General features: G+C 39.1%; 4 protein-coding genes and 1 long non-coding RNA gene across 5 annotated transcripts in view; 2 read left to right on the forward strand and 3 right to left on the reverse strand.

Moving 5' to 3' along the window:
* LOC139708408 (arylsulfatase A-like) overlaps positions 1-3,437 on the reverse strand; it is a 10,954-nt gene extending 7,517 nt beyond the window's left edge. The window contains exon 1 of the mRNA XM_071620360.1: positions 3,132-3,437. Coding sequence (XP_071476461.1) covers positions 3,132-3,376 — 245 coding nt within the window. The 5' untranslated portion in view covers positions 3,377-3,437. The remainder of the gene's footprint in view (positions 1-3,131) is intronic.
* A 17,764-nt stretch (positions 3,438-21,201) lies between these two features.
* On the forward strand, positions 21,202-22,148 carry LOC139708427 (dnaJ homolog subfamily C member 30, mitochondrial-like). Its single transcript, XM_071620377.1, has 2 exons — positions 21,202-21,275; positions 21,563-22,148. The coding sequence occupies exons 1-2, from the start codon at positions 21,202-21,204 to the stop codon at positions 22,146-22,148; spliced, it is 660 nt and encodes a 219-aa protein (XP_071476478.1).
* An 11,550-nt stretch (positions 22,149-33,698) lies between these two features.
* On the reverse strand, positions 33,699-63,062 carry LOC139708409 (vacuolar protein sorting-associated protein 37C-like). The gene is made up of 5 exons (XM_071620361.1): positions 63,019-63,062; positions 52,241-52,659; positions 38,017-38,188; positions 37,145-37,227; positions 33,699-35,389 (listed from the first exon to the last, which is right to left on the reverse strand). Exons 2-5 carry the CDS (start codon positions 52,547-52,549, stop codon positions 35,021-35,023), a joined length of 933 nt encoding a protein of 310 aa, XP_071476462.1. The 5' UTR covers positions 52,550-52,659; positions 63,019-63,062; the 3' UTR covers positions 33,699-35,020.
* A 601-nt stretch (positions 63,063-63,663) lies between these two features.
* LOC139708410 (uncharacterized) lies at positions 63,664-81,256 on the forward strand. Its single transcript, XR_011709355.1, has 3 exons — positions 63,664-63,752; positions 78,710-78,870; positions 80,776-81,256. It is a non-coding gene; the product is annotated as an uncharacterized lncRNA (long non-coding RNA).
* Positions 81,257-89,120: 7,864 nt separating this feature from the next.
* Positions 89,121-110,347, reverse strand: LOC139708428 (bile acid-CoA:amino acid N-acyltransferase-like). Its single transcript, XM_071620378.1, has 6 exons — positions 109,966-110,347; positions 109,378-109,650; positions 108,502-108,689; positions 106,737-106,913; positions 97,919-97,999; positions 89,121-89,216 (listed from the first exon to the last, which is right to left on the reverse strand). The coding sequence occupies exons 1-6, from the start codon at positions 110,345-110,347 to the stop codon at positions 89,121-89,123; spliced, it is 1,197 nt and encodes a 398-aa protein (XP_071476479.1).
* Positions 110,348-124,380: the final 14,033 nt, after the last annotated feature.

Consider the following 124,380-nt stretch of genomic DNA (forward strand, 5'->3'; position numbering starts at 1 on the left):
CGCACAATGCAAGACTGCCGCACCTAGCGGCCTGATCCGACTCAACAGACAGGATTTTTTCTTCTTTTCATCATGGATAGTGGACATGTGTGTGTAACAAAAAATCACCGTGCAAAGTTGCGAAAATTTATACGTCAGATGTGAGATGAATAAGAAGTGAATAGGGGGCCTCATGAGGCGTTCCCCCCGGGCCTCATGAGGCGTGGGGGCGGTCCTCATGAGGCGGGGCAGTCCTCGTACGCGGGAGCGGTCCTCATGAGCGGGTTTCCCGGACTGATAATGGTGGTGGCCAGATTTTCCTCATGCTGACAGCAACTTCTTCCACACCTTCTCACCATCTTGACTGGTTTGGGGGTGTTCTCATTATTCTCCAGCAAATCTTCCCAAGCTCCTCCCTACTTGTCTCTGCCATTACTTACTTTAAGATACAAAATATGGCTATTAGGCCAAGTAAAAAAAGAAACCAGTTTCTCGTCCTCGCGCGCATCGATTTTGGCCGCCGCATCGATTTTTTTACTATTTACTATTTTCAAAATGGCGCTGAAAATACCAAGAAATTCATAATTCTCGTCCCAGCCCGCTCCCCGCCCGCATCGATTTTCAGTTGCCGCATCGACTTTTTTGATATTTACTATGTTTTCGGCCGCCGAAAAAAAAAGATCGACAATTCACCTACCAATCGTGACGTCTCATTTCTAATTTTTACACCTTGCGTCCTCTACTTAGCTGTAGACTGTAGTACAGCTGTAGCTTCTGTGTGTAGTGCGTATGTAATAACGCATGCATTTCACACTGCGAGCTCGGCCGATCGGCAAGAAGGAATGACCCACAAAGCAGTCGAACTGCACTGTAGTTGGATGGGCGGCGCGGCGGGCCGGCCTACTGGGCTGTGATGTACAGCGCACTCGGTACGTCGTGAACGCGATAGCGGCAACATTTTTGCGAACAATCGCTGTTATTCCACGCATATTTCGCGCGTTGTTCGTATTTTTCCCCGTTTCTGATATTTTAAGCGGATGAATTGTACTGTACAAATGCTTGTGAGGATTGTACGGTATCGAGTTTGTATACATGTTCATGTCATTGTGACTATGTGCATGTGTGTGCAGTGTCGGAAGGTACGGTGCCAGCAGGGAGGTCCACACCTCCCTGGTGCCAGTGCAGTGGCCGTGCCGCACCGTATATCGGCAAAGTGTGCGTGTTTTGTAGCTGTCCAGGGTCCCCATCCCCTGGTCTGTCACGGCGATACATTCTATTTTGCAGAGAAAATGAATGCGCTTTTCCAGCAAATGTAGAATTATTAAATGGGTGTATCTACAAAATAAATAACTTTTCCACGGATTCTGGTTTGTCTCGTATTTCTGCGGGATACTTTTCTTCACGATGTAAATTCACGGACACAGCCGTGAGTGCTATCATCTGTAGTGTGTACTGTTATACAATCATTCATCATCCAAATAATGAGTGATTATCAAATGTCTTTTTAGAACATGAAGAAACATCTTTAAACGTTTAATGCTAGAATGCCATATCAGTATCATTTTGACATCCATCTGCAATTGTACAAGCCAGTTTCCAGTTGAATGTGCTACAATTGTACTGTGAAGAACTGCAGATATACATACCAGCTGTGTGGACACAAAAAGTCACAAACACCAATAAATAAAGCTAGTGTTTTGAATATCATGGAATTTATTTCAGTCGTACATTTGTTGAAAGACATGTTTTATACCTGTTTCAATTAATAGCACAATACATCAGAATTGCAAGTACACTTGTATCAGAAAAGCCATTACAACACTAAATACCAGTATTAAGATGGTCATTTTCCCTTGACATCTGTAGTGGAAAGAAAAAGCAAATGTATTTCTGCATGCATGAAGTTTCATTTCAAGTATGGCACATATATCTATTTGTTTGAAAATGCACAGAGTGCAGGCAAGACGTACACTTGGGACCTGGTCTCATAACACAGCTACCAGAGTGATGTTTCATTTCATAAATTGAATATAGGAAATTGTAAAGCCCTCTCTCGTTACCTTTCTCAGAATTACCGGACGAGAAACACATATTACTTTCATTTTGACGATCCTTGAAAAAATAGTAAGATATCAAATAGTAAGGACCTCCCTCATCGCCTTGCTCAAAAAACCCGGACGAGAAACTACTTTCTTTTTTTACTTGGCCTTATCATATTCTTGGTTTTTAATCATTTCCACAAATTTAATGACAGCATGCGCGCTATGCTAATCCAGTCAAGAAAACTAGATAGCAATTTACTAGTACAAGTATTCTTCATGTCATTCATTGGGTTCCCCCTTGTTTGGAGTATGAATGTCTAATTCAGGTCTAACGTTAGACTCTAGATTATCATGATATTCATTAATCGTTTTTTTTTTTTTTTTAAAGACGAAAAGGTGGGTACTTTCTATACATGAGGTTATTATTATCATTATCATTATCACCGTTCTTAAATAGCGCATAATACCTTTGGCAAGGTCTCTATGCGCTTTGGAGGGAGACAAAGAAACATACAAAAAAAGATAAAATTTTACAGAAACAGTAGAATGCTGCATGAATCATCATCGACAATCACTATGTTACTTTCTGAACAGATACGTCTTTAAAAACGTTTTGAACTTATTGATGGAACTCGCATGTTTTATATCACTTGGGATGCTGTTCCACAGTTCTGAGGCGGCATGCCTGAAACTACTTTTGCCATAATAGTTTGTTGAAATGGAGGGTATTACATATAGATCCTCCCGTGATGATCTCAGAACTCTCATAGGTTCATATTTTACAAGGAGATAGGAAAGGTAAGAAGGAGCAGTTTTGTGGAAACATTGATAAACAAGCAGTAAGATCTTAAATTCAATACGTGATCTGACACTGTGACAGGAAGCCAATGCAAGGGCAAGGCACGTAGTCGTAAGATGGGTGATATTGACTCATATTTCTTGGTCTTTGTCACTAGCCTTGCAGCAGCATTCTGGATAACTTGTAGTTTCTGGAGTTGGTTGTTGGAGGTTATTCTTGGTTTCTCTTTGAAGTTACACAACACGTGCGAGTTAATTTATCTGTCTTTGACAGCAGTGACATTTTTAAAGCGTGATGTGTATGTGACGTACCTGGATGGACTGCAAACAGGAGCGGAGGCATAGAATTGAGTGAACCGCAGGCCCTCCGAAGCCAAACGGTTGAGGTTCGGCGTGGAGCTCGTCGGGTGTCCGTACGACTGCAAGTCGCCGTAGCCGAGGTCGTCAGCATATAGAAATATTATATTTGGTTTCTCCTGAGCATGAGCATAGCCATTCTCGATCATTACATATGAGATACATGACAACAGAATGAACAAAGTTGATTTCGAATCCATCAGTCATACGTGTTGGGGTCGCTGGATGGTGCGGTTAGCAGGGAATCACAAAACCACACACCACGGCCACGGCACTGGCACTGTTGTATCTGCTGGGTGGCGCAAATCATGTGACTACAGGTTGTAGTTATAAAGCGTCAGGTGACTTTAAGAAACTCCACGTTGTTGCAATTGGGGATGGCCGATGGCCATCTCTTTTCCCAAAGACTCAAAGAACTAATGAGCAATTAAAGGAGATACAGACATGGTGTATTGTCAATAAATTAACTATCAATTTAAAGAAAAAACAAACAAACAAACTACAGGCCTATGGTGATAAAATGACCAATCCTCAATTCTTCCTCTTCTTCCAAGTTAGCGACCACTTACTCACAATCAACAAGTTGATTATTCTGTCACTTTTGTAGAGGGATCAGCAGTGCACTTTGCAGAATTTTTTAAATGATTAACTTTGGTGATAATTGATCATTGCAAATAAAGGACTCAATTTCAATAAACTTGGGGAAAAAAGTAACAATTACCGGTCAGGCAATAAATAATTGTAGGTCTAAGTGTTAATTTTGATTAGCCTCTAACGCGGTTCTTAGGAATTCAACTTTGATGTGGAAAGACCACTGATTCAATAGATTTAAAATGCATTAGGCGCAAAATTGGTTTGCTTTCTGAGTTACGCAGAGCTACCAAGTCTCACGCATTCTGAGTGAGACTCAAGCATTTAGGGGTCATCTCACGCATGGCACCCATTTTTCTCAGGCATAGGGGGAAGTATGCAACTTGGGCCTATAATAATGAGCTTAGCCCAACAAGCCTGCACCCTATAAACAACTAAATGTAAAACAACTCATTGTATTATACGCATTCTGTCTTTTACACTAGTAAAGTGTTCGGCAGGCAAAACTCAGGCTTTCATATCGTAAAAATTTAAGATTTCATTTATTAATTATCAGGGATTGATGATAAAAAGGTCCATTGTGAACTGAATTTACAGTTGCTGTTTTTCTTTTGTACCTCATATATAATATTTTGATTTTTTTTCCAATGCAGAAAATCATTCATTCATTCATTCATTCATTCATTCATTTCATTTCATTTTGTATCGGACTAACCATCGGACTAACCATTCTCAACTAGCACTTGTGGTCACTTTTGGTGTTAGCCTTTTGTTTAATGAGCTTCCAAGATAAACACCGTATCCTCCCCCCCCCCCCCCCAAAAAAAAAAAGATACAACGGGACCCTCCGCAACAATAACTTTAAAAATATAGTGAATCAATCCAAATGCAATTTCAGGGTATGAAACTGTAAATTGTTATCCACATCTTCTGAAATCCTATCCGATTTGTTCCAGTGGCCCTAGAAAGATGAGGATCTTTGTAGAGCATGCATGCCAGGAATCCCTTCCCATCAAGTTCTGTCCATCAATAATATTGTGCAGTTCCAAGAGTATCCAAGTGTTTCGCTAACCTATGTAGAAGAAACAGCGATAGGCCTATAAACCCATGACATCTGATGCTTTAAGTTTACGACGATCCACAAAGTTTCTCCTTGACCACTTATACCAAACTGAATGGGGTTTTCTGCAAAAAGTATAGGGAAGATGACTAATATTATATTTTTAGACTCAATTGATTCCCAGATATATAGAGAGAGCCGGAGGCTAGGGAGGGAGACCGATAGAGAGGCCGGAGGGTACGGGACGGAGATCAGAGGAGAGAGACACACTTAGAGCTCCCAACCAAGTTCATATTTCCGGTTTTGATGAAAGCTTCTGGGATTGATTACTTTAAGGCTGTTTGTCCGATTTAGGCCACCACACTCAAGCCAAATTATGAGAGTCCAACCGAGCTTGTATCGTGATGGAATTAATTATCGATCATTTCATTAAAAAAGTTGATTGATAGCAACTCTTGCTGGAATAGCAATTGTCATGGCAACGACAAGAATCCAACTTCCTGATTGGCTGTTGCTATGGGAAGTTGCCATTCCAGCAAGAGTTGCTATCCTAACATCTTTTATGAAGTGGGACCCAGCTGGACTCCATGCTAGCGAAAATATACTGTAGGCAGAATGATATCACCATATCATATTCGGATGGGTTGAATGACAAAGGAGACTCGCCAACTTAAAAACAAAACAAAACAAAAAACAACAATCAAGGATCTGATACCAAAATTTAATCAACCCTCTACGAATAAGTTTGGTGGAGATCAATGTTGCATTATCTGATTTATCAAAGTCCGTTGATTAGTGTCCGAGCTTGCATCCATAGGCGATAGGTCCTATATACCCGTATGTATATACCCATATACACGTATATCCGTATACAAATAGTTTGAGAGACGATATATGGTGAACTTTAATAAAATGTTTCGTTTATCAGCTCGAATCTATTCTCTATACCATCTTATTATGAGAGCATATAGTTTTGTGATAGGAAGATGAACATTATAATAAGCCAAACTTTTTGCGTCATTATTGTTAAAATGATGATGATAATAATAATGATGATAATAATAGTAATAATAATAACAATAATAATAATAATAATAATGATAATAATAATAATAACAATAATAATAAAGTTCGAGCAGTTGATCGCAGTTTGAGCTGATAAAAGGAGTGTATAGTTTTGGTTGAGACCTAATTTCAGGTTTTTAACATTTTTGGTGAGATAATGAGAAATATGAAAAAGCATGTAATTCCATTAGGAATTCAACGTTAGTTATTTGATAAAAATTGGTTTTGAAATGGCCGAGATATCCAAAACAGAGCGATTCTAATATTACGACCATTTTGTTTTACTTTGTTTTTTGGATGTTTCAGTTATTCCAAACCCAATTTTCGTCAAATAAACCTTGAATTCCTCTTAAAATGGTATGCTCTGTACTATTTCATAAGTGTTTCTTGGTATCTCGCAAAAAGTTAAAAGCCCAGTTCTCATCTTCACCAGTACTGTACTATCCCTTTAATCTCAATGATAATATGTCAAATGTTTGCAATTAATATCGGAAGTTTTACGATATTTGAAAATAAAATGGATTTTGTAATTTTTGCACAATCCCAAGTTCGAAAGTTCGAGTTTAGTCAATGCTCTTCGGTCATAATCACAGAACAGTTCTGTGGTCATAATATGCCAGCCTGCAGGTCAAAGGTCAGGAGAGTCGTCATGCATTATCGCGCAGCTAGCTACGAACATTATTGTACGTACTGGCGTGCAGCTACTACGTACACGGGACGCGATTTTTTTTTCCGTAACCCTAACGCGTCGAAATTGCCCATTGTGTCACTTGAGCAAAGACTATCAGTGCGCAAGTTGGTTTTTGTACGCATGTGCGTGGACTGCATGACTTGGGCAGTTAGGCGTTGAGTTTGTACTGTTACACACAGTACCATTGGCATGGTCGTCTGCTAACTACAGAATCAGATTACAATGTGAGAATGAGACGCCGTCCTTCAAACAGAAGCATAACGGGTTTGTGTGTATGGGTATGTGTGTGTGTGTGAGTGTGTGTGTGTGTGTGTGTGTGTGCGTGTGTGTATGTGTGTGTTTCCACTTCACATGTCATCAGCATCGCGTTCGCCTTTGAAGGTATTTCTGTGGTTTTGATCGCCGTCTACTGACATTTTTCCTGTGTCTACTGGGCTCACACGGGTAAATAATTCCCCTTAGAAAAAATTCTGTAAAACAGCTGGAAGAAATGAGATGTTTCATCTTCACTAACCTGGATAAGTGAGATATACCCTGTCATCCATCAAATTTCCCAGGTGGGTTCTTCGGCTTAAATTCTGTCCAAGGGTCTGCAAAGCCAAACTACGAGTTCTCTTCACTCAAAAAATCACATCTTTTCTGTACATGCAGCCAATGAAATAAAGTCTCCTCAAATTCAATCAGAAAAGCTTTCATCTTCCAACCAAAATGCAGTTTGTAGAAGAATTCATACTCAATATTTACAGCTATTCAGTTTTTGCCAAACTATATCATTGATTTTAAATTAATTCTTCTTCATTTATTTTGGTATCTTTGGTACGAATTTGTGAAGGGGTCTGGGACATTCCATTTTATTTGTACAGGTGTGAGCCCAATTAGGATGCATGCAAACTCGACGTCGTCATCAATATCTTGCAAAAAAAGTAAATTGGAAATCCAATTGAAGCTTGGAATAAATTATAATCAAAGTATTATATATCTAGGTCTACAGCTGCAGCGATTGCTATTGTTATCAATATTAATCATGTCTATTAACCCCCACAAAATCAGATTTGAAGTAGTTTGCAGGCACAAACCCTTGTTGGTCGTAAAGGAGTCTGCGCCAAGACTACTATATGCACCACTTCGGCACTGTCCTATAGGCCCTGTGTTGTAGCTTCTCCCTTGTTGGGAGTAGCCTTTAAACAAGGCGACTCGCTCTGCGTGCCCCGTATAGCGCGTTTACCCCACAAACCTGTTGGCCGGCGAGTGAAGCGAGCCGCCTTTATCCACTCGTTCAGGGATGTGTACTTTTGTCGTTGTTGTTGCTTTATATTCTTCGACAAATTTGCGTACAAATTTGACGCAGAAAATACACACGGCACCAAGGCAAGCCTCGTTAATATTAAGTAACTATGTAGAATAAGAATAGTTACTTAATATTAACGAGGCTTGCCTTGGTGCCGTGTGTATTTTCTGCGTCAAATTTGTACGCAAATTTGTCAAAGAATATAAAGCAACAACAACGACAAAAGTACACATCCCTGAACGAGTGGATAAAGGCGGCTCGCTCCACTCACCGGCCAACAGGTTTGTGGGGTAAACGCGCTATACGGGGGCACGCAGAGCGAGTCGCCTTGTTTAAAGGCTATGTTGGGAGAGGCTGCAGTGCAGGGCTCACACGGGTAAATAATTCCCCATAGAGACGTGTGTTAAAATTCAAATTTCAAAAAATTCTGTAAAATAGCTGGGAGAAATGAGGTGTTTTATCTTCACTAAGCTGAATAAGTGAGATATTACCTTTCATCCATCAGATTGCCAGGGTGGGTTGTTCTGCTCTAATTCTGTCCAGGGGTCCGCAAAGCCAGACTACGAGTTCTTGTCACTCAAAAAATCACCTATTTTCCGTACACGTACCCAATAAAATATAGTCCCCTCAAATTCCATCAGAAAAGCTTTCATCTTCCAACCAAAATGCAGTTTGTAGAGGAATTCATACTCAATATCTACAGCTATTCAGTTTTTTGCCAAACTACATCATTGATTTTTAATAAATTTTTTTCTTCATTTATTTTGGTATCTTTGGTACGAATTTGTGAAGGGGTCTGGGACAGTCCATTTTATTTACAGGTGTGAGCCCTATAGTGGAGGTCATATTTCTTATTTGACTTTTAAACATCATAAATGTGTTTTTTATGATATTTGCCCCTACATCATATGAGAAATTACACTTTCAAGGATTATAAAGCTTCTCAAAGGGACACTTTTAGAAAATCATGCCCTTTAGGGTTTTTTTAAAATAAATCTTGCAGTTTTGATCAGTTCTTCATAAGATGAATACATAGATCCAAGCAGTTATCCTTGATTGTGGGTGTGTCATCATCACCTTATAGCCTACAAAGTACTTAATAAGACTTTGTTTTGTCAAACAGACTAACTTTATGTATTTTGAGCTGTTTCAGTGGTAGCCAAAACAAAGAAATACATTAAAATAACACAGTCATTCAAAGTTGTGTGATACTGATGACTGACTGCTATGTACTAAGATCTAGTGACAAGAACATAATATTAAGAAAAGAAATTGTAGCAAGGGAGAGTTGAGGAGGGGGGGGGGAGTAGAGGAGTGAGGTAGAGAGAGGGGGGTAGGGAGGGGAAGGGGAGGGAGGAAGAGATCTGACACAATACAAGATACACAATACAAGATTAACACAGTCCTTCAAAGTTGTGTGATACTGATGACTGCTATTTACTAAGATCTAGTACCACAAGAACATAACATTAAGAAAAGAAATTGTAGCAAGGGAGAGTTGAGGAGGGGGGGGGGAGTAGAGGAGTGAGGTAGAGAGAGGGGGTTAGGGAGGGGAAGGGGAGGGAGGAAGAGATGTGACACAATACAAGATACACAATACAAGATTAACACAGTCATTCAAAGTTGTGTGATACTGATGACTGCTATTTACTAAGATCTAGTACCAGAAGAACATAATATTAAGAAAAGAAATTTTAGCAAGGAAGAGTGTGTGTGTGTGGGGGGGGGGGTAGAGGAGAGAGGTAGAGGGAGGGGGGGTAAGGGAGCAGAAGGGGGAGGGAGGAAGAGATCTGACACAATACAAGATACACAATACAAGAAGTCATTCAAAGTTGTGTGATACTGATGACTGCTATTTACTAAGATCTAGTACCACAAAAACATAATATTAAGAAAAGAAATTGTAGCAAGGAAGAGTGTGTGTGTGTGGGGGGGGGGTAGAGGAGAGAGGTAGAGGGAGGGGGGGGGGGTAAGGGAGCAGAAGGGGGAGGGAGGAAGAGATCTGACACAATACAAGATACACAATACAAGATTAACACAGTCATTCAAAGTTGTGTGATACTGATGACTGCTATTTACTAAGATCTAGTACCAGAAGAACATAATATTAAGAAAAGAAATTTTAGCAAGGAAGAGTGTGTGTGTGGGGGGGGGGGGGGGGGGGTAGAGGAGAGAGGTAGAGGGAGGGGGGGGGGTAAGGGAGCAGAAGGGGGAGGGAGGAAGAGATCTGACACAATACAAGATACACAATACAAGAAGTCATTCAAACTTGTGTGATACTGATGACTGCTATTTACTAAGATCTAGTACCACAAAAACATAATATTAAGAAAAGAAATTGTAGCAAGGAAGAGTGTGTGTGTGTGTGTGTGTGGGGGGGGGGTAGAAGAGAGAGGTAGAGGGAGGGGGGGGGGTAAGGGAGCAGAAGGGGGAGAGAGGAAGAGATCTGACACAATACAAGATACACAATACAAGATTAACACAGTCATTCAAAGTTGTGTGATACTGATGACTGCTATTTACTAAGATCTAGTACCAGAAGAACATAATATTAAGAAAAGAAATTGTAGCAAGGAAGAGTGTGTGTGTGTGGGGGGGGGGGGGTAGAGGAGAGAGGTAGAGGGAGGGGGGGGGGTAAGGGAGCAGAAGGGGGAGGGAGGAAGAGATCTGACACAATACAAGATACACAATACAAGAAGTCATTTAAAGTTATGTGATACTGATGACTGCTATTTACTAAGATCTAGTACCAGAAGAACATAATATTAAGAAAAGAAATTGTAGCACGGAAGAGTGTGTGTGTGGGGGGGGGGGGGTAGAGGAGAGAGGTAGAGGGAGGAGGGGGGGGGGGTAAGGGAGCAGAAGGGGGAGGGAGGAAGAGATCTGACACAATACAAGATACACAATACAAGATTAACACAGTCATTCAAAGTTGTGTGATACTGATGACTGCTATTTACTAAGATCTAGTACCAGAAGAACATAATATTAAGAAAAGAAATTGTAGCAAGGAAGAGTGTGTGTGTGTGGGGGGGGGGGGGGTAGAGGAGAGAGGTAGAGGGAGGGGGGGGTAAGGGAGCAGAAGGGGGAGGGAGGAAGAGATCTGACACAATACAAGATACACAATACAAGAAGTCATTCAAAGTTGTGTGATACTGATGACTGCTATTTACTAAGATCTAGTACCACAAGAACATAATATTAAGAAAAGAAATTGTAGCAAGATAGAGTTGGGGGGGGGGGGGAGTAGAGGAGAGAGGTAGAGGGAGGGGGGGGGAGTAGGGAGGAGAAGGGGGAGGGAGGAAGAGAGATCTGACACAATACAAGATCAACATAAACCAGCAGAGCTTGTATGGGATGAATACTTCCCATAGACTTGCATGTATTGCGTACATTCTCTATAGGGCTCACACGGGTGAATAATTCCCCATAGAGACGTGTGTTAAAATTCAAATTTCAAAAAATTCTGTAAAATAGCTGGGAGAAATGAGGTGTTTTATCTTCACTAAGCTGAATAAGTGAGATATTACCTTTCATCCATCAGATTGCCAGGGTGGGTTGTTCTGCTCTAATTCTGTCCAGGGGTCCGCAAAGCCAGACTACGAGTTCTTGTCACTCAAAAAATCACCTATTTTCCGTACACGTACCCAATAAAATATAGTCCCCTCAAATTCCATCAGAAAAGCTTTCATCTTCCAACCAAAATGCAGTTTGTAGAGGAATTCATACTCAATATCTACAGCTATTCAGTTTTTTGCCAAACTACATCATTGATTTTTAATAAATTTTTTTCTTCATTTATTTTGGTATCTTTGGTACGAATTTGTGAAGGGGTCTGGGACAGTCCATTTTATTTACAGGTGTGAGCCCTGCAGTGGTGCGTGTATTAGTCTTGGCACATGCAGACTCCTAATACGACCAACAAGGGTTTGTGCCTGCAAACTAGATTTGAAGTGGGCATTGGGTCTTGGGTAACATGGATGAACTACTGGGTTAATTTGGGTTTATCCTCCAACTTCACGATGATTCAGAAAGGCGTAGTATAGCCTCCTTAGGCCTATTGTTCAGGTTCATGTAATCAAGATATGTGATTACATTCTCGTGAAATAACATCCAATATGAAGATGGGGGAGGGAAGAGAAAGTGGGGTAGAGCTAGTAATCATCGATTTTGATCGATAAGATCTCTCTATAAATTTAATCAGCTTTACAAAGGCATTTTGAATCGGCATTTAAAAATAAAAAAAAAGTCCTATGTCCAACAAAATCAATTTATTTTCCCAGTCCATACATGTACAAAATTGCTCTAGTATCACGATTTGAATTGCTCTATCAATAATTTTTTTGATGTTCACTTGCATTGCCAACCCTATCGAGTCCTTCTCGTACCATCGTCACCTCTACCACCACGACCATCATTGAAGGAAACCAAAACCCAAAAAGAAATATGGATTGAGTGAAAGCAGCCACATTAGTAGAACACATTACTGAAAGTATAAGGAATATCGGGCAATCGATGCAAAAGTTATGAATATTTAACGTTTTGATGTTTGAACCACTGGCTGCATATAACATCATGTGTGGGCAACAACATAAAGAAAAAAGAAAACAAGCATGTTTTCACTTTTCTTGAGTAATGGAAGAGCATTTGATTAACCACTTTCAGAAAGTAGGGGGAATGATTACTACCCTTAACAAAAATTTTGTCAGTATCAATTAAGTTGAGGGAATGTGTAATTTTATTGATTTTTTTGTGTGTGGAATTCTCTTTATATTTCCTTTACATTGTTGTCCACTAAAGACGTCACGGTCTCTATAGTAATCTCTTTTTTCAGTGATTACAATACCAAAAATATAAAAACGAATAACTTGCATCGATTGTCCGATTTTTCCTCAAACTTTCACTGATGTGTAACGCTAATATTGTTGCGTTCACTCAATCCATATTGTTCTTTGGGTTTTGGTTTCTTAACAACTGCACTCATCACTTATACCATAATTGCTTTTATTAGATTACCATGCACGACCATAAACATCATTTCTATCATTTCACAACTGGATATCATCTTATCATCATCACCACGATTATCACTCGTATTACCATCGTATACATATCACCACAAGCAATATATCTTCCACCACTATCAATACTTTTTTTTCATGTCATCAATCCATCAACAACAACTTCACGAAATCTCTTTCAGAGTTTTCTGCATCATCACCATTATCCTCAGTCTAAATAAGCATTGCGACTGGCAATATATTCCTACTCGATCCCTTCCTCCAATGCCCACATGGCCTAGCACCCTTAATTGAATTGATGAAGAGAAACGATTGAATATTAAAACACTGATTTTTGTTTGTTTGTGTGTTTGCTTGTTTGTTTGTAAGAACACTAGCCGCATTCACACGTACACAATAGCTGGTTACCGAGCGCGCTCCAAAACTCGAGTTCTTGTTATACTCGCAACTTTTTATAAAATTCATGATCGATATATCATAGAAACAAACACCTGGCTTTAACTGGTATCAGATTCCCAGGTGGGTTCATGACTTTAAAAATGTGTATAAACCATTTGTTGTCGACCGACACCCAAAAAGGGAAGCCATGCGTGATTTGTTGTCTCAAAGTCGTGCAGTATCGTACACATAAAGAGTGATGAGATATTAGAGCTGTGATAGAAGTTTACCAGTATGAAGTTTATCAATATCAGCATAACCATATTATGTGAGAGAGAGAAAAAAAAAATGCAACCCACCAGCTCCGATTCTCAAGTAAAACACATTTGTAGACGAGATTTGAAACGATCGTTTTATAATGTGTTATTTGGCACAAAATAATTTCCCTTATTTTCAAAAATGGTAATCGATAACCAAATGAAAATCACTTTGCCAGATATTAGCCAAATTTAAGATCTTTTCATTAAGTTGGCGCAACGAGCATCAGTTCAGAGTCACAGGGGCTACTTTCGAGTTTTTATGAAATACATTCATAGGAAACTGATAACTACAAGTTTGAACAATGATAGCACCCATTATTATGGTTACAGTTCGTTATCTACAAGGTTCGTTATTCAGAAGATTCTTTTTTCCGAAGGTTCGTTATTCATAAGATTCGTTATTCAGAAGGTTCTTTATTCCGAAGGTTCGCTATTCCGAAGTTTCGTTTTTCAAAGGTTCGTTAATCCGAAAATGAGTTGAGTTGAGTTGAGTTTATTTTTTGTTTTTCAGCAAGGCCGTGTTTCACATAGAATAACAAAGTATACAAACACACGGCGAAAATGCAAACATATGCAATGATATACAACAAATAACAAACACAGAACAAGTTGCAAAGAGAGTACAAAATGAAACAAAGCTCGTTATTCCGAAGGTTCGTTACGGACCCTATTTCCTTGTCGGATCAACAAACCTTCGGAATAACGAACCCTGTTTTATTTTCGGGTTAGCGAACCTTCGGAATAACGAACCGTATTTTATTTTCGAATGAACGAGCCTTCGGAAAGCGAACCCTAGTTTTTTTTTTCGGATAAACGAACCTTCGGAATAACTAACCTGCGGAATAACGTCACAAATATTCGGATTAACATACCCTTTTTGATTTTCGGATTAACGAACCTTTGGAATAACGAATATCCGAAACACACAAATCCCCTATACCTAGAGATTTGTTAACCCGAAAATCAAGAAAGGTTCGTTAATCCGGACATTTTGTGACGTTATTCTGGAGGTTCGTTAGTCCGAAAATAAAATAGGGTTCGCTACTCCGAAGGCTCGTTTATTCAAAAAAGAAATAGGGTTCGTTATTCCGAAGGTTCGTTAATCCGAAAATCAAACAGGGTTCTGGAACGGGTCATGAGACTTTTTGAACGTTGTTAAAACTTTTTTAAACGTTGTAGAGGGTTTTCAAAAGTTATCTGGATGTCTATAACGTCCAAACGTTTTTCTGTCGGTCCTAAAAATTTAGAAAGGTTTTTTTAGTGTTATTTTAATGTTTAAAAGAAGTGTTCATAGCGTCCAATTGAAACGTTTTAAATACGTCGAAAACCTTCCGAAAGAAGACGTTCTAAAAGAGTTTTGACAAAACGTCCAAATAACGAACTTGGAATGTTTCAAGAACGTTTAGAAAACGTCTTTTTGTTAGCTGGGTAAAGACGTAAATTTCAAGTCAGTTTTGTGACGTATTATCCACTTTATATTTACGACGTATTAGTGAAATAAAATTTACGCTGCCTTGCAACCTATTTACCACGTCATATTAATGACGTGACGTTAAATTTACGTCAGTTTTGCGATGTCTTTGTGACTTCATATAATTAAGGCTTACGAATTATAGTTTTACAGAGTTTTATCAGTATGATTATACTGTCGTCACAACGACGACAATTCCACGTCAGTCAACTGTCAAAAATAAGATTTTTTTTTTGCTCAAATGGAAGACATCGAGAGAATTCATTATCTAGACTTCAGAAAGGCGTAATAATTGTCGTTTGTTTGACGTATTACTAAATAAGCAAAGAAAACAGACGCTACTTAGACGTCTCAACCTAAGGCCAAAAAGTCGTATTATTGTTTGAAGACATCTAAAAGACGTTATATTTGTGACGTCTTTCTGACGCCTGGTTGGTTGTACAAAGATATCGTAAAGACGTGTAAATTACTAATTGAATGTCTCATAAACGAAAATAACAGGCAGATAAAATTTGCATCATATAAACATTTCAAACTGACGTGAATATGTCGTATTTTTGCTCAAATGGAAGTTGTCCCAAAGATGTCATTGGTGGTCATTAGAGTCGTCTTAATGATGTGTAAAACACAATTCTAAAGACAAGATGTACTTCAGAATAATGTCATGAGCACGTCATCTCACGTCAATTCATGCCTTTTTGATGTATATTGGTAAAGAAAACAAGAAAGATGTCTGGAAGACGCCTTTTTCAGGAAAAATAAACAAGGAAAATGGACGTGATTTTGATGTCATTTTTAGATCGTGGCCGGTTAAGGTCTAATAAAGTGCATGTGAGCACCTTAAGACAACCATGATACAAATCTGGTTCCTAGCTAACATTTGGACGTTTTCTAAACGTTCTTGAAACGTTCCAAGTTCGTTATTTGGACGTTTTGTCAAAACGTTGTCAGAACGTCATTTTTCTGGAAGGTTTTTCGACGTATTTATAACGTTTCAATTGGACGTTATAAAAACGTTTCATAAACGTAAAAAATAACAATTAAAAACCTTACTATACATGATTTTTAAGGACGACAGAAAAACGTTTGGACGTTATAGACATTCAGATAACTTTTGAAAGCCCTCTAGATCGTTTAAAAACGTTTTAAGAACGTTCAAAAAGTCTTGTGACCCGTTCCAGAACCTTGTTTGATTTTTGGCTAACGAACCTTCGGAATAACGAACCCTATTTCATTTTCGAATAAACGAGCCTTTGGAATAGCAAACCCTATTTTATTTTCGGACTAACCAACCTTCGGAATAACGTCACAAATGTTCGGATTAACGAACCTTTCTTGATTTTCGGGTTAACAAACCTCTAGGTATAGGGGATTTGTGTGTTTCGGATATTCGTTATTCCTAACATAAAAAAACGGTAGGCCTATGTTAATCCGAACATATTTGGCGCTATTCCGCAGGTTCGTTATTCTGAAGGTTCGTTCATCCGAAAAAAAAATATAGGGTTCGCTTTCCGAAGGCTTGTTTTTTCGAAACTGAAATAGGGTTCGTTATTCTGAAGGTTCGCTAATCCGGAAATAAAATATAGGGTTCGTTATTCCGAAGGTTCGTTGATCCGACAATGAAATAGGGTCCGTAACGAACCTTCGGAATAACGAGCTTTGTTTTATTTTCGGATTAACGAACCTTCGGAATAACGAATCTTCGTAATAACGAACCTTCGGAATAACGAACCTTCGGAATAAAGAACCTTTGGAATAACGAATCTTCGGAATAACGAACCTTCGGAATACTCACCTCAATAACGAACTGTAACCATCATAATGGGTGATATCATCGTTCAAACTTGTAGTTATCAGTTTCCTATGAATGCATTTTATAAAAGCTCGTAAGTAGCCTCTGTGACTCTGAACTGATGCTCGTTACTCCAACTAAATGAAAAGATCTTATATTGGCTAATATCTGGCAAATTGATTTTCATTTGGTTATCGATTACCATTATTAAAAATAAGTGCAATTATTTTGTGCCACATAACACATTACAAAACGATCGTTTCAAATCTCTTCTACAAATGTGTTTAATTGAGAATCGGAGCTGGTGGGTTGGATTTTTTTTTCTCTCTCTCACATAGTAGACATAATGGTTATGCTTATATTGATAAACTTCATACTGGTAAACTTCTTTCACAGCTCTAATATCTCATCACTCTTTATGTGTACGATACTGCACGACTTCGAGACGACAAATCACTCATGGCTTCCTTTTTCGGGTGTCGGTCGACAACAAATGGTTTATACACATTTAAAGTCATGAACCCACCTGGGAATCTGATACCAGTTAAAGCCAGGTGTTTGTTTCTATAATATATCGATCATCATGAAGTTCATAAAAAGTTGCGAGTATAACAAGAACTCGAGTAACCAGCTATTTTGTACGTGTGAATGCGGCTAGTTTATTTATTTATTTTATCTATCTATTTATCTACTTATTTATTTATTTCTAATCTTTTGTCAGGGTAGCCCATTCACCAATAAATATTGGTCTTCCATGGAGCCCTGAATGATGAACATATGTACATTAAATAGCAAAAGGTATATACAGAAGATGACTTAATTATACAGTGTAGATACATACCAGCATATTGTACGTTGCAAAGTAACATAAAAAAGTACATGCCACATCAAGAGTTCACCAGAATGCCGAAATAACAATTAAAACGCTATTATACAGGAATGTTAAGCTAGCCCAGAATAAATTTCATGTGTTACTTACAAATAACAACTTTGCTTAAACAATCTCTTAAATGAATATATGGAAGAAGCTGATCTAATTGAATGATCTAGCCTGTTCCATTCATGGAGGATACGATTGGGCTGCACTTGTGACAATCAGAGCGAAATCTTGGCACATGTAGATTTCCACTGTCTATTAGCCTTGTATATGATGTTCATGTACATCACTAGGCTTAACTAAGTGCACCTGAAGGTACGAAGGTGCTAAGTTATGGACGCACTGGCGACTGAACTCAAAACGTCGTGTCATCCATTTAAGACTTTTGAATAAATCAGCTAGTAATCATACAAAAACAAACAAACAAACAAACAAAAAAATCAGTGTTTTGATATTCAATCGTTTCTCTTAATCAATTCAATAAAGGGTGCTAGGCCATATACTGTGGGCATTGGAGGGAGGGATCGAGTATAGGAATGTATTGCCAGTCGCAATGCTTATTTAGACTGAGGATAATGATGAAGATGCTGAAAACTTTGAAAGAGATTTCGTGAAGCTGTTGTTGATGGATTGATGACATGAAAAAAAATATTGATAGTGGTGGAAGATTCATTGCTTGTGGTGATATGTATACGATGGTAATACGAGTGATAATCGTGGTGATGATGATAAGATGAAATGATAGTAATGATATTTATGGTCGTGCATGGTAATCCAATAAAAGCAATGATGGTATAGTGATGATTGGTTAATATATCAAGTGGTACCGTTGTACACATTAAGACTTGAACTGGTATCAACTGGGAACTTCAACTCGTATTAACTTATAATAGACCAGTAGCCTTCATTTGGTATCAACTGGTACAAAATGACACTTGAACTGGGGGGGGGGGGGGGGGTGTTTCATGAAACGTTTTTCCGACAACTGTTAAAAGCTACTGAAATCCTTGCGTCTGATTGGCTGATAGCAAATTTGTCGGTGAAAACCTCCGACGAACTCGTTGATGAAACGCCCCCCCCCCCCCTGGTATCAACTAGTTATACCATGCAGTAAAACTTTAACCGACAGAAACTGTTACCAACTGGTACAGTGAGGCTTGAACTGGTATTACAACTGGCCATCAGTAGACTTTTACTGGTTTCAACTGGTATAAACTCGTACCAGTATGTTTAAACTGGTATCAACTGGTACCAGTACGTCTTCAACTGGTTTCAATTAGAATTGCTCATTTTGTTACTGGAAAGTTAGAGTTACCTTGCTGGTTTCAACTGGAACCAGTTGAAACCAGTTAAGACCAGTTAAAACCAGTAACGACCAGTTAAAAATGCTGACTAGTTTCTACTGGTTTCTACTGGTTTTTTGACCTGGGAAAGGAAACCAAACCCAAAGAACAATATGGATTGAGTGAACGCAGCAACATTAGCAATACACATCAGTGAAAGTTTGAGGAAAAATCGGACAATCAAAAGTTATTCGTTTTTATATTTTGGTGTTGTAATCACTTAATAAAGAGACTACTAGAGACCATGACGTCTTTAGTGGACAACAATGTAAAGAAAATATGAAGAGAATTCCACACCAAAAAAAAAAATCAATAAAATTACACATTCCCTCACTTAATTGATACTGACATAATTTATGTTGAGGGTAGTAATCATTCCCCCTACTTTCTGAAAGTGGTTAATCAAATGCTCTTCCATTACTCAAGAAAAGTGAAAACATGTTTGTTTTCTTTATATTTTCTTTATGTTGTTGCCCACCCCTGATGTCATGCAGCCAGTGGTTCCAACATCAAAACGTTAAAAATTTATAACTTTTGCATTGATTGCCCGGTTTTCCTTAAACTTTCAGTGATGTGTTCTACTAATGTTGCTGCTTTCACTCAATCCACATTTCTTTTTGGGTTTTGGTTTCCTTCAATGGTGGTAGAGGTGACGATGGTACGTGATGAGAAGGACTATAGGGTTGGCAATGATAAAGTGAAAATCAAAAAAAAAATATTGATAAAGCAATTCAAACCGTGATACTAGAACAATTTTGTACATGTATGGACTGGGAAAATGAATAGAATTTGTTGGAAATAGCACATCTTTTGATTTTTGGCCGATCCAAAATGCCCTTTTAAAGCTGATTAAATTAAACTATTTATAGAGAGATTATCGATCAAAATCGATGATTACTATAGCTCCCCCCCCCCCCACAGTTTCTCTTCCCTCCCCCATCTTCATCTTGGATGTTATATTATTGAGAATGTAATCATATATCTTGATATACATGAACCTGAACTAAAAAGGAGCCTATACTACGGCTTTCTGAATCATCGTGAAGTCGGAGGATAAACCCAAATTAACCCAGTAGTTCATCCATGTTACCCAAGACCCAATGCCCACTTTGAATCTGATTTTGTGGGGCTTAATAAACATGATCAATGTTGATAACAATAGCAATGCTGCAGCTGTTGGCCTAAATATGATACTCTGATTATAATTTATTCCAAGCTTCAATACGATTTCCAATTTACTTTTTGCAAGATATTGATTTTAATTTAGTCCAAGCTTCAATTAGATTTCCAATTTACTTTTTGCAAGATATTGATTTTAATCTATTCCAAGCTTCAATTAGATTTCAAATTTACTTTTTGCAAGATATTGATGACAACGTCGAGTTTGCATGCATCCTAGAAACGCAAGTCTTGCGAGATACAGGAAAAGTGTCAGCAGACGGCGAACAAAACCACAGAAATACCACGTAAGCTAAGGCAAAGGCGAACGCGATGCCGATGACATGTGAAGTGGAAACCACGCACACACACACACACACACAAACACACAAACACACGCATCACATACCCATATACCCATAAACCCGTTGTTATGTTTCTGTTTGAAGGACGGCGTCCCATTCTCACATTGTAATTTGATTCTGTAGTTAGCAGACGACCCTGCCAGTGGTACTGTAGATATACAGTACAAACTCAACGCCTAGTACCTCCTTGGCCTTACCATGGAGCTACGAAACTGCCCAAGTCATGCGAAGTCCACGCACATGCGTACAAAAACCAACTTGTTCACCGATAGTCTTTGCTCAAGTGACACAACTGGCAATTTCGACGCGTTAGGGTTACGGAAAAAAAAATCGCACACGGGACAAGGTACAAGTGTGCGTGTGCATACACGAGCCGCATGCAGTGTGTGAATCGAAGTCGCCGGTTGTAATGGCAGGTCAATGGAGAAAAGCTGCCCAACAATGCTGGCAAGGGAGAATTACATCTAGATATGGCTCGGCCAAATATCACACAGAGGAGTTAAGACATCTACCCAGCTATCAACGAAGATTATTTGGGTTGTTTTGTCCCTCTCTGAGTAAGATTCAGCTGACATCTCAAGACTTGCCGGCTTATCGCAGCACGTATGGACTCACTGACACCACCAGACTCGGTGCAACTAGCCCAGCAGCGGAACTCGCGGCGAGCCCCGTGCTGTGTGTAAGTAATGATGCCGCCAAAGCCACCACCGTGTTAGGTGTGGGTGTGTTGACAGGAACAGAGTACTCTGCTGCTGGTTGTAAACTAAGTCGTGCAGAAGAAAGGTCGAAACATGCTTGCCAAACATTGTGTTTCAAGAACGAGGGTATCTCTAACTGGTATTATTCAACACATAGACAAAGACAACAAAGTCAATCTTTGTTGGGCATTCAGGATGTTGTTTACTCAGGGACTTTGAAAAGGCAATATGCTGCACCTTTGCTCTTGATGCATGTTCGCTGTTATAGGCCTAATCCAAGGAAACGGGACAGGAACTACTATGAAGTGCTCAACATTACACCAAACGCCACACAGGCGCAAGTCAAGGAAGCATTCTTCAAGCTGTCCAAGGTCTATCACCCGGACAAAAATGCAGGCAGCAAAGAAGCTCAACGCCAGTTTTCATCCATCAATGAAGCATACAGTGTGCTTGGTAACCTCACCTTGCGCAAACGGTACGACCGCGGCACGTTGAACCAGAAAGACATCTATGGAGAGGTGAAAGAGGAAGAGGTAGATAAAGCCACATTTTCTGGTGCAGCCACGTACACGACCGGCGGCATACCATTTCACGAGGAAGCCGAGCGGCAGGCCAAGAAAATGGATGCCTTCTTCGAGAGTCACTATAAGGCTGCGCGGGAAAAAGAGCAACAGGATCGAGTCGATCGTCAGCGGAGGATTGATGAATACATGGAGCTCCAGAGCAAGGCAAAACACTCCCCCATCATCCTGGCAGCATTCATCGTCACCGCCATTGGCCTGGCAGTAAAGAGCGTCATCTATGATTCTAAAGTGGACAAGAAGCTAAGAGCAGCTGCGAAGGGAAAAAAGTGACCAGTACAGATAATATGTAATTGTCATTGAATTAGCCCGTCTGAGTCAGTAGAACATTACATCAATGCACTGGTGTAATGTTTTATGAGCATAACATTGTGTTCACAAGATTAGCTGTCTACAGCCTAGATGGTAATTTATTTACCCTTTTGTATTGCACACAGCAAATCAGTGTGTTTGATTGTCAAGCGCACAAAGTGCATACATGTAAATGTCAAGTTATAATGTACAATTGTGAAATACCATGTCAAGCCACATTTTGTCCTAGATTATGAATGTTTTGGCAGAAATGGCAGGATATTTCATGTTGATGAAGTGTTATGCTCAAGCAATAACTTACACTTGTATCAACAGTCTTAGAAGCTATTGATAGCGTCATTTACAAATGTATGTAATGAAACAAAGGCAGCTATGCATGCCCTTTTAATTATTTATATTACACGGTAGTATTAATAAATGAGGTAAACAATTTCTGCCCTTTTCCTTTTTGGTTGTAAATGATATCTTCTTTGCTGTAAAAATGGACAGTGTAACCACAATTTGGTATTACCATCAGGTGAGTTCATGTGAGCCACCTTTCGTAGGAAGTTTTTAATTTAATTTTATTTTTTAAAGGAGGTACAGTGTATTTGCTAGCAGGAGCCATTATTGCTCTGTAATTTGTCTAGAGAGTGCTCTGACCAAAGTCAGACCAAACCAGCTCAGCATGTCTCAAAATGTCAAAGAGAATGATATCTTGGTAGCTGGTTCTAGTCCCATTTAGAACCATTTTTTAAAAACCATTATACAGGTGCAAGTACACCTACAGTATGTACCAATCAAAGTCTGTAGATCTATTGAATATCAACAGTCCAAATCATTGTTTGTTTGTTCTTTAGCGGTACTTTTTATGCACCATTGTACCTTGATGTCGATCTTTTGTTTGATTCTTCACTTGTTTTCTTTGTTTTTAGTTTGAGGCCATCTGTACAAATTTGCTAGTTGTTATGTTGTTTGCCAAACATTGTTTTAAAGCCATCTCCAGGGTTGTTTTTGTCAGTGAAATTCTTCCATGAAGAAAACAAATGCATTACTTTAATGACAGAGTATCACTGTGGACTTACGAATCTTAACTCTTACTGTGTGGGATTCTTTGAAATAAGAGCAACATTTCAATGCAAAATTATGACAGTCAAACTTAAATTTTGGTGCACATAATATCACATGTTTATTGTTCATACCCCTGACACAATTATAGTTTTGTGTAGAAGAAGGTCTACACAAATTTGATTTCCTCTGTGTCCATGCCTTTGAAGAATGATACCACAGTTACAATTTGTATAAAAATGGCATTTCAGGGAATAATTTCCCTCCTAGAAAATGAATAGCAATTTTAGTCAATGGAGATATATTTTAAAAGAAACTAGTGTACACTTCTATGTAATGAAATTGCCACACAAATTATATTTTGTGTAGCAGTCACACCAAAATGCATAGTGAATTGCTATGGAATACCAAGAAAATTACGACATTATTCATTTCTGATACATTGTATTGTATACTGTACAGAGCTCTGTATGTTGAATGTCTGTGTCAGCTGTTGTAGATCCATGCTATACTTTTCGGGATCCTTTGATTTTACATGTTACCCACAGACACAGCAACAAGTTACCAGTACTGTGAAGATATTTTGACTAGTCATCCAAGCTCTTCAGTGAAAGAGTGCCAAGTTGTTCAGATATTGTCATATGTATCTTGAAGTGTGGGGCACCCGTGAACACATAATGACGATATGCTTGCCACTGCACCATCCCCTTTGCAGAACAGAAGTAACTTACAGTGGTGACGGGGTATTGAAGCACTGCATTATGACAACTGTCAGATAGTCTATGGCACTACATTGGACAACAAATATTGATGAGATTCTGACTTAACTGATTCTATTGAAGAACACTCGCAAGATTTGGCATGGTTCTTGTACGCTGCATCATGTGATCATGAATAACTTTTATTGTGTAGTAAGGAAACTTTGCTTCAATGAGCAAGTGATAATCAGATACTGTACAGTGAATCAAAACAATATTATATATCAGCTCACACTACTTGCTGATCATGAAGGCAAGATTGCAAAATAGCATTAATGATTTTAGGTCCTAAAATTCCTGTCCCGCCTTTATCCACATATTGTCCAGATATTCACCAGATACAATGCCAGGTTTCAGACTTTAAAGAGTGTTACAGTACATGTAGTTGTACTGACTTGAGGCACTGACAGTGTTGAATGCCATGGTGAAAATGAAGCACCAGATAATCGCCATCAATTATGACTGAACAGGGTTGGTCGATGTACGTACCGTACAGTGCACTCCCGAGGACTTCGTTATAATGGGAGTCCACTGTACCAGGAAACCCACTCAGTAGACTGTCATGCCATTTCGAAAGCAAGACATTGTATTGGCTGATAGCATGCCGATCAGTAATCTGTGATGTTTTACCTCTCTGTAGGACATAATTGCAAAGTTGTCATTCAGCCTGTTGAATTGAGATATTGACTTCTTTTAAAGTGGAAAAATCTCTTTGAACAATGTCTGCTGTATGACACAGTTATAAAGCAAGTTTTATTCAATTTTAGAGTAGAACTGGCTGCTATGCAGGGAGTAGAAGTGATAAGAAGTGCTACCTCCAGTAGAAAACTTAGGTTTGTACAAGGGGTTTACAGTAATAGATGTGTGGCTCGTACTGCATGATATTGTAGAAACGGCTTCTAACCATGGAACCTGTTCCTGTTCCTTGCTACATGTACAAGCAGGTCCGTGAGCTGATGTTATTTGTGATTCCACGATATGAATGCAGTCATGAATATTAAATACTGCATTCTGCTTGGGAGTGAGATTGGTAAAAATAGCCTTAGTGCAAGGCTTCTTTTATATTCTATGCTGCTGTGAGAACACAGCAGAACAAAGTAAAAATGGAATGAGGTAAAATGTTTATTTCATGCAGTTTTCTCATTCTAATCTGTCTGATGTCTTCTTACTGCTGTGATGTTTTAAATTTTCAGAGTAATATAAAGAATGTCGTTTGACATATAATCAATATGTGTATTCAATACTGTATTGCGCAAATCATGCCTGTTTGAGAGTTACCTGTACATTTCGTATGTGTCTTTGTGTGTGCATGTGTGAGTGTGACGCATTGTACCTTGGTACAAATGTATGTGCATCAATAAGAGATTGTGTGTCAACCTGTTGAGGATGGACTAATTTTGCTATAACACGCATTTCCCATAGACACCTGCCCGAGTATACTTGGGACTCATCCTCAACGGGTTAAAGGGAAACCAATACCCAAACATAAATGTGGATTGAGTGAAAGCAGCAATATTAGTTGATCTCATCAGTGAAAGTTTGAGGAAAATTGGACTTTCCGTTCAAATGTTATGAATTTTTAAAGTCTTGGTGCCATTACCGGTGGATGAGGAGACTACTACAGTACCGGGTACATGACATCATTATGGACAACAATAAAAAAAATCATAGAAAGCATAAAGAAAATTCAACATGATTTCACTTTATTAGTGTTATGAAAGAGCACTTGGCTTGCCTCTTTCAGAAAGCGGAAGGAATAATATTACCCTTGACATATGTCAGTAGTGTCGATAGAATGTGTAATTTCCGTGAAAAATAATTATTTTTTGAATTTTCATATATTCTTTATATTGTTGTCCACAATGACATTATTGAATGTAGTAGTCTCCTTATCCAGCAATTACTGCAATGAAAATTAAAGAATTCATAACTTCTGAATCGACTGTCCGATTTTCGTCAAACTTCAGCTGATATGATCTACTAAAATTGCTACTTTCACTTAGTCCAATTCATATTTGGTTTTGGGTTTCCTTTAATCCTGTACAGTAGACACTAGTTTGTTTCTGCTGTGTGTGTATTTATGGCAAATATTATATCAACAAATGAACCCCCAAAGGAAATCACCTTTATGTAATGTCATTAATTCTAAGTAATATTCTGAAAGAAACCTGCATGCAGTAAAAGAGACGATAAGAGTGAATGTACAGTACAGAGTTCTCGGCTCAAGAGTTTGAAGTGCTGTTTCAAGGTCATAATTTTCACTCCAAAAAGTACAAACTCTTTGAATAGAACACTTTGTATGTTCTCTACAAGCCATCATATTATGTACACCATTGTCTTGTATTTCTAGACACTCTCAAATTAGACACTATAACAAGGATCTTTCCATCGGGTTCCAAGACATTTGCTCCTGCGACAATTGCTCCCACATTCCATCTGCACGCTAAGCCAAACATGAATTCTACCCCCAAACATGACCATAATCCTAATTTTCTTTTCAAACTAAACCTAAAACCCTATCACAACTCTAACCGTAACCCTAAGTCCTAGGAGAAAATAAGACTAGAGCAATTGTCACAGGCAAATGTCATGTCGCCTTCCGTTGATGTTGTGATATTTAAAGTATAGCCTACATTGTGCTTATGAGAACATATACAGTACTGCCCCACAAGGTAGCCTGAAAAATCTGGTAAGGACCTTTTTGAAAGATAAGCAATTCTTACCCCCCCCCCCCCTTCCTTTGTTTGCTAGTGTTGACAGTGTTGTATCCAAGGAATATACGGTCACTCACTTCCAAAGAGTATAGAAGCGGCAGCAGTATGCTTCTCTGCTCACTACTCAACTTGTTTCATATACCATTATGATAGGCTGCCCTCTATTGGCGGGATTTGTGCTAAAGTAGGAAATCATACTTCTACGCATTTATCCTGTAGGGATAAAAATGTTGCAATACAATACAGGGACAGAATGAATTGTCATGGTGTGAGAAGTGATGGAAAATGTTTTACCTGCATAGTGTGGAATGTCAGTTTGTTAGCCAAGTAGACTGGTTGATGTGTAGTTGGATGGATCATGATTGTCAGTGTTTGTGCAAACAAGTAGTGAATGACACAATAATGAGGACATAACATATGGTATCGCTATCAAACATCAAATACCTTTGATAATACTGAAGTTTGTTGCCATTTTCTGGTACGTTGGACATGAAATCTAGAGTAGCTTAACTCTCTTTGCTGTCTTCTTGTTTTCTTCAGATCTAATGTACCTAGAAAAACATTACAATGCAGTCTCATAATTTCATCAACTGTAACATTATTCGATAGCACTTGGTTTCTGTCTTCTGTAGCTGAGTGGTAACTTCTGATAGAAATTCTGCCCTATTTGGAAAATGTCAAGTTTAAAGGCGCATGGTCCCGGTGGGTTAGAGGGCGCTGTTGGATGATACTGCCGAGCACCATTAGCATGAAATGAAGATTGCCGAAGTTGAGTTGTCATCAGGAGTAAAGCGCGTAGGTGTTTCTAGGTAGCATTGCCTTTGTTGTCTTCTCTGCGCGTCACACAGTCTGTAGTGATGCAAGGAAGAGTGCTTATGTGCTTCATTATCATAGTATGACATTACAAAAGAAGTTTGCGAAAGCTGCCATCCTCCTCAGCCGAATCATGAGCCGAATCATGAGCCAAACTGGGATCAGACCACTGACTACAGTGGATTGGTCTTCTTCGGACTCGGGGGAAATGGGCCAAAGCGTAAGCGCCAAAGAGGAGTCTATAGCGTAGGTCTCTAGAGGAAACTTGCGCCGTGCACCCGCTTACGCATTTGACTAAACCACCGGGACCATGTGCCTTTAACCCTAACTAGGCCGGGGGGGGGGGGGGCCCCCCTCGACGTTTCGCGCGATGTATCGCAATCGCAAAAAGCTATCACCGCGACGTTTCATGACTTTTTTCTTTCGAGTCTCCCGCATCTTTTGACACCAAATTTGCGACGCCCGGGCTCGCGGTTCCGAAGTTACGCGTAAATATGTACATGCATGTCAGACCAAAAATTGCTCAAAAACGTGAATTCGTGTACAATTTCAATGCAAACTGTGCTTACAGGCAAATTTCATAAAAGCACAATTATTTTGGTATTTTATTGATTAAAATCAATGAATAACATATTTTCTTGTTCGGAAAGATGTCGCGGACAAATCCCACCGAAAAAACAATGAAAAACAAAGTAAAAAACAGAGAAATACATAAGAAATTTTAAAAAACAATAAAATACTTAAGAATTTTTTCTGATATCACAATTTTTTTTTATTACATTTGCTCAGGACACTAAAAAGGATATTTACACAAAAAATGTGCCTGTTTTGAGCTTTATTTTGTGATTTATACCAAATAGTCTGATTTCATGCATCATTATGCATAAATTAGCATAATTTAGTATAAATGAAAATTTTTTGAAAATTTAACTTCATGGTATTTTAGATTACATCATAGGCAATGTGTGTGCCAATTTTCGTCGCGATCGCGCGGTCGACGGCCGAGAGATCTGGAGGGGGGGCCTGGGAGGCCCCCCCCCCCCCCCCCCCCCCCCCGGCTCTATCAACTACCTAAATAGCCTGGACTAGTTAGGGTTAAGCAATTAGCTCATCACCATCAATGCAAAAGAGTTTTCTTACAACAAAACAGATGGACACAGAGTACCGGTATTCATGATCATGTGATTTCATTTATTTCACACCAACCACTGTGATTATATCAAATACGATAATCATATACACAGAGAATATTTGATATCAGTGTATCAGGTCAACCCCACGATATCAACCTGAATAAATCCTGAATCCTGGTAGGAAAATAAGATGTATAAAAAAACAGGGATCCCTTGATTTTCACAACAATCTGATCAAGTCAATTCGACTTCTCTTTGTACAAGTCCTCCAGAACTTGACAAGCTCTATTAAAGTTTCCACGAATATCACCGCCCACAGTTTGGGGAATAAGTGCTTGATGCTTGGCACCTCTGAATTCTGAATCCAACCTCAACAAACACACTGTTGGGCAAAAAAATTACCATCACAGAAATCCTTAACAAACTGGAGCAGGTCAGAGTATGTGAGGCTCCTCACAAGGTTTAACTACATTCTAGTTATGAATTGAACACATTTGAACTATCCATACACACAGTAGTCTCGGATTATCAGAATTGATAATTGAATATGATATGCAGCTACAACATACAGCACATAATGGATCACTACGATTAAGGTGGCTTGCCATTGATGCTCACCATTTAAAGGGATAGTTATGCAATTCTGAAACAAATGCTTGCACCTGGTATCCAACTACACTCTGTACTTTTCATACAAATATGTAAGATAGACATTTAGGCCCGAATTCACGAAGGTGGTACAAATGAAACCATGGTTTAAACCATGGACAAAAACCATGGAGCGCCAAGTGTCGCATGGAATATTTCGTTACGAAATCAGTCATTTCGTCGATGAAATGATTACTTTGTAACAAAATGACAACATTTTGTAACTAAATAAACATTTCGTCCACGAAGCTATTACTTCATTAACGAAAATGACCACTTTCGTAACGAAATATTCAGTGCGACACTTGGCGCTCCATGGTTTAAACCATGGTTTCATTTGTACCACCTTCGTGAATTCAGGCCGTAAGGGTCATCAAGTACCCCTCTATTAGAAACCAGTTTACACTTAGCATGTATACCCAGGGCTCTCCACTAACTTTTTTCCACTAATGGCCCAAATAGGGCTTCTAAAATCTTTGAATTTGACATTTTGGTGGCCTGAAATAAAAGGAAACATACCAATCCATTTTGAAATTTTGCTGCCTGCTCGGGCAACCAAATGATGGACTTTTTGGAAATATCATGACATGACATCAATTTTTAATGGCCATGGGCAACCAGGCCACTGGTGATGTCGAGCTCTGCCTAATAGATGGGAAAAGTGCCATGATATGTAAATTGAATTATGTAACACTGACTGTCAGACACACATATTAATGACTTGGGGAAAACCACATAGAGTATATAACCATAATGCTGTCTTCACTATTTCATGACTGGCCCTGGCATTGTGGACAAGTAGTTTGCTAAAGGTAATGAAAAGCTTAGTCTTAGATCACTTATCTGCACATGTGTAAATGGCCACTTCAGTACCATCAAGTGATACTGGTTTTCAAAGACACAATTTAACTGAAAGTAACAAAACTCATTAACACTCAGCATTGGAGGGGGAAAAAGATAATTAAGAACTTGGGTATGAATAATGCTTTGTGAAGATTAATGATGATATCCTTATGAAAGTTACCCACACACTTTGACAAATTTCTGAAAATAGCATCCTGTTATTTTGGCTTGCCTATCTAATATCTCACTTTATTCACATGGAGCCAATATCTGGTGCAAAGAGAAGGCATGTTGATGCTTACCTAAACTTAATCTTTGGATTCAAAAGTAATACATTCAAGAATTTCTGTTTTCTTCTTTTTCTCTTTTTCCTCCCAATAATAACCAGAGCATATTCCTATTCAACCCAAATAAAGTGATACAGGGTGCTGAATGAATATTATGACTTTTGCTCACCAATGTTGGCTACAATAAAATCACCTCTGTGTGAGTCTTGCGTATGAGACAAGTGTTCATTATACAATCTTTTACCCAATGTCACTGATCCAGTATTGTGCAAACCACAGTTTCCCACTGGTGTACAAGTTGCAGCCACTGAATGATTTACTGTATTCTTCAAAAATGGCCAGTTTCTAGAACTGCCCTATAGCTGGTATTTCACAAGGTACATTGTAATAAAAGTTGCTGAGTTTTGTATCAATTTCACACATTTTACATAAGATTCAATGAGATATGAAATCTACTTCATAGTCTGATCCCCCTTTAAATGTTAAACAAGGCATAAGTCAAATGTGTATTCACAGGCATTACGGTGTACCTTACACAAGATTGATTGTAAAAAAAGAAACAAATAGGAGGGGAAAAGGAAAAACAACAACCCAAATGACAATACAAGCTACTAAGAAAATGGCCTGAAGGCAAGGCTAACCAGTGTGGTAATTTATGGGTTCATTGATATGCATGGAGACACCACTTGATACTCAACATATTGTATAGGGTACTGAAGTGTGATTAGCATAATCATGCATCGCCATAGAAACTGGTTCTAAACAACCTTACGTAAACCCAGTATCTGTGTCAGTGAACACAAGGGTTGCTGATACTGCTTGCCTTGTTTCCAACCCGACCCTTGTGCACGGATATCTTGTATGGAACCATCAATATCCTACAACACAAGAATGACACCATCACTTCGACAATCTATACAGGTATTATCTGATCTGATCTGACACACAAACATAGAAATTAATGATAACATGGTTTGAACTGTTTGCAGCAAAGTGCATTCAGATATGGTTGAAACTGCTCTGCATTCAATCATTTTCAAATGGTCAGGACTACATGTATTCTACAATCATAGAGAGTAAAATTTATTGCATAAGTCATCTCAAACGGTAAACACCAGTCCTGTAACTGATGACCAATGGTGGAGGTGGTTATCATGGGTCAAGATTGTAATGATTCTCGTGCCTCCAGCTACTACTTCACTATAAAGTGTGAACGATGAAATGAATCCTCTGATATAGCTCAAGACTACACCAGTATATAAATTATACAAAATATATGCACAGAAATTGTCAAAGTCGTAGATTAAATATATACAAACACACACACACAAAAAAAATACATCTGGACATGCCATAATATTGGTATATGAATGATTAAGAAGCGCAAAGTCACATCAAAAAGTTTGTCATAAAAGGGGAAAAGCCATCCGAACATTTACCCAAGTCATGCTCAACAATCCCTAAGCACTGGTAGTGCCAAAAAATTAATCACAGGAGCTGTCTTTTTTTAATTTTGAGAGCAAAGTAAGGACAAACCATCATTGATACATGGAGTGTATGCCACAGAATGCAATCATCATGCAATGTGTTTGAAACACATTTAACATCATAGTATACCCAGGGAGGTGGATTCTACTACTGTCCCATCAGAAACAACAACAAAAAATCTCCTTCTCTGGATCACACAGAATTATCATTATAGCCTCTTTACATGAAATTACTGGTTACTACATAAAGGTGACAATTCATTTAACATTAATAAACATTTCAACATGTTCCCAATATAATGCTAAATGGACAGAAGATAATTGGAATATTTTCAGTTGGACTAACTGATAAATGCTTAATATAAGACCTGTGATGATCACCATTATTTCAAAGCATATCATACATATAAGATATCTGTATGCTTGAAACAAGAGAATAGAATAATGCAATTAAAAATAGAGTATTATTTTTGTTTTCAACAACTAAGTACAGAGGCTGTCAGTTCTATATTCTGGGTAAGGAACAAAGGATCATTTCACGTCATATGATATTTCATTTGATTTTAATTTAGGATCTATAAAAAAGATTGATTATCATTAATGCACCCGTCGACTAATATCAATTGCTTTATACTGTATAGTATATACTGATATCCCCTGCAATATGCAAACATTCCCTGGCAAGAATAACTCAAATTCATTCACAATGACATTTGTACCATGAAGATCCATAAAATGAGAGTAATGCAAAACAATGGCTTCCTAATTGATTCTTTATAATTATGAAAGCTAAGCCTGCTACAGTAAGTTAGAAGAGTGGAACCCTATGAATTTGGCATATATATCTATGTACCTCTTCATCTTAATCTTTTCCACACAGAGCGCAAAAACAAACAACATATTGTCACTGGGGCAACAAGACCTCCTATCTGCAAAATGTCAGATGTTCAGGAGAGCAAAAAAACATGGCAGCCAAAGCACTGTATCAAATGGGTAAGCCTTTCCTTGGACATGCCATGGTGGCTTTATTTTTGGGGTAAGATAGCTAGGATTTGGACAGGACATCACAGTTATTAACTGATTATCTGACCATTAATCCAAAAAAGTAATTTTCACCAAAATTATAGATTTCAGATACACGGTCTTGTTGCCCCAGCCACTAGCTGCTTTCACCTTGTGTCTTATTCTTTCTCTATCCCTACAATAAAGGGACAAGAAGAAAATCTTTGAGACTCATGATTTTTTTTATAAAATATTTCATCATACATTGTACATCACAACATGAACACAAAGTCTATCAGGGTACTTGTTCTGATTCTCCTATGACTACTTGAAGAAGTTAAATTCATCTTTGAGTACATGCATGCATGTATCCAAAAGTATTCCTAAAGCTTAAGATTAGTACTTTGATCTACAAAATATGATATAAAAAATGCTTAAAAGAGACAGAGACAAATGGATAGATTGATAGTATGGCCATGTTGATTTCAGCATGGAGGTACAACCAAACATTCATGTACCTCCATGATCTCAGGAAGCTATCTGACATTGTGTCCTATAAGAATAAATAATAATTCACAATATTTATAAAGCACTCACCACATCAAAATGTCTCTGAGCACTGAGAAGAAAGGAAAAAAAAAAAGGGACGAAGATACGGTTTCAGAACGTTCAGACCTATACTACAATTACCCCCTGCGCATACGTTGTACAAAGGCATGAGACTATTGAATGAACAGATAAGTTTTTAGCATAAATTTGAATTTTTCTGTTCAGTCAGTTTGTTTTACACATTCAGGTAGATTATTCAACAGCTGAGGGGATGCTGACTTAAAAGAGTGTGAACTGTAAAATTGGGTATTGGTAGGAGGGACTATCAACAAGTAATGTATTGCTTGACCGCAAATTACGGTAGGGTACCGGTAAGTATTTCGTTATTAGCTATTGAAGATAGACCAGTGCAGTGTTTCTCAAACATTTGAAAGTTAACAAGAGAATGTTACAGTTTATTCATTCCTGAATTCTCAGCATACACAGCTAAACCTAAACATGGGAGCTTTGATAGTACAACAGTATGATATACGCTGTAGAAAAATGTAAACAAATGGCCTACTTTAAAGACAAGTATTAGTTCTCAAACATACATTGATATACACGAGGCTCAACAAGTTTGTGATTGGGACACAGCTGTTTCAATGACACTGTCAACTGATTCAATACACTGTAACCTGATTCATTAATTTTCTTTTACAGCATTAATGCCATTTTCTGGCCAAAACAATCTTTCAGGAATTGCTGTTCCATAACTCATTTGTATACATCTGATTCTGACACTTGAGGACACATAAAGCAAAGATGTCTTTAAATTAGGATAACCTTTGATGCAAATACTATGCAAATGAAGCAACATTTTTTTTTTCTCTGAGAGTAAATCATTGATTGTAAAAAATGTATCAAATTTGCTGCAGTCAAGGTCTATATTTCTGACTTTCAAAAAGGTGAGAGAAATGATAGAAGCACATGCCATTACTATCATTATTATTTTTTTTTTTGATGATGACCTCACCCTAATATGGGTTGTCTACACACAGTATGTTCTGTTTATTTTTTGATAACACCTTTCATGATACAACCTCTGTCACTATAAAAATATTGAATGTACATCAATGTCCTATGTTCATCTGAGTACATTCCAAGTTTGTACTACGCCTGTAATTTTCTGCATCTGAAGATTCACTTTCCTAGTCCTTGAAATCTAAAATTGTCAAACCAAGGGTGCATTTTTCCTATCCATGCACTGCTGGTGTCGAACTGCACTGGTGGGTGACATTGCCATCCAAAAGGTCATGCCTGGATACCAGTAAAGGTCAATGAATCTCTGCACTGAAGCATCCTGGCAATCCAAGAGATACAGTGTACTCCACGAGGGGGGCTGGCGTCTTTCTAATACTCGGGACTGACTGCATCGTCCATCCCTTCTGTGTCGCAGGTGGAAGTGTGTGTCACTATCCTCACAATCTGACTGATACCACTGGGTGATACCAACTGTCACTCCCCCTGGTTGAGCCCTTCCATGTCTAGTTCAGCAGCAGCAGCTATACTCTTATTGAGGGTACGCTGGCAGTGTAGGCATCTGCCCCGCACCGCCATACGAAGTCCACCCGCTGCTCTGGGCTGCTCCTACCCCCGCCCCTTGAGGAAAATATCCCGGCTGGTGTGTGTTTCCATAGCTACCAGTCCTTGGTGGGAGAGCAGGGGCGGGGCGGGTAGGAGATGGGGCATGGGGCATCGCCATGGACGACGCCATGTTGTGAGACGGGGTTGGGGTAGTGGCGGCGGCACTGGCCCTCAACAGTTCTTGCATTTTATCAGACTTGATGCGACGTATGTGCGCAAGCATGCGTAGATTACTGAACCGTTCTAAAAAGTCTGTCAGTGGGATGTTTCCATTCAAAAATTCCTCAGCAATCTCCTGCAAAGTGTAAGATATGAAACAAACAATGGCATTTACAGCAGCCACCCACTGTCTCAAGTTCATAAAATAAAGAATATACTGATCTTGAATCCATTTATACATCACACGGGAGCACTGCACCGTCATCCATTCTACAAAACTATCAATGCTGACTATTCCTAGTTCATTCTTTATGAAGAGTGGTCTACAGTATGTCACAGCTCAGGGGCGGATCCAGGGGGGGGGGGGGGGTCTAATATTTAACTATTGCAAACTAATATATAACTGTAACTAATATTTCTGCTGCCACTTCCGGGTTTCATTTCCTTTTTTCTTTCTTTTGTTTTTATAATGAAAAATAAAGGAGGGAGTGTGCGCCAGGTGCCCCCCCCCCCCCCCCCCCCCCCCCCCCCCGATCCGCTACTGCAGTTGTATGTGTTTGTGCATGTTCCCCATTCTAGTTGAATGTGTCTGTGTGAAGAATCACAATCATTCACAACTGCTACCCACACAACACAACATATATGGTTTCTTGGATAACATTGATTCTTTATCAGTGATTTCTATTTCTTTTAATTTTGCCCGCTTGTTCCACATTCTGATACATTTATTTCATGCCATCAACATTCTCAGAGATGCTTGCTCACTCTTTAATTCATTTCTCAAATCCAGACCAAATACACACCCAATTTTAGTACTGTCAGGCTTTCGACTCGAATCTGTTTTATCACGTATGAAAGTAAATTAACATTAACTGCATTGATATTGTCTGCTATCAAATTTAGCCCGTGTGTTCTTTGAGAAGCATCCAAGCAGCCCATAAATATGTAATTTGTCTTGGGCCCTGTCATTTAAGCATCCCTACCATAATTCGGCAAGGCAGGTACTGAGCATGACTTCCTTTCCTCAGTGTACCCATTCGTGGGGGGGGGGGGGGGGGGGGGGGGGCATTTCATGAAGCATCTTGTCCGACAAAATTTTTGGACAAATTTGCTCTCAGCCAATCAGAGGCAAAGATTTCAGTAGCTTGTAACAGTTTGTCAGAAAAATATCTGCCCAAAACGCTTCATGAAATGCCCCCCTGGTCAATAAAAAAATATCATGCTACGAGAAATGGATGACGATTATAGCAATAATAAGAGTTTTGCGCAACGACAAGAAAGCTAAGTAACACTGCAAAAACTTATGGGTGCTGTCCTTTTTAAATATTTGTTGCGATCAAACTGAATCAATCCTAAGTTCCAAGCCCTTGCAACTTGAGATTGATTTCAAGTTAATCTTATAATTTAGTTGTGATTGATATCTACTGCAACTTGCAGACTGAATTCATAACAAATCTGTCAACATTTGCATCTGATAACAAATCAATTGCAGGAAATGAATTTAAAAAATGCCAATTTTAGGTTGCCACAGATTGGCAATTAACCAATCTTTCTTGAAATCAAAATTATGAATAGGCTTTCGTGTTTAAGAGAGATATGACCCTTTACCACAGAAGTAATTTCAAGGTCAATGGGAATTAAGGTTTTCAGATTGGAAGACATCAAAGTTAGGTATACTTTTTGTGTCAGTTTACAAATTCAAACAGATATTGATCACAATTTGAGTTTGCTCTTTAAATCAAGACAGCAATTTGCAAGCTGATCACAAGTTGAAATCAATCACAAGTCTTACACAGGGCTTCGCAGGAGAGCATTTTGTAGGTTACTTTTATAGGGTGCTGTTGAATATGAGTAAAGGAGCCTGTTACATAATTAATGATAAGACACTAACCTCTGAATCCTCCTCTGTCTTGGTAGCAGCCGTCTCCAGCATCACCCGCGTTGCATCCACAGAGAAATTCTCATTCAAGGATTCTGCAATGGTTTAGAGGGAATAAAACAATCATGAAATGGCAGAGGTCCATCGCATTTTCTTCATGTTGAACATGGCCATCTTCATCAGATTTCTTCCTGTGGATTCTAGTCTTCATTGGTTTATAGAACATTCATTTTAAGGATTCCCACATGAAACACAATTCCCTTTTATAGCACAATCTAGCAGAAATTTAATAGTTTTGAGGATGCTATTCCAACTGTGTACATTTTAAAATCATTGTATTAAAATTCATACCAATGATGACAGTGATGACAATTACTATTATTACTACAACAATGACAATAATAATTGCAATAACAACTACAGTGCACTCCTGTTGTAACAAACATGTTAGTAACAAAATTCTAGTTACAATGAAGCAAAAATTCAGGCCGCAACATTATCTACAACGCACTCTATTTTTTTAGTGTTTATTTCTTTGCTTATAATGAAAGAAAACTGCTGGTCGCGAGGACTTTGTTATAACGGCATTCTACTGTGTTGTAATTGTTTATCATCATTACTGCCACCACAGGGCTCGACACTTAACTTTTTTCTCGTAGTGGCCCAGAGTGAACAGAAACATAATATTCCATTTAGAATCTAAAGCGCCTTATCAGGCCAGTAAAAGTCTAGTCTCTTTGCAAATTTGGTGGCCCGACCTCACTATTTAGTGTAGGGGCCCCGGGCCCCAAGCCACTGCTACATTGTAACATCGAGCCCTGCAAAACAACTGCCAGCACTTCTCTACACCCAGGTTTCTAATGTCATGCCCAGTGTATCCAGACCTAATCTTCTCCTGTCCATGTCGTATATCTCCCGTTCCCTCTTGGCCTGTTCGTGAAGGCGGGCCAGCTGCACGCGCCCCTCCCTCAGTCTCGTCTCTCGCGACAGGTTGAAGTCGGCCAGACTGCGGTTCTCGGCCATGGCCATCTCCTTGTCCACTTGCCTCTGTTTGTTCTGCCGTGCACAGATCAAAAACATGTACATAAATTGATTAGGAAAGGCCTATACATGCATTTTGTATTAAGTGCACAGAAAGCTATTTTAGTGTAATGCTATAAACAGCACCAGGATGCAGCTGATCTGTGCTTCTGTACGTTGACATTGCTTATGATGATGTGCACCCACAATATACAGGAATTTACATTTTTTGTGTGTGTGTTGTTGTTGTTGTTTTCTCCTGGGACTAGTTTAACTCATGGACCTTATGTTCTTAATCACCCCGTCAGTTGTAAACTTAATGTAAAAATCTGACACACAATGTTTTATTTGTTGTATTTTTGTGTCAAATTTTTGCCTAATATGATTTTCCATGTTCTTAATGTTTTTTAGGTGTTTTATCGCATTAAAAAACAAAAAAACAAAACATGAATGGATGAATGAACCCTGACGGACTGCATTTTAGTGACTGTAGTACAGAAAGCTTGGGAAACAGTACCATAAATTCAGCCACTGTAGTGTAAACTTAATCATGTATGGGATAATAAAAATCTTAAATAAATCCAATGGGGGGGGGGGGGGAAAAGGGAAGAAAACAAAAATATGAGTGGATCTCCATCACAGCTGCCAGAAAAAAATTGTACCAGTATCCAATTAAGTGCAGTAGGTTTTGATGTATAACCTACAATGTACAAGTATGTATCCCACAAGCTGTAATCAAAACTCATAGCAGACAGATTCAAGTATATCAATCATATCAAAACAGCAACCACACACGCAAACAGGCTACACTCTTGATGGGTAATGATAGTATTAAAGAAAAGACACAAAGACCTTTGGTTATTACAAAGCACAGTAAATCAATACACAGTAATCTCTCAGAAACAAAAGGACACAGCCATGTAACATGTGCCTATACAATTAAGTTTCAATGCAGCTGTTGGTATATATGCTTGTACATGTACATCATGATATGTACACACTGTTTGTACACGTGTACATCATATCTCCTGCAAGATATTCTTCCCTTGAACATACATGTAGTACAAATATAAAATTGTTTTGTTTTTAACATGGCAGCATAAGTTTCAATGACATCAATATGTTTAACACTGGAGAATTACATTGTATTTCAACATATATATTGTACACCAGTGCAGCTGCTCACAATCTATCAAGAGTTCCATCGATTTCAACCTTTACAAACAGTCAATATGCTGATTGCAGAATGAATTTCAGATGGCTATTCCAAACACTATGGAGATAAAAAACCAGCAAAAACAAAAACAACAAAAAAAAAATTAAAAGAATGAATAAATACAAGTACCGGTATTAGAATGTTTACACATATGAAATTCTGTATTATATATGTAACAACAAGAGATGAATGTTTTTAAAGGCTTCTCCATCAGATGGGCACCTTGTAGAAAAAGTGCCCACATCTGAACTGGTTGAGACCTTTGCTTTTTTGCCATGGTTGACATGTGATTTTATGTACACTTTGTAACAAGTGATTGTTGGTACACTGCTCACTGTTTGCACATGATCAGCAACACTAAAAGAGATGGATAACACAGATTTCCCTGTACATACACTGTTGTACACTCTATGTTTGATATCACATTAAACATCCGTAATGACTGGAATATGTATTGACTTCTTGGCAGGAAGCCTGCTGTGTGAAGGAAAAGGTAATTAGAATAGTTTTGGTGCAGAGTCAAAAGCTCTCTCACTTGCACGTACATGTAGTAGTTAGAAGTGCTGCAAAGGTGCACATGCTGGATACACCTTCATAACCATATTTCCTTCTTATTTTAGGGCACACAATGGATCAACATGAATGCATCAAGCTATTCAAAAATGTATGAAATACATATTTTTGTGCAAATTATATCCCACTATGTCACAGGCATGTATATATTGTACCATTTTTATTTAACAAACTTCCTGAATTCTTATACAAGTGAGACTCCGCCTGGACTGGAAACCCAATACCTGTGAAACTACAGAGCTGCACGAAAACATAACATCTCTTGAAGAAGGATATGAAGAACACTTGCGAATAAAATGTTTACATGACTGAATGAATCAAAACTGAAGCAGGCACGGCATTCATTGACAATGTCTCTATAAAACTTACTTTCTTTGCACCTTGTTTCTTTCCTTTTATGTGATTCATGCTGCCCTCCTTTAAATAGCCCTGTCTGATACCTTCTGGGAGAAATGTCTGAAAGTACTTGGATACTGCTTGCGGTACTGAAAACTGTCCTCAGTGCAAGGCGGTATGCACTATGACGGTGTCCCTGTTCATTTGTGAAACCGACGCCTGCCGAGAAGAGTTCGAGAGCCAGTGGGAGGCGCAGTGAGACATCATATCCTATCAGGACTGTGTAAGGGGCAGGATATGATAGCCTTCTCACAAGACTCAACCCTGTTTAAGTACAGAATTGAGCTCTACACCTACAGTTGTACACTGTATTTCGGTTATAGGCACTGTTTTTCATGTTAAAGGGAACACAAACCCAAAGAGCAATGTGGATTGAGTGAAAGTAGCAACACTTAATACGTAGTAGTAGAACACATCAGTGAAAGTTTGAGGAAAATCGGACAATCGATGCAAAAGTTATGAATTTTTAACCGTTTTCAGAAGGCAGTGGGAATAATTGCTACCCTTAACATCAATGTCAGCATCAAGTTGATGAAATTTGTAATTTTCATGAAAAATGGATTTTTGTGGAATTGTCCTTATATTTTCTTTATATTGTTGTCCACTCATACGTCATAACCTCTAGTAGTCTCCTCATCCAACGGTTCCAATACCAAAACTTTAAAAATTCATAACTTTTGCATCGATTGTCCGATTTTCCTCAAACTGTCACTGATGTGTTCTACTAACGTTGCTGCTTTCATTCAATCCACATTGCTCTTTGGGTTTGCGTTCCCTTCAATGTATATTTCAGCCATAACTGGGGGATTCAGTACAGTGTACAGTGTATGTCTCTTTGTTGATTTATGTAGTGTGGTACTGACATAGCAATGCACCTGACTCATTGTATAACCCACTGAATCATCTTTTCTTCTTATTCTGGAAGCCCCCAGTTACATGTACATTGTATGGTCAACATTTTGTAAGGTCCAGTGTTTTCAAACTTGTAGGTCTACAAATTGTATAGTCAAAAGGAACCATGAAAAATTGGCTTTTAAAAAATGGTAATGTTAAGGCATTTAATATGCTGCCTGACTCCACTAGTCTTCTCATTTGTGACTGTAATATTCTCCATGTACCCATGGACCCTTTGGTTCCATCATTCCTGATAATGAAAGTAGTGCAAAATTAAACATAAACATTACAATGTTTTGGATATGTAGTGAAGAGCAATCCACAGGAAGAAATGTAGCCAGCATCAACATTCATATTTACACAGTGGAGAGCACTGTTTTCTATGGACTATTGACGTACCCTTCATTTTCAAAACTGGCTGCAATTCACTTTAGTTTTACATCAATATACTCTAAAGATAGCCTTCTGCCTAGATGACCTTTTACATATATTACAACAAGTTCCTCGGAAATTGCGCTTGGCACAGGATAAATTTATGGTGAAATGTGCCAAATCCAAGATCACAATGTCTTCTACCTCAGTAGTGAAAGATACATTGCAGTCCTCATACAAATGTAGTCCATCTATCCTTCTTTAAATGTAACTATCATTGTGGTTTACGATGGCACTTTGCCCAATAAAATGCGAAATCCTTCTCAACCTTCTGTAATCTGAACGTAAACATCACATTAAACAATTAGTGCAGTGTATAAACTGGAAGGTCAACGTATACAAAAAATTGCGGGGGACATCCCCATTTCCTGTTCACAGGAAAAAAAGAATGGTGGTCTCAAACCCAGAAGGGGCAGTGAAACCTCCAAATTTGATGATGACCAGAAGAAGGGGCTACCCCCATTCTTGAAACATTGTGCTACCGCTCACCCCATTCAGAGTGCACCTTGAAGTAAACATCACGCGAGAAGGCAGCAATTGTGTATTTTCACAGTGTGAAACACTAGCATCCAACAGCTGCATCACAGCAGTTGATTGTCGCAATACCTCCATAATACATTGTAGTATTAAAGACTACAGGCTTCACTTCAGATAAAGATCATTTGAAATTTTTACAATATGACAAGGCTATAAATGTACCAACGAGAATGACTATGAAACTTTTGCATGGTATCTCTCCTTACAACTGTACTACGTGTATACGTGTACTCTTGAACTGTACTGTTCTGTAAGCAGGAAACAACGCTGCAATAATTATTTCATCTGGATGAAAGTGAAAAGAAAGAGGAAAAATCACTCTTTGCAGATGTCTGCAGGACAAATCCTGCTGGAATTCTGTCACAATATGTCTGGGCAAAATTACTACCATTTTCTGAAGCTGATACTAGGAGGCACCATGAATGCTGAACAAAGCCCGCTGTGACAATTGTATGACGCAATTATCTGAAAAGGTTGAATGTTCTTGCTTCACTCTTTCACATGTACTGTACATGTACATGTACATACTTTCACACTGTTGGCTACCTCAACAAACTTTGCAAGATCATCATGATGTGTATAACAAAGCACAGTTTCGGATGCTTACCATACATTTTAAAGCGCAACTCTACACACCTACTTCTGCACACATGTACGGTGTACAAACCGTCCATGTACAGTGTATGAAGTACTGTACAAGTGTACCAGTACCAAGTACATTGTACATGTACACTCTACTGTAAACTGTAAATTTAAAGGGGAATTAACCCCAAATATACATGTGGACTGAGTGAATGCAGCAATAGTAGAACACATCAGTGAAAGTTTTAGGAAAATCGGACAATCCGTTGAAAAGCTATGAATTTTTAAAGTTTTGATGACGAGACCGCTGGATAAGAAGACTACATTGTACGTTTACAGTTGTACTACAGATCATGACATCTTATGGACTACGATATAAAGAAAATATAAAGAAAATTCCACAAAATATCATTTCATATGAAAAGTACACATTCCCTGGACTTGTTACTGACATTGTACATGTCAAGGGTAGTATTATTCCCCCTGCTTTCTGAGATGAGGTACAGGTAAGTCTAGTGCTCTTTCCTTATGCTAGAAAAAAAAAAAATTATATATTTTTTTTACATGTTAGTGCACATGTGATGTTATGATCCGTAGTAGTCTTCTGATCCAGTGGTCTCATCACCAAAACTTCAAAAATTCATACATTTATAACTTTTGAACGGATTGTCAGATTTCCCTCAAATTCACTGATTTCCAACATGTATTCTGGGGGTTAATTCAGCTTTAAAGGGGAGGGCTAGTAACTGATCAGTGGGAATCAGTGGGAATGCTGGGGGATGATTGTTCCAGTCCTTGTGGGATTCATTTAAGAGTACATTATCTATTGTTGTGTGAAAATTATTTGCTTCAGAATGGTCTCATATTCAAGTAATGTGCAGTTTAATGTTTCCAGGGTTAGCATTCCTACACAGTGACGGGGCGATCGTTAACGGGCCGTTAACTATGTATAGCTGTAGCTACATGTATCTTCTGTTTGTTTGTTTTTTTAATGTCTGCAAGGAAACAACTACAGTTACAGATGTAGGAACCCACATCCGTTATAAAGTCAATACTGCCTATTGTACAATAAATTGACATTTACATCCAGAACATGTTGATACAATATTGTCTTCTTGAATCCAGTTCATGTTATGACAATTAGAGAAAGAATACGTGCTCAGGAATGTGATACAAGTGAAAACATGACACCTTTACCACATCTGATTTACAAGTACTGTGTACATGTACTTTGAGAAGATAAATCACTGTGTACATGCGCGGAGGTGTTACAGAGATGGAGTGGCAACTCTTCGTAATTCATGCAAACACATGTTTGGGTTCAAGGCGTTACAATGGGATGTCTAGCACTCCACTACGCTTTGAAGTCGTGCTTGGCACCGCTCTAGTTGCAAGACGAGCGCATTTCACCTTTCGTTGAATTACAAGCTTTATTTCACCGTAAAATTTTAAATGAAATACTCGAATTGATTTAGCATAGTTTAGGAAAGAATTCACTATTATAAACATGTATTTCTAGTTTCTTCGTAATGCGCAAATCGAAATGAAATGAAAATTAGGCCCTCTTAAAAACCTAATATTTTTCTATAATGCGCACATTTCCGCATGTAAGTTTTCTACTGTATCTTTTAATCTGGGATATTTTGATCTTTCAAATAAAGTACTCTGCTAAAGCGTGTTCCAGCATGCTATAAACAATTTGCTGTTAAAATTGTCAGTTCTACTTGTACACTGCATTTTGATTCACTGCTCCAATTCAAGGTACATGTACACAAATTCATTGCTGCCATCACATTGAAAGAGAGAGCTACATGTAATTGCAGTAGGAGCAAGTATTTCTAGATGTGAGAGCGCTAGTCCCGATACTACAATACCAGGTAGTTCTTTCCTGTTCAACACACAGATGCAGTCAGATACAGTACAATATTGTTGTTGACATTTAGCACAATACTTTTCATACAATGTACATGGCAGCTTTATGCTAAAATGCCTGTTGTGATAAAATGGCATATGAGCTGTGTTTGTTCCTGTTGTTGACAGACTGAAATGGTGCTGCAGTCCGATCCAACCCACATGGCATGCAAACAAGAAATGACTCAGAGTTCCTCGTATGACCACAAGTCTTGTGCCATATGGAGGAAACTACACGTACACTGTACAAACACTGTACACAGGTATCGTATCACTAATCTGTGAACAACCACTAGATTACAAACCAGCTTTGGGTTATGTCAGTTAAATTGAACGACACGCTTTTAAATAAGACTTAAAAGTAATTTCTGTTGTTGCACTATTGTACAGATCGATTTAAACAGGGTTTCCTGCACCTTTTACAAAACAATAGAATCCATGACTTTTCCATGATTTTTTCACACAAAATTCTTAGAAATCCAGGACTCTTTTTTGGACAGTAACTTCAAGACAACATATTAGTGGTTAGTTTTAAATAAATGGATATTACTAAAATACTATCAAAATAGTGTACATGTAAAAGTGTCAGTGTGTTGTATACCACATCAACACTGTCTGTGGTGAACAAGTTGGTTAGATTCTATTCAATGAAATGAAGAAAGAAGATCAGTAACAGGCAAAAAGCAAAAATACAAGAACATTTTCACTACAAATTCACTCCAAATTCAATCTAAATTCACTCTTTTTCGTATTCACTCCTTTATCTTTACATAAACATGATTTTCCATGATACACCGGATTATAATTTCTCATTTTCCATGACTTTTCCAGGCCTGGAAAAACATTTTCAAAATTCCATGACTTTTCCAGGTTTTCCATGACTGCGGGAACCTTACAAAAATACTGTACATGATGTATACACGTCTCTTTTCATCCCTGACAAATGACGGTACTTGTACATGATCCCACTTTACAGTTTTTAAGTCCAACTACCACAGTAACAGTAACCACATTTTGGTGGTTTCGTGCTGAGCGTGTTTTTTATGTACAACCTGTATTGAAGTTCACTGTTCTGTGTTAGAGCTCCATTAATAGAAGAAAAACATTTGATACATGATAGATTGAGCCCTATGTGATGGTCACATACCATTGTTTATGTCAGTTGCAGAATCATTAATAAATAGTTTCTTTAAATACATTGCTAACTTTATGACTGATCCTTACAAAGTCCCAACACATTCTAGAAAATGACAGAGTGCTCCAGTTACTCATTAGAATTGACACTTTGCATGAATTTTATCTCTAGAGAAGATTTTGTGCATATACTTATACTTTTGATCTTTTTCAACAACTGTAATATAGTCTTTCTGTATTTGTGCAGTAAAATCTAGAGCTGCCAATTTAACGAGGACAATCTGCAGCAAATATTCCTCAGGATTTACGGTATAATATAGGAAGATATTTTTGCATCATGAAATTTTTGCAAATTGCCACTGGCTTCCATGCATATACTGTAGTGTAGATGAAAACTTTTGTGTGCATTTTAAATTTGCGAATCTCGGCTCTTTTAATGAACCTGAACATTTCTGGTTTTACTGTATGGGTCACAACCAGTTCTTTCAAATGCTGAAAAGATGCATGTAGTGTTACATATAAGTTGTGTGGTTTTTTTTTTCTTTACTTTTCTCATACCTCCATTGTGCCCTAAATCTAGTCAATTTACTTTGCCATCATACTACAACACCTGGATCACACACACTTAGTGGGACAAAGAGAAGAATCTTGAAGAAAAGAAAGATCTTTTACAGTTACTGCCTCAACAGTGAAATATTGTACATTGTAGGCACCTACACTGTACACTGTATGCAGCATTTGACCTTGGCCTATTGACCCAGAGAGTCCAACTTTTGCCAGAAATGATGGGAAAGAGGTTTATAATTACCCTGTTCACTCTGATTTAGACTCAAATTTTGTTCAAGAAATAATTCAAAAAGTATGAACTGTCAGTGTGAAAATTCATACTTTTTGAATTATCTCTTGAACACAATTTGAGTAGGCTTCCACTATATAGTCCAGTCAAAATATGAAATGACCCACAACTAATTGCAACAGAAACGATTCCACTTGCATTTGACCCGGAAGAGCTATCAAAATAACATATTAAAAGTTCCCTAAAATTCGAGTGGTGGATCAGTGTCTAATTTGCATAAATTCAAAATGGCCGCCATACAACCTATTTATGCCTATATCTGGGGATATATAACCCACAGAAAGTAAATTCCGGTGTCTAATCCTATGTTTTTTAGGTCAAGGAATACAATTATGTTATGTATAGCAACTTTCAAACATCCTTTTATATAGTTTTTGCATATATTTGCATATAATTACATGCAAAATGGCCGCCATATTGCCTGCGCAAGCCCGTATCTTCGTATATCATTAATGTAGTACACTCAGGAATAAGTCGCTATCTGGACATAAAACCCGCAGAAAATAGATTCTGGTGTCTAAACCTATAGCTGTTTTTTTAGGTCAGGGAATACAATTATGATATAAGCAGTAACTTTCAAACTTCCCTTTATACAGTTTTTGCATATATTTGCATTCAATTAAATGCAAAATGACCGCCGTAGTGCCACTACAGGCTTATATTTCTATCTGTAAAAGGTACCTAGTGATGGTGTCTGTGGTCTTAATTTTACTGTTGAGAATCACTGATGTAGAATACGTTCCACTCAGGAATAGTTACCTATATTTCACTAAAAATTTGCATATGTTTATACATAAATCTATTCAAATTACTACTGTGAATATGATTTCAGATATACGAATACAAGCTGCAGAACGTTAATTGTACTGTAATGTCTCATCCAAGATATCAAGGGAAAATTGTTATAATACCAAAAAACCTTGATGATTATCCTACTCCTAGTGTGTATATTCTTGCATTTATCAAAAGTATTGTATTACATTGTACTCACATTTTCTTGAGATACAGCCTCAAAACAGAAAACAACTGTAAGTAGCATCGAATAGAACATACCTTTATTTAACTGTAAATTCAACTTATCTTCCAAAGTGTGCTCAATAGGTACACAAATATTAAAGTCTGAAATTATGTAGTAGGAATCGTTAAAATATTTCATGATTGCATGATATTTAATGTATTATGTTTTGTAATTTGCCCTCATGTCTACTGCTTATTACTTGTGTCTATGTTGCAATTCTTTATTTCTTCTCTCTTTTTTTTTTGCCAAAGGGGGGGGGGGGCATATCATCAAGTTCATGATTATCCATAAGCTACTCTACAAAAGTTTCATGAGTTTGGACATATCTCATATAGCTTTCAAAGTGTGCTTACGGTACACAAAAATTGGTCTTAAATCATTCAGCAGGGTTTTTTTCAAACATCTTTTTTCTTACCTGCGATGATTTACATCCATGTTTAGTTGATACTTGTGTCCTTTGTTGCAAAACTTTTGGTAAAGGCATGTTTATCAATGAGCAACATATGACCGTGATAATTTGTATGGAAGTGGATTTTGTCATATTCTTGCACGGTTTCACCCAGTGACTCACTGAAAATGTAAAACATTGTGATTTACAGCCAGATACAAAGAAAAAGAAAAAAAAAGGAAATGCCTTAAAGGAGACCTCCGGATGACTTTCAGATTTTTACATTTGAATAACTATTAGTTATACAGAGGACAGAGTTTCAGAATTTATGATAACTGGGTTGAAGAATAAGAATATTTTCAAAATTTAGAACAAATTGAAATGAACAAGGATGATGACATGGCAGAGTCACCATAAGAATGCTTTAATTGGGACTCAAGGAAGCAGAACAAAAGAAGAAGGCATGCATAGATTATACACAGGTGAACTCGCAAGCAGGTGGTATTGTAATGGAATTACACTGCTACATTTCTGAAATATGTGAACCTCCAATGTCATCATCCTTGTTCAGTGTAATTTATTTAAGGTCTTGTTTCTCTGATCAAGAACCACAATAAATTCCACAAATCTATACATGGAGTTGTCGATTTATGTACTACATGATGTGAAATTATGAAAATCGTCTGGAATGTCCTTTAACAGTTCTATTACTAGTACTCTGGATTCATCAGTCGATCAATACAAACAGCATCCTTCTCATTGGCTTCAAGCTCATACAACACATATAAATTCTTATAAGTCTTACTTTTACCATTTTTCGTGTTGTATCTGCAGCTTTATTAAAAGAAATGTTTCCTATTGCATTGAGGCTTCGCACTAATAACATTTTCACCAACACACAATTGTTGTTTTTCAGAAATGCGAGCAGCATGAAGGCTGAATTCAGTTTTGCTGGCGAAAAAGCAGTCTTAAGTCAGATAAAAAAGAAAATACATAACATCATTTTCTGTTCCTAACCCTTCCAAAAGGTCCCTTCCCTCCACCTCGGTAGCAGCTTTTCTTCAAGTTAAACAGTGGAAGGGAAATGACATGCAATCATTGGAATTGGGACGATTTGAGGAAGATGTTTAATCAAAAAATCAAATATGTTCTGATCACTACAGACAAAGCTGCAGCTATTAAGGAACTCCTGAAGAAAGTCTGATGCAACTGCAAGACAGGATGTTAGCAACTGGCAGTGTATAGTTGCAGGGCAAGCAGATTTGACTGCACACAACCCATACCAGTGTCAGATGCGGGCCATATATCAGACACTTGTAATGTTGTATTTCTAAAATATGTGAGGAGTGAGATTATGCTGTTCTAATTGGTGACTAGGAATAAGAAGCATTCTCGAAAGACATCGACACAGTGTGCAACAAACGTGAGACTTACCTCGCTTCAGTATGAAATGGAGCCGAGATCCTGTTTGCTTTAAATTAATCAACTGCAATTTCACACCATCCTAGTCCAGAATTTGTGGTAAACACATAAAACACTGTGAGTGTAAGCTATACTCGTTTTTCACTTTTATCATTGATCTCTATTTTGAGAGATCACATTACATACCTTAGTATCTGTATTATCACAAGCTAGAAAATGAAAATAATGTACAGGAAACAAAAGAAAGTTTTCTTGAAATCAAGTGACTTTGATCCATTAGATTTTAAACTCATCTTAGCCAAAGGTTCAAGACAGCAAAAAAGGTTCAAGCTAATATTGGAAATAGCCATCATTTATATTCTACTGTCCGGTCGTCGGTCATGCATACATTTTCAAAAACCATTTCCAGGTTCTCTTTAAAAAACCCATGTAATGACAGATTTTCAACAGACTAGGCAAGTAGCATCCCAAGGATGATAGACTTTCAAGGTGTTCAAATAGACACCATGTCCAAAAGGTCCCAGAACCCCGAAATTAAGGAATCTATTATAAAAAAAACTCCCCTCACACATACACCCTCACACACACACACGCACACACACACACACACAAAAGTAGAACCAAGTGTAACAGAGCTAGGTATAATGTACAAAGTTGAATATCTTGGAGATTGCATATAGATTTAAGTTTACTTTCGCAGTTTAACTTGTTTTCGAAATATTACACATTGTATATATGTATATATATATATATATATATATATATATATATATATATATATGTATATATATATATATATATATATGTATATATATATATATATATATATATATATATATATATATATATGATACTTGTAATCCATGTGTTAGTACCAGTACAGAAAAGATGACGAATTAAGGTGGTAATGCATTTCAGTCCAACAGTGCTATTTATTCAGACCAAATTTTCGACGAAAACATTCGTCTTTCTTCACAATTGTCATTGTCGATCCTGAGGAAGACGAATGTATCCGTCGAAAATTTGGTCTGAATAAATAGCACTGTTGAACTGAAATGCATTACCACCATACTTCGTCATCTATTGTATATATATATATATATATATATATATATATATATACTCCAACCCCCCCCCCCCCCCCCCCTCCACCCCAGGCCACAGGATGCCCAAAGGCACCTTAAATATTACTTATAGGTGCGCACGCCTTGGGGCTGGGACCAAATTATTGGGGGCCACTTTTGATTTTTGATCCTCTTTTTGAAAACATATATGGTCAAATTTTCAACAAACTTAGTACTGTAGGTGCATTTATTGCTAGTGTCATGAATATATGAACATCATGCCTCCCTGGACCATGGAGGTCCCTAAAGGCTTGTAGATATGGCCCTAGAGGTTCCCAAAGTCTTCCAATTTCCTCTCTCCCAAGTAAAAGTCTGTAAGAATGGATGGAAGGTGAACTTGAGATACTCAGTGAGGGCTGGACCCCTGGGTCTTTTATTCAGAAAGTGAGTGAGTGACATGGTACCCTGATATGACAAGAACATTCTCTAAACAAATGTCCAAACTCATGAAACTTTTGTAGAGTAGCTTATGGATATAAGCTACTCTTAATTTGAATAGATTTATGTATAAATATATGCAAATTTTTAGTGAAATATAGGTAATTATTCCTGATTGGAACGTTTTCTACAACAGTGACTTTCAGCAGCAAAATTAAGACCATAGACACCACCACTGGGTACCTTTTACAGATAGAGATAAAAGCCTGTAGAGGAATTATGGCGGCAATTTTGCATTTATTAAATGCAAATATATGCAAAAAATGTATAGAGGGAAGCTTGAAAGTTACTGCTAATATCATAATTGTATTCCCTGACCTAAAAAAAACATAGGTTTAGACACTAGAATATATTTTTTTGTGGGTTTTAGGTCCAGATATATAGCGACTTATTCCTGAGTGTACTTCATTAATGGTATACGAAGATACGGGCTTGCACAGGCAATATGGCGGCCATTTTGCATATAATTATATGCAAATATATGCAAAAACTATATAAAGGGATGCTTGAAAGTTGCTACAGATAACATAATTGTATTCCTTGACCTAAAAAACATAGGTTTAGAAACCGGAATTTACTTTCTATTAGTTACGTATCCCGAGATATAGGCATAAACAGGTTGTATGGCGGCCATTTTGAATTTATGCAAATTAGACACTGATCCACCACTTGAATTTTAGGGAACTTTTAATACGCTATTTTAATAGCTCTTCCGGGTCAAATGCAAGTGGAATCGTTTCTGTTGCAATTAGTTGTGGGTTAACCCACTTTTTGTCGTATTTTGACTGGACTATATACTGACAAGTCGAGTGTACTACTATTCCCCCTGCCTTCTGAAAGAGGTACTGCAAGCCAAATGTTCTTTCATTAGCTATGAAATGAAAATGACTTTTCTTTACAGATATGGATGATGATCTTAAAAAATACATACTAACCTACTGTACATCAATATATAATTTGTTTTTTCTTATCCTGTCCATGCATGACATGTTGTATCACAAATTGCTCTAGTCTTCCTTAAACATCCAGTAATGGCTGCACCAGGAGTTGGAAACTTCATAACTTTTGAATGGATTGTCAAAGTTTCCTCAAACTTCACTCACATATTTCTGTATTTACTCAATCTACTGGGTTTCGAAAGGCACACTTTATGTCACTGGTACTCACCTGGCTGGCATCATGTATGATAGCATTGAGCTTTTCATCAGACTCCAGTAATTTCTGCAAGTCGGCCACTGACAAGTGCTCCAGAAGGGGGAATTCCCGTGGACCTCTGCTGGCTGCTGCCGCCCCACCCATGGCCGGTGTGGAGGGGGATGCTGACAGAGGGGTGGGGTAGTTGGATGGAGAGGGGTGTGGGTAGGAGAGTCTGGGTGGGTTCTGGGGTATGGATGGTGTTGGCATGGACATGGCTTGGGGTGGGGTATGATGCTGCGACTGGTTGAAATTGTATGGGTAACCGTGACTGCTATACATGGCTACAAAGTCACGGATCAGGATGAGCCAAGGTAGTGCGGATGGGCAGACTTCAGATGCTGCTCCCACAACTCAGCTGGAGCTGGTCTTTGATGTACTGACTGTTACACCTGGAAATGAGAGAATAGAGTATCATACGTACAAGTGTACATGCTATCTCTGTTTTTAAGTTAGGAAAAAGTATGGAGCAATGCACAATCATGAATAAATGCTGAGAGAATAGATTTTTTGAGCTTGCAAGCACTTAATGACTAATTCTGAGTCTTTGACAACAGAATTGGGAGTGACATGGATCGCACTGCTGTAATTCATGTACAGCTGTAGGTTCAAATTCTGTAATGTGTACTGGAAATGCTGTACATGTATATGAAATGGCTGATTGTATGAAACTTACTTTTTCTTGCCAATGTTTCACAATATTTGCTACAAAATCAGATATTTTATGGCATTTACCTGTACCAAAATACATCAACACTTTGAAATTGCTCAATCACTTTGTCATACACTGATACAGAATCATCAAACATTCAATGTAAAACGTTTTTGTTGTTTTAATTCAAACTATTGTCACAGATCACAAAACAAAGAGCTCTGATCAGACATAAACTTAAAAAAAAAAATGAAATGAAAAAGAAACTTCAGCAAGAAAGAGATGACAAGTTTGAGGACATTACATGATATTGTACATCACTGTATAAATTCCTGACTAAATCCAGCTTCAACACACAATTAATGCAGGATGACAAATCAGAGCGATAATATCAATCTGTAGTTTGAAATGATTAACTGCTGTCAGGTGTTCAACAATAGACAACCTAGCATTTGATGATGGGTGTATACCTGGCATCCCCACAAGACACTCTGAATGTCACATTGTCACAAATTCTTTGGTAATTCACTTTTAATAAACAGCAAAACAATCTGCTCTGTTGGCAATGGATCACAGCCACTTTTTATCCAAGGCCAGAAGGGCACGCGATACAAACATTCAAAATATTTTCCACAGCTCAATGCAATTTATTCCTGTTTTCTTTTCTTTTGCCTTCTAAAACCTAGGACTTGAAACATGTTCTGACAAAGTATGTATGTGTGTGTGTGTGTGTGTATGTGTGTGTGAGTGGGGGGGGGGGGGACAACCAATGAAATGACATTACGCATTAGTGCCGTACCATTTCCTGAATCGGGAAATCTTTAGGATAGTCAAGAAACTCAGTCACAGTTTATTCTACTCTAAGTAATGACTTACAGTACATGTTATACAGCAACGACGCACACACATATTAGAGCATACAACACAATAATTGCATGTAAAGATCTACAACATTACCAGTACCACATTGGTACTATTCAATGCAGAGTCTTACTCCACACATTTATGACCTGAAAGGGCTATCACACAATATGCAATGACTTTGCATTGAAAGAAAAAAAAAATGTGTATTTATGCTTACATGACTACAAATTGTATACAGTAATAAAGTTTTCTACAGCTCAGATCAGTTATAACTAATTAATGTGCTTGTTTACAAAGTTCATGACATTGCATTTTCCCTGTTTTCTAAGGCCTTTGGTTCAAAGTACGTAAGATATTCTTCAAGAAAACTTTTAGTTAAAACAGATGAACGTTAGTAAGGGCCGAAAAAAAGGTGAAGAGAAAAGATGAGGAGAATGAATTGGAAACCACTTAAAGAAAATTAAGTTGTCTAGAACGCAACAAAGGAAAAATAGGTTATTTTCAGGGCGGCGCTTGTGAGCAGCCAAAGTCGGGATATACCAAGACCCCGACATAGTGTTACGATTGATACCACCCAAGTTCTCCAATCAATTGTGATTTCTCTATTGATTTTACATGTAAATCCATCAAAGGTGGTGAGTAGCACAGGCATCATTCACAGAGTTGAAGATCGGATTACCGAGGAAGAGCTTCAAGAGTTATTGAAAGCCCAAGGAGTCATTCAAGTAAAGCGATTCAAGAAAAAAAAAAAAAAGATTGAACTTGAAGGAGTACTACCCACCCCTTCGGTGCTACTGTTCTTTGACTTGCAACACATGCCTAAATTGTACATTTGTCACATTCCTATACATACCTGTAGACACACAGAGTTCTCGAATACATAGCTCCCCTCACACGATGTTTCCAATGCCAACAATTCAGACACATAAAAAGCTAGTGTAAAGGGAAAATAAGATGTGTGAGATGTGGTAATAACCACTTTGATGATTGTCAATCAAAGGACAACCCAAAGTGCTTTAGATGCAAAGAAAACCACTCAGCAGCAGAATAATGCTGCTGAGCTGCATACCAAGGCTGCATCTACTAACGTTACAAAGAAGCGAAAGAGAATAGATGTTAAAACTCGAGGGCAAGGTGTCCTATGCTCAGGCCGCAAAACACTACAGGTCGCAACAGTCCACTGAAATGAATCAACAGAGTGTGTCGAATATCCAAGCCTCAAAACAAATAGAGACGTCACAACAGGCTAGTGAAATAAAGCAGCAGAATTTATCCCAAGAGAATGAGAAAAAGAGGGCATTCCAAGATACAAACACTACACAATCAAACAGAGTTGAAAGTCCACCTCTGAAACAGAGAATAACATTGGTACATCAGGAAATCCAAATGGACAAAAGAGAACCTGTCGAGGAAAAAAATAAACCAACAGGAGAACTAGAACAACCATCCCCATCATCTTTCAATTAACTGCAAGAAAATTTGTTTTCTATTACAAGTGTTTTAGTTGTAGAAATTTTAGCAAAATTGAAATGTTTACAATCGCAGGATATACAATTTGTATGTGTATTTTGAATGGATACCCTCCTATCGAGGAGTTAAAGGTAATGAAATAGCTGACAATTGGGAATAGCAAAAAGGGGGTCCTTAAAAGAAAATATCAATGTTGATATTGCTCATATGAGACAAGAACTTACCAAATATATGGTGTCATATTATAGAGATATTTGGTAAACAAAATTGGAAACATCTGAGAGAGGAAGAGATTTTTTTTCAGAATATTTATAATCGCAGGTACACTTGTATCTAAATGAAGTACAGCTACAAAGAATGAGTAGAAAGGAAGAAGTGTTAGTACATCAAATTTGTCTGGGGAAATGTAGGTTGAATTTTCATCTTTATGATATTACAACATTGTAATTGTAACAAAAATGGATTATGTGATTCATGCCAAGTGTTAGAAACAATAGAACATCTCTATTGGAATGTATCAATGGTATAAAAATGAAAGAAAATTGATGCAAAAAATGATGAAAATAGATCTATGCATTGAATATTAGAAATATAATGAAGGCTAGTAATGGTATAAAAGATAATTTTAGGGCCTTGTGTGTGTATTCAAAAAATACAAAGCATTTTTAATTGATGCAATAAAGATTGCTTATTGATATTGTTAGTATTTATTAGAAATATGCACACTCTGTGTGCTCATATATGAGCACACATGTTTTGTTAGAATATTGTATAGGCCTACACACAGATTACAAGATAAGTAGAATGAAAAAAAAAAAAGATTATATTTATCCATTTGTACATCTATTGCACTGCACGTACTGCACTAACGGTGGAGGGAAATTGATCTCAGTATTTTCAAACACTGCCATTTGACAGGTAAGCCGAAACCTACAAGTTACAGAGTGAGCGTGATTTTATCGACCGAATTGAGTTTATAGATGCTTTCATGGACTCCAAATTTGGAGAAGACGTGGCGCAGATAATCAGACTGATTGAAAAGTGCCAATGAACAGGAACAACAACACACCTGTGCATCATTGCGTTTGAAAAACTTTTAATCTGCCACCTGAAATCCATTCGAAATCAAAAACATCCTCGCATTAAAAATGGTTTTGTCACCTGTTACTGGTAAAATAGAATATATATGAATTACAATTATTTGTGTTTTTATGGAGGAAAAAGGTGAATTACAGATGTATTTTAAGAGCGATGAAAATTTGTCGCCCCAGCTGATCTCTGATCGAAGCGCACATTACATGTGATGTGAACGTCTGGCGACTTTATGTAGTGCGACTTACACTTACAGTTACAGCGTAATGGACGTTAGATTGACTAAAGCGAAAATGCCGGTAATCATGTAGAAATGCCAAGGTTCGACCACACGCAAACACTGCTACCATAGGTTTTTACATGTAGACCTCTAGTAGCTCTACAGTACATCGTTGTACACAGTGTACAGTGTAGCACTAGCAGGCGGTCAAATTTTGGACGGCGTTATGGTCGAATCAAGGGCATGTTGCTTTTGAGTTTTAACTAGTTCTCTAGTACTAGACCCTAGTCTAACTTTTTAAAGGCAGCCGATCGCCATCTCTATGGTACGTAAACTCCGAACAACCGAAGTTTGCTGCCTTTGACTTTGACAAGAGCGCGTACCTCAGATTGCATTTTCAGTGCGCGCTTGTGAATCCGGAGTATTTTCTCCACACGTGAGTAAAATTTCAGGCAAATTGTGAGATTTTTCACGTTTCTATTGATAGAAAAACGTTAGGTGGCCGGTATTATAAACACCTTGCCAGACTCAGTGCTATACCCATAAACGTGTGGGACAATGCTGCCACTGAGACACGTGTGTGTGTGTGCGTGTGTGTGTACGCATCATACACAAACATGGTCACCGCGAGCTGCGGTGATTGGAGGAGAGAGGCCAGAAGACGCGTGGCTCTTTCGACCTCTCTTCATGCGCATGCGCACTGAGCTGTGAGAGTGTGCATCCATTCCGAAGCTCTCGTGGCTCGCTCGGACAGCCATTTTGGGTTAGGAGATTAGCACAGAGCGCTCTCTTGTATCCTAGCGTTTTGTTCGCTGACCCATAGAGCCAGCGCTATTCTCATTCGGGGTCACTACATTTGATACAGAATGGGGGAGGCAGCGTGTTGCGTTCGTCTCCGTGCCGCACAAACCACTCGCCACGATTGAGTGCCTTTGAGGTTAGATCTAGAGTCTAGATATTCCCATTGTTAGACCCTAATTCACTCAAAAATCTCACGCTTTACTTCAATACTCAGACAGCAGTATTTTAAGCACTTCAAGTTCAACTCACAAGTTCAACTTCAGTAGAACTATATTAACTTCAACTTGACACTGGCAGTTCAGACCGGAGGAATTCAAGTAAAGAAGTATAGCCAGGTGCCCGCACCTCGTCAGGGGCCCGAATACCGTCACCCCGCTTAAAATCGTTTTGAGCGCACTGAACAAAAATGTATGCCCGGGACTGTGTTCTGTACGCTTGAAACTTGGCAGGACTACCACAACCAAGCAAATTGTGGTGAAAACCGAACAGTGTTTCGTGAAAATCTGAAATTTTAATAGGGCTATAGGAATACGTGTTATGAATGTCACCCGCACGCATCTTTTACGTGTATGTCTATGGGAACATCACGGTCACCCGCACACGTCTTTTACGTGCTAAGTCTATGGGAGAGCGGGTGACGAGTTGCGGGCCCCTTCCTTAGCGCGCAACTTTTTCGCATCGTTCGCCTTTGACGACGACAGCTGCAAATTTTCAATATCAATCAGTGAACTTGTGATTCCATTGGAATTTTCAGCATTTTTCCTGTATGTGAGTTGGATTTCAAAGAATTTCAGTGGCGAAATGTGATTCAATTATGGGCAAACATTAACTATGACGAGGTGCGGGTCACCCAAGTATACAGCCAGCTAACTGCGACCAGCCCCAACACGCAGTGTTGGGGCTGCGCATTGTAGCAGACATGATCATGACAGGCGAAGTGTAGCGCCTAAAAATCAATATGAAATCGCAAAAATTCTGCAATATGAAGACTTACAGGTGAAGATGTAATGTTGAAGACTGACTGCGTTCAACTTTTGGTTCTGGCAATAGTCCCTTTCTGCTCGGTTTGATGAGTTAAATGCGACTCGGTCGAGAGGAACTCGGGAGAACTACATCTTATACGGTCAATGGATTTGAGATTTGTGCGCATGCGCTGGCCGTCAAGTCGTGTAGCTTTGTGGCAAGGCTTTATCATACTGTTGGCAAACCCTCTCGCTGTATATTGCGTTGCTTTCTGGGTGGGTGCGCGCGCGCAGGCCTTGTCAGAAGGCTAAACGCATTGCGACTCCGCCAGCACATGAATATTTACGTGCGCAGTGTACTGCATACTGATTTCGAAAATGGTGAATGGGATGGGGAGCTAGGACTACGGACCCGTATATGGCCGTGAAAAAAACGTTTTTTCAAGATCATTGGACCAGTGTGAACAAGAACAAGGTGAACGAAGGGTATTAATAGGGTGTCTGATCGCGCACTGCTAACCCTCGACCAAAACGCGCCCCTATCTCATAACACGCAAGTCCCATAGAATGCAATGGAGCCGCGCGCTTACGCCGTTTTGACCCAGCATTTTTGAGCAAAATTTCGCCTTTATTGCCAAATCCCCAGACCATGCCATTAACGAATCCTAACAAATTTGGTATCATATGAAAGAGGAAGTTTTTCTCCATATCCTATCAGAACGGCGGTACATGAATCCGACGATAAATTGATGTAAAAATCGATAGAAGCACATCTATCCCCATATCTCAGCGTCTGCTTCGGTATTTGTATTGCCGTGAGACATACTAGTAGTTGAGGACATGCTGAATCCGATGGTGCCGCTAGTTTTTCGCTAGCTCCACGCCTAGGTGTGGGGATATCGCCTTGAAGATACCCCTTGCAATAATTTTTTGGTCACAGCGAACGTTTTAGGCGGGGCTTCGTATGCAAGAATCCATAGTAACTTCGCGCGAAGGGGCTAATGCATATGTAAATTTGATTACGCATCGCCGTCTAAAACCACATGGCCTCTACGGTTGTGTGGGGATGGATCGCGTGTGCATGCGGCGCGCGCCAGATGCTGCCAGCAGAGCTAGAGAGCTACCACTGTGTGTGTGTCACTACGTTTGTGTGTGTATGTGTTGTGTATGATGTGCATATCACGAGGCAGGAAACTGGGCTGTCGCTTGCGATAGCTCCTACAACACGCATCACACATAGCATGCACTCTGTACTGTACATAGCGGATACAGTCACGCTCACAAATCACGTACGTCTTGCAAAACAACCAGACTCTACTAAATTTCTGTCTACTACTATTAGTTTACTTGTGGATTGGTTATGATCTTATCGTTGTTCATGTATATTTCGAAAGTGCACTCGCAATGCTCGAGTCACTGGCACTAAGCCGAGAAATCGGTTGTGAATACAATCATGTCCGCTTAGCCAAGTGCGAACGAAGTAGGCCTTAGCTAACGTTACTGTGGTGGTAGCGGCAGCGGTGTATTACGAACACCCGATCGACAAAAAGGGCGTGGAAAAGATTTCGGAAGACTCTTATTTGGCCATTTTTGCATGTACGAATAGTGGTAATGTGGCATCAATTCCAAGCCTGTGGCTGTAGAGGTTGTGTAGCTTGTGCATTTCACGCGAGCTGCGTGCACCTGCTCTCGACAATCGACTGCATATTTCTTCGAATGCATGCTCGCCATGCCGGCTCCCCTGGCCTACAATCGCGATGCTCTACGCTCTGCTCCCCGAACTTTACCGGCGGGGCTGCGCTAGCTGCCTAGCTGCTGCTAGCTAGCTGCGCCTGCATACATACGCGGGGTTCGTACGTGTTGTAGGGCGCTCAATACGGTACATGTGAATCGAATGTAAACTGAATACCGAGCACGTACGTACGCACGCAGCGCACACAGGGTATGACAACACATAGGGGGAGTGGCTTCTGCGCTTGTTACGCGTATTTTCTAACCGCTGTACGCTCATTATCTGATCGCTGGAGATCCACACTCGAATGCAGCTTTTCGACGTTGTTTGCAAACATGATTTGGGTCACATTTTCATGCGTGCTCGTAAAAAAAGGGGGTGATATTGCAGTGATTTCAAAGTTAAATTTCTCAAGATAGAAACATCATTTCGCCATGAAATTTGAAATATGTCTTAATGATGTAAGTCTCTTTCATATGAAATAATTCACAATTCGTTTCTCACAGAATTTCAAAAGTTACAAAAATGCTCCAGACACCCTAGTATTAATTAGATAAGAATCTTATGTATACTATAAAAGTACGTTTTTTCCTCGTGATATTCGAAACTTACGGAGGTGCGAAAATCTGTGACAGACTGTGTATGTTTTTCAAGCTTACCGATATAGCACTCTATTGACTCAGGACGCTCCCACAGTGTGTAACTGTGTATACGGAGCGTCCCGGGGTTAACAGCCAGCCTACAAAGTCTATTATTAGGTGATCCGAGTATCCTCTCGGATCACCTTCTGTATCTGTACGGATTCTTTGTTCTTCTTCTTCTTCTTCTTCTTTATTTCTCCTCAAAAGTTGTGCAGAGGTTAGCTCAGAAAGTGCATTGCCTCTCAATGTCAGACTTATACCATATATGTATCATGTCGCAAAGACGACAGCGCAAGTAAAATCATAGTGATCAGTCGACCGTGACGTCACTATGACGTCATTATATGAAAACACATTTTCATGCATATCTCATTAATGGAATGGAATATTTCAATGAAATTTACGTCACATATATTTCAAGTCAAGCGCATTCTACTCATTTTCTCAAAATTCATTTTTATCTCAAAACGCGCGCGTACGCGCGCGTTGAAATATTTGTATGCTCAAATCCAGCTCAATTTTTTTTTACACACGTTTCAGACCATTTGGAGCATTTTTTGAAAAATTGAAAAAATTGGACGGACGCGTACGCGCGCGCACATATACGCACGCGCAGCTAATATGAAATAGAAATTTTCAATTTTTTCACACGGATCGGATGTCCGAAATTTCAAGGAATATTTCTACCAAGTTTCAAGTCGATCCGACTCAATATGACGTCATACGGGCCCGTCAAATTCAAAATTCCGCGCGTGCGTCAATGGGGATACACAGTGCAACTATGCCAAAAAACCGCCAATTTTAAATCGGATTTTACTCATCAGGATGGACGGTGACCCCCCATTTTCTTTACATATTCTGAAAGGTGATGAGTTGTACATGTCATTTCATGGGCTGGCTATGCTGATAAAATGATTAAAAGATATCAAATTTCTTAATAAAGTAAAAAAAGTAAATTTTCAAAATGACGTCATCAAATTTCAAGTTTACTCGAGCGTATCTCACTAATCCTTTGCCAATTTTCACCCAAATTTCAATATGTTGTAGCTTATGAAATGCTCTTTCATAAATGTAATTAAACAATTTTGATTTGATGACGACATCACCTCGAAAAAATGGATTGAAGGTAACCTTGTCAAATTTGACTAGTTTACGTGTAATCTCTATGGGAGTGCAATTTTTATGGAAATGAAAATTGACATGACTATCTTTATCGAGCACTAGCTCACTTATGCTTCGGTGAATTTCTCTAAGATTTTAATATGTTGTAGCTGAGATGTAGGGCTATCGTAAGTGTGCCCTTCGTTTTTTCATACGTTGTCGGGATCACGTGAAAAAACTTGGTTGAAATTAAAGTTTATCTTCGATGTATTGAAATATTTCTGTCTTTCTGCAATTTTCTTTGCAATAACTCAAGAAAAACAGCCCCTATCACCTTCATATTTTGCACATGTTTAGTTCATGTCACGAAAATTATTTCATAAAATTACAACTACTTGATCAGACGCCATCTTGGGTATGTAAATTAGGGTCAAAGGTCATAGATGTTTCATCCTGTATCTTGGTGAATACATGTCTTATCTTTCCCATATTTTGCACACGTAAAGACCATGTTACAGGGATCATTTCATAAAATAACCACTTTTTGCTCAGATGCCATCTTGTCTGTGCAAAGTGGGGTCAAAGGTCATATGTACTTCTTTTTCTATCTTTGCTATGACGTGTTATCTCTATGGGAGGGAATTTTTTAGATGTGAAAATTGACATGACTCTCTTTATCGAGCACTATCTTACTTATGCTCCGGTGAATTTCTCTCAGATTTTAATATGTTGTAGCTGAGACTTTGCAGTATCAGGATTCGAATCATTGATTAAAAAAAAGATCGGATCACCTTAATTTGTCAGTGATGACAAATTACAATCTCTAGTTACAGAATACATGCAGTAACTACACATAGTACGTGTTGTTTATATAATTTACATTGCAAAAAAAAAAATGCACTAACTTACAACTGTACTACACAGTCCAGTCATTCAACACCACACCGGTGGTGGCATTATACATTGTATGTATGGCACACAAGTGTTGATGTCGCTGCGTCTGGTCGGGCTAACATTGCATTGGCATTGCGTGAAATCTACAGAACAGTAGCCAGCATGCAGCACAGTGTCAGTGTAACTCAACTCACTAATGAAAATCATTGATTGTAGATCTACGCCGAAGTATGCCCCAGTTCTTCTGTAAAGTCCGTAAAGATTCTAGACGTACTGAAACCGTTTGTTATGGAAAGTTAAAGTTACCGGCATGCCAAGTTACCTTATTATGATGATTTACACGACACGGCCACCGTTCTGCGTTCGTCGAAGAACCAGTGCAGTACTACACAGTATAGATATCCTAGCTGTGCCATCAGTGTGTCTATATACTGTATGTACTGGGGTACGTATGTGTATGATGATGATAGGAATAGACATGATGTATGTTTATGGCCGGCCTGGCTAACAAATCGGTAAGAGGGCGCTCTTTACTTTCTTTTCTTTCTTCTCTGTAGAGCCGTCATGCAGTAATCCAACTCTATGTTCTTCTCACAGAACGTTCTCCATTCATTGAACATAGCGCGCACAGCGTTTTAAAGTTGTGGCCAATTTAGCTTTCTATGTAAAGTTTTTATTGAATACTTCTATATTGAGTAACAAAGGTTTTATTACAATTGTGTAATTTTTTGGTGTGCTTTAATTTTTTTGACTTAATTTTATGAAAGAATTAATATTCACAAAAAAATAATGACTAATCGTTAGAATTGAACTGTAATCAGAGGCAGCGCTGATGAGCATAGCGCAAGATGAAACAGGGGGAGAATTCAAACTTTGAACGAACCCATGGCCCATGGCCCACGTCCACTGCCATACATACGGTGCTGCACTGGCTTGCATAATGCACGACACACAGCATGCAATCCATCCGCAAATCAAACGTAAAATTTGGTTAATAAGTAGTCTAGGCCTATACGCGGCGACGAGCGAGTGATCATAGACGGGATGCATTGAATGGTAAGTAATACGTAATTGAACTAAATTCATTTAATTTTTAACCTTCAGAATAACAAGGATAGTGTGAAAAGTAGGATGGGCGTGGGAGGTTGGTTTGGGTGTCCGGACAAAGGGATCGTACAGTTTTGGTTGAGACCTAATTTCAGGTTTCTAACATTTTTTGGTGAGATAATGAGAAACCTCTTATGAAATATGAAAGAGCATGTAATTCTATGAGGAATACAATGTTTATTTGATGAAAATTGGCTTTGAAATGGCTGAGATATCCAAAAAAGAGTGATTCTAAATCTAATAAAGTGTGGGACCCACACTTTCGTTACCGTAGCCCCTATGGGGCTGCTGGTCGCAGTTCAGTTCGGGAAACCCACTCACAAGGGGGGCCCCTCCTTATAAGTAACCCGTCCCCCTTATAAGTAACCCCGTCCCCCTTATAAGTAACCCCCGGGGCACCCCTTATAAGGAGTCTCCACGCTTTTTTGCAATGCAACGCGAAAATGAAAGGACTGCGGCAATTCGCTTGATTATGTCCATAAAGCTTCACAAGTTTCCTAGTTACTCACGAAATTTGAGCAAAATCGGTTTGCGAGGCATCATATCTAAAATCATGGATTTAAATGCGATGTCAAACGACCCATGCGAATGCTGAAATGCGAGCGATTACTGGCGTGAGTGTCCCCAGGCGCGGCGGCGCGGCAATGCTTGAGTGCAGACGTGGCGAGTCTCTCAGTCGTCTCTCAGTCGCCACGTCTGCACTCAAGCATTGCCGTGCCGCCGCGCCTGGGGACACTCACGCCAGTAATCGCTCGCATTTCAGCATTCGCATGGGCCGTTTGACATCGCATTTAAATCCATGATTTTAGATATGATGCCTCAAACCGATATGTACGGGTACGTACGTCCGTCCGCATTCGTTTACGCAATAACTTGAGTAATATTGACTGGAATTTTACCAAACTTGGTCCAAGTATAATGTATGATGGGGCAATTAGTTTATTAGATTTTGGGTGAAATCGGCCAAAGGTCAAAGGTCAAGGTCAAATCATGAAATTGTATCCGTTTACGCGATAACTCAAGACTGGATCAAGCAAATTTCACCAAACTTTGTCCGAGGATGATGTATGATGGGACAATTATTTAATTAGTTTTTGAGTGAAATTGGACAGAGGTCAAAGGTCAAAGATCAAGGTCATATCCTAAAATTTAGCTGTTTATGTGATAACTCAAAACTGGATGAAGCAGCTTTCACCAAATTTGGTCCAAGGATGATGTATGATGGGGCAGTATAGTTGAGTTGATTTTAGTGACATTGGCAAGAGGTCAAAGGTCAAAAGGTCAAGGTAAAATGCTGAAAATGTTGCTATATTTCCGTGCAACGTCCGAAGGTATTTTTTTAAAACTTAGTGTAGACATGTACTACTGCGTAAAGATTCTCCAGAGAGAGTTTCATGTCATAAGGTCAAAGGTCAAAAGGTCAAAGGTTTGGTGAGAATGTTACAATTTCACTTTCTTGCAAATGGTTCAATGTATCTTCATGGAACTTGGTACAGTGTATGCATGTACTAACTGGCAGGGATTATCTAGGGAATGTAGGGGTCGGGGTCAAAGGTCAAGGTCAACTCAAAATTTTACTATTTCCCTCATTAACTAGTATTATATGCAATGCTTGCATTATCATTTTTAAAACTTGATATACATGTATTACCTAATGTAGATTCTCTCAAAGGTCAAAGGTTAAGGGTCAAAGGCCAGGTTTAAATGCAAAAAAAAAGAATCTATTTTATACTGTAATTACACTCTTTCTTCATACCTTGAAAATTATTCAGTGTATAAACTTACAAAAGGGTCGGTCAGAAGTCAAGTAAAAATCCTCACTTCCCCAAATGCGTGTACCTGCACTCTTAGACAATTATAGCAAACCTAGTTCAAGGAATGTGAACATTCAAGATATTTCTGACAAACCTGACATTTCAATATTTTGTCAGTCATCACACATTGTGTGAAGACATTGTACCATACACCTATTGGGAGAATCATGCATTATGGCGGAGGCATCAGTCGCCATAGCGACATTTCTAGTTTTTATTTGTTTTATATTTAACGCCTGAAATAGATCCATGTCATTTTTTTTTTTTATGTTTTACTAATTTAGAAAGAAGAGAAACACTGAGATCGTGAGAGTGCTCACTGAGCGCTTTACGCTGTCGCATACACACAATGCAAACGCAAGCGCGTTTAAAGTAAAAACATATGTAGTTTTGGTAAGGGTTTGAGAACCCGTCTGGCGCCATTTCATATTTGCTTGCAATATATCGAAAGAGTCTACCAAGAAACCTACCTGGCTGACGCGATTTGCCGGGATGAGGAGTTGTTTTAGAGTATTTCGAGATCAAAAATAAGAGTTGGTATACCATATACCAACTATTATTCCTGAAGGATCCAGACTAACTCGGTCCAGGGAGGTGAGACAAAAAGGAGTGGGCACTCTGCCCTGAGGGTTTTCCCTATCACTCAACACAGGATTACAAGGGATCAGTGCCCCAACGAACAAGTAAACGACCTCTTACGTAACGAGGTCAGTCTGATCGTTATCACTGCTGTTTGATGTTCGATCCTCGGGCCACTGTGATTTGGCCCTCTATCGTTAGGAGTATGGACAGGCCAGTTGACTTGTGTGTGTTCACAAGGACGTGTATGAGGGTTTTACATTCTTTATGCAGGCTCACACGGCATATGCTCTTGGGACCTGCTAGTCTAAGAATTCAGCTCTCGATAGATACAAAAATTTTGAAAATCGGCCAAGAAGAAGTTGAGTTTTGACAATGTAACTGTTTAACAATAGCCATTGTTTTGTTCTTGTTTTAATCAAATTACGACGCAATGTCAAGTGTAAATCCTGACTAGTGCTGACAAAATTCACCTGTAGATCAGCAGATGTTGGGGTTTTTCTTTAGTCTGATGTATCACTTCATTGTTCGCTCGTGTTGGTTCTCTTGTCATATTTTTTGGGAAACTTGCGTACATCCGCCAAGACATGTTTTTTCTGGTCCCACAAACATATTTTTGTGAGCAATTTTAGTTCTCCAGGGGATGAAAACACTATTTGAATGTTTTTTTGTTGTATGCTGGGAATATATTGAGGCAGGAGGGCTCGAATCTACAACAGAGTGGTCATGATGGAGACTACTATAGGACCTAATCTTGGTGAAATAACTTGCCTCCTTGCCTGGTGTATGGTGAAAACATGTGAGAGTTCAGTGAGAGCTGAACTATCTCACATGTCCTGTATCACTGTATGCCTGATAAGATATTCACCATGGCGCTTTTTTTTGTCTGTCTCTCTGTTTTTGTTTTATTCTTATTTGAAAGCTGAATGGGTATTTTTATGATGGTTGTTGCTGTTGTGGTTAGTATTTTCTGTGCTAGCTTGGTATCAAAATTATTATTATCATCAGACATTATTAGGGCCTGTGTTCCACTACTCAGCTGTTCATGTTTCCTTCACATTCTTTCAATCAGTATATTATTATTGGTGCTGCTAATCATTATTATTAAATGTTTTTAAGTCTGTGTTAATTTGTTTCCATTTCATGTAAAAGTTATTTCACCATAATAGCATGCAAAGTACATTTGTTCCCAAGAAATCTTATAGTACATGGACATGTAAATGCACATAAATTATGATACCTTGAATACTAGCTGCAAAATTCAAAATGTGACCATGCAACCAGTTCACTGCACATCACAATGCACCAGTGTTGTTTGCAGGCACAGCAATGGGTAATGCACCAGTTATGCACCAGTATACACCACCCATCCAGTACCACGTGGAGTAATCCAGGTTCTGGCCAGGGAGGGGTGAGACCCACCAGCCTGTTGACAAGGATTGCGCATGTGCACTGTGCGGCCAAGCGGCAGTAATCTAGTTAGTGGAGTGGTCTCTTGGGGAGTGCGGCTCCGAGGATGGTTCAAAAGACACTAATCCAGTGCCCACTCCTTTTCCTCTCACCTCCCTGCTCGGTCTCAGGGAAAACTCGTTGACGGCCCTATTTCAGACAATTTACCCGCAGTTCGTGATCGCAATACTGAAAAGACAATCAAAGACACTTTATAAACAAAACAACTTCAAAGACAGCGCGTCTCAGGTGATGTGCGTAATACGCTTGAGGACCGCGCGCTGTCCATTTGTTTTGTAGAGGATTAGCGAGCACTTTCCTTTCTTTTCAGTTAAGCGTCTTTGGGGTATCAACTCGGACCATACTGTAACTGTGACCAGCCAGAACGTGAAGCGCTACAGGCCGCTCCCGCATAGTACAACGCTGTACAATTCAGAGGTAGTGTAGAACAACTAGTCCCGCCGTCAAAGCGAGGTCGAGTTGTCCCCGAGTCCGAGTTTAGCCTGACCTCGATCGGGTAAGTTCTGAGACTGCGACTCTGGCGAACCTTTTTGGTTATTATTTTGCATTTCAGTCGTTAACCATCGAATATCTTGTTATTACAGCGTTATTCCACACGACACATTTCTAAGGCATACATGCACATTTGGGAGTGAAATTTGACAACTTTTGCAGGCGTACCAGAACTATGTTTTGGCTTTAACACGCGAAGTGTGCCGGGCTTTCAGCTAGCATGCAATGGAGCAAATCGTATGGATCCAAAATTGCACGGTAAATGGAGCCACAATTGCACGGATGAAGTCATTGTGAAATGGACCGAATGATCACTGTTAAACAACCAATCAAATGACAAGGATCTCCTCAGGCGTATATATGATACAAAGAAATCTCAAATATAGACGTACATTGTAGACTCTACTGTAGTACAAGAAGCGGTTATAGCCTAAGGATCTACGGAGTACAGTTGCATAGAGTCAGAGAGTCTAGGCACCCAGTTTCACAATTGATTTGATTTTTATATACTACAGTAGGCCCTTTCTGGTATAATAATGGTGAGTGTTCATCTGTGTAGGTTTTTCTATACTGTATAGGATTTTGAATCGGAACTTAACTTTAGAAACCTATGCATTTAAACAGTTGCATCTTGGTTGACTCCTTCTTTAATAACCTTAGTCTTACGTCTTATGCTTACCAGATGCCCTGATGGTTCCGCTTGTAAAACGTTACACATGTAACCCCAGCGCACGCTTGTTGTTTTTGATGCTAAAAGACACTTGATTCATTGTTACTATTAATGCCACTGGCCCAACGCAGTGGTGTGGTTAGTACACGTGATCTGAACCGCAACAGTGACCCCAGCACGTACGTGTCGGTTACAGTGCCCGGCAACAGGGTTAACACGATCATGATGACACGCAGTACAATTACATTATACAGTACAGTCTATTGTAGGTCTAGGTAGGCATCATCAGTTTTTTTGTTTCATTAGGTGATACGCTATCAGCGTATCACCTATTGTGATTGTCAAAATCTCTCTTTATTAGGTGATACGCTTTTAGCGTATCACCTATTGTGTTTGTCAAAATCTTCCTTTCTTTCTTTTTATTCTTCTTTCTTTCTGGCACATTTTGTGTCGTGAATATCTCAACATTGACATGACGGAATAACATGACATTTTCAGTCAACATGTCTCATGACAATATCTAGCCACAATAAGGTTTTCATGACAGTAACGTATCTATGACGTCATCTAGGCGCCATTTTGTGATTTTCGGACATGTTACATGATCGATCATAACTTCATAACTAAAGGACATTTCTGTATCAATTTCGGTGGACATAAAGTTCAGGTCACGCTCTATCTTACTTTGTAATGCTAATTACCAAGGACATCTTTACGCGCGCGTACGCGCGCGTCAAACTTTTTAAAGGCTCAAAACAACTTCCCAATGGGAAATCTCGAAGTTTCAGACAATTTTAAGCGTTCCGCGCGTAGGCGTCTGTCCGCGTATTTTCGCGCGCAGTGCGCGTAAGCAACATGAAAATGCACATTTTTTGACAGATTTGGATTCCTGATACATTAAGTAACAATATCCATTGATTTTTGATCAATTTTGACCTATAACAAAGGAATGCGTTGGCGTCAAAGTTGAAATTTCGTGTGCGCGTCTATGTGGAAATATAGCGAAAAACATGTCTTTGTTTATTTCGCCACAGCTCTTTAAAACGTCAGGTGACCCTATGTTTTTATTGCATATTACAAAAGCATATGAATTGAAAATAACGTTTCAAGTACCAATATTTCCCTAAATACATTATGACGTCATCATATCATCATCTGAAATCAAAAAAGTGGAATTAATTTTTTTGAGGTACTGTTTCTGACATTCATTTGCTCGTATCTCTGTTGTTTAAGCTCAGTATTATCCCAAATTCAGATATGTTGTACTTTGAACATTTGCCTTTCAAGTCCAAGTCATGGTTTGAAATTTGATGACGGCATCATACCTTAAATTGTGATTAAAGGTAAAGATGCAAAATCGGACAAGTTTACGTGTTATGTCTTTGGGAGGTGATTTTTTTTAAAACCATGCATTGACTTGACAACGTTCAACCACCTTTATCTCAGCTGATTTTGCTTCATTTCCTCTGAAACTTTAGTATGTTGTAGCTGAGACTATAAGCTGCAGTAATCATGCATTTTATTCTTTGAAATCTTCTCATCAGATTGACAATTTTGCAGTTTAAAACTGAAAATGAAAATGGAATGTGGACAAAACGATTACTCATGTATCTTTCACATACATAAGTTTACGTTCCCCATATTTTCTCGTCGAGACGTATGGCCGAGTGGATAAAGGCGACGTCTCAGAGACTTGAGGTTGCGGGTTCGAACCCCACAAGATCACGAAACGAAATACTGAGCTATTTTACTTTTTTTTTCTTCAATTTTGTATTACATATTCGTCCATGTAGAAATCACGTTCGTATATAAACGCACCTATACACACACACAGACACACACACACGCCATATCCCTCTTTTTTGTGTGTTGGAGACCACATTGCTTCGACTGCAGCGAAATTTTGCAGGTTGACTTTGTCAAACCGATCATAGTATGTAATGACGACTGAGGTGTTGTACTTTGAACAATTGTCTTTCAAGACGATGTCATTGTTTTGTAATTTGATGACGTCATTACACTGAAAATTGTGATTAAAGGCAAGGTATCAAAACCAGCCGATTATAGGTTTTATGTCTGCGGGACGTATTTTTCCCAAGTTGCCAGAAATGGCATAGCGACCTCAGTCGTTACAAGGCCGCTTTTCCGTCTAGCAATGCAATAGATGTTCACACGGCCACGTTAGTTGAGTGGGCATTGACTTTCCCCCTGTTATATCTACACATTGTTGTTTTTTTTTGTCTTACCATTTCCGTGGATGACCCGTGGCCGAGTGGTTACAGAAACGGTTTCGCATGCACGCTCAATATAACTTCAAGGTGCCTATATCACATTCTTTTCTTGTCGATCACAGATGACCGTCATCTGATGACCACAAGCGTATCACCTAACTCGTCCTCAATGTGACGAGTTTTCATGTCTCGTTTCTTTTTATTCTTCTTTCTTTCTGGACAATTTTGTGTCATCAATATCTCAAGAATGACATTACGGAATAACATGACATTTTCAGGGAACATGTCTCATGACAATATCTAGCCACAATAAGGTTTTCATGACAGTAACATATCTATGACGTCATCTAGGTGCCATTTTGTGATTTTCGGACCATGTTACATGATCGATCATAACTTCATAACTAAAGGTCATTTCTGTATCATTTTCGGTGGACATTAAGTTCAGGTCACGCTCTATCTTACATTTTAATGCTAATTAACTGTACCTAGGACATTATTACGCGCGCGTCAAACTTTTAAAAGGCTCAAAACAACTTACCAATGGGAAATCTCGAAGTTTCAGACAATTTTAAGCGTTTCGCGCGTTCGCGTCCGTCCGCACATTTTCGCGCGTAGTGCGCGTAAGCAAAATGAAAATGCACATTTTTTGACAGATTTGGATTCCTGATACATTAAGTAACAATATCCATTGATTTCCGATCAATTTTGACCTATAACAAAGGAATGCGTTGGCGTCAAAGTTGAAATTTCGTGTGCGCGTCTATGTGCAAATATAGCGAAAAACATGTCTTTGTTTATTTCGCCATAGCTCTTTAAAACGTCTGGTTACCCTATGTTTTTATTGCATATTACAAAAACATATGAATTGCAAATAACGTTTCAAGTATCAATATCTCCATAAATACATTATGACGTCATCATATCATCATCTGAAATCAAAAAAGTGTCCAATTTTTTTAAGGTACTGTTTCTGACATTCATTTGCTCGTATCTCTGTTGTTTAAGCTCAATATTATCCCAAATTCAGATATGTTGTACTTTGAACATTTGCCTTTCAAGTCCATGTCATAGTTTTGAAATTTGATGACGTCATCATGCCTTAAATTGTGTTTAAAGGTAAAGACGCAAAATCGGACAAGTTTACGTGTTATGTCTATGGGAGGTGATTTTTTTTTAGAAACCATGCATTGACTTGACAACGTTTAAGCACCTTTATCTCAGCTGATTTTGCTTCATTTCCTCTGAAACTTAAGTATGTTGTAGCTGTGACAATAAGCTGCAGTAATCATGCATTTTATTCTTTCAAATCTCCTCATCATGTTGACAATTTTGCAATTTAAAACTGAAAATGAGAATGGAATGCGGACGAAACGATTCCTGATTCATCTTTCACGTACATAAATTTACGTTCCTCTAATTTTCTCGTCGAGACGTATGGCCGAGTGGTTAGAGGCGTCGTCTCAGAAACATGAAGTTGCACACGTACGGGTTCGAACCACACAAGAGCACGAAAGAATATTATTTTTTTTAACTTTTTTTCTTCAATGGAGTACTACACCTTCGTCCATGTAGAAATCACGTTCGCATGTAAACACACATACGCACACACTCACACAGTATCCCTTTGTTTTGCGTTAGAGACTGCATTACTTCGATTGCTGCAAATTTTGCATGCTGGGCTTTTCAAACTGATCTAGTATGTTGTATCAAAAAGGAAATTTGTTCATATCAATTCAGTAACACAATATAGTCGTGGTTACTTTGTGCTGATTTATACATCTAACAAGCTATACATTGTAAAAAAGGTATTTGAATTGTTCCTTTAAGTCAGTCTTCTGTATTGATAATTATTTGTCAATTAGTGGTTTTTGTGGAGTTTCAGATAGTGATAAAAAGTATGGATGATAAGTGCAGCGATAATTCCTACAGTTAGTTCAAAGTTGTGTTACAGAGGTTTGATACATACATTTAGCAGGGTGTGTGTGTATACGTGTGTATACAGGTTGGCCATATGACACATTCTAGACCATTAATCTTAATTAATCAGCAAACGTGATCAGCTATGGAACTGAATATGGTACTAATGTATGATGTTAATGATTCTAATTAAACTGTGACGAGTTTGAAGGGATAGCTTAACTGTGTGTAAAAATAAAGCAATTATAAGGAAATTTTAGGGGAATTTGATAACCATGCCTATAATAATTTCATACAGGTACTAATAGCTGCCTCTTATTCATGGCATCTGTCGTCTTGTCAATAGCAAACTTGATGATGTACGATGAATATGTTTTACATTGAACAACTGTCTTTCAAGTCCATATCGATGTTTTCTAATTTGATGACGTCATCATGCTAGAAGTTGTGATTAAAGGCAAGATACCAAAATCAGCAAAGATTATACGTTATGTCTGTGGGAGTTGATTTTTGTTTTTTAACCATGCATTGACTCGATAACGCTCGAGCACCTTTACCTCACTTGATTTTGCTTCATTTCCTCTGAAACTTATTGTATGTTGTAGCTGAGACAATAAGCTGCAGTAATCATACATTTTATTATTTTTTTTTTAATCTTCTCACCAGGTTGAGAATTTTGCAGCATAAAACTGAAAATGAGAATGGAAGGTGGACGAAACGATTCCTGAGTCATCTTTCACATATAAGCTTACGTTCCTCATATTTTCTCGTCGAGATGTATGACTGAGAGGTTAAAGGCGACGTCTCAGAGACGTAAGGTTGCTCACGTGCGGGTTCGAACCCCATAAGAGCACAAAACAAAATACTTATCTATTTTACTTTTTTTCTTCAATGGTGTTACACATTCGTCCATGTTGAAATCACGTTCGTATATAAACGCACCTATACACAGCCACACACCCGCACACACAATCACTCTGTTTTGTGTTGGAGACCACATTGCTTAGACTGCTGCAAAATTCTGCAGGCTGGGTTTTTCAAACCGATCATAGTATGTAATGACGACGACGAAGGTGCTGTACTTTGAACAATTGTCTTTCAAGTCCATGTCATTGTTTTGTACTTTGATGACGTTATCACGCTGAAAATTGTGATTAAAGGCAAGGTATCAAAACCAGCCGATTATAGGTTGTATGTCTGCGGGACGTATTTTTCCCGAGTTGCCAGAAATGGCCTAGCGACATCAATCGTTACAAGGCTGCATTTCCATGTAGCAATGCAATACATGTTCACGCGGCCACGTTTGTTGAGTGGTCATTGACTCTTCCCCTGTTATATCTATACATTGTTTTGGGTTTTTTTTTTTGTCTTAACATTTTCATGGATGTCCCGTGCCCGAGTGGTTAGAGAAACGGTTTCGCATGCAGGTTCAATATAACTTCAAGGTGCTTATATCACATTCTTTTCTTTGTCGATCACAGATGACCGACATCTGATGACCCCAAGCGTATCACCTAACTCGTCCTCAGTGTGACGAGTTTTCATATCTCGTTTTGTTTGTTTGTTATTCTACCTACGCCAAGGATGGATGTTATGCTTTCTTCTGCATTTGTTTGTCCATGTGCAAAATAACTCAAAAAGCTGTGAACAGATCTTTGAATGAAACTTACAGGAAAGCTTGAGAATGACAAATAACAAATGATTAAATTCTGGTGGTGATCCGGGGATTTCAAATGGATTTTATGAAGGATTTTTTATATTTTGGCAGGTAGAGTCAATGAACTTGGGAGTACAAGCTGCGCATTTTCGAGATTTTCATACGCGCACTATAAAATGCATGCTCTAGTTTCTGCTAAGGCGAGGCGCACCGCGCAGCTGGAACATTTTTGACAAAACAAAAGGCTTTTATACATGTATTGGGAAATTGGGCAACTTTCAGCACGCATACGTACGTGTGGCTATGGGTGGAAATCACTGATCTGAGTGATCTCTATGGAAGAACAAGATCAGTGATGAAAATGAGCTGCATGCTTGGCCAACGGCGTAGCCAGGATTTCATCTTAGGGGGGGCGGTTAGTCTGCGAGGGTAGCGAAGCGACCGAGCCCGATCGAGCGGAGCGAGCGAGGGGGGAGGGTGTGGGAGGGGGGTGTCCCCCCTCCCACGGTGAGAATTTTTGCATTTTGATGTTGTAAATGGTGCAATTTGATGCATGTTTTTGCGCGTTTTATCGACGTGAAACAGTCCCACTTGTTAAAGGTAGCAGTATATTTTGATGTAGATTATCATTGAACAATTTGCCTATAAAATGCTACAATTTAAATATGCTTCTTGTATTAATTCTTTTCACTGAATATCATGAACGCGACTGAACCCGAGAAGCGGAGCGAGCGAAGGGGGAGAGGAGGGTGTGGGAGGGGGTGTCCCCCCTCCCACGGTAAGAACTTTTTGCATTTTGATGTTGCAAATGGTGCAATTTGATGCATGTTTTTGCGCGTTTTATCGACATGAAACAGTCCCACTTGTTTAAGGTTGCAGTATATTTTGATGTAGATTATCATTGAACAATTTGCCTATAATATGGTACAATTTAAATACACTTCTTGTATTGCTTCTTTTCACTGAATATCATGAACGCGACTGAACCCGAGCGAGCGGAGCGAGCGAGGGGGGAGGGGAGGGTGTGGGAGGGGGTGTCCCCCTCCCACGTGAGAACTTTTTGCATTTTGATGTTGCAAATGGTGCAATTAGATGCATGTTTTTGCGCGTTTTATCGACGTGAAACAGTCCCACTTGTTTAAGGTAGCAGTTTATTTTGATATAGATTATTATTGAACAATTTGGCTGTAAAATGGTATAAGTTAAATACACTTCTTGTATTAATTCTTTTCACTGAATATCATGAACGCGACTGAACCCGAGCGAGCGGAGCGAGTGAAAGGGGAGGGGAGGATGTGGGAGGGGGGTGTCCCCCCTCCCACGGTGAGAACTTTTTGCATTTTGATGTTGCAAATGGTGCAATTTGATGCATGTTTTTTGCGTGTTTTAAAGAGTTGAAACAGTCCCACTTGTTTAAGGTTGCAGTATATTTTGATGTAGATTATCATTGAACAATTTGCCTATAATATGGTACAATTTAAATACACTTCTTGTATTGCTTCTTTTCACTGAATATCATGAACGCGACTGAACCCGAGCGAGCGGAGCGAGCGAGGGGGGAGGGGAGGGTGTGGGAGTGGGTGTCCCCCTCCCACGGGAGAACTTTTTGCATTTTGATGTTGCAAATGGTGCAATTAGATGCATGTTTTTGCGCGTTTTATCGACGTGAAACAGTCCCACTTGTTTAAGGTAGCAGTATATTTTAGTGTAGATTATTATTCAACAATTTGCCTATAAAATGGTATAAGTTAAATACACTTCTTGTATTAATTCTTTTCACTGAATATCATGAACGTGACAGAACCCGAGCGAGCGGAGCGAGTGAAGGGGGAGGGGAGGGTGTGGGAGGGGGATGTCCCCCTCCCACGGTGAGAACTTTTTGCATTTTGATGTTGCAAATGGTGCAATTTGATGCATGTTTTTGCGTGTTTTAACGAGTTGAAACAGTCCCACTTGTTTAAGGTTGCAGTATATTTTGATGTAGATTATCATTGAACAATTTGCCTATAATATGGTACAATTTAAATACACTTCTTGTATTACTTCTTTTCACTGAATATCATGAACGTGACAGAACCCGAGCGAGCGGAGCGAGGGAGGGGGGAGGGGAGGGTGTGGGAGGGGGTGTCCCCCTCCCACGGTGAGAACTTTTTGCATTTTTATGTTGCAAATGGTGCAATTTGATGGATGTTTTTGCGCGTTTTATCGACGTGAAACAGTCCCACTTGTTTAAGGTAGCAGTATATTTTGATGTAGATTATCATTGAACAATTTGCCTATAAAATGCTATAATTTAAATACGCTTCTTGTATTAATTCTTTTCACTAAATATCATGAACGCGACTGAACCCGAGAGAGCGGAGAGAGCGAGGGGAGGGGAGGGGTGGGTGTGGGAGGGGGTGTCTCCCCTCCCACGGTGAGAACTTTTTGCATTTTGATGTTCCAAATGGTGCAATTTGATGCATGCTTTTGCGTGTTTTAACGAGTTGAAACAGTCCCACTTGTTTAAAGTTGCAGTATATTTTAGTATAGATTGTTATTGAACAATTTGCCTATAAAATGGTATCATTTAAATAATCTTCTTGTATTAATTCTTCTTGAATATCATGAACACTGTCCGTTCAGCAGTCAAACAGAAAAAGCAATCACAGGAGGGTGTAGATGGGGGCATATCCCCTCCCACACGAAGGTGATTTTGCGTTTTCAGACCTGTAATTCAGCGATCTGTTGCAAATTTTTGGTGCAATACTTTTTCACCGAAGTGATAAAATCACGGAATTTAGCTCTTATTCCGAATGTGCACCATCTGTGTGTATGTATAAAGTCTAGTGAGGTAGAGCTTAGGGGAAGGGGGATTCCTCCTCCCGCTCGCGGAGCTTTTGCGTTTTTAGAATTGAAATACAGCGATCTGGGTATAGCCACAGTCTACTTCTATGCATGGCGAAGGGGGGGGGGGGGCGGGCAGGGAGAAGGCGTGGGCGAGTGTTATCCCCACCCTTCCCCACCCTTGGAGCTTTTGCCTTTTTAAGGTTGAAATTGAGATATCTCGTCTACGCATATTTGATGGAATCAACATTTGGGAAATCACACACACACACACACACACACACACACAAAACTGATGGGGGGCTGAGGGAGGAAAGGGTCGATTAAAAGGGGAAATACCCCTTGAGTTTTCGGAATATAAGTGATAAGTCTTGTGCACTCAGAATTATTCATAATTTTTTTGTAAATCTAAAAAGTGTACTAAGCTAGGGAAAGAGGCACAGAGGGGGAGGGTTTGGGAGGGGGTATCCCCCTCCCAAGCACGAGAGATTTTGCATATTTTGAATTGAAATTCAACGATCTGGTGCACACTTTGAGTGAAATATTCAAAAAAAAAATATCTTATTTGATGAAAGGTTGCAAAGGAGACCCACTTCATGTGCATGCATACAGTATACACGCATTTTTTTTTTCCGCCTCCCAAATCCCCGGTCCAAATCTTAGGGGGGGCGATCGCCCCCATCGCCCCCCCCTGGCTACGCCAGTGTGCTTGGCGGAGGTCTGCGCTCTCAGAGTGCTTTTCAAGTTTACTTTGAAGTTATGATTGTACTTCACATCTCAGTCACACTTTCAAATTCATCGATTTGCTTCACTAGTGTCCATGGCAAGAGTGACTTTTTGCGCAGCCACCCAAAACTCGTAAATACTCCACTAATCTAGATGTCTCTGCCGCATGTGCATGCAGGCATGCTAAGTATGCATCCGTGCGTAAGCTAACAAGAGTATGGCAGTGTAGAGTACTGTAGATCCATGACCAGATGTGCCTACATTAAGTATAGATCTACACTGTGTAGAGTCTAATTCTTCTGGGTGACTCCCAAAAGGAACTCTTTCCATGTCCATTTTTAATGAAAATTTCTCTTCCTCTTTGTGCATTGTACACGGGTGTATGACTGCTTATTCCGTGTTGCACTTCATCTTTATCTTTGATTTTAGGATTAAGAAACTATCCCTTCACAATTTGACATCACAAACAAATCTTACATTCTTACATTGTATAATTTGTATCTTGCTATTATCTTCTACAGGTTGGCATGACTACCACTGTACATCAAGTCAGTTGGAGGAGTCTGGTTCCAATCAGTTTCCATGACTGGAAGGAATAGGCCTAGAATCCTATGTGCTCTTCACACTTTTGGCCAAACACATTTCCTCTTCAGCAGATGAAGGACTGATTGTAACATTCAAAGTGGGTAATATATTCAATTCATTTTCAAGCATGAATAGCAAGACACTCTTTTGCTTGTTTGGGTTTTATACTACTTGTATTTTAAGACATATATAATATCCTTTGTGCTGAATCAATATGATTTTTTATTACCTTCGCCAAGGGAGGAGGTTACACATGTTGTATGTTTTCGTTACTGTTGGTTTGTTTGTTAGTTAGTTTGTTAGTTTGTTTGTCCGTGTGCAAAATGACTCAAAAAGTTGGGCACAAATTTGGATGAAACTTGCAGGAAAGGTTGAGAATGACATAAGGAATGGATGATTAAATTTTGGTAGTGATCTGGAAATGTTTATGGATTTTATGAAGGATTTTCGTTATTTTGGCAGGAAGAGTCAATGAACCTGGGAGTTCAAGCTGCACATTTTAGCGTTTTCATACGCGCACTAAAGTGCGTGCTCTAGCTCTGCTAGGGTGAGGTGCGCCGCGCCGCTGAGGGTTTATGACATAAAGGCTTCTATATTGGGAAATCGGACAATTTTTCAGCACGCATACATAAAGGTGGAAATCACTGATCTCTATGGAAGAGCAAGATCATCATCGGAAAGTAGCTGCTTGGCTGAGGTCTGCGCTCTCAGAGTGCTTTTCTAGTTTACTACTGTCACAATATAGGATGCTTTATGAAATGTATCAATACCTGTATGGGTTAAATATTCAGCTTAAATACTGTGTGATGATTGCAGTTTACATGACTAAATACATGTACAGCAAGGATCAACATTGTTATCATTTCAAGCAGTGACATCACATCAGATACAAAACATGATTCTAGAGTTTTTCTAACTGATGACGGGGCTAGAATGAAAGTATGTAGACCATCTGATATCGATATACATACAATGTATGTGCCGAATACTCAAGTCTATTGTTGTTTATACAACACTTACAGGACAAGTTCACCTTCATAGACGTGTGGTTTGAGTGAATGCAGCAATATTAGTAAAACACATCAGTGAGAGTTTGAGGAAAATCCGACAATCCGTTCAGAAGTTATGAATTTTTAAAGTTTCTGCTCAGTCATGGCTAGATGAGAAGACTACTATAGCTTGTGATGTCACATGAGTACAACGGTATAAAGAAAGTATAAAGAAAATTCACCTTATTTTCACTTTTCTCGCATAACAAAAGAACACTCGACTTCTCTCTTTCAGAAGGCAAGGGGAATAACATTATCCTTAATAACATACATCAGTAACAAGTCCAAGAAATGTACACTTTATTCAAAAAGTAAAATTTTGTGAAATTCTCTTTTTATTTTCATTATATCGTTGTACGCATGTGACATCACACACTGTAGTAGTCTTCTCATCCAGCAGTAATTGCGCAGATACTTAAAAAATTCATAACTTTTGAACGGATTGTCGGATTTTCTTCAAACTTTCACTGATGTGTTCTACTAATATTGCTGCATTCACTCAATCCACATGTACATGAAGGTGAACTTGTCCTTTAACAATTCTCGTGTATTCCCCTTGGGACAATATTTTTCCTCAGTGCTGAGAACTTCAGAAAAATATGGGCTCGAGTGGAATATATAACTCTCACAGGGATGTGAAGTATTATTACACCTCTAAGAAGGCTATATCTCTATAATTTATTGAAATTGTAGGTTTGTTTCAATATTGCTGATTGTAAGAGGACAGGCAGCGTAGAGGATTCAGATGCAGAGGGAGGTTATAACAATGTGGCACTGACACATGACTTTCTTTCTTATCAATCTGAATATTCCGGATTTGTTTCCCGGGTATGTTTTATGTTTCTCTAGCAAAGCTTTTTTTCATGTATTTGTATAGGGATACTATAAGCTTATTTGTACAAACTCTCTCTCTCTCTCTCTTTGGTTGTTTAAAAAAAAAAAATCTACTTAAGATGGAAGAACAGCCACCACAGACACCGCTTGGCAGAGCCATGCAGCCAAAGTGCTTTGCTACACCAGAGAGCTGGGAGATGCTTGCAGACCAGACCATGGAGGAGGGCTCTACTGGTGGCCTCGGCTTGAACAATTCCCTGAATGGCTTCGTGATGAGCTTTGACTGTTACGAGACTCCCCCAGGTGCAGTCATCTACCGGGAACACTTTGACGACTCATTTAACAACGCGTCAAGTTTCACTACATCAGTTCAGGAGGAGAGAGAGAGTGCTGATGCAGATTCTGATAGCAAGTCTCCATGCATGGTAGATGTTGGTGATAGCCTTTTGGACAGTGAGATTGCCCATAACAATGAAGAAGGACCCCCGAACTCTTTAAGGTCAAACCAAAATGATGCAAGCGAGTACAGGCATGTATTAGTTGCCACACCACATCAGAGCCCAGGTAGTGTTGTAAATGAGGATGGTTTAGATCCAGAACTCAAGGAGAAAATAGACACAGTATCTGACTGTGTATTGGAAAGTTATAGTGCTTCACATGAAGACATGAGCTGTGAAAACCTAAATGATTTCAGTAATGTAAAAGAATACCATGTAAAATGTTATGAAGAAAGGTATGGAGATAAAGAGAAAGAATGCACTGCTGAAAGCTGTCCCCTTGTGAAGTCAAGATGTGAGGATGATGACCTGTACAGTCATAACAGTACTGACTTCATTAGAGATACGGTGTCAACTGAAATGACAGACAAACAGGAAGAACATGTTTGTGAGTCTCTTGTCACTTCTAGTAACAGTGGGCATTCAAATCAGATGCAGATTAGTGATGTTGAAGAAGCCAAGTCAGTCACCCGTATGGATGAGGCGATGGAGCCTTGCTTAGGGATAGACAAAGGAGATGCTGAACTCCAAAGCACATCCCACATGGAGTCACCAACTTTGCCACAAGGTGATGTGAACTCTACTCTAAAGTCCATGGGCATCCCACAGGATGTTATTGAAAATCAGTTGGCAGCTTTCCTCAGTATGGAGGACCCTTTCCAGTGTCCAGAGAAAGTCAGTGATGAGAGTTGCCAACCAGAGCCACATCCACAGAAGCTGCCAGACAAGGACATTGAAAATGAAAGCAATGAGAAGGGACTGGCTGAAACTGTGCTCAAGGACTGCAATCATAGTGCTGTGCAACCTGCTACTTCTTCAAGGAGAAGGAAGAAAAGGGTGGAACCTCAGATGCAAAGAAGGAGATCTGTAAGGATTGCACGGAGAGACTCAATTATAGCCAGTGACCTTCAGACAGTGATGGATGATAGAGAACTTGTGGAATTAAAAAGTATGACACAGGTGGATTTGCCTGTCAGTGACCCAGCTGATAAAATGTCAGTAGTGCTTGCACAGGACACATCAGGTGTTGTCGCCTGTCATCCGGATTCTGTTGCTAATCCTTATCCAGTGGTTGAGCAGGACTCTGTTGCCATGCCTGCTCCATGCCAACAGGTTTCACAGTCACAGACAGCATTTAGAGGAGATATTCCTTGCACTGTACCGGCAGAAAGTATGCAGCGACAGTCATGGGGCGACAGTAAGAGGGAGAACCCAGATGAGCTGCCTGTAGGTCAGATTGATGGCAATCTACCAGGGTCAAGAAATATGAGGAAGAAACCAAAAAGAGGAAGACGAAGGTCTGTCAGGCTTGAGAGGAAAGTCCAAGAAGTGTCTGATGAACCACATAGTCACGAGGTTACCCAGGAGGTGGTCAGTGCTCAAAGTGCATGCACTAACACCTTCTTGGCTGACTTTGCTGACTTTGGGTTGGGAGATGAGTGGATGCCAGGAGATTTATTTGGTTCTAGTCAGTTTGCCAAGACCCCTAAGCAGAAATCTGGGCGCAGGAAGTCGGCACGTCTCAGCGGCGTCTCCATTCCACTACTAGAGCTTGACGGCAAGTCACAGGTTCACTTGACAGTATTTGATGAGAGCAGAAAGACAAGAGACCAAATTACTGACACAGATTTAGCGGACACCATGGACGTCAAAGCTTGTTATGAAAAATCTTCTGGCTCTGCACTGGCAGCGGAGAACCCCTGTGCTGATGATGAGTCTGTTCCCATGATGGTGGAGTATACACAGGAATGTTTTCCTTGTGAACAGACTGTTGATGCTATCCCTACAGGTATGATGGAAGTCCAGAATGCTCCCTTTGACATGGATCTCTTCAACAGTCTTGGGGATCTACCTTTTGAGAGGGAGGACACCAAAAAATCTTCAAGAGGGAAAAAAGATACTGGCAATGAGCGTAGGCGATCAGTAAGATTAGCAAAGAAAGCACACCAAGAATCTTCCCCAAAGGATTCCAGGACACTAGAGACAAAAGTGCCAACAAAGAAAAAGCGATCTAGGGCCATCAAAAGTAGAGGAGAGGACCAATGTGCATTGGAAATCCTGGATGCTGTGAAAGATTCTGTGACAAAAGATGCTGTTGCAGAGGACACTTTCACTGCCATCAAGGATGCCAGTGCACAGTTTCTCTCAAGAGTGGACATGCACAAGCCTGTCGGTGAATACATTGCTAAAAGTACTGTACAGCCTAATAGAAGACAAGCAAAAGCCTGTGGCCGTAGGAAGCAAGATACCCCCCTCACGTCCAGAAAGAGAGCATCAAGAATCACAGACAAGGAGAATGACGACCCAGAAACAGCAGCCACTAACTCTGATGAGGGACAGTCAGTCACAAGCTCAAAGGATGATGAGGGTTCAGATAGTAACTCTGAATTTGCAAGTGATGCTGTGAGACATCCTAGTGCAAATGATGGGACTTTCAAGGTCACCAAGAAGGTCGAACAGCTCTATCTTAATAAAGGACTGGACGTGACAAAGCATAAGATGGCAAACCTTGAGACCATCTTCGAAAGTCCCAAGAAAAAACAGACTGGGACTCCGTTGAGGGCCATTGGAGGAAAGAAAATCAAGAGGTTTTCTGCCTTCACAGAGACTCCTTGGCTAGGAAGAGCTGGGAGGGGTAGGAGCAAGAAGGTGAAGAGAGGGAAGGTATTCAAGAAAGTTCTTAGCAGCAGGAAAGAAAGGTGTTGGAGATTGGATACCATGCTGTCAACACTTGATGACATGTCTCCGTAACTTTACTCATGCAAAGTAACTGTCAATACAGTTTTGCGTTATGAGTGACCTGCAGCTTGAGGATGCATGACTCAACCTACATACGTACAGCTGTAGACCTGCTAAGCTGCTGTTTTGTATTGAGTGATTATTCTCTTCTTCTTCTTCTTTTTCATTTAGTTTTTTTTTTGTTATTCAGTAACAGTATACAACTTGTAGTTCATGTGACAATTTTATGAGGTTACCATGCAGTATACCTTACAGAGTACACATGCATCCGTGTGCAGTCTTTTCAGTTAACCAATATGCTGTACACCTGTTTAGATACTTACTTTGTCTGCTGAAAACATACACAACTGATACAGTGTACAGTACGTATCATCAATAAGGGTGACCATTCAATTCAATAAGTGAGCTTTGAAAATGTGTAAGTTATCTTGCAAATGATCTCTGGATATCAGTCTTATGGATGTGGAATGAGCATGTCATCTTCTTGGCCAAGTGAAAGCATGAACAAATGTATGTACAACACTGACTCACACTGACAATATGTCAGGTACATTGTATGTTATGATTGCGTGTGGTACAAATGTACTGAAATATGACTTTTTCATTGGTAAACTCCTGACTTTAAATTTGTGGGATCCATGGGGACACTAAGGCTGCAGCTTTTGGAATTACAGTGTATTCTTTTTATGTGGGGGTCAATTACTAAGTTAGAGCATACATGTAGTTGGAACATGACTCGTAATATGCATTGTATGGAGACTCTAAACTTTGTCATCTCCACTAAGTATTCCTCTGAGAAAACGCTGACTCCAGACAGGTGGCTCGGTCTGACTGAAAAAAAAAAAAACCAGAAAGTCAAATCATGTGTGTTTGATTTAGTTCCGCTATAAATTTCCTGCACCCATTTTAAAGCCAGAGATACATGTGTTCATGTGTATACAATGAAAACTAAAACATGTATGCCTTGACTTTCGTGTGAATGACACTCATTGTAGACTGGATTCTAGTCGTATACATGTACATTGCAGACAAGGGACTTGCTGAATATATTATATTCATGTATAGGTGATTACAATGAGATCCACATGCGTGGAAGTCAAATGCCAAAGTTAGTCTGACTCAAAGCTTAGAAAAATCCTGTTTTTTCCCCTCATTCATTCATGTGAAAAAGGAAAATATACAGTGTATGGCTAGTAAATGTTAAAGTTACAAAATTGAGTACACGTACTGGAGAAGTCAACAGGAAAAAAACAAAATCTCAGTCCCTTTCACTTAAAAGTAAGATTTTAATCCCACGACTCAAAATGGCGCAAGTCTTCCTGTAAAGTCTCATGAAACAAATTGGAGTCACATCAACCACTGTACAATTCCGATGTACCCTCCTTGTCACGTAGTCCTGTTACAATTAACAAAGCCAAGGGAGTTTTTGCTTGTGTATGGTATACATTGTATGTACATACCATATGCGCCATATAATGTAACTTATTGAAGGCCTGACTCCTACCTACATGTACAATGTACACTGGTATTCTCTTTGTGGCATATTATACAGATGTTGCCTTTTTAAGGTGTGGTATAGCCCTTGACATCCCCGTGCAGGTTATGTACAACTGTATTTTCCCAAAGAGATTCTTGAAGCACACAGCGACATGGGAATATAATATTGTCTCATGGAACAAGTATTACCAAGGACTGTCAGGTATGTACCGTCTATTATTGATGCGTAATATGTGCTCAGGGCATATTAGGTAGTGATAGCACACATAATTCTCACAAATTTTGTGTGGGATGTTCAAATGTCTGTTTTATCATCATTTCAAACATATCACTGCTCAGTCACCAAATTGTGATTTTTTTTTTCTTTCTATCTGTTTTCAAACTGAGTCAGCCTGGTCATAGGAAATGATACGGTGCTACCTTGTCCCATTCAAATACACTGTAAAACCAATCACTGTCACTTTACGAGAGGATGGTACATTACACAAGTTTGTGCATGTCAGTATCCATTTGGTTGGAGTACATTCTTGACTGGCTGAAGTGACCTCATTAGTTTTAATAGAGCAAAAAAAAAAAAAAGACTGTATGCCAATGAAAGTGACATGTTTGTAAGACGTGGTGCAGAAGTAGTTTTGTGTGTTATGGTGGAGATTCTGTATGTGAGGAAACAGTCTGGATATAAAAGGATGGAGACACAACCTGAAGATAACATCAGAATATAAGACACATTTTATGCCATTTTCATACAGATTGTATAGTGCATACTGGTCACAGTGATGGCATGGTGCTAATCGATCTAAACCAGTGAACACATTTACATGTAGTTGTTTTTTGTACACATACATGTACAGTGGAAACTCGATGTAACAAGATCCGTGGGACCAAGACAATTTGTTCTTTATATCAGATATTTTGTAGTCAATAAACAATACCAAACAATGGAAATAAATTCATTGGGACCAGATAATAGTTTGTTTGTATCAGGTATTTTGTTATACATGTACAGTAACAGATCTCTTTTATAGTGTATCGAGTTTCCACTGTATACAATACAAAGCTTTCTGTAAATCCACCTGTAATATTGTGCCTCAAAGAAACTATTCAGTGTTAACCACACCTTGCATTTTATGTATTATGAGTACATATGTACATTGTAATATACACTGTATACCCCAGTATGGCTTGCTATGCACAAATTAAAAATGCCCTCAGTGACATACACAGGCTGTGATTTTTGTTTCTGACTTGACCAAGGTTGAAGTTCCTGCTGTATATTGTCCGTATAATAAGAATACAATAGTGAGGAGGAAATCATGGCTTTCTAGTCTAGTACAGGATCACGAGAAGAAAGTTCTTTCATTGAAGGGGGTAGAGGAACAGATTTCTTTGATTGTATTATTAAAGTAAGAGGAAGAAAGGAAACCAGGAATTAACCCTTCTGGAGCGAGTTAAAATTTGCACTGTACATACACTGCATGTTGTATGTATGTACACAACATGTAATAATACACTTAGTATCTTTGTTTTCTGGCTACGAGTGCATCTGTGTCTGTGTTTGTTCTCTACATCTTGTATTTGTGTGTGTCTGTCTGTCTGCCTGTGTGTGTGTGTGTCAGTGTGTACATAAGACTAGATTACAATACTCTCTTTTTCAGTTGCCTGCTGCTGTTCATTGCTGATAGCTGAAAATAGGGTAGTTAAGTTTATTGTCAGAAGTGCTAGATTTGATTTGGCTTCCCTAAACAAAGTACATGTACAACGTAAAAGAACATTACTACATTGTACTTGTACTATTCTACCAAGAGTATCAACTGTACATGTACACTAATTGCTATCCCTACCTGTAATTTTTATTAGCGTTCTTCTTTTAAATCTACAGGTGCTATCAAATCCTTGTGTTTTCAAAAGCCAATTTGTCTATTTACTGTACATGTAGAGGCCTTTATTTTTTCCCCTGGTCAAAATGGCATATCAAGATACAACTGTCAATACATACAATGTATACACATACAATGTAATTTTAGACTGGTACAGTATACATAGTACATGTACTTTAAATTTATGAGCATAAATGTCCAAGTATATGTACAATGTACACTTGTAGCCACAAACAAAATGCATGTACACATGTACAACCATAAAATACAGTTGGCAAATAGTGTACACAGTAAGCATGATTTATTGCATATCACTCTCAATTGATAGTCAACATACATTTCAACTGCTTCTGACTGGTTGCCATAAAATGAAGTTATTCCTTATTACACTGTACACATGTAATAGGATTTACATTAAAAAAAAGACTGTAAACTATTTGCACACCCACAAACTACCATGGATAGGGGACTATCTGATCATATGCTTCTAAAGAACATTCAGGATTGAGATAATGGTGCAAATGCAGCAAATATCAATAGCACACCGGTGAAAGTGATGAAAATCGGACCATCTACTCAAAAGTTATGAATTTAACATAGTTTCTGCAAAGTCACTGAGCACTGTATGAAAGACTACAGGTATGTAGAATGCATAATGAAAGTATTGCTGTATAAAGAGAATTACCACACATAATAGTACGACTAGATCCTTTCGTAAATGAAACTTAATATAATTCCTCTTCATGAAAATAATATTATTTCTATTTTTGTGCAACTTAGCAAGCAAAACATACAACACAGAAATATTCAGCAATGTATCATAATCAATCCTGATCAAAAACTTTGTAGCTAAATAGTTTGTTTTTTTTCTGGATTATCAGGCATATTCCTTATCATATTCTTATCAACATTTTCCAAGTGTTCTTTAAAAGTTCAAATACAAATGTATTCCACAGAAAACAACTGTAAAAATCTTCCTTGTCTTGTTAGCATCTCAAGATATCACATTGCACATGTCAAAGAGTTGATACAATGTACTACATTGTATGTACTAACATTACAATCATTTCACTTTTGTTGGACCTGCAGCTTGTACGAAGTACTAAAGTGTTGAAAATCAGAAAAATCATCAACAAGCAAATGGAAGAATACAACTGAGAATAATCGCAGAGCTGCCAAGTCTCCCTGATTCTGCAGGAGTCTCCCTGAAAATGTCAAATCTGTTCATGTCTGAATCACAGAGTATTAAAATCTCCCTGATTTGGGAATTATTTTTGCCCATTGAAATACATATAACTTACAGATATCTCCCTGATTGCTGTGTGGAATCTCCCTGATTTGGATATGGGAATGTTGGCAAGACCTGATAATGTATGCAAACAAACTATGCCACACGATGAGCTAAGTTCTTGGCAGTGTTTTGTACACGGACATTCATACAACAAATCTCTCTACAGTTTGGTTATGGATAAGTAAACATTCACAGCATGTGTATGATACAGCAATCGTTTCTACAGACTATGGTAGCACAATGATTTCAGCTGCATTCATGAGAAAGGAATAATAAAATATGCATTAACGTACACATTATTCTTTCCCTGAATCTGTGCCTGAGTTGAGCAAAACAACAACGTTCTTGATTTCCATGTGACATAATGAAACATGTAAAATAAAGGTATATAGGTATCAGGACAAAAGGTTGAGAGTAGGAATAAGCTGCAGTTGGTAAAATTAAACAGTTTGGATACACTATTGCAGCAAAGCACATCACTGTGCAAGGGAACAAGTCAATGACAGTTTTTCATTGGCCTTGTTCAGAGTCTAGCCAGTCTGTGCGATAGACCTCAGTCACCCCTAACTGGTGGCGGAACCAGTTGATAGTCGTCCTCCAAGCCGTTTCTTGGCCACGACTGTGAAGCTTTGGATCACCTCCACAGGTTGCAAATAGATCTGAGGTAAGATGGACAAGAACAACAAGTGAATAGGGCATCATAATGGGGAGAGTTCTAGTTGGATACATGCACCAACACAGACATGAATAGGCAATACTGTGCACTCCCGTTATAACAAACACTGTTATAAAGAAATTCTGGTAACAACGTAGTAAAAAATTCAGGCCACAACATAATCCACTCTATTTTCTTTTTTTTTTTATTGTTTATTACCTCCGCCAAGGAAGGCGGAGATTAAGCATAGAATAAGTGATCATCGGCGCTGGTTTGTCTGTTCGAAAAATAACTAAAAAGTTGCGTACGGATTGAAGTGAAACTTGCATGAATAGTCAATATTGACACAAGGAACACGTCATTCAATTTTGGTAGTGATCCCGGAATTTTCCAGGATTTTCTGAGGACTTTTCATCTTTTGGCATAAAGGTTAACAAACTTTGGTCCAAGCTGTGCGTATTGGAGGTTTACATACGCGCACTAAAGCTCTGCTCAGGCAAGGTGCCGTGCAATGACCAGATGCTAGAGACTCCAACTCTCCCGCTTTCGACGGGAGATCTCCCGCCGAAAACCCGCTTTTGCAAAATCTCCCGTTCTCCCGCTTGAGATTTGATTTCTCCGGCCCTGGCTCTATGTCTCCCGCTTGAGATGATTTCTTACTAAGTGCCATCGTATGTTGAAAAATAGGCTAAGCCTTAGATAGCACGAGAGAGCATTTAGAACCCTATAGCTTCCAGCAACGGCGTAAATCCGTACTGAGGAGTGGGGGGGGGATGATTGGCGATAGTCACCATCACCACGATTACAAGCCCATAACCGGACCGGCGCAGCCCCCCCCCCCCCCCCCCCAACACACACACACACACACACACACTTTACAGGGATCAAATGTCCCACTCTTTTCCATGCAAAGTGGGAGGGAAGTGGCAGCAAAAATATGACGACTTTTTGTTCTTGTTTTTGTTTGTTTGTTTGTTTGTTTTCTTGTCAGCCGACTTTCGGCGGAAAATCAGACCTTAAAAGTATGAAGACTTTTTTGTTGTTGTTTCTCTTGTCTTTTGATGTTCTTTCTTCTTGACTGACTGGCGATTTTGCCCCCCCCCCCCCTTTCAAAAACGTAGCCCAGCTCTGAAAAGTGCCCAAATAAATTCAATAAAATGCTAATAAGAATATCCATTTCTTGAATAACGTAGTAGATATTTTCCTGTAGCTATTAATTGTATTTTTCAATTTTTCTTGATTTAAGTCAGTGAAGCAATCATCACAGGGGCATCGTTCCGTTTTAATGATGGGGGGTAGGGGAGGGACTTTGAGTTTGAATATCTGTGCGAGGGAGCGGAGCGGCCTGGGGGAGGGTGTGCGAGGGGGTATCCCCCTCCCACACGAGGAAAATTGGGCATTTTCAGACCTCAAATTCAGCGATCTGGTGCACACTTCTGGTAAAATTCGGGATTTTTTTCCTGTAAAAAAACAAGTAAGAAAAAGAAATATTCATAGATAATTGAATGACTACATCATGGTATTTCAGCTCTTGCTCCGCCTGTGCGAAATCACTGTGAAGGCCTACTACATAGTGGGGGCCTATCACCAGCGTAGCCAGGATTTGATCTTAGGGGGAGCGGTTAGATGCGAGGGAGAGATGCGAGCGAGGGGGGAGGGTGTGGGAGGGGGTTTCCCCCTCCCACAGTGAGAACTTTTTGCATATTGATGTTGTAAATGGTGCAATTTGATTCATTTTTTTTTTGCGTGTTCTATCGACTTGAAACAGTCCAACATGTTTAAGGTAGCAGTACATTTTATGTAGATTATTATTGAACAATTTTGCCTATAAAATGGTATCATTTAGAGAAACTTCTTGTCTTAATTCTTACACTGAAGATCATGACCGCGATCATGATTTTTGACATTGTACAGTCCAAAAGCGGCCGTTTGTAGCTATATTTTTGTTTCGCCTTGGAAATTAAGGGGGACGCACCGGGCGCATTTGCTGGCAATTTAATACTGGCAGCAACATCAGGAGAATGACATAAGGATTAAATGCAAGCGAAGCGAGCGAGCTTGAAAATTTTGACATTTTGCGGTCCCAAAACTGCTTTTTGTAGCTACATTTTTTCGCTTTGAAAATTAAGGGGGGGGGGCCACCGGGCGCAACTGCTGGCAATTACCCGGCAGCAACATCAGGAGAATAGCATAGCGATTAAATGCGAGCGAGCGAAGCAAGCGAGCTTGAAAATTTTGACATTGTACCGTCCCAAAACAGCAGTTTGTAGCTATATTTTCTCGCTTAGGAAATTAAGGGGGGTAGGGGCGCACCGGGCGCAACTGCTGACAATTACTGGCAGCAACATCAGGAGAATGACATAACGATTAAATGCGAGCGAGCTTGAAAATTTTGACATTTCACAGTCCCCAAACTGCCGTTTGTAGCTATATCTTTTTCGCTTTGAAAAATAAGGGGGGGCGCACCGGGCGCAACTGCTGGTAATTACCCGGCAGAAACATAAGGAGAATGGCATGACGATTAAATGCGAGCGAGCGAAGCGAGCGAGCTTGCAAATTTTGACATTTTACAGTCCAAAAACTGCCGTTTGTAGCTGTACTTTTTTCGCTTAGGAAATTAAGGGGGGGGGGGGTGGGGGCGCACCGGGCGCAACTGCTGGCAATCACTGGCAGCAACATCAGGAGAATGACATAACGATTAAATGCGAGCAGGGAGGTGTTTCTCTTCCCACCTCCCTGATGCGAGCGAGCTTGAAAATTTTGACATCTTACAGTTCCAAAACTGCCGTTTGTAGCTAAATCTTTTTCGCTTTGAAAAATAAGGGGGGGGGGGCGCACCGGGCGCAACTGCTGGCAATTACCCGGCAGCAACATCAGGAGAATGGCATGACGATTCAATGCAAGCAAGCGAAGCGAGCGAGCTTGAAATTTTGACATTTTACAGTCCAAAAACTGCCGTTTGTAGCTGTACTTTTTTCGCTTTGGAAATTAAGGGATGGGGGCGCACCGGGCGCAACTGCTGGCAATTACTGGCAGCAACAAATATCTTGTAAACACATTTATGATGTAATCTGGGGAAATTTCAATCTCAGAAGTGTATACTATTTTTTTTAGGGGGGATCCTCCGTTAATTGAAAGTATCTAGATATCTCCTTCCACCCAAGGAACATTTGCATTTCTTTAAAGTGAAGTAACAGACCTGGTGCACACTTTGGATGAAACATTTTGAAATCTGTCAATCTAAAGTGTATTAAGTAGAAATGATTGAACGGGGAGGGTATGGGAGGGGTTAGGCCTATCCCCCTCTTACGCAAGGGAGATTTTGTATTTTCAGAATTGAAATTCAGCCATCTTTGGGTGAAATATTTAGACAGTCTTCTATCAAAAAAAGTAAGAACATTTCCACATCTCGGGAATTACAAGGAGGAGCAAAATGATCTGTTTGTCCCCAATACTTTTATGGGGGAACCATCCCCCTCCCCCTCCATCGACGCCTCTGCATATGAGGGAGCTTTTGTAAGTGAAAGATCTGCTGCACACTCTTTGATAAATATAAGGAAATAAAACGTCAATCTCAAAAGTGTACAAAGTCTATTGAAAGGGACCCAGTAGCTTTTGTATATATTTATGATTGCAATTCAGCGATTCGGTGCATAATTCTGGCGGTAGTTGTCCAATTTTCCATAAAGAAAGTTCGAGATTTGTCCTCATCTCGGGAATTGCTTGGGGGACAAAATGATTTGTCTCACCCAACTTCATCCACTGCACACGATTGAAAATTTAAAGCGCTCGGTTTCGCGCGTTTCCGCTTTTTTTTGGGGGGGCGGGGGGATATAAAATGGTACTTGGCAGAATAACGAAGAACGGTTTCCACAGAAGTCGAGTTGTAGTGGCAAGGTATAGTGACAGCTCTTCATGTAACCCGGGATAACTTGTGACATGCGACAACTAACACACTAGTTTTCCTCTGATCGAAACACTATTGAGAACAAATTGCTGGATAAAGGTGAATGTATATATATATTTATTCACTTGAATAAATTTATTCCGCGAGATCAGTTTTGTACATTATGTGTTAAAAACCTTAACATAAAACAGTGACAAAGCAAACAAGGTTAAACAAACAAGCACAGTTTTTTCTCCGTATGTGTCTCTATGACAATCTTTGTGGACTCTAATAACAAAATTATGTTCCGTAATTCCAATCGACTATATAGAATATTATCTTTCATGTCTAACCCCATTCCTTTGGAGAGTAAACAATAAACATCAGAAACGCAAGGTTATATAAGGACCGTATAGGCGGAGATTGAAAACTTGAAAGTTCATCTCGTATTGAAGGAAATTTTACCTTTTAACTTCAGTTACCTCACAGGAATAGATTAAGCAAACCGTACATTAATTGAAGACAAACCAACGTTTACTAACTACAAATCTCAAATGAACCGCCATCTAAACCGGCGATGTGTGATCACACCTTAAAATTAAGGTACAATATTCGTTTCAGTACTCGATTCCAGGTCCTATTCACTGAAAAAAAAAGTGAAAATCTTTTCGTACTATTCTGGCAAACTGTTAGAATGTCTTGCCTTTTCTGTGGGATTGTTTAATTAGGGATTAAAGAATCCATTTTTCTGTTCGTGAGATGAATGTTGCATATCAATACAAGGAAAAGTAGAAATTACGCGGTGCGTAATATATGTCCCCGCCGGAAGTAGCATTTTGTAGCAAAATGTGCAATAGAGGTAAAAAATCAAGGTCAAAGGTCAAAGAAGTCAAAGGTCAAAATTCTATGTAAAAGTTTTGAAGCCCTCACCTAGTGCCATCACATAAAGCAAATGGAATCGAAATCGGGTTAGAAATGGCGAAGGAGTAGCATTTTATAGCCAATGTACAATACAGGTCAAAAATCAAGGTCAAAGGTCAAAGAAGTCAAAGGTCAAAATTCTTTGTAAAGTTTTGAAGCCCTCACCTAGTGCCATCACATAAAGCAAACGGAATCAAAATCGGGTTAGAAATGGCGAAGGAGTAGCATTTTGTAGCCAATGTACAATACAGGTCAAAAATCAAGGTCAAAGGTCAAAGAAGGCAAAGGTCAAAATTCTGTGTAGAAGTTTTGAAGCCCTCACCTAGTGCCATCACATAAAGCAAACGGAATCGAAATCGGGTTAGAAATGGCGAAGGAGTAGCATTTTGTAGCAAAATGTACAATATAGGTCAAAAATCAAGGTCAAAGGTCAAAGAAGGCAAAGGTCAAAATTCTGTGTAGAAGTTTTGAAGCCCTCACCTAGTGCCATCACATAAAGCAAACGGAATCGAAATCGGGTTAGAAATGGCGAAGGAGTAGCATTTTGTAGCAAAATGTACAATATAGGTCAAAAATCAAGGTCAAAGGTCAAAGAAGTCAAAGGTCAAAATTCTGTGTAGAAGTTTTGAAGCCCTCACCTAGTGCCATCATATAAAGCAAACGGAATCGAAATCGGGTTAGAAATGGCGAAGGAGTAGCATTTTGTAGCAAAATGTACAATATAGGTCAAAGGTCAAGGTCAAAGGTCACGACTGAAATTCTGTGTAGAAGTTTCAAAGCTCCCATGTAGTGCTATCATATAAAGCAAACAGAATCAAAATTGGCTCATAAATGACAGAGAAGTAGCAAATTGAAGATTTTGATCACACACGGACGCACACACGGACACACGGACGGACGGACGGACGGACGGACACACGGACGGACGGACGGACGGACACACGGACACACACACGTACGGAGCCCGTTTCATAGTCCCCTGCTCGAACTCGTTCGGCGGGGACAAAAATTGGCTGCGAATAAACTTGTCTTATTAATCTATTGATGTATGTTTGTTAACAGGTGAACTTTCTTGTGTTTTTTGCACATCTCCTATGAAAACAAAAAGAAATCTGGTTAATAGGTCTGAACCATTAATCTAAAGCAATGTTCATTAGATTAAAGGAGGTACTTGCATATGGCAAAATATGGGAATCGACACCCGTTCCTTTTGTTTTTTCTGGAGGCAAACGAATTATACTAACTGAGCAAAATCACTGCCAATATTATGGAGAGGGTAAATGTGTTGCAATTCCTACGACTGAAACTCGTACAAGGCTGTTAACAAACTCGTTTGTTATCTAGATCTTTGGGTAACTCATGCGGAGCTCGACGTGAGTCGCATCGCGCTCGGCATGGTGCACTCGTTCACGCCTACGTCCATGGCCCTATAGACTGTGTTGCATCAAGGAGGTGGGAAGAGCACCTCCCTGGTTGCATGCAGCTGGTTGCCATCTGGTTGTGTGGCTACTACAGTAGTTCAACATCCGAAGCATGCATTACGGTCGATATTGCTCTACATGCATTGGCGTGCGAGAGAAGTACGCGAGCGCTGCTAGCACTGTTCAGCAGTATGCTCTCGTCACGAGGCGGGCGTGCGAACGTCATGGCTCATGCATTACAGTATGTAGCCTATAACCTGGGTGGGGATGCAGCTGGTCTGATGCGACGAGACTACGAACAGTGGATGCGCGCGAATACACCGCCTATGATCCAGTTGTTTGTCGTTGTTTTCTTTTCTTTTTTTTAATCGGTGGCAGTCTTCTTACACGGAAAAAAAAAAACTGCCACCGATCGTGGCGCCTAGCGGACGCGGTAGATGCGTCCACTGTTCGTAGTCTCGCCGCATCAGATGTATCGCTTGGCAAAGACAATTATCTCGCTGCATCATACGTTTAGCTTAACAGCAAATTACAAAGACAATAACTGCATTCTCCGCCTAGATTATAGGCTATGCAATAATCCATCATGCTGAAATCAATAACACACCACATTTCTTTTTGTTTGTTTTTTTGTTCCTACATCCTTTTTCTTGGGAGAATTTCAGGGGGGGGGGGATATTTGTACAGGCCATCCCCCCCTCCTTCAAAAGTGGGGGGGAAATATCCCCCCCATCCCCCCCCCCCCCCCGGGTTTTACGCCCATGGCTTCCAGGGCCCTTAAGCAGACCCTGGACCCCGGCCACAAGGAACTTCATGCTTCTCGCTCTTAATGTGCACGAAGCGCACATCAAGTTGGAGTCTCCCGTTCGCTTGGGGTTTCAGGCGGGAGAATCTCGAGATCAGAAGGTGCTTGGGGTTGGAGTCTGTGAATGACGTAAACAATGCTTCTATTTGGGGAAAATGCATGCGTTTTTACAAGGGTGGAATTGAGTTGCTGGCTTGGCAGAGGTCTGTGCTCTCTGAGTATTTTGCTAGTTTGCTCAGTTATAACGAAATTTTGATATAACGAAAGAAAACTGCTGGTCCCGAGGACTTCAATATAGCGGGCATCTACTGTACCACAACATAGACAAAATCCAAGTACATTTGTCCAATCTTGCAATAGGAAAACCTTGCATTCTTCTCACCTATTTTTGCACCAGGACAGACGTTAAAAAATCTGCAGAGTGGTAGGTATGGCACATCCACAAAGTGGCCGGTGCCTCTCAAGAAGACAGCTTCAAACAAATGATGTTTTCCAGCATTCTGAAGTCGTGTGAGCATCTATCAACAGAGAGAGTGAGAAAAGAAAAGAGAAGGAATATATATATCCAGGCCAACTCCATCTAATTGAGTGCTAAAAACTGTCCAAAAAAAAAAAGAAAGAAGAAGAATGTGCCAGGCAAACAATGAATGAGGTATTACTTCATGTGCCTTCTTTCCATTGAGTGCAAAAAAAGAAAGAGCATAAGTAGGACAATTCTAGTGCTACATTACTGATGCACTTCCCTCTAAATGATATCACTTGACAAGAATTTCAAGTTGTGGACATTGGGGGAAGAAAAGAAAGAATTAAACTGGGTTTTCCCAGACATTTTAATCAGCAGGTAATGTCATATGACATTTGAACTGCTGCAATATGATTTCCTGACCAGCTACTAGTATCATCTACATCTCAGACAAAAAAAAAAAAAAAAAGTTTTCTTTTCAAGTTTAGATGTTGCAATCCAAGCAGCCATCTTTCTCGTGATGGTATTCTTTTGTCGAGCATTGAAAGCCTCTTCTCTTCTTTTCTCTCTCTTCTTTCTATAAAACAACAACATTGAAAGCCTACACTGCAAATGGCTCCTCCAAGTTTTAGCATTTCAGGTTATAGCACAGTGCAAATCTACAAGTCTTGCAATTTTATATTTAAAAGAAAGAGCAATACTACAAATCTCTTTACAGTTTGTAATCTGGACTTAGACATCATTTCCAATGGCTCCTCTCACTGTATAAGCCATATATTTTAGAAGCAAATCCGGACAATTTCGCAAGTGGCTGAATTCGTGATTAATAGAGTACAGCAATAATGGACAACGAAATGTATGTGTGCACATCGCATTCATGTTGGACCTGGATCAAAACCCCACAGAGCAAATGGCATATACAGTAACTGTGTGTGATAGGTGAGATTTCTGTTTCTTGTTGCATTGATATCATCCCTATACATGTACAGCTGTATTTATATAATTTATATCATCCCTATGTAATTCTATTCCTCGATTCAATCTCCACTGAAAGTATGAAATGTGCTCCGTAATTCCTTCAGTGAGAAGAGGTTTATCATTGCACAAAATTTCTAGGTGTATTAAAAAGAGGTTACATAAAAGAAAGCAAGGAAATTCTTCAACGCACACAGATATGAGATTTAATACGTCTTGAAGCGAGACTACTCACCCTGTTAGTGTTCTTCACGGATGGCACGAACCTGTCATCTCCTGGGATGAGGAACAGCATTGGAATGTTGATATCTTCCACCTGTACTCACATTGATACAACCAGACATACAAGACACTGTTTACAATCAAAAAGAGTAAAACTTGCAACGACGACACTCCAACTGCAAAGCATGTATCAAAGAGTGAATGAAATTGATCTTAATCAGTTCTGAATCATACCCTTTTAATATCCAAGATGTATGAGCACAGTATAACACATTATACATGTAGTCTGACTCTTCACAGCCTTCTGTACATATTTCAGCCACTATCACAGTCAGAAAGTTTCAGCTGTTCACTTGAACTAGAATCAGAAGTATGACAGAAAACACAGTTCCTATACTGGCTGCAGATTCCTACCTAAACTCCATTTCAGACAGGCGTGTGCTCTGTCAAACTGTCAATCTATTGACTGATGGAGATGTAACACTTCCTGATCGAAACAGTGGACTTCCATCATAACGATGCCCTCGTTTTTCGTTATATTCAAATTTCTTAGTGGAAACTAATTGAGCACAGAAAATGGGATTCCTTTGACTGAGCTATAGAAAGCCCTATTTCAGTGTTCGTCCCAGAAACATTAATTCTCAATGCTCGAATGGTCAGAAGCTATAACAGTGTTTGTGCGTGACACATATGCACACACTTGAACCTGGCATAAACCCAAAGGATAATTCAACTTGGGGATAAATGCGAGAAATCACCGAAGTAATACAGGTTTTTGAGTATGTAACAAACGTAAACAAAAGAAAACTGACCAAAAATGAATGTAATTTTCCACTCATAAATCAATATTCATAGAAGAAAACTGACCAGAAATGAATATAATTTGTTAGTGGAAAATTAGGTAAAGAAAATGGGATTCCATTTTCTTTGGTCAATTTTCCACTAATACATTATATTCATTTCTGGTCAGTTTTCTTCTGTTATATCAAACTTTCGTTACAGCCGGACAAATAAACAATAACAATAAACAAAGGATACTGTAAAAGTGGATATTTTCGCGCGACTAATTTTTTGCGCCTGGCTGTGTCAGAAGACTTTCACGTGTTTTTAATTACGCAGAATCAAAACAGAAAGTACTGGAATATATGTTTTGCGTGTTTTTATTTTCGCGCTAGCTTCTCATTGCACGAAATGCGCAAAAATTTCCACTTTTACAGTATATGTTGCGACCTGAATTTTTATTTTGTTGTAACCAGAATTTCACTATAACCGTGTCCGTTATATACTGTAAAACGAGAAATGTTCGCGTGCATTTTAATTTCGCGAATTTCGCGAGAGCCAAGATTCGCGAAATTAAAATGCACGCGAAATTTCTTATCTACACTACATGTATTGAACGCAAGAGGCAATTCGCGAAAATTTCTTGCCACGAAAAAGGCCGTCGGCTCCAATTCGCGAAAATTTCGTGCCGCGAATATATCATGTTTTACAGTAACAAGTGCACTGTATTGAAAACAGTCATGACAATGCTCTTGTTATGAGTTTGCTTGCTTGTTTGTTTGTTTGTTTGTTTTTTAAGTATGTCCCAAACAGTGACACAACATTTGCTCCTGCAACAATTTCTCCGGTCTGATTTTCTCCATGGACTTAGGGTAAGTGTTATAGTAGGGTTTTAGGTTATGTTTGTTGGTAGAATATATGTTTGGCTTTGAATAGCGTGCAGATATTTCATAGAAGCAATTGTCGCAGGAGCAAATGTCATGGAACTGTAGCAATTTACCAGGATCCCTGTCACAATCACCGTTACCGTCACCATCACCATCATCATCGTAATCACCATTAACGTTACCACTCACTGGAGTTGTGAATTCTCCAGGGGGAATGTCATAGTCGTGAGTATTTGTGCAATACATCAAGCCATCTTCTCCGTCGTATGCCCGTCCAGCCAAAATCTGCGTACTAAAATTGAATTTTTCTGCAACCGTTAGGTAAAACAAATGAAGCATTTGCAGAGCGCAGCCATCATTGAGTTTGAAATTTTACGATTAGGGATACTAGGTGATACGTCATAGATTCTTATGAATTACATATCTACAAAAATTTTGCATAAAATAATACAGCTGCTTTCAGATTCTGCATTTGAAATACGGGTTAGTAATAATGAGTCGGGCATTGGATTAATCTTAACATAAATAAGGGTAAATCAACTTTTATTATTACCCGTATCGGGCATCTGAGCTGTGGTTCTACAAAAGTGTATTTCCCTTGTACTATAACAAGATTGTGCAGCAGTAAATGAGGAACAAATTTTCCATATTCCCGCTTTGGCAAACGTCTATGGGATTTGCGCATTAAAAACGAGGGGAATATAGCATTTGGGCACTTGAGCTCCAGGTGAGAAAACTTTGCTGTCAATGGCAGTTTCTCAAGGAGTGGTTTTGTGACAAAGGGTAAATTCCCATAGGTTAATACGTAAAACTAAAGGACAATCGCTGTTACTGTAGCTGTGTGAGCTGGCTGTTTCTACGCACGCTGCATACCCAAGTTTCGCGATAGAGGGCAAAATCCCATAGGTTAACACGTAAAAACAGAAGAAGATCTCTGCGCCTGTGTGAGTTGGCTGTTATACGCGCGCTGCGTACCTGACCTGTGTATAAGGATGTAGTGCGCAGTGTGGAGTAGAGCTCGAGCTGGCGCCAAGTGGAATACCGTGGATTGGGAAGTTGTAAAAAGTTTATATTGTAATGACTCATTTTACTGCTCAAGATGCCTGAAATGGGTAATAATAATGATATGAACTGTCTTCTTTCGGAGGATACGACATTAATTGCCCACACTAGAATTGTATTGCCCGAGTCAAAGACATGGGCAATACAATTCTAGTTCAGGCAATAAATGCTGTATCCCCCTCAAGGCCAGACCATATTATATTATCATGGAACTGTGACAGAACGCCACTGCATGTTGGACAATAAAGAGCGAAGATACCAAACATAGAACTAGAGCACTCACAATCGAGCACATGTATCCCCTGAACCCGTCTCCCATAGATACCCCATCTGGATTACTGTTTAGGCCAGAATGTTGTATGATATGGCAACTGTCACAGGATACAATAAAATCCGACGAGAAATGAGGTTAGTATATATAGCACAAACAAGGAATATGACATGTCATCCTATAAAAGTTTGAACAATGAGAGCGCTGGCGATGAAAACTTTTGTTACCGGTACCTAGAATAACTCCCCATAAACCTCCATAGCAAGTTTGAATAAAATCTGACAAGAAATGTGGCTTATAAAGCATATACAAGAAATGTGACATACACTGAGGGCACCGTCACCACAAACTGTTGTGTCCTTCATGTAGAATGACCACCCATACACCTCTTTAGCAAGTCTGAGTAAAATCCAGTAACAATCAAGTTATTGCCTAAATAAGCATGCATATTTGCACATTTTGACACGATCAGGGTGACTTTTGACCCTGTAAAAGATGGTACAGTGAGGGCATAATTATCAGTAGGTGTAGGTGTATAGATTTGACTATGATACCACCACCAAAAACAATATAGGCATCTTCATTTTACTATATTAGTGCACCTTTTTGCCAAATTTGAAGAAAATCTGATTAGAAATGTGGCTGATAGAGCACACACAAGAAATGTGTATTGGCATCAAAGTCGGAACACTGAGGGCGCCGTCACCACAAACTGTTGTGTCCTTCATGTAGAATGACCACCCATACATCTCCTTAGCAAGTCTGAATAAAATCCATTGAGTAACAATCAAGTTATTGCATAAATAAGCACTTCTGCCAATTTTGACATGATCAGGGTGACCTTTGACCCTGTAAAAGGTGGAACAGTGAGGGCAGCATTATCAATAGGTATAGGTGTATAGATTTGACTATGATACATTTACATACCAAATTTGCAAAAAATCGGTCGAGAAACAAGGCCAGCGTCACACACACAAGCAGACCCTGTTAAATTTACCTTTTCATGTATAAAGACGGAACAAGCGAGGGCACCATCACCAAAAACAATAGGCTGCTTCGTCTTAACATAATACACCTTCATGCCAAATTTGAAGATGATCGAAGAAGAACTGCAGTCAGTAGAGCGCTCACAAGAAAATCTCTGTGGCAAACGCGGACGTGGCGCAACGAGGCCAAATCCATTGTATCCTCCGAACTCTGTTCGGGGGATACAATGATTATACACTCAACTCTCTATGTGCCACGTTCGCATGCCTGACTCAGTCAACGGCATGCCAAGTTTAAACGCACAAACTCGCCTAAACAAAATTATTAATCACCAAATGCCCCAGTAATTCTTTTCAAATGTAGATTGCATTTGATGTGGTGATTGAATATCAAGCGGTGTTCCCTATTGGGTTAAACTCAACCTTTCTGTCACTGTTTCGTGTACAAAACTAGAGAAGCACTCTGAGAGCGCAGACCTCCGCCAAGCATGCAGCTTATTTCCACCACTAATCTTGTTCTCACACAGAGATATCAGTGATTTCCACCCATACGTACTTATACAGCATTGTGTGCTGAAAGTCGCCTATTTCCCAATATAGGAGCCTTTGTTACGTCATAAACCCTCAGCTGCACGGCGCGCCTCGCCCTAGCAGAAACTAGTCTAGAGCACGCACTTTAGTGCGCGCATGCAACCCTCAAATACTCCCAGCCTGAACTCCCAAGTTCATTGACCCTACCTGCAAATATATCAAAAATCCTAAATAAATTCCCCCAAAATTTTCGCATCACTACCAAAATTTAATCATCTGTTAGTTGTATCATTCTAAACCTTTCCTGCAAGTTTCATCCAAATCCGCTAACTACTTTTTGAGTTATTTTGCACACGGACAAACAAACACACAAACGGTAACAAAAACATAACCTCCTCCCTTGGTGGAGGTAATAATGCCTTGACAATAGTGTAGCTACTGGTTATTTGAAAGAAAAATAATCATAGATTTGTCATACAATTCATCTCAAAGCAAAGCTTGGCATTTTCTCTATAACTTTGCTCATTACATGTTGAGGGTAACATAAGTCTATAAAGGTTACACAGATTTGAAAAACACAATGTTTTGCTAAAGCACGACCACGTTGCTGTATCAGAATAATGTGCCACACAGGGGGCTTACAACATGGCAAATAAAGAGTTCAAAGACACATACAAGTGTAGTCTTCACTCATTTTGATATGTACTGGTTGATAAGTATGAGAACCATGTATGGCCTATCGCCTCTGAAGTCAACTTTGCTATTTAGGTTCCTCAAGTCTTCAACATGTCTGAAATCAATCTCTACACCAGGCTCAGCAGAGTGTTTGAGATGAGATGATGTCATGCATTCTTATACAATACTTTTGTAGAGTACTTTTACAAACATTTAGGATAAAGCTGGTAAGGACTGCTGAAATATACTTGTTATAACTTAACCCTATCTAGGCCGGGGGCCTCGACATTCCGTCCGTACGATGTATTGCTATCGTGAAAAGCTATCGCCGCGATGCTTCATGACTTTTTTCCTTTAAATCTCCCACATCTTTTGACACCAAATTTCTGATGCCCGGGTGCGCGGTTCCGAAGTTGCACATAAATATGTGCATGCATGTCAGACCAAAAATTGCTCAAAACCATGAATTAATGTACAATTTCAATGCAAAGTTACTGTGCTTACAGGCAAATTTCATAAAAGCATGATTATTTTGGGGTTTCATTGATTAAAATCAATTAATAACATTTTCTTGTTCGGAACAATTTCGCAGAAAAATTTCATTAAAAAAACAATAAAAAACATAAAGTAAAAAAAACAAGGAAAAGTAGAAATTACGCGGTGCGTAACATATGTCCCCGCCGGAAGTAGCATTTTGTAACAAAATGTGCAATATAGGTAAAAAATCAAGGTCAAAGGTCAAAGAAGTCAAAGGTCAAAATTCTGTGTAGAAGTTTTGAAGCCCTCACCTAGTGCCATCACATAAAGCAAATGGAATCGAAATTGGGTTAGAAATGGCGAAGGAGTAGCATTTTGTAGCCAATGTACAATATAGGTCAAAAATCAAGGTCAAAGGTCAAAGAAGACAAAGGTCAAAATTCTGCGTACAAGTTTTGAAGCCCTCACCTAGTGCCATCACATAAAGCAAACGGAATCGAAATCGGGTTAGAAATGGCGAAGGAGTAGCATTCTGTAGCAAAATGCACAATATAGGTCAAAAATCAAGGTCAAAGGTCAAAGAAGTCAAAGGTCAAAATTCTGTGTAGAAGTTTTGAAGCCCTCAACTAGTGCCATCATATAAAGCAAACGGAATCGAAATCGGGTTAAAAATGGCGAAGGAGTAGCATTTCGTAGCAAAATGTACAATATAGGTCAAAAATCAAGGTCAAAGGTCAAAGAAGTCAAAGGTCAAAATTCTGTGTAGAAGTTTTGAAGCCCTCACCTAGTGCCATCACATAAAGCAAACGGAATCGAAATCGGGTTAGAAATGGCGAAGGAGTAGCATTTTGTAGCAAAATGTACAATATAGGTCAAAAAATCAAGGTCAAAGGTCAAAGAAGTCAAAGGTCAAAATTCTGTGTAGAAGTTTTGAAGCCCTCACCTAGTGCCATCACATAAAGCAAACGGAATCGAAATCGGGTTAGAAATGGCGAAGGAGTAGCATTTTGTAGCAAAATGTACAATACAGGTCAAAAATCAAGGTCAAAGGTCAAAGAAGTCAAAGGTCAAAATTCTGTGTAGAAGTTTTGAAGCCCTCACCTAGTGCCATCACATAAAGCAAACGGAATCGAAATCGGGTTAGAAATGGCGAAGGAGTAGCATTTTGTAGCAAAATGTACAATATAGGTCAAAGGTCAAGGTCAAAGGTCACGACTGAAATTCTGTGTAGAAGTTTCAAAGCTCCCATGTAGTGCTATCATATAAAGCAAACAGAATCAAAATTGGCTAATAAATGACAGAGAAGTAGCAAATTGAAGATTTTGATCACACACGGACGCACACACGGACACACGGACACACGGACGGACGGACAGACGGACGGACGGACACACGGACACACACACGTACGGAGCCCGTTTCATAGTCCCCTGCTCGAACTCGTTCGGCGGGGACAAAAACCAGAGAAATACATAAGAAATTAAAAGAAATAAAATACTTATTTTTCTCTTGCATTTGCTAAAGGACACTAAAAAGAATATTTACACAAAAATGTGCCTGTTTTGAAGTTTATTTAGTGATCTATACTTAATTATACCAAATTGTCTGATTTCATGCATCAGTACAATTTAGCAATAATGACACTTTAAAAAAAAAATAACTTCATGGTACTTTAGATTACGTCATAGGCAATGTGTGTGCCAAATTTCGTTGCGATCGCGCTGTCAACGGCCGAGATCTGGAGGTTCTGGTACGCCTGCAAATGTTGTCAAATTTCGCTCCCAAACGTAAACGTATGCCTAGGAAATGTGCGGAATAATGCTGTAATAACAAGATATTCGATGGGTAACGACGAAAATGCGAAATATTAACCAAAAAGGTTCAGTCTCAGAACTTACCTGTACAGGGTCTGGCTAAACTCGGACTCAGGGACAACTCGGCCTCGCTTTGATGGCGGGCTGAGTTGTCTTGGTTGTCCCTCTGGATTGTACAGTGTTGTACTATGGGAGCGGCCTGTATAGCGCTTCGCGTTCTGGCTACTCGCAGTAATGGTCCGAGTTGTTACAACGCACGCATCAAAAAACCTCTTTGGCGTGCATGCAAAATTAGTGTGCGCCTATCAAGCACCTCTAAAAACAATCAAAGACGCTTGATAAACAACAACAACTTCAAAGACAGCGCGTCTCAGCAACTCAGGTGATGTGCGTATACGCTTGAGGACCGCGCGCTGTCCATTTGTTTTGTACAGGATTAGCACGCACTTTCCTGTCTGTTCAGTTAGGCCTCGTTTTGTATATACAGTAGAATATGGCGATCACGAACTGCGTGTAAATTGTCTGAAATAGGGTCGAGTTTTCCTTGAGACGGAGTTAGTCTGGATCCTTTACCGACTTTTATTTTTTATCTCAAAATACTCCAAAACGACTCATCATCCAGGCAAATCGCGTCAGCCAGGTAAGTTTCTTTGTAGACTCTTTCGATATATTGCAAGCAGATATGAAATGGTGCCAGACGGGTTCTCAAACCCTTACCAAAACTATGTTTTCACTTTAAATAGCCCAGCCTATAGGGTTAAAGGTCCTGTTTAACTTTGGGAGCAGTGATTTCAAAAATGTTCAAGATATTACATTTGATGCATATGTGTAGATCTGCTGCATCACAAAACATTCTACCATATGAAATTTTCGCAACAAAGCCTAAAATATAAGGAGATACAATGTATCAGTGTTTTTCTTGATAAACCCTAATATAACATCCACCAAGGGAGGAGGTTACATTTTCATCGGTGTTTGTTTGTTTGTTAGTTTGTTTGTCTGTGTGCAAAATAACTCAAAAAGTTGTGAACGGATTTGGACGAAAACTACCGGAAAGGTTAAGAATGACACACGTAAGCTACAGGACTGGTGAACCATGAAGAAAACAGCATATATCATACCACTTATACCCCTACTTTAAAATCAAAGATATGAATTGATATTGCACATAACAAGCAAAAAATTTGCATGCTTTCATTTTCATACTAGCTTCATATTGTAAGAAGCACGTATAATATCCTCTTTTACCAGTACTGTCCTTACAAAAAGACAAAGAATTGTATCCCAAATCGTCACGAGTTCCTGATACTAACAAGGGTAATTTGATCCGAGTTCTGTCAGGAAGCACAAAGCCAATAGAAGGTGGAGGTAGGTCACTGCTTCCTGTAACTGACAAACACTTGATGGGAAGTCCCGCTATTCTGGCTACAGCATTCATGGCCAGATAGCTGCCAAGACAAGCAGACACTATTCCAACTCTGTTGATGTCCAGACGAGGATGTTTCCAGATGAAATCAATGACATCCTAAAAAAACCAAACAAACAAACAAAAAAACACAATCTCATACAAAGAAACATATATCATACATGCTTGAAAACAGTCATATATCACAAAACCTCTTCATCATAACTACTTGAAAAATAACATACATGTATTATATCAATTATATCAAAAATAAAATGTTGTCATTGATGATATCGTAATACTAATATTGATAGTTATCTTAATGTTGACATTGCCTTTGTTCACTTGTAATTACAAAAGTATATGTACACACTCCACCTAGAGAACAACAGAGTGACAAAAACAGCTACCAAAATTCCTCAAAACTAGCAGCAAATATCACAAGGATATGAACTGAAACTACTTCATACCAAGCGTTACACTGGCTGCTTTGAAATACAGTACTAAACAACCTGTCCTGTAATCATGTAATTCCTCTTTAATCATTTAAATAGCATAATTCTGTAATGTGTAATTGTTTAAATTCAATGGTCTGTTATGGAGCTACATAGCATTGTATTCCAGCAATTGAATCACTGAATTACATGACACTAATGTGGAGCAGGGTGTCCAAGCTTTTGAATAAATGAACAGATTCGGCCTAAGTAGGACATAAATTAAAACAACATAGTAGAAACTTGATATAGAGAGATCTAACATAACAAAATATCTGCTATAACAAACTAATTTCTCTGGTCCCAATGAATTTAATTCCCTTGTTTTGTATTGTTATTGACCACTGATAAAACAAAATATCTGATATAAAGAACAAAATGTCCTGTGGCCCGTTTCATAAAACTTGTTATTAGTGACAACTACCACATTTCTATGACAAATTTTCTCTCAGCCAATCAGAAGCAAGGATTTCAGTAGCTTGTCACATCTGTGACAACTTTTTATGAAATGGGCCCCTGGTCTCAAGGATCTTGTTACACTGAGTTTCCACTGTATTTAGCCTCTCGGGCAAGGCTTCAAAACAACAACAACAACAACAACAACAACAACAACAATAACATTGTTCATTGGAAGATAGGAAAAAAAAGTTTCCTGATTAATAAACCCCAGAAAGATATGGGGGGCGTTTCATCAACGAGTTCGTTGGAGGTTTTCACCGACAAATTTGCTATCAGCCAATCAAATGCAAGGATTTCAGTAGCTTTTAACAGTTGTCAGTGTAAATCACTGACAAAAAGTTTCATGAAACGGTCCCCTGATCATTGCACCTGTACAAAAAGAATTAGCAGAATACAATATGTAGACACTACACTGGACACTCTATTTGATTACCATACAGTCACACTTGAGAACTGCCTCAATAAGAAATTTGATACATACACATGTCCGGATATATTTCCTGTTGCTTTCCACACCAACAAATAAATTAACATACCTATGTACTTGCTATTCGAGAATAAAACCACACAAAATATGGTACAACAAAACACAAAACTGCATCATCATGTCAGAAGAGAGACAAATCACATGAAACTGAGAAATAAATTTTGCATGTTTAGTATTGGGAATCCCCTGAAATGAGACGGTCTTTGCCATTTCTCTTTGATTGGCAGATTTCACACAGATCCAGGACAGACTGTGTGATTATACTCACAAGGATGATTTGCATGTCAAAGTAGGTGGTGATACCAGTTGTTATGTCTACACCACCCCTCATCTTTCGGTAGTAGTCTACACTGATGGTGGCGAACCCATGGGAGGCCAGGAGGGAGGGGCGATCTTCTATCAGGTACGGCACCCCGCCCCTTATGTCGATCAGGACAGGCATCAGAGTGGAATCACCTGATGGAAGAGAGGAGATCTTTTTGAAATACCTATCAATAATCTCTACATGGAATACAACATTTATCTTTCCATCTCTGGTAAGAATAAAATGAAACTAGACATGTTGCTATTGTGATTGCTATGCCTCAGCAATGATGCATTGGTCAATATGTTGATATGGGGGGAAAAAATGTAGCATTTTCACTTGACCTTTGACCCCATGACCCAAATCTGGTAATACATGTATACACTAAGTTTCAAGAAAATACCTTTAGGCATTGCACAGATATTGGGGAGATATTTCCCCCATATAATTTACTGAAAATTTGAGAATTTGATTTTGACCCTTGACCTTGAGCATATTGTGCCCAAAAGCTAATTGGCAAAGAGTTGTCTGAAGATTCTTTTTTTTTTCTTTCGTTAACAAAGTGCACTCATATTATCAATAGAACTCTACATTTCTTACCAAAACTTATATCTATTCTATGCCTGTGACATCAATCAAAAGCTATGAGTAGCCTGAGAAAAAGTTCCAATTCATTATACTTTCAAAGTACAAGTAAGTGAGTGGTTTATGATGCCAATACTTGAATGAGAGCTGATATTACTGTCCTGTGAAGTCAACTTGGAACCACATTAAGGAACTGGTTGGAGCTCAAAGCATTGAATAACTACAACTTATTAAAGTAGATTCTGGTCCAATTACCCTTTTGCTGCGGAAGATACAGACATCCTTCAGCTTTGCCATGAGTGAGGGGAATCCTGTCCACATAGTCTGCCAGGGACCACCTCTCAGCAGATGTCTCTCCTAGCAGTCGGCCAGCAACATCCACAACTTGGAAGTGATAGACAAAGGGCTTCTGGATGTTCTTCTTGATGAGCCGAGGCCATTTGGATGTATCCGTGGCAACCATACTCCACAGAAGTCCATGTGGTTCTACTCCCGTGTAGCTGCCACCAATGGAAGGATCATTCTGGACTACCAAAAAGAAACAGAATTAAGGATACAATTTTGAAATGTGAAGCATGCCATGGGTAAGAAACAAATGATGGGTGCCTCTGAAGTCACTATTTTTTTTTAAATCAGAACTACTCTTTTCAACCATCAAAATGTCATCAGCTTATACATTGATACTTTATACTGTAATTCACAGTCAAATAGAGCTCAGAATTTACAGATCTGAAATGACAGTTTTCAGCCAAAACTTCTGTTAAGTGAATCTTATTTTTTTTTTTTTACAAAAATGTTTATAAGCATTAACAGAGAAGTTGCAAGATATCTCCACCCGCTTACCTGCTACTTGGCCTGACCTGTCAGCCACATACTTTGCGCTTGATTCAAAGTGATACCGTCCACACTCTGATGTCACGTGTGCTTGCAAGGTCACCTCCTGACCTGGCTCCAGGCCGCTGACCCTGATGTCCAATAGTTCATCACTGAGGCCAGACTGAGGGTGGACATGAAGATGTGTTTCTTGACTCCGGTCAAGACCGGACAGAGCTGCGCCTTGATCACTTGCAGTTACTGTTACATCGTTATCAATTTGGCTTCTTGACGTACACTGCCTCAGGACTTCACCATCACACCTACTACTCACTCCATCTCCTCTAGGCCCACTGCACAGGTGGTTGAGAAGGCATCCTAGTCTGTCTCGAACTCTGCCTCCTGTGTTCATGGCACAATGTATCTGGGGTAGTGGGAATCATCAGGCATTATACAACCTTTAATCAATGCAGCAAGAGTGACTTCATGCAATATTACAGTGTAAGGGGTCCTAGCAATGATATCATTGACAGTGATATCATAGCTATATTGTCTTCATACAGATGCTAGTGTTATGATGTGATGCCATGATTTACTGGAAATTACAGTCAACCTTGCTTTAGTCGACCTCGCATAAGTTGAATAATCACGTAAGTTGAAGGTCTTTTCAAGTTCTCTTCTCTTTATATTCCATTGATTTTAATCCCTCGTAAGTCAAATTTTCTCTAAGTCGAAGCCATGGCATTTCTTCAGTCCAAGTATATTCGACTTAGGCAAGGTTTACTGTACTAAGAACAGACAGCATAAATTGTCATCTTCAGACTACTTTAATGATTTAAAGTTCTGACATGCACACACATAGCAAAGTTCGGTGAACTGTTGATGATATCAGAGTTTACAATGGTCCTGTGGCCTGGGGGGCAATTGGTGGTTATTCATCTTCAGTGAATGGGGCTTGGGCGATGAAAGTATAGTATAATTACGTCGGGTTTGTTTGCAAAAACCGATAAGTCCATTATTGAAGATTTTGAAGTACGATCTCTGTCATAAAGTACAAAATAATATCTTTTAAATGATGTATTTGTCACTACATATAAGGTATATTTTTTAAGTTATGGTCAAAAGAAGCAAAAAATGTATTATTATTTCCTTTATTTTTCTTGACCTTTAATCGCAAATATCTCCATTTGGCAAATATGGACTTATCGGTTTTTGCAAACAAACTCTTCATATGATGATTTGTAAATATTGCTGTCGATTACTCACATGTATTTATAACAAAAACTATGTACTAACTATTGGTACCAGTACACACGAACCTGTTTCTACAGGTGCACGCAAGCGAGGGTGTGGGAGGGGTCCCCCCACAAAGGGAGCTTTTTCAATTTTTTAGCTCTTAAAGGACAAGTTCACCTTCATAAACATAAGGATTGAGAGAATGCAACAATATTAGTAGAACACATCATTGAAAGTTTGAGGAAAATCGGACAATCCGTTCAAAAGTTATGAATTTTTGAAGTTTTTGTGCAGTAACCGCTGGGTGAGAAGACTACTGCAGTGTGTGAATAACTTTGATGTCACATGCGTACAACAATATTAAGGAAAATATAAAGAGAATTTCACAAAATTTCATCTTTTGAAAAAAGTACACATTCCCCTGACTCGTTACCGACAGATGTTATGGGTAATATTATTCCCCCTGCCTTTAGAAAGAGGCAAGTCAAGTGCTCTTTAATTATACGAAACAAGGAAAAGTAGAAATTACGCGGTGCGTAATATATGTCCCCGCCGGAAGTAGCATTTTGCAGCAAAATGTGCAATATAGGTCAAAAATCAAGGTCAAAGGTCAAAGAAGTCAAAGGTCAAAATTCTGTGTAAAAGTTTTGAAGCCCTCACCTAGTGCCATCACATAAAGCAAACGGAATCGAAATCGGGTTAGAAATGGCGAAGGAGTAGCATTTTATAGCCAATGTACAATACAGGTCAAAAATCAAGGTCAAAGGTCAAGGAAGTCAAAGGTCAAAATTCTGTGTAAAGTTTTGAAGCCATCACCTAGTGCCATCACATAAAGCAAACGGAATCGAAATCGGGTTAGAAATGGCGAAGGAGTAGCATTTTGTAGCCAATGTACAATACAGGTCAAAAATCAAGGTCAAAGGTCAAAGAAGGCAAAGGTCAAAATTCTGTGTAGAAGTTTTGAAGCCCTCACCTAGTGCCATCACATAAAGCAAACGGAATCGAAATCGGGTTAGAAATGGCGAAGGAGTAGCATTTTGTAGCAAAATGTACAATATAGGTCAAAAATCAAGGTCAAAGGTCAAAGAAGGCAAAGGTCAAAATTTTGTGTAGAAGTTTTGAAGCCCTCACCTAGTGCCATCACATAAAGCAAACGGAATCGAAATCGGGTTAGAAATGGCGAAGGAGTAGCATTTTGTAGCAAAATGTACAATATAGGTCAAAAATCAAGGTCAAAGGTCAAAGAAGGCAAAGGTCAAAATTCTGTGTAGAAGTTTTGAAGCCCTCACCTAGTGCCATCACATAAAGCAAACGGAATCGAAATCGGGTTAGAAATGGCGAAGGAGTAGCATTTTGTAGCAAAATGTACAATATAGGTCAAAAATCAAGGTCAAAGGTCAAAGAAGTCAAAGGTCAAAATTCTGTGTAGAAGTTTTGAAGCCCTCACCTAGTGCCATCATATAAAGCAAACGGAATCGAAATCGGTTTAGAAATGGCGAAGGAGTAGCATTTTGTAGCAAAATGTACAATATAGGTCAAAGGTCAAGGTCAAAGGTCACGACTGAAATTCTGTGTAGAAGTTTCAAAGCTCCCATGTAGTGCTATCATATAAAGCAAACAGAATCAAAATTGGCTCATAAATGACAGAGAAGTAGCAAATTGAAGATTTTGATCACACACGGACGCACACACGGACACACGGACGGACGGACGGACGGACACACGGACACACACACGTACGGAGCCCGTTTCATAGTCCCCTGCTCGAACTCGTTCGGCGGGGACAAAAAGTGAAAATATGTTGAATTTTCTTTAGATTTTCTTTATACTGTTGTACGCATATGACTCACAAGCTGTAGTAGTCTCCTCATCCAGCGGTTCCAATACACAAATTTTAAAAATTCATAACTTTTGCATCGATTGTCCAATTTTCCTCAAACTTTCACTGATGTGTTCTACTAATATTGTTGCATTCTCTCAATCCTTATGTTTATGAAGGTGAACTTGTCCTTTAAAGGACAAAAAGAAAATATACCTTCAGTTGTAACTATACCGGTACGGTATCACTTTTATCCCCTGAGCTATGCTTTTTATTACGGGCCCAAATCACAGACTTTGCCCGATGCGTGAGAAAAATGGGTGCCATGCGTGAGATCGTGAGACAACCCCTAAATGTTCGAGTCTCATTCAGAATGCGTGAGACTTGGTCGCTCTGGAAACAAGAACCTTTGTACCATACTGATCTGTGCCGCCAAGAAGTAATGTGCTCTATTGCAGAGGTATTAATAAGTTGCATTGACACAAAACAACATTTCCGTTTAAAGGTTCTCTGAAATATGCATGTTGATTTGTGTTGATTTATGATACCCTCAACATCACTTTTGCGGTGAAACGAATATCTAGAAACATTCCATATATTTTTTAATTTACGATTTTCTTCTATTTTTCTTCAGATTATGTATACCGTACGCCCTCAAAAAATCCTTCCAAACCAATAATTCCTGTTGTGACCTTATCTGTCAACACCTACATGTACTGATATGTATAAGAAAAGACAATGGAATGCAACTTCCCCTCGACTCGGCATAACTTGCATGTTTCTGTGATGTTCATGTTCACACAACTAACAAAAGACATGGCAAGGGAACATGCAAACATAACGCTGATTCACTGGATTTACACGCTTTTCAATGGGAGAATGGGCGGTTGATTGAAATGAGCTTGCATCGGTACACAGTAAAAAATGTCACTTGCGTTTGTCGTCGAGAATTCCATGCGCACGGTACGACTACACGAGGCAACAATCTAAAGCATAAGCACGGGATATGAATCTGCAGTATTTCCTGCCTTGAGTGTAGTGATATTAAGGTGAAACTGACAGGGTGTATACCGTATATAATCAAAAAGTGGTCGATGAGTAGTATGGTTGGACCTACACGTACCTGTACTTCTCGTCGACCGCCTAATCTTTATTTGCTTGATAAGAATATTTAACAATGAAATTCACGTAAAAACTTGACCTACTGTAAAAGTGGAAATTTTCGGGACGTTGAAATTTTCGCGCATTTCGCTCAACCAGAAACTAGCGCGATAATAAAAGCACGCTAATATTTTTGCTAGCCATACATGTTCCAGTAGTTGACGTCTTGATTCCGCGCAATCAAAAACACGCAAAACTGTTCCAATGTTTTAATTTTGGTGAAGAAATTGTTTTTTTTTAGGAAGGAAAAATAAGACACCCCCAACGTAATATTTTATTAAAAGGTCTGTAGAGCAGGATAAGTTAGAAGAAGAAAAGTTAGCAGTTATACCTAATACGTTGTCAATACATTTGCATAAGTGGGAAAACTGGAAAAAGAATTGAGAATTTGTTTTGCTTTTATTTCATAGAGTAGGGTCTGCTGCACTTCCACCAGGAAATGCCTTTCCACGCACTCGTATTGAAATACAGTTGAACCTCTCGTATCCGGACAAGTCGGGACCGGGGCTCATCCGGATAAGGGATTTGGCTGGATACTGGAGACTCAATGCTTTATACATGTACATATACATACACATGTACTGATGTAGCCCATTGTACTTGTAGTACCACATGTAGTAATGCGTATACTGCAACCTTTTCATTGTTACATTTGGGGATGTTTGGGGATGTTAAAATGTCTGAAGGTAAGCAATTTGGGAGGAAATTTGATGTTAATGTATGTTAATCATGTTGGAAGTACATGTAATTCGTGTGTGTTTGTGTAGGAGTTCTCAAGGAGTTGGGAATCCCCCTTTCCTCCCGTAATTATATTAAAAAAAAATCACGGCGAGATTGCGTCCGTATAATAGAGAGATCCGGATAAAAGGAGGCCGGATAAGAGAGGTTCAACTGTATGCAGGATGGGGGGGGGGGGGGGGGGGGGGTTGGGTGTACTGACTTGCTTATTTTACTTTGAATGGACATTTACGTACAGCTCCTCACTGACAAACAACTGTTTACGTAGACGCGTCATTAGGGAGCTTTAGATTTTTATTAGATGCGCGGACGTTCAAAGGTAAAAAAAACATGTTCTGAGCGTGCGCAGTGCTCAGCGCGGGTCAAGTTGACGCAGGCTTCTGCGCACGCTCCGAACATGTTTTTTTTCCCCTATGAACGTCCACGCGTCTTAAATCTAAAGCTCCCTATTGTCAAACCAGATGCACTTTACAGTATGCGTCCGGTCCCACAACCTGTCCGGACACCCAATGACTGGGTACGGTATGGTAGGGGTACCACCTATCGGCAGGGTACCTTCCCATCGGCACCCTTCGTATCATGGCTGTTTGCGTATAGAATGAAAAGGTTCGCGCGGGATTAAGTGTCATTAGCTATAAAGACAATAAAAACGAAGAAACGAAAATCAAACTCAAAAACAAACTAACAAACAAAGTTAAAAACGTTTCAATTACACATCCGCTCAGTAACGAGCATGGCTGTGAAATTCACATGCACTACCTATGGAGGGGAGGGGGTGCCGATCGCAAGGTACCCTTTTTAGCTGCGCGAAGAAAACGGAGCGCACGCACTAAGATTGCGCTATTTTAAAACGGAGATTCATAATCAACGAGACGGTCACGACATTCAAAACTGCAGTATTTATGGCATATTTGAGGTAAGAATTAGGCGAATTTGTGTTATAGTTTTAGAATAAACAAGCTACAGATCCTTAGGGTGACGATGGGTGGTACCCCCAACCCTACATATAAATGTCAGGACACACAGGTTTCAGTTGCCTTGAGGTTTTGTTGTGAGGGGGGTTTTGGAAGGGGGTGGGGGAAGGGGGTAGGGTAGTAAGAGGGAGAATGGATGGGGGTATAGGGGATAGGGTGGTGGTGGGGGGGGGGGGGTTGTGTTTGTTTGTTTTTTTTGTTTTTAACAATAAACTTCAATCAATATATGACCAAGCGTTGTGTGTCCGGACAGGTTGTGGGACCGGACGCGTATTGTAAGTGGGTGTAAGTGCGTCTGGAATGAAAATGATGCAGTGAAAGTCTCACAAGATGTTACTAGTTATTTTACACTATTTATACACACATGATGTCCGATCGAATGTTCGTTTGCGTCGATCGTACGGCGAGAATGTAAACTCTGTGCACGCTCGCTCCCCATATATTTCCCGTTGGCGTACAAAATCAACACGTGCACAACTCTCTTTGATACATTCGTACATGGGGTCACTTTGAAGGGGAAAATCCAACGATTTAGCAGGTTAATTCTCACGCCGTTTTCAGAGTATGTTGTCTAGTATATGAGGAGTCTATATCAAGTCTTTGAGGTAAAGAAGGTTGCATATTCTATGTAAAATAGGTAAGTTTTCACGCGCGAACTTAAGTGTCCGGAAACCCAACCCCCCATCATACAATGGATATTGATAATGATATTGTAAGTTGGATTGAATGAATGTTGAAAAAAAATTATTTTTTGGGTTTGTGATTTACAGTTGTAGTTAATAAAATTTGTAATGTAATGAAGGAATAAAATCAAAAAGAGAATTAAGAATTAGTAGTGTAAAAATAGAAAAGAAGAGATGTGTATATGGATTGTGTATACCGGTATGGAATGTGAAAAAAAAAAAATGTATCAGAGTGTATCATTACTATCAAAATGATGTGAAGTTTTTCTTTTGGTCAAAATTTTGTATCCATTGACGAAAATGATTATGAAATTGGTCCAGAGAATTTTGTATAGGGTCTAAATTTGTTTGTATGGTAGGTGTTCAACCCACCGACCGGGTCTATAACGACCGACCGCGCATTATAATGGCATTGCGCATACAGAAAGAAAATGTACGCATGGGACTACGCGCAACGGTGTTCGATTCTTCACTGGGCTACGCTACCGAGTAAAATGTGGCGAAAACAACTAAGTATTCCCTCTAATTTACCGAAATTTAGCAAAATTGAATAAGGTTTATCGTTTTGTTAGATGTAGAGTATCCTTCCGTAATAAATTTGACGATTTTGACCGCAAAATTGTCACCTCCGCTTGTACGATCGTGCACACACTTTGGTCGTTACACACATATTAATATACATACATTGTATATGACATAATTATTTTGTCGCCCGCTACGACTGTGCGAGTTGAAGCAGAAACGAGAAATGAATGTGAAAAAACAAACCAACTCATCTAATTTATTTCAATTACGATGAAAAGTTTCCTAATGAAAATCAATTCAAATTCATCAAACAGTCCTTCAAAAGTAATATTGAAGGATTCAAAATATATTCAAATATTATTTGGGAAAAAATGACGGCTAGAAAAAACAGCGGCCTGTCGAAAAAAACGCATTTTAAGTGCCCTTTATACGTATTGTCAGGGTGGTCGGTAGAAATGAGCAGGGCAACTGAGTGCGGAAAAAATGACACCCCACGCGTTCGAAGCTGCCATATAGAGCGCGTACCTCAGATCGCATTTTCAGTGCGCGCTTGTGAATCCGGAGTATTTTCTCCACACGTGAGTAAAATTTCAGGCAAATTGTGAGATTTTTCACATTTCTATTGATAGAAAAACATTAGGTGGCCGGTATTATGAACACCCAACCATACCTGTATATTACAATGTATGTTTCCCATTGGTGAAGAATAAAATATTCTTTAAAAATAAAAATAATAGGGGGTAGGGTCTAACTTTCGATCTACTACTAACATATTGAAACCGATACATCCCGTAACCCGTAGGGTAGCCCTACTACATATCGACCACCGTCTTTTAAACCGACCGCGTATAATTCGCGCACTGAACACTTATTACGCACTTCTCTGCGCGCAAAGCACATAAAAATGGATTGGCTTTTTGAATGTAGATGAGGATGGTGTGGGAAAACGCGATAATTCACTGTTCATTAATGGTTTTAATCAAGGACAAAATTTCGAATGAATATTTTCACCGAATCGTAATGACAGCACAATGTAATGTCTATGGAAGTTTCTTAAAGGCTTCTAAAAAGCTTCGTACAACACGGTGTTCAATACAACTCGGTTTGCGTGCATTGTCAATGCAAAAACAGCGGTCGATCCTAATTTACGAGCGTTACCGCGGGGAGCTGAAACGAGGCCACGCAAGTTCGTCGGCGATATTTTTGCACTGAAACTTTGAATCGAAAAGGGAACAACGGCACTTGATAGAGCTGGATTTTCTCAATCACGTAGGTCAAGTTTTTTACGTGAATTTCAGTGTTAAATATTCTTATCAAGCAAATAAACATTAGGCGGTCGATGAGTAGTAGGTCCAACCCTATAGCATGCATATTAATAGCATTGCGCGTATAGAACGAAGATGCACGCATGGGACTACGCGCAATGGTATTCGATTCTTCACTGGGCTACGCTACCGAGTGAAATGAGGCGAAAACAAGTAAGTATTCGCTCTAAATTACCTGGAAATCAACAAAATCGAATTACCTCTCTCGTTTATAATGGTAAGTGCATGATTGCCGTGTATAATTACCTTTGCTGACTCGTTGTTAGATGTAGGAATATCCTTCCGTAATGCGCAGAGCAGCACTTAAACCTCCCCTTCTTGCACACCGGCCCTTTGTGGATCCCGCATCCCGCCGCCCGGCGACCGCGTAAATGGCGCGCGGCGCCCGGCCTCGGCGCCCGTCGGGCCGGACCGGGGGATACCAGGCCAGGGAGGGTTCACGCCGGGAAATTTAAAAATGTTCAGTTTTGCTGGGAAATGTAAAAATCATGTACCGGTATGTGTACCGGTATGCGTCTGGCTTCACGGATCCCCTGGAGGAGAGCGATAACGCCCTAATAATAATAATAATAATAATAATAATAATAATAATAATAATAATAATAATTGCATTTATATGGCGCTTCATACTGACGTTTCTAAGCGCACTTTGCTACTCATATAAATGGACTAGAAAACACAATAACATTAACGTTAACAGTAACAAAAGAAGAAGAAAGAAAAGAAAAGAAAAGAAAAATACATGTGATACAATGGTATAGAGGTGTATCCTAATACCGAACGATTTTTGTTTTATTGCTCCAAACGGGCAACATTATGCAATAATTCAGCCAAAAATATCCTTATAGATAATTGAAATGCTGATGACTTTAGCTGTAACGAAAATACTTGAAAAATAAGCCAACTTCTAGAAAAAATCTGTATTTCAAATAACCCTTCCATAAAAGTTGTCTCTTTTTACTGACGCAAATCGTATTGTATTACCGAACGTGCGCCCTCTGTATGGGGAAAATTGTACATTGTATTTTCGGTCACGAACATCGAAATTTTAGTAATTGTTACGTAAATTTGAGGTAAATTACGTTTTGTTTTGTTTTTTGCTGAGGTTTAGCAATTTTCGGCACTGGCTTCCCCTGTGAGATAACAGCGCGTAGTGCAATGAATGCGTATTCGAGTTGTTGTACGCGCTCCATTGAAAGTACGCGTTCGGTTGAAAGTTGAAAGTTTGGCTGAAAGTTTGAAAGTTTATTTACTCACAACCCAAACTCTGGGTATCGGAGTCCAATGAAAAACATATAGCACATTATAATATCAATAAATAATAATTGCAAATAACTCTGAAAAGTGTACAAAACAGCTATAACAAACAAAATAAGAATGAAATGCGATTGATGAAAAGAAAAAAAATGTACAGAAATATACAATATATACACGATATATAGTGAAAAAAAACAAAGAAAGGGAAATATGACGAGAGAGAGAGAGAGAGAGGAGAGAGAAAGAAGGGATATATGGAGGTGAAGAGGGAGAGTGAGAAGGACACAAGACTGGTGAATTAACAAAGGATATACGAGTGACTTTTGGTTCAGGAAAAAAAAAACAAAAAAAGAAAACACACAAAGACATATGGAAATGAATTCATACGCTAAGTGAACAAGAAGGAAGGAAATATGGACGAGAAGAAGAAGAAGTAGAGAGGGGAAGAAAAAAGGAGGAGAGAATGAAAAGACAAATAAGTTACAAATCAATTGTAAAGAAGGCACAGCCTGTAAAAAAGGCATGTAGTATTTGCAAAAAGGATAAAAAATACTAATAATCTAAACATGTGTCATTATATAATTACAAAACTTGGATAAATTGGAAAGGACTGTTTTCTTTTGACAATTAAATAATTGATCCATCTTCATAGTGTTGGGGTATTTCCAGTAATATTTTTTTAAGTATTTCTTTCGTTGTTCATTAAAGAGTCTACACTGAAAAAGGTAGTGAAATTCATCACCAATTTTCTCTTCATTACAATGGGTACAAAATCTTTCGTTTCTTGGAATCTGATTGTATCTTCCAGAGACAATTGGCAGTTTATGATTAGCGCAACGGAATTTACATAAAATTTTTGCCTGTGAATCATTAAGGTGTCGAAAATACTTCTCAAAATGAAGATCCTGCTTAAAAATTCGATAATTTAAACATTGAGAATTTTTGTCTACATTACTATGCCACTCTTGTTCCAGCTAAAGTGAGATGTGCTGCTTGGCTGTTCCAAATTGCAGTTAGACCTAAGTTGTTAAATATTTCTTTTATCCTAATTACCCATGTCATCGAATTTTCTTGCCTCGCCGATAAAACATATTGAAAATTATACAAAATATGCGCTATCTTTGACATATTACTGTTAACAAGTTTAAACCAAAACATTAACATCCGAAGGGTCACTGTTTTTTGTAATCTATCTTTACCTATTTCTCCGTAAACCATACAATTCGGAGTTCGCTTATGTAATCCAAGAAGTTCCTTACAATATCTACAAAAGAAAGTTTCAATTTGGGCGAGGTCTTCAAAACCCCAAATTTCACTGCCGTAAAGCAAAATAGGCATGATCAAACGTTCAAATAGCTCTAGTTTTACGTCGATTGGAAGGAGGAGAGGTAAAATTTTACTTTTCATAGAATACAACGCTCTTTTGGATACCTGACTATACAATAATTGATAACTGTGTGCGCCTCCAGAAAAAAAAGAAAAGAAAAAGGCCCTATTAATAATGATAATAAATAAAAGACTCCTCCGGACAGACGGATCTTTCTGTCTATACGTTTTCAACATCTTCTTGAAAAATCTATGACGGATTTTCACCAAACATGGCAGATTAGGTACCTACATCTTTATGGTGATATGATCTTGATTTGTTAGAATGACCCCCGTCCCCCCCCCCCCCCCTCCCACACACACACACATACACACACTGCCGAAGGGGGGGGGGGGTTGAATCAGAGTCCCTGAACTTTTGATTTTTTTAAATCTTCTTCTGTCAAACCGAAAAAGATGGAACTAAGTTAGTGCTATAAAGAATGTCATGTTTGATTATGGCGGATCGATTGATAGGTGTCCTTAGGAGGGGGGGGGGGGAGGAGGAGGGGAATTTTCCGCATTTTCTGCATCTTCTTGAGAAATCTTTGACTGATTTCATCAAACGTGGGAGGCAGTGGCGTAACTACAGGGGCGGGGGGTAAGGGAGCACGTGCCCCCCCCCCCCCCCCATCCGCTGTTTTTTAAAAAAAAGGCGAAAAAATAAAGCTATAAACGGCAGTTTTGGGAATGCAAAATGTCAAAATTTTCAAGCTTACTCGCATTATAAACCGTAGTGTGCTACCAGTAATTTGTCGTTTCACACCGTCATTCCATAATCAATGTAAGAAAAATGTTAACATGTAAACAATTGCACGCCGACAAGAAAGATGGGAGGTATGGCACCTAGCTGGAACTTATATTTTTCGGGAGGATATTTATTGGGTAAAAATGATAACATATTCCAGACACATGAAAAGAGCATGTTTCTTCAGGCGCTGGCTGGCTTTCAAATTCTCGCTCGCTCGCACACACAAATAAGAGAAGTAAATAATGATTCTGGATATGTGGAATGACTTTTAATAGAGGGTATTGTTATAAGGTATTCGCACCCCCTTTAATTTCCAAAGCGAAACTACAAACGGCAGGTTTTCGACTGTAAAATGTCAAAATTTTAAAGCTCGGTCGCTCCGCTCACTCGCATGATATTATTGTGTAAGACCCACTCCTCACTTCTCTCAGTAAACGTCCTTGCCAGTGCATTACGAAGCAGGACGCACTGGTTTATTTGGAAAATAAATGATATATGTTTAACGGCAGGTCAATAACGCAAAGTTTTTAGGGCTTTGGATTGACCGAGAATTATCCTGGAAAACTCATATTAATTTTGTAAGTAAAATTTTGTCCAGAAATATTGGAATTTTAAACAAGCTTAAACATTTGTTCCCTGTTTATATTTTGCAGAGTATATATTCTCCACACTTTAATTATGGAATTTTGGCGTGGGGAAACGCAGTCAATTTACTATTAGATTCCCTTCTTCGCATTCAAAAGCGAGCAATAAGAATTATAAACCACGCCGGATATTTTGCTCATATACCAACTGTTTTTTTCATCAAAACGGAATTCTGAAAATTCCAGACCTATTTTATTATAATCTTGGAATTTTCATGTATAAACTAACAACTAATGAATTACCACCCGTTTTTATTCACATGTTCAAAAGAAATCGCTCTATTCATTGCTACCCCACTCGTCAGAGTGACGCCTATCACCTTCCCCGTACTCGCACTATTTTTGCAAAGAAAACAATTATGTTTACTGGACCCAGATACTGGAATGACCTCCCTCAAGATATTACTTCTTCCTTATCCTTATTCACCTTCAAACGCAAACTAAAACGGCTATTACTTAGTGGATATACACTACCCGGCTCTTAGCAACATTCTTTTTTTTAATACCCCCAGTCTTTTGTCTTTGTCTGCAGCTCCAAGTTATTTGACGATACCGTTATAGCACTTTGTGTGTGTGTGTGTGTGTGTGTGTGTGTGTGTGTGTGTGTGTGTGTGTAAACACGGCGAAATATGTACAGTCTCATTTAAGCGATACTAAAGTATTCATGTGGTTCGATAGTTCGATAGTTCGTTTTTAATACTGATTTTGCACTGGTACAATTTAAGTTGGTCGAGATAAACATGTCCGTTCTCCGTATAATTTCACGCCTATAAATTCGGGAACCTACAGTTTTTACAAGCGTCATTGCTTTTATGTAGGCCCCATCATATTTCTGACATTTACTTGTGATCCTCAGATGAAAATGACCATTTATATTTGTGTGTAATGTTAGTTTGTCTTTTTTTTCTTCAAACATAAGATATGGTTGTATATGTTTTGTACTTTTGTTTTATTGTCAATCATTTTGTGATCCCATCACTGAGAAATGGAAATATGAAATAAACTTGAAACTTGAAACTTGAAACTTGAAAGTGGTCAGGTCCCCACTGACCCATTCCACCCACCGATTATGTGCCCCTTTCTTGACCAGCACATTCCTTTGTGCTGACGACCATGCACAACTACAGAATATTGTGAGTTCATTCGTAAACTCTCATGACCAAGAACTTTCCCCTTCCCAAATTTGGATTGCCTTCTAAGAAATATCCTGCACATGTATTAGTAAACAATAATCTCCCCTTTCATTTTATGCAAAGTGTCTATAATAATGTATTCACAAGTTTTAGTATAAAATGTCCCAGTAAATCCATACTCTTGGTTCTAGTTCAGTCGAACTTACACTGGTTCTGCCAGGCCTCTTGCCACCCGGCAGAGGGTTTACAGTCCGTGATACACTCCAGCCCCGATTGGGAGCATACCAGGGAGTGCCAAGTGTTCATATTGAGATTGTACTTTCACGCAGTTCCTATATTACTACAAATAAAATATACATTCTGGCTGAACTGTACTTTCCTTTCCGTCTCTTCGTCATCATTATCATTGTGTCATCCAGCTGAGACTGTCATCGCAAATTCTACTGAACTGTTATATGTTTATAGTAACACTCAAGTGTTACGAGTGGTGACTTTGCATTATTATCATACATAGTCGTGATCCTTATACTTTACTCCAGTGACACTCGCCTACAAGTCCACGCTTACCACAACAATCAATCTAAAACATTCGAGTGTTATACAATTGTTACGCATTTATCCTGATGTTGCTGCCAGTAATTTGTCGTTTCATCGTCATTCCATAATTAATGTATTGTATAAGGAAAACTGTTAACATGTAACAAACATTGCGCCAACAAGAAGATATTTATTGGGTAAAAATGATAACATACTTATATGTATTCAAGACACATGAAAAGAGCATGTTTCTTCACTGGCGCTCGCTCGCTTTCGCTTGCTCGCACACACAAATAA

Source organism: Diadema antillarum, unplaced genomic scaffold, assembly GCF_040938485.1.
Source record: "Diadema antillarum isolate AM-2024a unplaced genomic scaffold, OU_Dant_1.0 seq00001334_RagTag, whole genome shotgun sequence".
NCBI lineage: Eukaryota > Metazoa > Echinodermata > Echinoidea > Diadematoida > Diadematidae > Diadema > Diadema antillarum.

Excerpts from the sequence above, each read along its gene's own strand:
- LOC139708409 (XM_071620361.1), bottom strand. The coding sequence starts at position 52,549 with ATGTATAGCAGTCACGGTTACCCATACAATTTCAACCAGTCGCAGCAT. Across the intron at positions 38,189-52,240 it reads TCATACATGATGCCAGCCAG|AACAAACAGAGGCAAGTGGA; the intron begins GTGAGTACCAGT and ends TGTGCACGGCAG. Across the intron at positions 37,228-38,016 it reads CATGGACAGGAGAAGATTAG|AATCCTTGAATGAGAATTTC; the intron begins GTCTGGATACAC and ends AAACCATTGCAG.
- LOC139708428 (XM_071620378.1), bottom strand. The coding sequence starts at position 110,347 with ATGAACACAGGAGGCAGAGTTCGAGACAGACTAGGATGCCTTCTCAAC. Across the intron at positions 106,914-108,501 it reads TTGACATGCAAATCATCCTT|GATGTCATTGATTTCATCTG; the intron begins GTGAGTATAATC and ends TGGTTTTTTTAG. Across the intron at positions 98,000-106,736 it reads CTCCACCTTCTATTGGCTTT|GTGGAAGATATCAACATTCC; the intron begins GTGCTTCCTGAC and ends ATGTGAGTACAG.
- LOC139708427 (XM_071620377.1), top strand. The coding sequence starts at position 21,202 with ATGGACTCACTGACACCACCAGACTCGGTGCAACTAGCCCAGCAGCGG. Across the intron at positions 21,276-21,562 it reads CGGCGAGCCCCGTGCTGTGT|GCCTAATCCAAGGAAACGGG; the intron begins GTAAGTAATGAT and ends TCGCTGTTATAG.